Source organism: Thalassophryne amazonica, chromosome 15 (assembly GCF_902500255.1).
Source record: "Thalassophryne amazonica chromosome 15, fThaAma1.1, whole genome shotgun sequence".
NCBI lineage: Eukaryota > Metazoa > Chordata > Actinopteri > Batrachoidiformes > Batrachoididae > Thalassophryne > Thalassophryne amazonica.
In genome coordinates this window covers 51,237,663-51,381,841 of record NC_047117.1, presented here as the reverse complement: position 1 = coordinate 51,381,841, position 144,179 = coordinate 51,237,663, and the positions used below count along the sequence as shown (strand labels likewise).

The following is a 144,179-nucleotide window of genomic DNA, read 5'->3' as shown; positions in this document are numbered from 1 at the left end:
CCCGGTATTTCACAGGCTTGTCTAAGAGTTGTGCAGCCAGCTTTAAACAAGCATCAACATGCTTTTTCTTCAGCAATGCAGTCTTGTGCGGTGATCATATATACAGGCCATGTTGGTTAAGTGCATTGCTTATTGTTTTCTTTTAAATAATTGTACCTGCTAATTCCAGGTCTTTCTGAAGCTCTTCACAAGTGGTCATTTGCTCTTGGACAACTCTTACAATAATTCTTTTCACTCCTTTGTCAGAAATCTTGTAAGAAGCACCTGGTTGTGACTAGTTTATGGTGAAATGATGTTCTTTCCCCTTCTGGATTATGGCACCAACAGTGTTCACTGGATCATTCACAAGTTTAGAAATCTTTCTGTAACCAATGCCATCAGTATGTTTTGCAATAATAAAGTTGTGAATAAATTGAGAGAGCTCTTGCTTTTACCCATCATGAGATGCTTATGATGCCTTGTTAGTGAGACCTTTTTGTAGGCCATCACTTGGGCCTGAACCAATGAATTTGCACTGACGAGGGGCAGGACTGCTTTCTAATTACTGATAGATTTCAGCTGATGTCTTGGCTTTCCATGCCTTTTTGCACTTCCCTTTCTTCAGGTGTCCAGTACTTTTGCCAAGTCATTTCTTATTATACATAATATAATTTATAGACAGCTATAATTTGATTTCTTTCTATGTGTGGATTACTTGGGTTCTTACCAACATCTGCTGAAAATTTCATGTTAATAGCACATTTACAAATCTGACAGAAAAATTGTGATGTTAAATACTTGTTTGACCTGTTGTAATTAATTCCATTATGTGCAGGGGCAAACACTCTTATGAAACCAGAGATTTTTGTTAGTGTTAGTATTACTATTATTATTGACATGTATTAGCTTTAGCCCACCTGTGACTCTTAACTGGAATAAATGTGTTTTGATGTATTGTGACCTTCAAACCAGATAAGAACTCTGGTCTGAATGAGAAGATGACCAAAATATAAATAATATAAAATAAACCAACTTTATCATTGGTGACTTTTTGATGTTTCACTTTTCTATTGGTGTTTTGGGGGGGGTGGTATCAGTCAGTTTTTGACACAAGGGTGGCTATCATTAAAAAAAACTCAAAACACTGTAGGAAGATGATTATGTGAATAGTTGGCAGTTTTAGAAAAACAACCTTCCTTATTAAGTCATTTCATACATACAGTTAACCTAATATGGAATGGCGAATGCTGAAGACTAGTGAATTTTAGGTTTCATCAGGGTTCTTAAGATTACAAAACAGTTCACAAACAGTTTTTCACTTAGAGACAGGTTACTAATTTCATGCCCAAAATTTCTTTATGAATTTATTTGATATCTTGGCGTCACTTTCTGGACACGATCAATCAGATAGCCTTGTGGACAGCTTAAATTCAGCCCCCATGGTACACGATTGCTCCACTTAGTCTAATATCACATCTCAAAACATTCACAATGGTTCAGTGATCATTTATGTGGCCTCAAGCATAAGTAGATGTCTAGATTGAAAATGGCATTGCTCAGAACTACCAAGTTTTCCACCTCGCACAGCGTGATGCTATTCTGGACTAAGGATGCACAACTGGCTACAAAGACGGTCTACTATGATTTGAAGAACAAAGGCAAGCATAATTCAAAGTTCTTGTTCAACATTATGGCTACACTTATTCAAGGACAGCTGTCCATTTATGGCTCAGGATTTCTTAGATTACTTAACAGGAAAAAAAAAAATGTGAAATAGATCCCAGCATGCCTTAGTCCCACTACTGCACCCTGTTGCTGCTGTGGGTGCCACCTTCATAGGTTTCTGAGATTTACTGAATTTGATACCATTTCGCTGGGTATGCTGACAAAACTTGGAACTGTCGCTAGATGCACAACCTGTCTTTTTATCCCAATACCGACTATTGTTTAAGGGCCTGTGGCCTACACTTGGGCCTACTGTATTGAAAATTATTAACCTATAACTAACCTGGGGATCTCCATTCCTATAAATGCTTTAAAATCCACAGTGATTAAACTAATAATTAAGAAATTGACCTTGACTGCAGTCAATTGAAAAACTAGACTGATAACGAACCTGTGGTTTTTCTCTAAAATGCTTGAAAAAGTGGTTTCACAGCAGCCTGTGGACCACCTTTCTGAGAATAACCTCTTTGAGCCACTGTAGTCTAGACCGCACCATTGCACGGAAACATGTCTTACTAAAGCGGTAAACAACTGCTTGCAATGAGAGATCTGATCTGTTTCAGCTTCAATCAGTTCCTTTGCAATGATCATGAGTGCCATTTTATTCCAGGCACTGCCAGGCAATATCAAGGTACAGAAGTTGATGTTGAACATGTCATAATCCAAACAAGTAAGCCACCTTGCCACTTGCCCAAATTTGATCCCTGCTCCTGATCTTAGAGCTGTGTTTGACATGGTGGATCATTATATACTACTGGATAGGCTTGAGAATCATTTTGGGATTGCTGGGAATGTCCTTGTGTGGTTAACATCCTACTTAACCAGTTGCTGTGGTTGAAATATGGTTCATTTTTATGTACCAAATTATTAAGAAAAATTGTAAAACTGCACTCAAGCAAACCACTTAGATGTGATCTTATAAAGGCTACAACCCACTCAAAATCACCTAAATTACACTAAACTAATTGCAAAAGTTCAAGTTATTGTTAGGTTCTCAAATCTACTGTCCTTACACTAAGCAGGGTCATCAAACATGGTGATTAGGGAAGCTCAAAATCATATTTCATCAAACTCTCATCATTTAACAACTGCTGGTGCACATGAGGGAAGCTTTAAGTGTTTAACAGTTTTAGGGACAATACATGATACACAGCCGTGCTCGCTCCAGACAGTGAGACGGGTTGTGAATTCTTATAAGCAGGACTGGGGAGAGGTGCTGTTCTTTATGTTAAATCGATGTGCAGTTGTCAGAAATATGCCCTTTGCCCTAAAACACATTACTTATGGAAGGTGCCACAGTTGAGATTAAATGAGCAGAAGCCAAATTGTTGAGCTCCTGGTTTGCACATTAATACAATAAAGTATAAAATCATTTACAGTGGATTTGACCATCCTGTGTTTTTTAGCTGACAAGATGGAATTTTATTTACAAAATGAAACTTGTTCAAGGTTTAAAAGCAGCATTGTTTTTACCTGTTCATTTTAAAATGTTAGAACTGCATCACAATTTCATGTCTGAATTTACTTAATTCAAGTTCATGCCATGAACTGTAGTCGTTAAATGAACAATAAAAATCTGTGTATGGTGTACATTTTGCATTATATCTGAATCAAAGCGCCTCAATCACACTCATTTGTGACAAAGAGGTGCAAACTGGAACTCTCAATGAATGGAAGCATCTGTGTTGTGTGGGCCGCTGAAGAGGAGGTACTGCTGGCCCACCACCACCAGAGGGCGCCCTGCTTGGAGTGCGGGCTCCAAGCTCGAGAGGGCGCCAGACCCAGAGGAAGTGACAGCTGTCACTCATCACACCAGCTGTCACTCATCTACACCAGTACTTAAGCCGGACTGCAATTCCACCTCCCCGCCGAGAAATCGACTACCGAGAGGTAACTTCTCTGCTGACTCATATCATTGAGTGGATTCTGAACTTCTGTTGCAGCCGGTATCCTGTGGTGTTCGCCCTTATCTGGGAATTGGCGTGTAGCGTGACGACGACGACTGCGCTACAGATAAGTGGTTACACTAGGAGCTGCACGAGTGTGTGATTCGGAGGTGGAGGTCCTCCTCCTAACTGTGTACAGACTGTAGACCACTGAGTGTAAGGATTTACACTCATTCATCTTGTCTCTGCTTTTTGCCAGCAGTACCAGGGTCGACAGCCGAAGACAGAGGTCACCTGGGGATTCGGGACTTGGCGGCTCCGGTGTTCTTCAGACCGTTGGTGGTGGAGGCCGTGTGGGACGCGGCCTCTCTCTCGTCGGGGTCTTCTATCTTCGAGCCTGCCCACACGTCACCTGGTGTTAATTGACTTTGCAATTTCTGTATATTCAGTTGTGTATTGTCACAACAGTAAATTGTTATCTTTTGGCTTACTCATTGTCCGTTCTTTTGCGCCCCCTGTTGTGGGTCCGTGCTACGACACCTTCCCAACAGGCCATTCGTCATGGATTCCGAGGGGCGTCAGCTCGAGCGTGAACGGCCAATGGCAGAGCCAGGAGCGCAGGCGTCAGCGGGAGGCGTGTTGGGTGAGCTGCAGCAGATCTTAACCGCCTTCACGGCTCGGTTGGATTTAGTGACCGAGCAGAATGTCCTCCTTAATCGGAGAGTGGAGGCTCTCGCCGCCAGGGTGGAAGCGCACGATCAGGGCGCTGCTGCAGCTCCTCCTCTGGCTGGTCCTGGGCCTGAATCAGACGTACCACTGGTCGTTCAACAAACCCCCCCACCATCCCCTGAAGCTTACATAAGCCCTCCGGAACCGTACGGGGGCTGTGTCGAGACGTGCGCGGACTTCCTCATGCAGTGTTCGCTCGTCTTTTCACAGCGCCCTGTCATGTACGCATCAGATGCTAGCCGGGTAGCTTATGTTATTAATCTGCTTCGAGGAGAGGCACGCGCATGGGCTACGGCGCTTTGGGAGCAGAACTCACGGCTCCTAACGTCTTATACTGGGTTTGTACGGGAGTTCAAACAAGTGTTTGATCATCCCAACAGAGGCGAGACCGCTTCAAACGTGCTGCTGTCGATAAGACAGGGGCGCCGTAGCGCAGCCGAGTATGCAGTCGACTTCCGCATCGCGGCAGCGAGGTCCGGCTGGAATAACGCGCTCCGCGCCGCCTTCGTAAATGGACTGTCACTGGTCCTCAAGGAGCACCTACTGGCTAAGGAGGAACCGCGGGATTTTGACGGGCTTGTCGATTTGGTTATACGCTTAGACAACCGTTTGAATGAGCATCGTCGGGAGCAGGCCGGGGGGCGTGACTGGGTACGAGCCGTCCCTCCCCCTTCCGGTTCCGACAAGGCGACGTCGTCCCCACGCTTCACTGCCAGAGAGCCCCGTGGGGCTACAGCTCCCCCTGCTGAGGAGGCTATGGACACGAGCAGGGCCAAAGTAAGATTAAGTGACAGACAAAGGAGACTGGCCCGCGGGGAGTGTTTTGTCTGCGGCTCTTGTGAGCACATGCAGAGGGACTGCCCTGAACGGTCAAACTACAACGCCCGTCCTTAGAATCTGGGCTAAGGGTGGGCCATAACACACACGCGGAAAGACCCCGCAGATCGGCACGAATCCCAGTAACAATCCTTTGTGAGGAGTTAACCCTTCACGCCCCAGCACTGATAGACACGGGGTCAGAAGGGAATCTGCTGGACAGCAGATGGGCAAAGGAAGTAGGGCTCCCTCTGGTGGCTCTGCCGGCACCATTGCAGGTGCGAGCACTAGATGGCACTCTTCTTCCATTAATCACACATCAGACACAACCAGTGACCTTGGTTGTGTCTGGGAATCACAGGGAGGAGATAGTGTTCCATGTAACACCATCTACCTCCCGAGTGATTTTGGGCTTTCCATGGATGGTGAAGCACAATCCCCGGGTCGATTGGCTGTCCGGGGTTGTGACGCAGTGGAGCGAAACCTGCCACCGGGAGTGTTTAGGATCCTCGGTTCCCCCCGGCACTACAGCTAATGAGGAGGTCAAAGTTCCCCCCAATCTATCGGCGGTGCCAGAGGAGTACCATGATCTTGCTGACGTTTTCAGCAAAGATCTGGCGCTCACTCTTCCTCCGCACCGACCGTATGATTGTGCCATCGATTTAGTCCCGGGCGCTGAGTACCCGTCCAGTAGGTTGTACAACCTCTCACGTCCGGAACGCGAATCAATGGAGACCTACATCCGGGACTCCTTAGCTGCCGGGCTAATCCGGAACTCCACCTCCCCGATGGGTGCTGGTTTCTTTTTTGTGGGCAAGAAAGACGGCGGACTCCGTCCATGCATTGATTACAGAGGGCTGAACGAGATCACGGTTCGCAACCGATACCCGTTACCTCTGTTGGATTCAGTGTTCACGCCCCTGCATGGAGCCCAAATCTTTACGAAATTGGATCTTAGAAATGCGTACCACCTGGTTCGGATCCGGAAGGGAGACGAATGGAAGACGGCATTCAACACCCCGTTAGGTCACTTCGAGTACCTGGTCATGCCGTTCGGCCTCACTAACGCCCCCGCGACGTTCCAAGCTTTGGTAAACAACGTCTTGCGGGACTTCCTGCATCGGTTCGTCTTCGTATATCTGGACGACATACTCATCTTTTCCCCGGACCCTGAGACCCATGTCCAGCATGTACGTCAGGTCCTACAGCGGTTGTTGGAGAACCGGCTGTTTGTGAAGGGCGAGAAGTGCGAGTTCCACCGCACTTCTTTGTCCTTCCTGGGGTTCATAATCTCCTCCAACTCCGTCGCCCCTGATCCGGCTAAGGTTGCGGCGGTGAGAGATTGGCCCCAACCAACAAGCCGCAGGAAACTACAGCAGTTCCTCGGCTTTGCAAATTTTTACAGAAGGTTCATCAAAGGTTACAGTCAGGTAGTTAGCCCCCTGACTGCCCTGACCTCCACCAAGGTCCCCTTCACCTGGTCGGATCGGTGCGAAGCCGCGTTCCAGGAGTTGAAACGCCGGTTCTCGACTGCACCAGTTCTGGTGCAGCCTGATCCTGATCGCCAGTACGTAGTTGAAGTGGACGCCTCTGACTCAGGGATAGGAGCCGTGCTGTCCCAGAGTGTGGAGGCTGATAAGGTTCTCCATCCTTGTGCCTTTTATTCCCGCAGGTTGACCCCAGCTGAACGGAACTATGACGTTGGCAATCGGGAACTTCTTGCGGTGAAGGAGGCTCTTGAAGAGTGGAGACACCTGCTGGAGGGGGCTTCGTTGCCCTTCACGGTTTTCACTGACCATCGGAACCTGGAGTACATCCGGACCGCCAAGCGGCTGAACCCCAGGCAAGCCCGCTGGTCTCTGTTCTTCGGGCGCTTTGACTTCCGGATTACATATCGCCCCGGGACCAAGAACCAAAAATCAGACGCCCTGTCCCGGGTGCACGAAGAAGAAGCCAAAGCGGGGCTGTCGAACCCCACCGAGACCATCATCCCCGAGTCCACTGTCGTGGCCGCCCTTACCTGGGACGTGGAGAAGACCGTCCGGGAGGCCCTGACCAGGAGCCCGGACCCGGGGACTGGCCCCAAGGACAGACTGTACGTCCCACCAGAGGCAAGAGCTGCCGTATTGGACTTCTGTCACGGGTCCAAGCTCTCCTGTCATCCCGGAGTGCGTAGGACCGTGGCAGTAGTCCAGCAGCGCTTCTGGTGGGCGTCCCTGGAAACCGACGTCCGGGACTACATCCAGGCCTGTACCATCTGCGCCAGGGGCAAGGCAGACCATCGGAGGACGACGGGCCTCCTCCAACCCCTGCCAGTGCCTCATCGCCCCTGGTCTCACATCGGCCTGGATTTCATCACGGGCCTCCCGCCGTCCCAGGGCAACACCGTAATCCTCACGATAGTGGACCGGTTCTCCAAGGCGGCCCACTTCGTGGCCCTCCCGAAGCTCCCGACGGCCCAGGAGACAGCAGACCTCCTGGTTCACCACGTCTTGCGGCTGAATGGGATACCGTCGGACATCGTCTCAGATCGTGGTCCCCAGTTCTCTTCACAGGTGTGGAAGAGTTTCTGCAAGGAGCTGGGGGCCACCGTGAGTCTCTCGTCCGGGTACCACCCCCAGACCAACGGCCAGGCAGAGCGGGCCAACCAGGAATTGGAGCAGGCCCTTCGGTGTGTCACCTCCGCACATCCGGCGGCCTGGAGTCACCATCTGGCCTGGATCGAGTATGCCCACAACAGCCAGGTTTCGTCTGCTACCGGCCTCTCCCCTTTTGAGGTGTGTTTGGGGTACCAGCCCCCATTGTTCCCGCTGGTGGAGGGAGAGGTCGGTGTGCCCTCGGTCCAGGCCCACCTTCGGAAATGTCGCCGGGTGTGGCGGACCGCCCGCTCTGCCCTGTTGAAGGCCCGGACGAGGGCCAAGTCCCATGCAGACCGCCGACGGTCCCCGGCAGGAGGTGTGGCTGTCAACAAAGGACATCCCCCTCTGTGTGGACTCAACCAAGTTGAAGGACAGATACATTGGACCGTTCCCTATCCTCAAGATCATAAACCCAGCCGCAGTGAAGCTCCGTCTCCCGGCTTCGCTGCGGATCCACCCTGTCTTCCACGTGTCCCGTCTCAAGCCCCACCACACCTCGCCCCTCTGTGCACCTGGACCCACGCCGCCTCCTGCCCGGCTCATCGACGGGGAGCCTGCTTGGACGGTCCGCAGGCTCCTGGACGTCCGTCGTAAGGGCCGGGGGTTCCAATATCTGGTGGACTGGGAGGGGTATGGACCTGAGGAACGCTCCTGGGTGAAGAGGAGCTTCATCCTGGACCCGGCCCTCCTGGCCGATTTCTACAGACGTCACCCGGACAAGCCCGGTCGGGCGCCAGGAGGCGCCCGTTGAGGGGGGGGTCCTGTTGTGTGGGCCGCTGAAGAGGAGGTACTGCTGGCCCACCACCACCAGAGGGCGCCCTGCTTGGAGTGCGGGCTCCAAGCACGAGAGGGCGCCAGACCCAGAGGAAGTGACAGCTGTCACTCATCACACCAGCTGTCACTCATCTACACCAGTACTTAAGCCGGACTGCAACTCCACCTCCCCGCCGAGAAATCGACTACCGAGAGGTAACTTCTCTGCTGACTCATATCATTGAGTGGATTCTGAACTTCTGTTGCAGCCGGTATCCTGTGGTGTTCGCCCTTATCTGGGAATTGGCGTGTAGCGTGACGACGACTGCGCTACAGATAAGTGGTTACACTAGGAGCTGCACGAGTGTGTGATTCGGAGGTGGAGGTCCTCCTCCTAACTGTGTACAGACTGTAGACCACTGAGTGTAAGGATTTACACTCATTCATCTTGTCTCTGCTTTTTGCCAGCAGTACCAGGGTCGACAGCCGAAGACAGAGGTCACCTGGGGATTCGGGACTTGGCGGCTCCGGTGTTCTTCAGACCGTTGGTGGTGGAGGCCGTGTGGGACGCGGCCTCTCTCTCGTCGGGGTCTTCTATCTTCGAGCCTGCCCACACGTCACCTGGTGTTAATTGACTTTGCAATTTCTGTATATTCAGTTGTGTATTGTCACAACAGTAAATTGTTATCTTTTGGCTTACTCATTGTCCGTTCTTTTGCGCCCCCTGTTGTGGGTCCGTGCTACAACACCTTCCCAACAATCTGATCCATATTGCAGATTTAGCAGATATTTGATTTGACCATTGAAAAGCCCTTTTGATTGATATTTTGTATTATATTTTTGCTTATGAAAAGTCACTTCTAACAGGAATTTGAACTTCCAAGGTAAAAAATTTTTTTGTAATGGGAAACTAGTGTTGGCAGAGGTTTGCGCTCTACATGTGCAGTGCTCTAGTTTTTGCATTTTATTTCCTGAACACACACATTCTACTTGTTTTTATAACATTTGTTGTGCAGTGACAATTTTGTACACTTTGTTTATTTAAATCCAGAAAAATGCAATGAAGGCAAAACATAGTTTTGTACTTTTTGTAGTTTTGCAGTTTAAGTGGGGGGAAAAAAAAGAATCTGTTTTAATTTGTTCTCAAGTGACAATTTTATGGAGTTTGCTTTTTTAAGAAAAAAAAAAAGTTTTGGTGACCTTTTTCTGCATTTCATCAGGAATGCGTTTATCCTCATATACCATACTGGCGCGATGTTCAAATGGAGCATTGGGACAAAAGAGCGCTTTAGTGACGCCTGCAGTTCATTTGGATGGCAAACCAGAAGGGAATCAAATTTTAAGTACATAAAATATCGATATAAACTACTAGAAAACTTTGAAATAGTCTTTTCCCTATTTATAATGTAGAAAAATTTCATATTCAAACTTCAGTGCCTCTTCAACAAAACAAGTTATCCAGACAATTGTAGAACCGAGCATCTGCCAGCTTTATTTATTTATTTATTAAGCTTTAGGTCACAGGTGTGACATATTTGTTCACTCCAGGGGTCTGGGCACAGTGATGATTCAATATTTAAAGTTCTTGAGATTAGTGGTGGCAGGAAGAAGTGTTTTTTGTCCGAGCCCATGGATTTGCAGTGTCTATTCAAAAAGCGGTGCAAGGACACTGAAGTACATTGTTGTTTGAACTTTTTTTTTTTCTTAATAGATGCATCGAGTGGACTTGAAACACAAACTGCTTTATGGGGCCCCGTTTAGCCTGAGATATGGTCATCAATGCATTTTAAGACCTCTGTTGCATAAGGACAGCTCATCCAAGTTTGATAGAAATTGCTCTGTGACAGTAGCTTCTCTCACTCAGTCTAAAAATGTAAAGCTTAGCTATAAACATAAATTCCACCTCCTAAGTCAGAGTATTTTGGACTTAATTTGCAGCAGTCATTATGAAATACAAAAGTTGTTGCACTATCTGGTAAATCTATCTGGAGTACTTGCTGTACAACTGATTGCCTGTGTTAACTGTAATCTGTTTGTCCATATGCAGTGCATCCAGAAAGTATTCACAGCACTGCAGTTTTTTAAATAAATTTGCAAAAAAAAAAATAAATAAATAAAAAATTAAAGTCATCATTATGGGGTGTTGTGAGTAGAATTTTGAGGCACAATTGAATTTCATCCATTCTGTAATAAGGCTGCAACATAATAAAATGTGGAAAAAGTGAAGTGCTGTGAATACTTTATGGATACACTGTATATAGTTTGACTATATATAAAAATAGCAACATTTTACATGGTTACTGCAATATTAAGGAAAAAATGTAATCAACAGGCATAACTACAGCAAGTCACTGTCCAACACCTTAATGGACCTGACTGTATCCTGACTTTAGTGTCTTGTATGTAATTAACAATGACTGTGGCTCAGATTTGCATTCTTTGAAGGCTGCATTCATCGCCTGCATGTGTCAAAGTAGTGCAGTGAGGCTGTCTAATTTTGACAGCTCCTTGGAATTCAGTCGAACAGGTGTATCTTTTGCTTGCTCCAACAATTCCTTGAGTCCTTATGTAAGGGCCAGCATCCCCACCAAGACAAAATGGTTTGAAATTAAAAAAAAAAAAAAAAAAAAAGATGGACAATTCCGGGCTCCATATGAACAATTATTTATCCTTATAAAAAATTAGTACTGAGAAATAATTACTAAACTACAGGTTATGCCCACTACACTAAGTTGTGCTGTTAAATTTAGTTGATTTTAATAATTAGCTGACTGCATCAGTTGATGCAGCGTGGTTACACACTGATGTACCAAGTGAATAAAACTTTAATGCAAACTCATAACTTTGTCTAAACCGTTTAACCATCAACACAAGTTGCAGCGTTTGTGCTCAGACTGAGCAGCAAAAATACAAACTTTACAAGCGCAACACTTCCTAAAAGGTTGGATTTTGGACTTTGATGCACCTGATCAATTCCACTGGTATACAAATATTTACAAGTTGCCTGCTTTGGAACTAAAATGTGCTAATTATTATGGATTTTGGCATGTTGAATTCAAATATGACAATAACAATGGCTAATTGGCTACTGTTTCCAAGATATACAAGGTTTTACATTTTGCATCTCCATAATTATATTAACAGTAGAGTTTTCATGAAAAATCATAAACATAGGTCTTTTTTGTTTCTCTGTTTATATAATTTTTTACCTGTTCTCTTTTTGTAACACTTTAAAAATCAGCAAAAGGGTTATATATTAACCCTTAGAAGCACAGTAGTAGCATTTCTTAAAACTACAGCCAATCAACACTTTCAAACAACATTTTCATTGTCAATGGCCCAAAATTAGTAAAGTTGGAGTATCTTTATTTCAGAAGCATTTTGGCTGCAGACCAGTTAACAGTAGCAGGTTGAAGGGGACAATGAGGACAACGCATTTCCCAAACAAATATCAACGATCATGCTGGTGTGTCCAGTGTGTGGTCAACTAAATATGACTTCATCCCTTTTCATTCCTGTGAATCCCCTCTGTGTCTGAATTTGGTTTGCTCATATTGTGGCGGAAAAAATACATCTATTGTGTTGCAGTTCAAATTGATCCACACATTAAAATCCACTGAAAATGTAAAGAATCAGTTCAACAGTAATTAACAGTTTATTAGACGTGCCCTCTGGGTGGTCCGGCCCCTTCCCACGGCATGCTGCTCAGGAGAACTGCTGACTTTAAACTGACCGTACGTATGTGGGCGAGTGTGGATTTGTCTGTCTATATGAGGCCCTGCGATAGAGTGGTGTCCCATCCAGGTTTTACACTACCGGTTGTCCAATGACTGCTGGGACAGGCTCAGTGTTGCCACAGTTACTTTGAAAAAGTAACTTAGTTACTTTACTGATTACTCAATTGTAAAAGTAACTTAGTTACTTTACTGATTACTCAATTGTAAAAGTAACTAAGTTAGATTACTAGTTACTTTTTTAGTTACTTTCCCCAGCTGCCGACAACAACCCTCTGCCACCTCAACATGACAATGATACCTGTTTTGCCAAAACTCACTTTATATTCACCCTTTCTTGACTTCAATGAAAATAAATACTTGTTTTATAAAAAGTAAAATAAAGACGTCTTTCTTGACCTCATATTTAACTGTTGACAGCACTGTAACAGTAAAACTTGCAATTTCGAGCCTACATTGTTTATAAAGGTAACTATTAAATTCTAACATTTTTCTAACATTTAAATTCTCTCTAAACATTTTACTTGTCGAAATTATTATTATTTTAAGCAATATTAGTTGTAGTAAAAAACGGCTTCAAAATTGCACCTTTAATCTAGGGGTGTTGTGGGGGAGGGGGCACATCCCTGCCCCACGCCCCCATTCCATCTGGATTCGCCCCTGCTTTGGCGTTTGAGCACAAAGAATGGATAACATTTATTTATGCAGAAAACATGACCAGATTTACAGGTAAGAAAGTTTTATTGCGTTTTCACATCATGTGGTCCTCAGAAAGAGAGTTTAGGTGCATTTGAGTGGAAAATAGTGTTAGTTGTTGACGCGTCGCGGAGGATCAGCTGTTTTTAACGACCAGATACAGAGCGGCTCAGCTCAGAATTATAAATAAAGGAGGAAAAAAGTATAAAAATGTCTTTGTAAAGTTCAGTGCAGGTGTGCTGATCACCGCGCTTTAAGAGGTGACGAGTCGAGCAGCTGCAAAAAAGTGTGCAGTTCAGTCGAACCCCGACCTCCTGCCCACGGACCAAGTTTAATGCTGTTATCGACCCACAATGAAAAATAATAGTAACGCACAGTGACTTGGAGAAGTAACTTTAATCTGATTACTGATTTGGAAAGATTAACGCGTTAGATTACTCGTTACCTAAACAAGTGGTCAGATTAGAGTAACGCGTTACCGGCATCACTGGACAGGCTCAAGCCCCCCCGTGACTCTTGTTTGGAGTAAGCAGTTGTAGAAAATGAATTCCTCAACAAAAATTGGATCAGAACTACTTTCAAATATTAGTTGGATAATAGACTGTTTTTTTTTCCAATATTTGCATTGTTTTTACTCTTTAACAATTTTTTAAAGTAAATGTTTAAGTTCTGGCAGCATGGTGGCTTAGTAGTGAGCACTGTTGCCTCACAGCAAGAAGGTCATGGGTTCGATTCCCACCTGTGGCCTTTCTGTGTGGAGTTTGTGTGGGTTCTCTCTGGCTTCCTCCCACATCCAAAGACATGCAGGTTCGGTGGATTGGAAAGTTTAAATAGTCCATAGGTGTGCGTGTGGGTGTGAATGTGTTTGTCTACATGTGGCCCTGCAACAGACTGGCGTCCTGTCCAGGGTGTACCCCGCCTCACGCTCTATGACTGCTGGGATAGACTCCAGCCCCCTGTGACCCCTAATTGGACTAAGCGATTGAAGATGAGTGTGTATGTGCGTTTAATTTCTCTGCACATGTTGAGCTCCGTATCAGTGTGGAGCTTTCTGCAGGTTCCTGCAGTTTGCAAATTTCCAGATAAGTAAAATCAAATCTTCAAAGACAAAAAAAATTCTAATAATTCTCATAGAACCCCTATTCAAATCGTCCAATCATGACACAGGTTAGTCCAGATATTTTATGAGACGCCAAAATTTCTGTCTACAAAACAGGTAGCACAGAACAAGAGTAAAAGTCTTCAGTGTCAGTACATGGATTCATATAATGAAATATGTCCTCTGCATTTAACCATCTTAATTACAGTTTGACACAATCCAGCCAGGAGGAGCCGTGTGCAGCCACAGTCCAGAGCCCAGGGGCAGGGACCAACTCCAGATGTGGAGATGTTGAAGTGCCCAGAGGAAACTCAGACACCTGGAGAACTGTGGGAATTCTGGAGTCTGTAGGGGCCCTTAACAAAAGTTCACAGGGGGGCACTCCAACAAGGGTTCATCACCATGATGTTATAGGTGTGTCCCTGGACTTGTTGTCACCGTCACTGTGAGGCCTTTACTCGAGTTCTGCACAATTTTACCACCTGAATCATTTTAATCATCTTCTCCTATTTATTTAAAGTGACTGGAGACCAAAAACATTCCAAATGATCTTTTTATTTGAAGTAAGAAATATTAACAATACAGTGATCAAGGAAAGTAATTCAATGTGTGTTTGAAGATAAGTCAATGTTACATGAATGCTGCTGTGAGAAGATGAACAAATACAGTTTTGTGAAAGGTTTGGGCACCCCTGATAATTTTCATGATTTTCCTTTGTAAATCATTGGTTGTCTGGATCAGAAATTACAGTTAAATATATCATATAGCAGACGAACACACTGATATTTGAGAAGTGAAATGAAGTTTCTAGTATTTACAGAAAGTGTGCAATAATTATTTAAACAAAATTGGGCAGGTGCATAAATTTGGGCACTCTTGTCGTTTTATGGATTTGAATACATTTAGCACTAATTATTGGAAAACAAAATTGGTTTGGTAAGCTCATTGACCTTTGACCTCCTTCCACAGGTGAATCCAATCATGAGAAAGAGCATTTAAGGTGGCCAATTGCAAATGTTTCCCCTCTTTGCATCTCTTCTAATGAGTGGCAACATGGGCACCTCTAAACAACTCTCAAATGACCTGAAAACAAAGATTGTTCAAGAACATGGTTCAGGAGAAGGATACAAAAAGCTATCTCAGAGATTTCAGCTGTCAGTTTCCACTGTGAAGAACACAGTGAGGAAGTAGAAGATCGTAGGCACAGTACTAGTTAAAGCCCAAAGTGGCAGGCCAAGAAAAATCCCAGATAGGCTGAAGCAAAGGATGGTGAGAACAGTCATAGTCGACCCACAGACCTGCTCCAAAGACCTACAACATCTTGCTGCAGATAGTGTCTCTGTGCATTGTTCAACTATACAGCGCACTTTGCACAAGGAGATGCTGTAATGCAGAGGAAACCTTTTCTGCGTACACACCACAAAGAGTTGCTTGAGGTATGCTAAAGCACATTTGGACAAGCCAGCTTCATTTTGGAATAAGGTGCTGTGGACTGATGAAACTAAAACTGAGTGATTTGGACATAACAAGGGGCGGTATGCATGGCTGAAAAAGAACTCAGCATTCCAAGAAAAATGCTTGTGACCTACAGTAAAAATTTGGAGGTGGTACCATCAATCTGTGGGGCTGTGTGGTCAGTGCAGGCACTGGGAATCTTGTTAAAGTTGACGTTCACATGGATTCCAGTCAATAGCACCAGATTCTTAAGAACAATGTTCATGAATCAGTGACAAAGTTGATGTTGCGCCGGGACTGGATCTTTCAACAAGACAACAACCCTAAACACTGCTCAAAATCTACTAAAACATTCATGCAGAGGAACAAGTACAATGTTCTGGAATGGCCATCTCAGTCTCCAGACCTGAATATTATTGAAAATCTGTGGTGTGACTTTAAGCAGGCTGTCCGTGCTCGTAAATCAACAAACCTGAGATGTTTTGTAAAGAAGAATGGTCCAAAATACTTTCAGCTAGAATCCAGACTCTCATTGGAAGCATTTAGAGGCTGTTATTTCTGCAAAAGGAGGATCTACAAAATATTTTTTCTGTTGGGGTGCCCAAATTTATGCACCTGCCTAATTTTGTTTAAAGAATTGTTGCACACTTTCTGTAAATCCTATAAACTTCATTTCACTTCTCAAATATCAGTGTGTTTGTCTGCTATATGATATATTTAATTGAAATTGCTGATCTAAACAACCAATGATTGTCATGATTTGGGGTTTTTCCAGCTTTTATTTCTTGGCTTTGTGTTTTTCAGTTACATTTTGTTTATTCTCTTGCTGGGGTTTTTCTGTCTGGGTCTGTCTTTCCTGGCTGTCTCTGCTGGCTCTGGGTGGTGGGTGTTTCCCTCTGTCTAGGCACACCAGGCTCAAGGAGGGGCAGTCTTCTGCTGGGACTGTTTGGGGCTGAGGGGAGAGAATCGGGAAAAAGACATGCTGTGGAAGAGAGCAGAGATCAATCACTAATGATTAAATGCAGAGTGGTGCATACAGAGCAAAAAGAGAAAGAAACACTCAGTGCATCATGGGAACCCCCCAGCAGTCTAAGTCTATAGCAGCATAACTAAGAGAGGAGCCTGAAAGCTGAAGGCTCTGCTTACCATTCTACTCTTACAAACCCTAGGAACTACAAGTAAGCCTGCAGTCTGAGAGCGAAGCGCTCTATTGGGGTGATATGGTACTATGACGTCCCTAAGATAAGATGGGACCTGATTATTCAAAACCTTATAAGTAAGAAGAAGAATTTTAAATTCTATTCTGGTATTAACAGGGAGCCAATGAAGAGAAGCCAATATGGGTGAAATATGCTCTCTCCTTCTAGTCCCTGTCAGTACTCTAGCTGCAGCATATTGAATTAACTGAAGGCTTTTCAGGAAACTTTTAGGACAACCTGATAATAATGAATTACAATAGTCCAGCCTAGAAGAAATAAATGCATGAATTAGCTTTTCAGGATCACTCTGAGACAAGACCTTTCTAATTTTAGAGATTTATTTGGTTATGTTTTTCTTGTTACTTTGTTTCTTGTAATTCTGTTGCCATCATCCAGTTCCGTTCTAGTTTTGTTCTGTCAGATTATGTTTGCATTACTGATCATTAGTTGATCATCTGTGTATTTTTTCATTTATGTTGTCAGTTACATTGGTTTTTTTATTTGTATCATGTAGTCTCTATTTTCCTTGTTGCTCTGCTTCAGTATTTTTTCCTGTTCTTGCCCAGTTCTGGTATATTCTATTCTGTCTCATGTCTAGCCTGTTCATCATTCCCTGCTATTCCTCACTTCCAGTTAATCATGTTCACTTCTCTGCACCTGCCTCATGTGTCTTTCTCTTTGGTTCTGTCTGCTTTGTTTCCTTTCACTCACGCTCTTCGCACCTGGCCCATGTCTCTCACCTTGTTTCTGTGTGTGTTCATCTCACTCACACTCCCTACACCAACCCAAGTATAGCCACTTTTCCACTACAAAGCTCCAGCACTACTCGGCTCTACTCGGTTTGGTTCCAAGCGCGAGCTTTTCCACTGCAAATAGTACCTCTTCAACGTGGGCGGGGTCAGCAGAGCAAACTGCAGTGACGTCGTTTTATACACGTGCCAAGATATGCCTGATTAAATGCAGCTTCCACCACCGTTGCTTCCTCAAGGATCAGCCAGATGTGTCCATCACACTGAACCCAGTTCAGCTTCAGCCTCAACGTCACTCAAGATGGTCAGATTCTCCTGCTGGAACAGGCTCCCTTTATCTCTTGCCTGGACAATAATGAAGGTAGAAATGGGAAAGAAAGTTAAAAAAAAAAAAAAAACCTTCAATCTCTGTATGATCATTCCCCAGAGTTGCAGTTATCTTGGTCACTTTGCATAAAAATTATGTTCTTTCAAACTTATCCTCCAACAAATCAGACCATTTGGAGCATCATTTTGAAAGAACATGACTTTTTGCAAAGCAACCAAGATAACTGAAACTTTGGGAAGGCTTTGTGGGATTTTTGACTATTTATGGGTTCTGGATTTTTTTTTTTTTTTTTTTTGGTGAATGGGGGGGGGGGGGGGGTCACCCTGTATATATATCGTATTTGGTAAAGTTAAGGTGATGTGAGACATGTTATTCTTACCTGTGATGACACGTTGCTGTGTGGTGCTGGACGTTGATACAGATGTTGAAGCTGATGTTCGAACCCTCCTCGCTTATGGAACTGGATTCTTCAACAAAAACACAAAATGGCGACATGTCCCAAAAAAAAAAAATCCACCGTAATGGCACTAAATGAGTCAAATGTACACGTTTGTTGTCTTGCTGACTTGAGGTGTTTTTCTGTCAGAAGTTAATACTTTAAAGCGGAGCACGGAGTTAGCTAGCTCACTAGTTAGCAGTCAGCTAGCTCACTGTGTCCGCGTACATGAGACAACGATGTTACTTTAACACAAGTTTAGACTCACAATCTTCGGTTGTTAAAGTGTGCTTCCCACCAATGGGAAAAGGAACGTTAAACGGTGCTTTCAAGCAGACTACAGTCACAAAAACGCTTACCATCCGCCGCTTCCAACAAAGACGAGTCGCGGTCATTCTGCTTCCCGTTGCTCGCCGGTGTTGTCCGTAACCAGCGTTCCTGCGATTGAACCGTTTCCAGCCATTTTAAGGTCCGACCTACTCAGGTCATTGTGGTCCTTTAATCACTTTTAAGCTTTTTCAACTGTTCTCTGAGTTGAAAAAAAAACTCGCCGTGAAACGAAAGAAAACGACGGTCGCTGTAACGCCGCTGTGACTATTTAAAAATGGCGGGTTTTGATTTTCCTCTCGGACGGCGCACTCATGACTCATCCAGTGACGACGTTCTCTGACCAATCAGTGGCCGGCAGCCTGTTGACGTCACATTTTAGTATCGGCTCGTGTCGCTTGGAACCGCTCCCGGTACTAAAAACTACCCTAATGGAAAAGCGAAAAAACTGAGTAGAGTCGAGCCGAGTAGTGCTACTTTTGTGAAGTGGAAAAGCGCCTTATGTTTGCTCCTTACATCACACCTGCACCTTATTACCTAATCAGTCTGCACATGCACACTGTTCACAGCACCTGTTATTTAAGCCCTCAGAGTCTTACAGCTCACTGCCAGATTGTTGTCTTAGTACACTCTCCAGCCTTTGTTCACAGCCTTGTTTTTGTCCAGCCGTGTACTGTATTTTTTGCCGTGATTTTTTTTTTTTTTTTTTTTGACAGTGTCTTTGCCTAATCTCTGATGTCTGAGTTTGCCTGTGCCACTGGACCCTGCTCATCTATGACTGTGTTTTTGCCTGGTCCTGCTTGTACCTCTGCTCCGCTATATGACCACCTGTGTATTGAACCTCTGCCTGCAATAAACATGACGACTTCTGATACCTCAAAGCCTGATTTGGGAGTTTGTACCATGGGTCCACCCGCTCCTGGTGTTGGGCAGCCGCCCAGCATGACAGCTCTGGACTCAGGGATCAGTGAGTTAGCCAAGCGGCAGGCTTCCTTCATGGCCTCAGTGAGCTCTCAGATAGAGCAACTACTCACTACTATAATGCATCAGGCTACGACCAGTACGACTCCCGCCGCCACACCACTTCCGTGACCGTTGACTGCCCCGCCAGCTTCTGTACCAAAGGTCTGTAATCAACTCTCCCAGCCTGAGCGTTTTTCTGGAGAGTCCGGGGACGTCAAGCCATTCATTACACAATGTGAACTTCACTTTGAATTAATGGCGTCAATGTTTCCGTCTGAAAGGACAAAGATAGCATTTGTCATTAGTCACCTGACCGGCCGGGCTGCAGCATGGGCCACGACTGAGTGGAGCCATCTTGCTCCTCCCTGGCAGCCCTCACTCATGCTCTTGAGCAGGTTTTCCAGCAGACCTTGCCGGGGCGTGAGGCAGCGCGTTCATTGATGAGGTTAAAGCAAGCCAGCCGCCGGGTGGCAGATCATGCTATTGATTTTCGCATCCTGGCAATGAAGAGTGAGTGGAACCCGGCGGCGCTCCAAGATGTCTTCTTCTGGGGTTTGAGTGACGTCATCCAAGATCAGCTGGTGGCGATAAACTTGCCGAACGACCTCGATGAACTGATAGCACTGGTATCTGGACTGATCGCTGTCTGTCTGACCTCCCTCGCCATATCAGCCAGCATTCTGCCCAGCGAGTCCTCTCATCGTCGGATCGACCATCCACTCCAGCTGCTCTGGCGGCAACGCTCTGGCCAGCGCTGCAGAGAAGCATATGCAAGTGGGACGGACACGCCTCTCTCTGGCGGAGCGTGAACGGCGTCGAGCGGAAGGACTTTGTTTTTATTGTGGTCAGTCAGGTCATGTTGTAACCCTCTGTCCAGTAAAGGGTGCCCCGGTGCGGCCAAGAACGGTGCAGGTGAGTCAAGGTTCAGTTAATACGTCATCTCAGAATGTTTTAACTGCCTCATTTTCGTCTGATCATACCACCATAGATTGTCCTGTATTCATTAATTCAAGCGCTGGTTCTAATCTCATGTTATCTTCTGTTGCCAGGTCCCTCCACCTTAAATTTTATCAGCTTTCATGTCCACTGGTAGTCCATGCGGGAAACGGCTGTGAATTAGGCCAAATTGTGCACCGCACCCAATCTGTTCGCATGACAATTTCCGGCAATCATTCTGAACTAATTAACGTTCATGTACTTGATAATATGACTCACTCTGTGATTCTGGGGTACCCTTGGCTACAACGCCATAGACCTAGTCTAGACTGGACTCGGTAAAATTGATGCATGGGGACCTTCTTGTGAAAAGTCTTGCCTGTCTGCACCCGTGGTTCAGTCAAATGCTAGTAACCCTGATCTGGATGGTGTACCTGCCTGTTACCATGATCTAGCGCTAGTCTTCCGCAAAGCTAAGTCACTACCTCCGCATTGGGATTATGACTGTGCCATCAACCTTCTTCCCGGGGCTACCCCTTCCTGAGGAAAATTGTTTTCTCTTTCAGTTCCAGAAAGAGCAACTATGAACACATACATCCAGGAATCTCTGGATGCTGGGTTGATTCATCCCTCATCATCCCCCACTGGAGCAGGGTTCTTTTTCGTGGAAAAGAAAAATAAGTCACTTCGTCCATGTATCGACTATCGGGATTTAAATGACATCACAGTAAAAAAACGCTGTCCTCTGCCACTGATTTCGTCAGCGTTTGAGTTGTTAGAGGGCGCTAAAGTGTTCACGAAATTGGATCTTCGTATTGGTCAGAATTAGAGAGGGAGATGAGTGGAAGACTGCTTTTAACACCCCAACTGGGCACTATGAGTATCTGGTGATGCCTTTCGGGATCACAAATGCACCAGCAGTCTTCCAAAACTTAGTAAACGACGTGTTGCGCGAGTACCTGAATAAGTTCGTTTTTGTTTACTTGGATGACATCCTGATCTTCTCTCCCGACCTACACACTCACACCCAGCATGTCCATTCTGTTTTGCAGACCCTATTACATAATGATCTCTTTGTCAAGGCAGAGAAATGCGAATTCCACAGAGCCACGATATCGTTTCTGGGATTCGTCATCTCCGAAGGAGAGATTCAAATCCACCTGAACAAGGTGGCGGCAGTGCGTGAGTTGGCAGTGCCCAACAATTGTAAGGATGTTCAAAGATTTCTAGGATTTGCTAACTTTTATCGCCAATTTATTATGAATTTCAGTACCATCGTTGTTCCTCTCCACAATGCCACCTCGTCTCTTCAGGCATTCAAGTGGACACCTGAGTGCAATGAGGCATTCAGGGTCCTAAAGCAACGCTTTACCGCTGTCCCTGTGTTGCACCTTCCTGACCCCGCCCGGCAGTTCGTGGTTGAGGTAGACGCTTCTGACATCGGTGTGGGAGCAATTCTGTCACAAATGACTCCCGATGACAAGAAATTGCATCCATGTGCCTTTCTGTCCCGTAAGTTGACTACAGCAGAGCAAAACTACTCCATCGGCGACCGCGAACTGCTGGAGGTTAAAGTGGCCTTGGAGGAGTGGCGTCACTGGCTCGAGGGGACACAGTTGCCTTTTTTAGTGTATAATGATCATAAAAACCTTGCCTATCTTAGCACTGCCAAGCGCATAAATGCTCATCAGGCCCGTTGGGCAATCTTTTTCAGCTGCTTCAATTTTGTCATCTCATACCAGCCTGGTTCAAAAAATGGAAAGCCCGATGCATTGTCCAGACAATACGATAAGCCCGATACTCCTTATGACCCCGGCAATATTCTCCCAGCAACATGCTTCATCTCTGCCATTATGTGGGAGGTTGAATTGCGGGTTAAGGAAGCCCTCCGTGATGTTTGCGTGCCGTCTGACTGTCCACTGTGCAAGTTATTTGTACCTGATGCCCTCTGGGGGGTAACTGAGTGGGCCCACAATAGCCGGTTTTCTTGTCATCCAGGAATAAGAAAGACGGTTCATGTAGTTCAACAACGATTTTGGTGGCCACATATGGTTGTAGATGTTACGGAATATGTCAATGCCTGTCATATCTGTGTTATGCGCTATGCATAAGTCATCGTCACGCCCTCCTGCGGGCTCATTACTGCCTCTCGCACTTCCCAAACAGCCATGGACTCATATCACTATGGACTTTGTCACTGGACGTCCCCTCTCACGTGGCAACACTGTGATCTTAACTGTGGTGGACAGATGATCCAAAATGTATCATTTTGTGCCTTTGCCCAAATTGCCTTCTGCCAAAGAAACTGCTGAGATTATGTTAACACGTATTTCATCTCCATGGTTTTCTCCAGGATATTGTCTCCGACTGGGGCCCACAGTTTGTTTCCAGATTTTGGAGGGAGTTCTGCCGCTTACTCGGGGGTCTCTGGCCAAACATCACGGACCCAGCGGTAGCAGAGACGGTAACGCGCCGGGAAGGCGGCAGCAGACGTTCAGAAGTTATCCGGATCAGTTGCGGGTGCTCTCTTCCCGGATGGTGCGCGTTGGAGAACCCATTACCGAATACTGATTTGAGCGCTCATGCAGCCGTGTTCCTGTGTGTGCCTTATCCGAGGGTCGTGGTGGAGTGTGACTGGCGACGGCTTCGCGTCACGCTCCGACCGGATAAGAGGTTTAAACGGGAGCTGCAAGAGTGTGTCTGTAATGGGTGCATGCGCACGGCGGAGCTCTGTGGCACAGGTCGCTGTGCTTCCCGTGTGACAGTTGTAGCCCCGTTTCCCCGGATGAAGATAACTACTGCGTCTGTTGTGTCAGCTCCGGTGTTATTTAGTTGAATCACATTTTTGGTTGTGTGCTGCTCACAGGAAAAGCAGCATGAATTATTTTCTGTCACCAAAGGGTTTTTTTTCATTTTTAGCACTTTGGCTCCCTCTTTCGGTGACTGAGTCACATTACCGTCAAGCTCTTAAGTTGGAACAGGTGTGTTCCATTTGTTTGAGCTTGACGGTATAAATCACTTATTAGTTTGTTCGTTTGTTAGTGTGTGTTCATTTTGTGTGGGTGTTTTTTGAGTTGGTTTTTGTGTGGGGTTTTTATTTGTACACTATTTAGTGTCTGGGGTCGTGACCCTGCAGTTCTGTCAAAAAAAAAAAAAAAAAAAAAAGGACCCAAGCAACCTTATGTTAGTCTGTTAGTCTTTCTTTTTATTTCTTTCAGTTTCACCTCCCAGGGTTTGATGGGACGGTTCCCTGGGGGGTCATGGGGGGGTAATTGGGTTGTTTTTTTCTTTTTTTTTGTTTTGTTTTTTGTTATGCCCTCTCTTCTCCTACGACTCCAGCCGGGTGAGTCGTAGAGTCGGCGTTGCGGGAGTGGTGCAGTTTAGTTATGCTGGGCGTTTCCCAGGTAACCTCTGCACCCAGGAGGGGAGGGGGGGGGGTTGGGGTGTTTTCTTTTGTTCCCTCTCTTCTGCTCTGGCTCCAGCCGTGTGAGCCGTAGTGTCGGCGTTGCTGGAGTGGTGCAGTTTGGTTATGCTGGGCGTTTCCCAGGTAACCTCTGCACCTGGGGGGGGGGGGGATGTTTTTGTTTGTTGTTTCCCTGTTCCACCTCCGGCTTCAGCACGCCTTTGAGCCGTCTGCCATCGGCGTGGCTGAGGTTTGGGGCAGTGGGATATACCCGCAGCTGGTGGCTGGTTTAGAAGTCGGAGGAGTGGCGCCGTTTTGTGCCGTCTGCCATAACCGCTGTTCCACTCCTCCCGGTTGGCTTCTGGGGTATAGCCACGGTTGGTGACACTGGCCGTGCTTCCAGTTTCCACTGCGCCAAGGGGGTGGGGTTGGGGTTGTTTTTTTTTCTCCTTTTGTTTTTCCCCCCAGTTTCCGCCCTCAGGGTTTGACTGTGGTGTCCTCTGGGGGGGAAAGGGCTGTGGGTCCATCTAGCCATAGACGGCTGGGGCTGGGTCCATTGGTCATGAGGGGAGGCGTCTCCTGGGGTTGATGGAATGGTCCTCTGGGAGGTGCTGGGAGTCCCCGTGGGTGACGTTGGATCCCAGAGGGACCTCGGCTGTGGTTATTACTCCTGGAGCTGGCGGGATGTCCTCTGGGGGGTGTTGGTCCCTACATGTCGTTGGGGGGGGGGGGGTGTTAGTGTTTTTATTTGTTAGCTTAAGTTTGGGTTGTTTTTCTTTTCTCCCCTTCCCGGGGTTTGATGGAACGGGCCTCTGGGGAGGGGGTGGTGTTTTGGTTGTTTGTGTTTGTCTTTTTTGTTTTATGACTAATCAGACTGTGAACATGGTTGGACAAAGGCTGACCGCACAGGTTCAAGAACTCCTGGCCACACCTGTGCTAATTGACTGATAGAAACAAGGGCAAAGATGCAGCCAGAGGAGAAGACATCTACCGTTCTGTAGATGAAGATTCTGTTGGAAGATGAATGCAGATACGGTTTCCAGCCATGGTCCCTGGAGGGGGGTGTTTCTCCTGGGCCAGGTTTGTGTGGTCGCCGGGAGGCTTCCCGTGAGGGTGGGGTACTGTTGTATGGCTGGGGGGCCTGGCTGCCTTTTTGTTTCTGTCTTTTGTTTTTCCTTCCAGGTGGCTTGCATTTGGGACTGAGTGGCTGTGTAGCTGAGTTTATCAGGACCACACCCTGATCACCTGCGGCTTGTCAGGACTCACAGCTGTGGTGCATCTACATGGATTGGAACATGGTGGCATTTAAGACTGGAGTACACAGTGTGTATTTGCCAGAGACTCGACCTTGTGACCAGACGGGTGAGATTGTCGTCTCGGGAGCCATCTCATCATCAGTGGATGCAGAGAACGTCCAGGTTTGATGCATGGTCTGTGAAAGAGGAGAGGGTGAGGTCTCACGCTCGTCAGCACACTTCCTGAGGTACGTTAGATTTTGTGACTAACATTTATAAAGTCAGTAAATGTGGTGTCCCTCACACCTTATTATATTGAGCTGTATGTTGGTCGTTTAAATCAGCTTCCGCTGCTGTGAGTTTGTGAACTGGATGTTCCATGCCTGCAGTGTGGGAAGCTGATTAGTAATTAAGCCAAGAAGTGTTTGCTGTTTGTGCACCTTTGAGCGTTCTCTCTGTGTGTTGAGTGTGGACTCACATAATGATTCCTTCTTTCACAGACTCGGTTTGTCGCGGCCACCTGGGGGGTGTCGGCGGGGTCCTTGGGTCCGAACCAGTTCTGGCTCCGGACCGTTAGCGCTGCTGGGAGCGCACCGCAATCCACCACGCCAGACCGCGCACTTTTATATTTTTCACAGCACTGTTATGTTCATTAAACTCTGTTATCCTTTGTACCGTGCTCTGCTTATTTTATACTGGGTCCTTCAAACGCTGGTCGGTTCTCCGGGCTGCGTCCGACACATAACACCTTGTGCCTCTTTCCAGCTCCGTTTCTTGTATTTCCTTGCCTTGCTTCGTTTGCCTCATCGTGCTTTTTGACTCCGTGCCTGTGTACCTCAACCTCGCCTAAGCCTGATGTTATTCTTACTGTTGCTTCTTTTGGACTGCCTTTCCGAGTAAACGCCTTAACTCCACTGAGCTGTGTACCTATGTCCTGCATTTGTGCCCAGCCCATCTTGCCTGTCAAACCTGATAATGATTTATAAAGGAAAATCATGAAAATCATCAGGGTTGCCCAAACGTTTGCATACAACTGTATGTTGCAGTTGTGCAGCTCTTTAAGAAAATGAATACGTTTAACATCAAAGAGTAAAAAAGTGATGATCCTGAAGAAAGAAAAAGTGACATAGCAGGGTTTTTCTTGGCTTTTTTTATTAACAGCTGGGGTAGGCCAGGAAACCTGACGAAGTTGCTGTCAAGTCATTCTCAAAGTCATCAATCAGCAAGTCCCAAGTCAAGTCTCAAGTCATAATGACCACCAATTGTTTGCAAGCTGACTTGAGACTTGACTTGGGACTTGCTGATTCATGACTTAAGAGTGACTTGATGGTGACTTCGTCCCACCTCTGGGAAACACCCTCCAATCTACACTACACATCAAGTATCAAGTAGACTTTATTAGCCCCGCAGGGGCAATTCGTTGTGCAGCCAGCAGTAGAACACATTCAGACATACATAGACATAACATGATCTAAAATATAGCATGAAAACTCACCACACAGTAAACATAACTCAATAAGAAAACCTAGTTAAAAACCACTCGTGATAGTGTTTAAAAATCTAATAATAGGAATAAAGGAGTTCTTATACCTATTGGTCTTACATTTCTTAGACATAAATCTATGACCAGATGGAAGCATTGCGAACTCAGGGTACAGTGGGTGACTGGAATCGTCCATGATCAACCTCGCCGCCTTAACTGATCTTTTTTTATAGTATATAGATGGCAGGTCGTTTAAGGAAACGCCAGCAATCTTGTTGCACTCATTTACAATACGATCCAGACGGTTTTTGTTTTTCAAATTTAATACCAACAGATAAAAGAAAAGGTAAGAACAGATTCAATAAAATAGGAATAAAACATCTTCATAAAAGTACTGTCCACATTAAAATGCCCGAGTTTACGGTAAAAATGCATGCGCTGGTGAGCTTTCTTACATACCTGGTCAATCTGGTGCTCAAAGGTTAATCCACTGTCAATAAAGGTTCCAAGGTACTTATAGTTCTCTACAACTTCCACAGCCAGTCCATTAATAACTACAGGAGAAATGTCATCCTGCTTTTTCCTAAAATCAATTAACATCTCTTTAGTTTTGTTCACGTTGATATCTAAAAAGGATGACTTACACCAGCTGATAAAATCTGACACCACAGGGCCATGGTCATGATCATCTGAATTTAAGAGACACAATGACAGAATCATCAGCAAATTTAAGGATAAGTCGACCTTGATGTTTGACACATGTTTGTATATAGAACAAATAAAAGAGGTGAAAGGACACAACCCTGTGGAGAACCAGTGGAAGAAATTAGAGCATCAGATAAAACATCATTGACTCTAACTCGTTGAGATCTGTTAGTTAAAAAAAATCCATAAGCCAGCATAAAATTCCTGGGTCAAAGTTGTGCTCATTTTTTAACCTCTCTGCTAGGATATGTGGCTGAATGCAGTTAAAAGCAGAAGAAAAATCAATGAACAAAAGACGTACAAAGGTTTTAGCCCCCTCTAAATGTGCAATTACTGTATTCAGTAAAGTGCAGAGTGCATCATCAGTTCCTCTACCTGACCTGTATGCAAATTGAAGAGAATCCAAATCATCTTTGACAAGGTCTAAAAGAGCATTTTTCACAATTTTTTTCGAATGTCTTCATCACCAAGGAGGTAAGTGCAACAGGCCTATAATTGTTTAGCTGCTTAGGTACACTGATTTTTGGCACAGGAACAATTATTGAGTCTTTCCATAAACTGGGGACCTTGTGGAGACAAAGAGAACATTCAAAAAGAAAAGAAAAAATCTCTGCCAGCTGATCAGCACAGTTCCTAAGAATGCGACCACCAATGCCATCGGGGCCCGGACTTTTCCTCTCCTTTGTGGTCCTGAAAAGCCTCTGAACCACATCCTTACTGACATGGATGGAGTTCTGTCCAGGAACTGCAATCTTGAAGAGGGACTGTTCTTTACTAAAATCATGAATGTTAAAACGATTATAAAAATCATTCAGATCATTGGACAAATTATAGACGACTTATCCCGAAGGGAGATTGGGCCTTTCCTGAACTGCATTCCCATCATTGCCTTTACCCCATCCCAGGCTGGGCGGGAATTATTGTTGCGGAGAAATGACTCCACTTTCTCTTTATAGTTACGTTTAGCAAGTTTAAGTTCCCTCTTAACTTGTTTCTGTAACTCTCTGTACCTGCTGATGTCACCTTGGTTATAACAGATATTGCGGTGATTAATTATATTTTTAATAGATTTGGACACCCAGGGTTTATTATTAAGATAGATGGAGATATGTTTACGGGGGATAACCAAGTCCTCACAAAAACTTATGTATGCAGTGACAGTCTCTGTGAGTTCATCTAGATTGCTGCATACGCCTTTAAATAAGTCACAATTTGTGCAGCTAAAACAATCCTGCAGAATGCGAATTGCCTCCTTCGACCAAACCGGAACCAAACGTGGCACCAATTTGTGTTTCTTCAGGACCGGTTTATAGGACGGAAGTAAATACACAACATTGTGATCCGACAACCCGAGCCGGACTCGAGAGACAGATCTGTAGTCTTCCCTCACCGAACCAAAACAGAGGTCCAGTCATTTACCATTACGAGTCGGACAAGTCACATATTGTGAAAAATTACACAGCGATCTCCCTTGCTGACAGTGATTGAAATCGCCCATAACAAGAATCGGCGCATCAGGGGACAAAGCCTGCAGCCGCAGCACGGTCCTGGCTATAGCCTGGGTAGCTACCTCAGCATTAGCCCTTGGATGAATGTAAACTGTTACAAATAACTGTGGAAATTCCCGAGGTAAATAAAAAGGTCGAAGAGACACCGTAAGTAGTTCAATGTCGGATGTACACAGTGTCTCCCTAACGATCAGTGTTACACCAGTTTTTATTGACATAAAGACAAACTCCTCCCCCTAGCGATTTGCTTGTCGCGGAGGGGTCTCTATCCAGGCGGAAGGGCTCCCCAAAGTGTCTAATTCCAAATCGGACTGAAGGTCTTGTTCTTTGAGCCATGTCTCTGTTAAGGCAAGAATACAAGCACTTTTGTACTCTTCCACGAACATGACATTTGCCTGGAGTTTGTCAATTTTATTTCGGAGAGACTGGACATTGGTTAAAATAATCGTAGGCAGAGGTATCCGACGGAGACCCTGTCTCTTTAGCCTTTGGCGCACGCCACCACGTCTCCCCCTCTTCCTTAGGCCGAACGGCCCATGGTGTCCAGCATAATTTTCCACTGGAAGCTCAGGACGGATAATCTCCGCGGGAAATGTCACCATGGGATCCACGCTACCAACAGCATTATTCCGTAAAAAGAGGAGAAACTCAACGGCTGTATCGTGGTTCCCCAAGTCCACAACAAAAGTGCCAAAAAAGCATAAGAAGTAACAGGAGGATCATCATCATAGCCCGGTGAGTCATAGTTTTTTCTTCCGTAACACCCCAAACCAGTCAGTATAAGATGAAAATGAGCCACACAATACTACTCACGCTGCTACCTGTCGCCATTACCAGCGCCATGTACATATTATTACTATGTTAAAAAAATGTCTTCATTCGTGTGTTTTAAGGAGTCCCTCTTCTGATCGCCGTCCTTCAGGGGGGGGGATCCTGCTGTAGAGGATGACCTTCTTGGGGTCATCAGGCATTGGACAGATGACGTCACAGATGTCTTTCAGTAGATCCACGTTCTCCAGGATGTCTTCAGGCAGTTTGGTCTGGAAAAGATACAAATATATTAGCGTTAAAAGTCCATCAGGTAACTTTTCAGAAGAGTTCTCACAGACACTCATTAAGTCTGTTTTTAATGACGTGGTGTTTTTTAAAGTCATTTATTGATCACAGCTGCTCTGACTGATGAAGAAGGTAAAAGCAGATGGAGTCTTTCAGAATGTCACTTACTTTGTATTTGTCCTGGAAAACCTTTGGCAGCACCTTGGCCCACAGTCCATGAGGGAAGGTCTTCAGCAGCTCCTTCAGCTTCAGTTCTGGGCTGAGAGCTGCAGGGGAGGAAGGAGGGCTGGAGGAGGAAGACAGGAAAGAATTCATCAGATGATTCTCTCTGTGATACTTTACCATCACTTCACTGTGTGTGACATGAGTTTCGTCTCAGCTTTAATTCAACATTTCAACTATTTCACTCCCCCAATGTTCCCTCTTCTTGTTCCCCACAGACACTGATTTACCCTCAAACATCAGACCATCATTGTTATGTGTCGGACGCAGCTCGGAGAACCGACCAGCGTTTGAAGGACCCAGTATGAAATAAGCAGAGCACGGTAAAAAGGCTAACTGAATTTAATACATAACAGTGATGTGATACAAAACAACAAAAGAGTGTGCGGTCTGGCGTGGTGGTGATACGGTGCGCTCCCAGCAGCGCTAACGGTCCGGAGCCAGAAACCGTTCGGACCCAAGGACCCCGCCGACACCCCCCAGGTGGCCGCAACAAACCGAGTCTGTGAAAGAAGGAACCATTATGTGAGTCCACACTCTACACACAGAGAGACCACTCAAAGGTGTACATAAACAGCAAACACTTCCTGGCTTAATTACTAATCAGCTTCCCAACCTGCAGGCATGGAACATCCAGTTCACAAAACTCCACTGCAGTGGAAGCCGATACATGACTAACGTACAGCTCAATATAATAAGGTGTGAGGGACACCACATTTACTGACTGTATAAACGTTAGTCACAAAATCTAACGTACCTCAGGAAGTGTGCTGACGAGCGTGAGACCTCACCCCCTCCTCTTTCACAGACCGTGCATCAAACCCTGGACGTTCTCTGCATCCACTGATGATGAGATGGCTCCCGAGACGACGATCTCACCCGTCTGGTCACAAGGTCGAGTCTCTGGCAAATACACACTGTATACTCCAGTCTTAAATGCCACCATGTTCCAATCCATATAGATGCACCACAGCTGTGAGTCCTGACGAGCCGCAGGTGATCAGGGTGAGGTCCTGATAACCTCAGCAACACAGCCACTCAGTCCCAAATGCAAGCCACCTGGAAGGAAAACCAAAAGACAGAAACAAAAAGGCAGCCAGGCCCCCCCAGCCATACAACAATCATCTGAACATTTGTCCAATATGTGGATGACAGTCAGCTCCGGGAGTTGCACCTAAAGGGTTTGTTTTGGCAAAGATCAAGGTCAATGGGGTGAAAGGTCAAAATTTTGTGCACCAAACACAGCACACATTTGGAGGTGGATTCTGGAATTGCCCAGGTCCGATTAAATCGATGAAGGTGAAGGTCATTGTTGTCAAAAGTAAAAAAATAAAAAGTTTCTCAGTCTGATTTACATGAAACTTGGGACACATTTGGAGGTGCATTTTGGAATTGACCAGCAAGTTCACATTTTCCTGACCTCCATAATTGGGGACGAGCTCATGTCTTCCTGTCATTGTTGGCTGACTCCTCCCAGGTCCTTTTGCTGATTTCTACCAAACTTGGCATGTCAATGAAAGGTGACCCTGAAACTGCCCTGAAATAATTAATTTTGACAAAGGTCAAGGTAAAGGAATTTGATTTTCAAATCACAATTGGGTCTTCATGCAACCAAAGTAGGGGCTGTGTCCAAATTCTTGCCACTTCATTGGACCTGTTTCTTGTGGCTGTTGGACTGTCCCAGAGCTGTCCCTTGTCAACAATCCTGTTTGTGATTTTTCGTTTTTTCTTATGGACAGGATTTCAAAGCTCAGTCAGAAATTGGAGGGTGTCCAGTTTGGTGACCACAGAATCACATCTATGCTTTTTGCAGATGATGTGTTTCTGCTGGTGTCAGACTGAGACCTGTGATGTGCACTGGACATGTTTGAGGCCCAACGTGAAGTGACTAGGATGACAATCAGCACCTCCAAATGGTCATGAGCTTTGGGTAGGGACTGAAAGAACAACATCATGAATAAAAGGGAAATGAGGGGGGGTTAAAGTGTCCAAATTTCACGTGGTACTACTGGGCCGTGCAGCTGAGATCAGCCATGTTCTACTTCTCAAAAAATGATCTCCCTCATTGGACTGAAATGGAATCTCACAGTTTAAAATAGCCTCTTCCCTTATACATATACTCAGACACAGTAAAAAAAAAAAAGACAGAAACAAACTAAAAATCCAATTGTAAAACACATGATAAAAATATGGTATGATGTGAAAAAATACGTGAAAGAGCCATGCTCACTATCACAATATAGTTCAGTATGGGGCAATCAGTTTTTTGTTCCAGGAAGAGCAGATGCAAAATGATTCAAGATTTATATTTGACAAACTCAGATATTATGATGTCTTTTGATGAGCTGAGGATTAAATATAATATCAATAAAAAACATTTCTTCAAGTACCTCCAGCTTAGAAACTTTGTTAGAGTAAACCAAAATAGTTCTCTTAGCAGACCCATACACACACCTCTTGAAGAAATGATGATAAAGGACAGCGTGAGAAGAGGTATCATATCAGAATTTTACAACTTACTGGTGTCTAACTCGTCAGAAAACTCTAAGTATAAGTTGAATGCTTAGAAAGAGGATTTGCAACTAAGGATTTCGGATGAAGATTGGAAAGTATCGTGCTGGTGCTCATACTACATCTATTAATGCACGCCTTAAACTAATACAGTATAAATGGATACTTATGTAACTCCTGTAGATTTAAACCAATATAACAAAAATATACTGGATATTTGTACAAAATGTATGGAAGCTAGAGGCACACTTTTACACTATTTGGGAATGTAGGAAAATAAAAATGTTTTGGGAAGAAGTAAGAATTGTAATTGAGAAGATAATTTCAAAACAAATAGTACTTGATCCAAAATTTTTTCTGTTGGGCATCTATCCTGAAACACAGAATTACAGTAAGAATGACAGAGCATTCATAAACCTGAGCTTCCTATACGCTAAAAAATATATTGCAATGTTATGGAAAAACAATAATTGACCAATTCGTCCAATGGATGAGACAGATCTTATCAAACCTTCCACTGGAAAGAGTAACTTACATATTAAAGGGTAAAACACAGATGTTTTGTTGTGTGGGCCGCTGAAGAGGAGGTACTGCTGGCCCACCAGCACCAGAGGGCGCCCTGCCTGGAGTGCGGGCTCCAGGCACCAGAGGGCGCTGCCGCCTAATGGGAGTAGCCTGGGTGACAGCTGTCACCCATCACCAGACTCAGCTGTTCCACTCAGCACAGAGGTATATCAGGAGGACGGCGTCTCCACCTCAGTACCGAGATATCGCCTTACGTTAAAGGTAACGTTCTCTGCATTAATATTCTGATTAACTGGCTAAAAGATTTGTTAAACCTTTGCAGGACAGCTGATTATTGTGAGCTAAATTGCTTGGAGAAGTACTCACCTTTCTGCAGTATTGACGTGAGGTGGAGTCAGCTTCTTCCCTCTGTGTACTGGGTGCAGCCGCATCCACACCTGTGTGTTTGTTCTCTTGCCAGCAGTACCGGATCCGACGAGCGGAGGCAGTGGCCACCTGGGAATTCGGGACTTGGCGGTTCCAGTATTTCCAGGGTTCGGTGGCAGGGGAAATCTGGGTGGTTCCGGCTCGACTTGGACGGACGTCTCCTACCTTCGAGCCTGCCCACACGACACCAGTGGAATTCGGTGTAAACCCAAATTGTCAATTGTTGTATTGGTTGTGCATTTTCACAACCGTAAAACTTATTTACTTTCTCCATTGTCCGTTCATTGCGCCCCCTGTTGTGGGTCCGTGTTCCAACACTTTCACAACACGTTTGAGAACATATGGATGCCTTTTATTAATTATGTTAAGGATTTAGAGTTAACTGATGACCAAATTGAATGATTAAAGAGCGGACAATGCGGTTCCCAAAATGTAAAATCTCTCTTCTTTTTTTTAAAACATCTTTATGCAATGCACTTGCATACTTCAAGTTGTGCAGATTACCATTTCTTTAAAAAAGAAGCATTTTTTGTTTGTTTGCTTGTTTGAATGTTTTATACCTCTATGTCATAAATACAGCAATCTGATGTTTTGTTATATATGTTATGTGAATGTAAAATGCTGTATTTCATGGTTCTAAAACGCCAATAAAATATTGTGGGGAAAAAAAGGGAAATGAGGTCCCTTTGTGCGGTATTCCAGTCTTAGGCTCAGGGACAGGGTGAGACGTTTTAACAGTGAGAGAGACTTGGAGTAGAGCCACGGATCTTTCAGACTGAAAGCAGCCAACAAAGGTGGTTCAGGCATCTACTGAGGATGCCCCCTGATCGTCTCCCCCCACCAAGTCTTCCAGGCACGCTGGAGGGATTTATCTCCCAGGTGGCTTGGGAGCACAGAGCAATTCTCCCAAAGGGGGTTAAAGATAAGAACAGGGAAGTTTGGGTTGAGCTGCTTAGTTTGCTGACACGTGACCCGGATAACTGGCAAAACTGAATGAATGAATGAATTTGTAGAAAATGTGAGTTGGATTCTGGAATCGCCTTGCCTAGGTCAGCAAGAGGTCAGTGATTTGGGTGAAGTCACGGTCAATACGGTCAAGCGTCAGACCGCCGTAGCTGTTATTGTCTTCATGCCCACCCACAATAAGTCCTCTTACTGATTCATAAAAAAAAGATACAAGGAACCAGCGCAAGTGTGTAAATCCAACTCCAAATCACATCATTCCCTCACTCTGCTGAAGGCAGGCGTGAGGACCGGCGTTCTGACAGGAGCATCCTGATATCCCTCGTCGTGATGACATTGACATTCTCTCTGCTGGAGATGGACATCCTATGAGGGGTCTGAGGTTTGTCTGCAGAGAGAAAGAGAGAGAAACACTCTTCAGCTAAAGTATACTGACTGTACAGATCTGCAGAAATCTGATCCATCAAACACAATAATAATTCAATTAAAGGTGGCAACATAACGAGACACTGACAAAATAAATGTTCACGTCTCTCCTGGACTCAGCAGCTGTACACAAACATTTCCTCAGGTTTAAAGTTGTATCAGGTAAATATGGCTCAGGGTTGTTTTATGCAAAGCACCAAACCAAAAGATTTACAGACTTTTCCAAAGTGTCTGAAAACCTTTGTCATGACTTTGTCATTTTGTATTTATTCTAAGACAGCACTGCACATACAACATTCATACTGTCTAAAAATTAAGAACATGGACACGAAGAATGTTTTTTTTCCTGAAAAGGGGTTTGATCCTCAGAGTGACTGACTCAGGAACATCTTGATTGTCTGTTCAGTTCTAATCCAGAAACATCACTTATGGTTCAAATTGAAAGAAAAATGTCAAATAAACAAGCAGCAAAAACAGCTGGAAAGGAGTTTGTTTTCAGATACTTTTATCTGTTTGTTTGTGAGATTACGCACAACTTTTCAAGAAGTTTCCAGAATCATTCAGAAGTAATGACTTGTAATTTCTTTGTGTGCAGCAGCAATAGCATAGTAAAAAGAGTTTGAATTAACGCACAATCATTTTATAAGTTCTTCACATTTCTCCCTTTGTCCTCGGGTCGTCACAGCAGATCCATAACGGAGCCGCATGACATGGAAAACCAGCTGGGGTGGCCTTGAACCAACAACCCTACACGACAGAAACAAGTGCACAAACCACTTGGCCACCTTCATTTTAAAGAGCATTTTTTGACGTTTACTGAGAAAAACATGCACACGTGTACATCCACAGAAAGTCTCTTCAGACGACCAGACGTGTCTGATGAGTTTCGCTGAGTCGGTTCCGACATTAAGGGGTTAACTTTGAGCTTGTCCTGTACCGTTATGTTGTTTAGCTGTTTAGCCTGTGATGGTGTTCATGTTCTAACTCAACAATGGAACAGTTCAAATCATTCTTGTCCCAAGTGAAATGTTGAATCTAAAAATGTATAGAAATATGTTCAGGTTGAAAAATCCCACAATTCCCCTTTAAAAGATTATATTCCAAAAGCAAAATTTACCGTTGAATACTCACGGTGCAGCTGGTCTGATCCTCACATCGGCGTTGACCTGGTGTGGTCGGTTCATGTCCTTTTGAGACCTGCTGAGGGCTTCTCACCTTGACTGTCTGGGGCTCGGTGTTAGAAAAGCACATCATCTGCAAAGAGTCAAAAACAAACATTGATGTGTATAATCCACGACCAGCAGTAAAATATCAGTATTAGGTGTAATTATATGGATGTTGGATGGTGTCATAATGGCACATACTGTTTTATCAGGGTAAGTTAAAAATCAAAAACATTTATTTTTACATGTTGGCTGTAATCTTGATGTGAGACACCAGCTGTTGCGTTCAGCATATCAGGTTCATTTGTCAAAGTATTTCAGCTATTCTTCATAATTTTATGGTGCCAGCTGTTTATTTCATGCACCTTGTGTTATAGATATGTTGTGAAACAGAAGCTACAGTCCCAATTTCATCACTTTCCTCTGGGTGAGGTTGGAACCTTCAGCATCTGATGGTGAGTAAACAAACTGGAAATTTTATTCTGATGTGAAAAATATTCAACAGGCAGTAAGTATATAATGTAGTAATATGTCCACCACTGGACACATGACGGTTCTTCAGTCAGTCTGTTTTGTCCTTTCTTTGGTTTTCCTTTGGGATCTCACAAGATCACTTGCTTAATATGACTGAAGTCTGATTTCTTCCATTTACGACGAATCATCCAAACTTCCATCATCTAATAAAGACTTCAGCATTCAGAGGTTTGGTTCAGTTCTTTCAAGAAGAAACTTTAAAAGTGAGTTTACAGGGATTGATGGAAGTTTCACTTCAAAATCATGTAGTTGTTGGATCAGATTTGATGTAATCAACCTGAAGTTGCTTACGTTTGTCAAGAGAAGTGTCAGAAATTATTTTATTCCTCAAATAAAGGAAATGTAATATGCTGCTAAAATTAAGAACAGATATTATTTATATCGGTGTTTTAGATTTCTGAGTCTCACAATTAATGTTGGTAAAACAAGAGGCAAGAAAAATCTTCACATTTAATAGTAAACACTGGTATACAAATATTTAGATGTTGTCTGCTTTGGAAATAAAATGTGCTATTTATTATGGATTTTGGCATGTTGAATTCAAATATGACAATAACAATGGCTAAAGGCCTGGTCCCACTGGCGTTTAGGAAGATTTGTGCATGAATTGCTCACAAACTTGGTTTATATTCGCTAAACATCCGCAATATCCAAGGAACATGCTTGCATGAGTTGGCCGACATCCGCACACGTCCGCAATTATCCGCAGAGGCATGTTTTTCTGTTGCCAGGATTTTTGAGCTGCACAAAATTTTGGTTGTGGATGGCATCTGCCTTACATACGCAATACATAATCTATGCGCTGTATATCCGCCGTTATCCGCTGATATCCACAACTGACGGGGTATTGTGGCTTGGCAGCGGACAGTGTGTAAAACGGATATATAGCGTGTCTATCATGTCCACATCACAAACTAAAATAAGTTGTAGCGACTGCATACAGATTGGCCACATATAAAGCGTTTGTATTACGTCAATTTGCATCTGATTTGCAGACAATTTGCGAATGCATAACAAACACTTCACGTAAACCCAAAGTACTATACAAATGTGGCGGAAATCGACATACTTGCCAGTCATGCCAGTCCAGCTGTGGAGAAGTACAGATGGAGTTATGGATCCCCAAAGACGTAGTGTGATAGTTGCTGTCATCCAACAACATACCAATCAACTTGTCCAAGTCCAGCTATTGCTCCAGAGGTTGTGGTGTTAGTGATGCTGAACGGCCCGAGTGCGCTTCTTTTATGACCGCAATGAAGATGCCGCGCATGCGCAGTACAACCATTTCTGCAACATGTGCACAATGCATTCTCAATACATCCATAATACTTCCGTGATAATCACAATGCGTCCGATCCGTTTCCTCAATCCATGCGTTATACATCCGTGATTGTCATATATTCACTATACATTATTAATATATCCATAATTCATACTGAGAAATTTGTCATTTCTGGCCAATTTTGTTGCGGACGACAACGAACACCCGACATTTGTATACTCAAAATATGAGGAATTAATCCTCTCCCCAGTGGGACCAGGCCTTAATTGGCTACTGTTTCCAAGATATACAAGGTTTTACATTTTGCGTCTACTTAATTATATTGTCTTAACAGTAGAGTTTTCATGAAAAATCATAAACATAGGTCTTTTTTATGTTTCTCTGACTGTTTGTATAATATTTCACCTGTTCTCTTTTTGTGACACTTTAAAAATTAGCAAAAGGGTTATATATTAATCCTTAGTAGCACTGTAGTAGCATTTCTTAAAACTACAGTAATCAACAATTTCAAACAACATTTTCATTCTCCGTGGCCCAAAATGAGTAAAGTTTGACTATCTTTATTACAGAAGCATTTCGGCTGTAGACCAGTGAAATTGATCCTTGGGAGTTGATACGAATTACATATATATATATATATATATGTGTGTGTGTGTGTGTGTTTTGTGAGGCAGAAATTTGCCTGTTAAAAAGTTCTTTCTTGTTGAAATGTGGTTGACAGACACTGTTTAAGTCAACCATTTGATCCAAACAAATCACAAACCTCTCCAAATCAATTCTGCTCCATGTGGATGATGGAGGGCATGCTGAGGAGCAGTGTTCTGTGTCCCATTTTTCTGTAGGCGATGTTTTCTCCAGTCAGCAGCTTGTATTCTGATTTAAGTCGGGTCAGTGACAGTCGCCCCTTGTTCATGTGGAGGATGGCTCGGAGAGTCTTCTGAAACAGTTCAAGATCATCTGTAGAAAAACAAATTCAGAGATAAACAAACAAACAAAAAACAAGCTGAAACTTTTATTCGTTATTTCCTTTCCTTACCACTGTCACCTATGTGCTTGCTGTAGTGGTTGGTAAGGTTTGACCTTACTTGTGTACCTTGAAGCAACTTTGTTGTGATTTGCCGCTCTATAAATAAATAAAGAAAAAAAGAAATTGAAATTGGAAACTGATAAAGTGAAAGTTGGAGATGGAGAAAGTGACAATTATCATCCGTGTCTCATCACATATAGAACGTGGCCTTTATGCTCTAAAGTCAAACTTGAGTAAATCTGCAGTTACTTGGTGGAATATCACTTTAATTTCTCCAAATTATTTTAACATGAGAGAATATTTTTAAATGTCTCTATGGGACTTTAAATCGAAAACGGTAAATTATTTGAAAAATCCTTTCCATTCTGTTATTTTAAAAATCTAACGTCTAAAATACTGCTCAATTCAATGCATTTTATCCAGCAAACAGTTACAGTATCTGAATAAGTGTCCCCTGTCTGTCTCTGTCTTTATTTACCTGAAACAGACCCAAAGACAGCATCAAGTTACCCAAAACTCAGAGAAAGAGATTTTGAATGTTCACAATAATCGGAAATAATTATTGAAGGCGGCTGCTGTGCTTGATTTATTACTCTTTATTTATCTATTACTTATTTTGAAAGGTTATATTAGAGGTCGCCAATGACAACTATGTTTTTTCTGGAACTGTAAAAGCAAATAAACAGAAAACAAGTCGGATGGTGCGAATATTTTAAAAATGTTTACTTTGCTGTAGACAGGTGAAGATGTCCAGTTGTTCCAAGCGCATCCAACTGCTAACTAGTTGTGTGAACTACTCTTTTTTACTCTGCTGAGTAAAAAATGACATTGGAGCGATTTGATGTCAGGTGTCACCCATGGCAAGCAAACAAAACAAAAAAACAAAGAAAAAAAACCTACAACCAAAAATAAATAAATAAATGATGGCTGTATTAAAATAATTTCTCTTGAAACAATTACTCAGGAAAGAATTGTCGAGTTTAACTGTAAACAAATGTTTACAGTGATTTTAGTATCAGAAGCCTTCTTGATTTATTTTTACTCCTGATAAGGTAAGATCAGACAAATCCCCTTTCAAGTGAAACACAAACTGCAATTGATAAATAAAACCGTTAAAAATGTAGCTGCACCTGATTTTGGAATTTTTATTTATTTTTAAAGGTTGCCAGTGACTATGATCGAGTAATAAAAGTCATTACATACCCGTAAACAAGTTAGCTGGTCTGAAGATTGTAAAAGTCCAACTGCAGAAACTCTTACTTTGCTGTAAACAGGTGAATATGTCGTTTTTAGTGTTATTCCAAGCACATCTAGCTGCTAACTAGTTGTGTGAACTAAGTGTTAACCGTTGCTGGGTGAAAAATGACGTCGGAGCGATTTCACGTCAGGTGTTACCCATGGCAACCAAAGCAAACAAACATATGGAGGAATAAGAATGCAAAAATTAAATAAATAAATACGTCATTAAATAATTACTTAATGTGTCATTAATTAATTAAAATTGAGAATAATTACTTAAATGTGTAATTAATTAATTAATTGAATGTGTCATTAATTCAACACAATGCAACACAAGGACCATGAAATAATTAATTAAATAGTGAAATAATTATATATGTTTTTGACCATGAAATAATTATATTGGGAAATAATTATTTATGTATTTAATTTCAGTTTTACTTAATGAATGCCACATTTAAGTAATTAATGACACATTTAAAAAATTATTTAATGATGTATTTATTTAATTAATTTAGGCACTTTTACTCCTCCAATTTTAATTAATTAATGACACATTTAAGTAATTATTCTCCAATTTAAATTAATTAATGACACTTTAAATTAATTATTCTCAATTTAAATTAATTAATGACACTTTAAATTAATTATTCTCAATTTAAATTAATTAATGACACATTTAATTAATTAATGACACATTTAAGTAATTATTTAATTATTTATTTCTTTAATTAATGACACACTGTCAAGGAAGGAATAGAACAACTTTCCCCAGTAATGTTCTTCTAAGTCTTGGGCTTGGTAATACTCTGTTGCTGATTTAGAGCTATACTTGTACTTTTGAGGTACCTTTCTGCGTCTGGCTTGACCAGGTATTTCTTCTGGCACCTCAATGCCTGCTGCCTCAGCTTGCCTTTTTGCTTTTGTAAAAAGGACCTTGAATTCCTCATCTGTCCTCATTGCCTTTACTTTTTGTATGACCCCTTCGACGATGGTGTATGATGCTGATAAGTCAAGGTTCTTTGCAATGACAGTCTCATTAAAGATGGGTGTGGTGTTCTCCATGCACAGGATAAATTCAAAATCTATACTGCGCAGGAGCATCTGGGCATCACTTGCTGCACAGTCTAGTGGATCACTGTCAGCCATGTTCTGAAGATGCTTCACCACTGCAGAAAAGACCTTCTTTGGGGATCTCAGAGTATCTTCTCTGCATGCCCACCTTGTGTCAGACAGCCTTTTCAGTTTACAGACTCTTTGACCTGGGTACATGGTTTGTTGGAGTGTCCCAATGCAGCATGGCATTTTGGGGATCTGGCTAGGAAAGTGTAGAGACTCTCAACTAGATTGAAAAAACTAACAAAGGGTTGACTTGATTTGGCACTCTCCACCAAGACAAGGTTGAGACAGTGGGCATGGCAGTGCACGTATAAAGCTTTCTCGTTGCGGCTTTGAATTGGTGACTGCAGGCCGCTGTATCCTCCACTTATGTTAATGGCTCCATCGTAGCCTTGGCCCCTGATGTCTGGCACTTTTATTCCATTCTCATCAAGGACTGTCATAACAACATCCTCCAATTCTTTTGATGTCGTTCTGCTCACATCACACACCTGTAAAAATCTCTCCTTGATTTCCATTTGATAGACAAAACAAACAACAAAGGACACTTGCTCAACATGAGAAACATCTGTTGTCTCATCCAAGAGAATGGAGAATGTTTTGACGTATCCATCTCTGAGAATTTCTCCTATGACATAGGTAGCAAAGGCACTGATTATGTCATTCTGTGTCCTGTTGAACAACAGTGATACTTGGGCTGTATTTTTATGGATTTTGTTGATATGATCAAGATGCATTTTGATGGTGGAGTCATATTTTTTCATTCTGACCCCTGAATGCTCCATTTTGTCACACAAGATGCAGTGTAATGTCTGTCAGACTTCTCATTATCTCCCTGTTTCGTTGTCATTCTTCTGTTTTTTTATGCTCCTTAATTTTTTCTGTACCTTTTTTCCAATTGTCAACTCAAACTGTTCTCCAAGCTACTTTACTCTCATACGTTTCCCCTTTTGTGAAAAGTTGGCAACTAAAACAAAACATGGAATCACTTTCTACAGAATATTCTAGCCAGGGATTGTCTTGATACCACTCCCTGTAGAATGAATGCCCCTCAGTTTTTGGGAAACTGTCAACTGGCTGACAAGGTCCAATGGAGCAACTCAACAAATCTGTTAGAGTGATCTATGCTGAGCTTTTGAACATGTGCTGGATCAGTGGGATGTTTTAATGAAGATAGGAGAGCATAATTGTTATTTGTTGTTGTCTCATCATCTGTTTTCTCTTGTATGTCTTCAACTTCATCATCACTTCTCTCCACATCACTGTTGTCAGTCTTCTCTCTGTCTTCATCATCACCATTTTCCTCCATATCATCCTCATGTCTCGTCTCTCTGTCTTCATTATCACCATTGCCCTCCATATCAATATCTGTCTCTTCTGTGTCTTTAACTTCTTCCCTGATTTCATCATCATTTTCCTCCTGAATATTTTCATCTTCTTTATCCTCTATCTGCCTTGTATCCCTCGGCTCCCTAAGGCGGGAAAACCAAGAATACCGTTTGGCTATATATGTGGATGATGTCATTATCTTTCTTAAAGATATTAAAACATCTATCTCAGCCCTGTTGGATCAAATAAAGATCTTTGGAAATATCTCAGGTTATAAGGTAAATAGCTCAAAAACCGCAGTTATGTTTTTAAACCATAATGAAAGGAAAAACCCACCTGAGGAAGCTGTACAGTTTAAAGTTGTTGATTGCTTTATGTATTTTGGTATTAAAATTGTACCAGGTCTTGAAAATATTGCTGAAACCAACTATAGTTCAGTGGTAGACAACATCTCAGATTTGCTAAATCGTTGGACATCTACACCAATGTCATTCATAGGCAAAATTTATAGTTTGAAAATGAATATTTTCCCTAATTGCATTGCCACTTCAAGCAATATATTCAATCACCTAAAGAAGCTTTTTACTAACTTTTTATGGAACAAAAGACACCCTAGGCTGGAACTGTCTGTGCTGTATTTGCCATATGACAGAGGGAGTCTTAAATGCCCCAACTTGTATGGGTATTTACCAGCACAATTAAGAACATTGGTGTTCTATTTTACAAAGAACGCCCCTTTATGGAGGGAAATGGAAGATAACCTATTAAATATACCTCTTCCCAGTTATCTGTACTCGGCTACAATTAAAAACTTAAAAAAGAATACAAAAAAATCCTATTGTTACAAATATGATAAATGTGTGGCATCAAGTTAAACAATACCTGAAGGACAATGCACCTCTCTCCGATATGTTGAAATGAATTTTTTCTCCCTGGGAAACTTGACAAAGGGTTTAAAACATGGGTTGCAAAGAGACTGCAGAAAAATGGAGACTTGTATCACTGTGACAGTAAAAATTTTATGTCATTTGAAAAAAATTGTTGATAAATATAGTATAACACAAAACCATTTCTACAGGTATTTACAATTGAGAATTTCATTAGAACACAAAAAATCAGTCGCTACTGCTCCCCGTGTCTAGTTTAGAAAGAGTAATGATTATGGACTGTTTAAGGAGGGGGTTAATATCTAATTTATATGGCCTGCTGGTAGATGAGTCCTCTGAGTTGTCTATAAAGAACCTAGAGGCATGGAGAGAAGATTTACGAGGGGATATCAAAAAGTTTTGAGCCTCAAACAGAAAGAGCAAGATATTTGGACTTATAATGTTTTATTTTTCAAAATAGCCCCCTTCCAACTCCATAAACTTGTTCCATCTTGTTTGCCAGTCATTGATACCCAATCGGTAGAACTCAACATCTTGGTCCAGCCTTCCGCTGCAGCAGTCACCTCATCGTCATCCTCAAATCTCTGGCCCCGAAGGTATTTTTTCAGCCTGGGAAAGAGGTGGAAGTTGCTAGGGGCTAGGTCTGGATAATAGGGTGGGTGAGGAAGAAGTTCATAACCACACTCGCACACAGCATCCATGGCAACCCAGCTGGTGTGGACTGGTGTGTTTTACTGGTGAAGGAGAATGTCACAACAGATTTTTTTCCATTTAACTAGAGGGTATGTCTCTTGAAGTGAGCAATATGATCCTACATGAAATAAGTATAACTATCTGACCGGGAAAAATGTGCGAGGCTCAAAACTTTTTGACATCCCCTCGTACATGAGGAAATTAACACAGAAGTCTGGGAGAGAGCTTGTGCAAAAGCACAATCACAAATAATCAACACGTGTCTTAAACTACTACGGTATAATCGGCTTATGCGTACATATATCACTCTAGAAAAACTTAATAAATACAACAGTGCTATACCAGATACATGTATTAAATGTGGAAAAGAAAAAAGGTACACTTTTTCACTCTATATGGCAGTGTTTTGAAATAAAGAAGTTCTGGGAAGCGGTAAGAAAGTGCATTCAGGATATAATACCCATTGTAATCCAGTTACATTTGTTCCGCAAATCTGATTGGTTAATCCTTTGAGATTACAGACCATAAATGAGTGAGTAGACGGTGGCAAAATGTTCAACCATTTCACATTTGATGTATAGCTCTGCACTCTGACCGCGTTGCTGCACAGGTGTCAATAATGGTGCAGTCAGCTGAGAGCGATAGAAACTAGTGCAACGACGACAATGCCGAAATGCCTGGATTTAATGGATTTAACTGGATTGATTGATGGATTTACCGTGGATTTAACTCAATGCTGCTGATGAGATGGAGAAATCTGTGGGTCTGCTCACAGAATTTCCAGTTTGGCATGAAGACACTGTTGCTACGGTAAGCTTTGATGAGCTGACCCCACCCTTTCACAACGATTCTCCAACTGAATTACTTACAGAAAAATTAAACCGTGCAAACCATGGAATTGGATTGTGTCTGATGATTTGCGGATGCAAATCATGCTGGATTATGGTAGTGATGTTAAGATCGAGCCAGTCTGCTCGACACAGCATCGAGCTTTGTGAACCAGAAGTGTCAGTGAGCAGCGTTTCGAGCACGCCCCCATCATGTGACCACTGTGAGCGAGGCCTCGTTACGTCACACCACGTGTCGAGCTTCGCGGGAAAGTCGAATAATCTGGGCGTGTCAATACGACCCGCCAAGTAGTTAAATGAGATCTGAATCGCGGCACAAACCGTGGGTTTGTGAGAGGAGGAGTTTGCTAGCGACATTGTTATTGGCAATTACCACGTGAATCAGAGCCAAGGAAAGTATTAGTTTATATTTAGGTCTAGTTTAGAGTTCATTTAGTAAAGTTAGCAACATACACATAGGCAGACACACACCAAACACAACAGGCATCCATTCATATACAACATTTATTCACACAGTACATCAACACAGGTTATAGGTTAGACTATATTAGGTAGATCAGAGACTGAGCTGAGTGACTGAAGAGCTGTGATTTTGGTGAAGTGAAAGGTGTGAGAAAGGTGTGTGTGTGTGTGTGTGTGTGTGTGTGTGTGTGTGTGTGTGTGTGTGTGTGTGTGTGTGTGTGTGTGTGTGTGTGTGTGTGTGTGTGTGTGTGTGTGTGTGTGAGAGAGAGAGAGTAGTGGTGAGGAAGGGACATGGAGGAGCCAGTGCCAAAAAGAGCACGATCAGTTGCTTGGGAGCACTTTGATCTAATAAGCCCCAAAAAGGTCAAGTGCTTGATTTGTGCTCAAGAGTTGAGGTACAGTAACAATCCGTCTTCAGTGCTGCGACACCTGAGGTCCAAACATCCTGAGACATCAATGGCTGCTGCTTCTGTTGCTGCTCCTGCAGCTCCTCGAGCAGGAATCAGGCCATGTAAGCTATATTTTTGTTGTGTGTTGGGGGGTTTGGCTGGATGTTTTTGTGTTGTTTTCTTTTCTTTGCTCTCCAGGTGGTATGCAAACTGGTTTTTGTCTGTGGAGAAGGTGCTGGCAGAAGAGTCCTTCACCCTCATCAGCATTATTAGCTGCACCTGTGGAGGATGTTTTCGTGCAGGCCTACTGACTCGCAGCACCTGTGGATGATGCTCACGTGTAAACTTAAAGACTTTCAGCTGAAGCAGATAATGAGATGGCGTTCTGTATTTAAGCCATGAGTGGTTCAAGCAGAATTGCCGGGAACTCGACCTTGTGACGTTCGTTTGTGAGACGCTGAGGACCGCGCCAGGGTTTGACACATCATGCCTGTGAAGGAGGACGGGTGAGGGACACATGCTGTCAGCACACATCAGAGGTGATTATTGTCTGAATGATCGTTAATAGTAATTTGGTATTTTGTTACGCAGTGTATTTGAACATTGATGAGAATTGTGCAGTTTGCTTCTCACTGCCGTGGCGTACGGACTGATGATCCTCCACCTGTTGTGAGAAGCTGCTCATTTACATAAAGCTTAAATTCAGACCTGAATGTGTTGCTGATAGTGTGTGCCTCTGAGGGATATTTGCTGTAGCTCTGTTGACTTACCTCACCTTTTCCATCCTTCACAGAGTCAGTTTGTCGTGTCCACCTGGGGGGTGTTTGGCGGTGAATCTGAGTCCAGAAGCGCCGAGGCTTCGATCCTTTTGGGCGCTGGAGAGCGCGCCGTCCTTCACTCCACCAGACAAACCACATATTTATGTTGTACACTAATTATTGCACCGGAGTGGAAATAAAATCGTTTTGTTTGTGGAACCGCTTTCTGGTTATTTAGCGCTGGGTTCGGTCAGACGTTGGTCCGCTCCTCAACCTGCGTCTGCACATAACAGTAGTTCCTGGCCATTCCAAAATGGACCCAGCGGCAGAAGCGGTTCCGTTTGCCGAAAGAGTTCAAGAACACTTGGAGAAAATTTCGGAGCAATTACAGCATGTCGCAAACCAAATTAAACAAACAGATGCCCGCGTTACGGAGCTTGCAGCGCAAGCCGTTCCGCTTCCTGCTGCTCCAGCTGCGGCACCATCGATACCGGTGCAGATAACTCTGTCACCCAGAGATTCGGCTTCCGAACCAATCATTTGTCATCCGGAGCCTTATGTGGGAAACGAGCTGAAACCGCCATATTGCCCCGGTCACATAAGCGTCAAGAAAGATAGTGATGACGTATCTCCAGGTGTTCTGGGACAGGCATAAAAATGGAAAAAAAAAAAAAAAAAAACCTTTGGTTGTTTAGTTATTTGGGCTATTTTTGTTTTTTTTGTAAGGGGTTATAAATTGTTTGGGGATTTAGAGGCGGTTCTGGAGGAGTGAACGACTGGCAGTTCGGAGCTCGGCTGGACTCAGGTAATCGTTTGTTTTCATTATTTGGACTTAGGTATTTTCTGTTTGAGGATTGGGTCGTTTTGTTTTGTTGTTTTTTATTTCCCTGCTTCCCTAACCCCAACCTCACATTGCTCTGAGACCGTTTTGTGTTTTGGGTTGTGGGGTGGTGCAGGTTGGTCACGCTGAGCGTTTCTCAGAAGACCTCTGCACCTAGGGGGTGGGTTGTCAGGGGCGTTTTTTTGGGTTTGGTTAGGGCCCGGTTTCTCTCCAGCCCCGGTGGGCCTTTGACCGTTCGTCATTGGTGTTACCGGGGTGTGGTGCAGCGGGAACATACCTCAGTCGGAGTGGTGGGCCGATCTGTTGCCGTTCGCCATTTCGGTAGTTCCACCCCTCCCGATAGGCTGGTGGTATGGTCGGGTTGGGGCACCGGACGTCTTTCCGGTTTTCCGCTGCGCTTCGGGGATGGGACCGGGTTAGTTTTTCCTGTTTCCTTCCCCAGCTTAGTAGTTTTGTGCCGTTCGCCAAAATTGTGCTAACGATAGGCTCTGGGAGTGATCTGGGGTCTTTCGGGGTGCTGGGGGGGGGGGGGTAACAGGGTTTGAGAGTTGTTTTATTTTGCCCCCGGGGTGTTTTAATGAAGTCAGCTGGGGGTTGGATTTTTGTGTTGTTATGTTTCCTTCCAGGTTCCACCTCCAGGGTCGATGGGACGGTCCTCTGGGGGGGAATTGATTGTGGGGCCGATTAACCAAGTGTGGCCGGGTCTGGGGTTCCTGGGTTGAGGGGAGGGTGCCTCCTGGGGTTGATGGTACGGTCCTCTGGGGGGCGCTGTTCCTCTGTGTAAACCTGGGGACCTCTGTAAGATTCCGGTTTTGGTTGTTCTCTCCTGGAACTGGCAGTAAAGGTCTTCTGGGGGGGGGGGGGCTCTGCATATCGTTCTGGGGGGGGGGGGGGTTGTTTGTTATTTTTCTTTGTGAATTTATGTTTGTATTGTGTTGTTGGGGCTGTGTTGGGTTATTGCATTTGGGAGTTTTTCTTTTCTTCCCGGGGTTGGATGGGACGGTCCCCTGGGGAGGGTTTGGGTGGGTTATGTGTTTTTCTTCTATGTTGGGTTGTATATGGGACTTGTTTGGGGTTTTTGTTTATGCCAGCCGGCCTTCCAGCCGCGGTGCCCTGTCCTGCCGTCTGCTTTCTGTCATGGACCCCGGAGGGAGGTGTTGTTCTCGGGCCTGGTCTGTTCGGTTGCCGGGAGGCTTCCCGTTGATGGGGGGGGTACTGTTGTGTGTTGGGGGGTTTGGCTGGATGTTTTTGTGTTGTTTTCTTTTCTTTGCTCTCCAGGTGGTATGCAAACTGGTTTTTGTCTGTGGAGAAGGTGCTGGCAGAAGAGTCCTTCACCCTCATCAGCATTATTAGCTGCACCTGTGGAGGATGTTTACGTGCAGGCCTACTGACTCGCAGCACCTGTGGATGATGCTCACGTGTAAACTTAAAGACTTTCAGCTGAAGCAGATAATGAGATGGCGTTCTGCATTTAAGCCATGAGTGATTCAAGCAGAATTGCCGGGAACTCGACCTTGTGACGTTCGTTTGTGAGACGCTGAGGACCGCGCCAGGGTTTGACACATCGTGCCTGTGAAGGAGGACAGGTGAGGGACACATGCTGTCAGCACACATCAGAGGTGATTATTGTCTGAATGATCGTTAATAGTAATTTGGTATTTTGTTACGCAGTGTATTTGAACATTGATGAGAATTGTGCAGTTTGCTTCTCACTGCCGTGGCATACGGACTGATGATCCTCCACCTTTTGTGAGAAGCTGCTCATTTACATAAAGCTTAAATTCAGACCTGAATGTGTTGCTGATAGTGTGTGCCTCTGAGGGATATTTGCTGTAGCTCTGACTTACCTCACCTTTTCCATCCTTCACAGAGTCAGTTTGTCGTGTCCACCTGGGGGGTGTTTGGCGGTGAATCTGAGTCCAGAAGCGCCGAGGCTTTGATCCTTTTGGGCGCTGGAGAGCGCGCCGTCCTTCACTCCACCAGACAAACCACATATTTATGTTGTACACTAATTATTGCACCGGAGTGGAAATAAAATCGTTTTGTTTGTGGAACCGCTTTCTGGTTATTTAGCGCTGGGTTCGGTCAGACATTGGTCCGCTCCTCAACCTGCGTCTGCACATAACAATTTTATTCCTTATCTAAGATTAGAGCATACTCTTAAACAAAAATAGCTCAGCATGTCATACTGTATTTCCATTAAAGGCAGACAAGCTGAGTTGGATGAGGCACTGGTGGACTATGTTGTGCAAGATGCACAACCGTTCAACATAGAGAGCAAAGCCTTCAGGGCTCTACTACAAAGGTTTGACCCAACATATGCCTTGCCTTCTCGCCAAACTTTAAAATGTATGGTGGAGAAGAAATACGAAGAGGACAAAAAGAAGGCCATGGCTGAGCTGGAAAAGGCAGAGTCAGTAAGTCTGACTGCTGATATGTGGACATCAATGAACATGGATGCCTGTCTTGGGATCACCTGCCACTACATAAAAGAAAACAACACTGAGCTAGCAAGTGTTTTGCTGGGAGTGGGACATTTCACCCAGTCACACACTGCAGAGCATTTAAGGGATGCCATGGAGCTGCAACTTGAACAATGGGGCTTGAGACAGAAAGTCCACTGTATAATCACAGACAATGCTGCAAATATGATTCGATGTGCTCAGTTGCTAAACGTGCACAGTGTGCCATGCTTTGCACACAGTTTCAACCTTGTTGTCAAGAAAGCCCTGGATTCAACTCCAGTTCTTGCAGACATAATACTAAAAGCTCATCGGATTGTGATGTATTTTAAAACCAGTGTCAAAGCAAAAGAGAAACTCGGTGACATTCAAAAACAGCTACAGAAACCACAACACAAACTAATACAAGAACTGGAAACACACTGGAATTCAACATTTTCCATGCTCCAGAGGTTGTATGAGCAGCGTGAACCAGTCGGAGCAGCCCTTGCATCCCTCACCACAGATATACCTCCCCTCTCATTCAGTGAGTATGACACCATAAGTGATTGCCTGGATGTACTGGCACCATTTAATATGGCCACAACCGAGCTGTCGGCGGAAAAAACTGTATCAGCTTCAAAGGTTATCCCTCTCATCCGAATGGTTCAACATAAACTGGCAACAAAGGCTGCAGGACTGGTTAACTGCACCGCTATTGAACTCACTCATCACTTGCAACATCTCTTGACTGCCAGATGCAATGTGGAAACAGTGAGGGTCCTTGCATTTTCAACAATTCTCGATCCGCGTTTCAAAACGGTAGCTTTTGGAAACCAATCACATGCCCAGGATGCAGTAAACAGACTAACAGCTGAATGTGCTTCTGCAGTTCGACAGGAGAGGATGCCATCTACATCACAGGTAGACTGTCATTTGATAAGCTCTGTTATTTTGTTACACATATACTTGCATCTTACATATGATCAACTTTATCAGGCTGCACCACAGGAGGTGCAGAGGCAGGAGAGTGGAGATAGCCTGTGGGAACTACTGGACAGCAGAGTTGGTTTGTATCATTCAATGATAGAAACATGTCAAGAAATGTTCAAAGGATAATTTATTGTTCCTTTTTATTGTAGCCGCAACCCAAAGAACACACAGCGCGACCGCAGATGCCACAGTGGAGGTTCAACGCTTCTTGTCGGAGCCCTACCTCTCCAGAGGAGAGGACCCGCTCAAATACTGGGTGACACGAGCCGCAGTCTATCCCAATTTACAGAGAATGGCAAAAAAATATTTGTCGATGCAGCAACATCAGTGCCTTGCGAGCGGGTCTTCTCCAAAGCTGGAGAGGTGGTGAGGCAGAAGAGGAGCCAATTAAAGCCCAGCACCGTTAAAATTATTATTTTTTTGAATAAAAATTGTTGAAAGTTGCACAATCACCGTCTCCTATCCCCTCTATCCTAATTTACAAATTACAGCAACATAAGCACCAGTTGCAGAAGCACATGCCTTCCTCACTTTTCCCGTCACATTTTATCCAAATCTTGAGGAATAATAAATCTACATATAGTCTACAATAAAGGCTGTCATAACCATTATGTGTGCATCTGTAGGTACTATTTATTACATTAAAAAGACACAATAATACATATGACTTTTTTTATTAGTATTTTTCAAGAACAAACCACATCAGTCATGAATTACTGCAAACATATTTGTCAGATCACTCGCTCATGGTAATTCTCAAAGCAATCCAGCAGATGTCACCCTTCAAACTGTATCAAACGCGTCAGAGCAGTGTGTTGATTTTCAGCCAGTTGTGTTGCAGTGGCTCATTGGTTCACGAGGCTTCGAAATTGCCATTACTAGATTATGGTTTGGAAATATCTGTTTTACCGGTGACGCTTTAACGCTCACGCGTTGCCGGTAAAATTCGATTAGCGACTGTCAAATCCAGCATGAACATGCGCAAATCATCAGACACAACAGGGTTATTCCCTAATTTGAATTCCTTTAGATCCAAAATTCTGCATACTGGGTTTAGAGCCAGTCAACTATAAGATCACAAGGGGACAACAATTTTTTTTAGATATAGGCTTTTTTCTTTCTGTTCTATGAGTGAATGTTTAATCTGCTGCTAAAGCTTCTGGTTCTGTTTCTGAGTGAGTGTTAGCTGCTATGTGTATACCAGTACCACATCTTTAATTGTGTGGCTGTACAGTATATATTTGGTTTTGCTAAGTGTTTGCTGTTGTTGTTGTTAAATAAAGATAATGTTGGGAAAATAAGAGTTTCAGGGTGAAGTGTGTCCTTTCTTGTCTCCTGTCTGTAAATCCGAGCCATCACTTTCGAATGAAAGCTCAGAAGTTTTGTTTTTGGACGGAGCAGGTTTGTTTCCCTCTGTCTGTCAGTCATTGGGATGTTTCTGGTCATTCTAAAATGTGTGTCACACACCGAAAAATGCAGAGAATTGCAGAGTGAGACATTTTCCGGAAATGCACCTGCTAGCTCTCAGAGTAGGAGGAATAAAATACCTCAGCAATCACTAATTATTAGCACACGAGTGTGGAGAGACTTACAATCATGAATAGTTTTATGTTGTCTTGCTAACTGGGACATTAAAAACGTACGACAGGTCCTTTGAATGGCTGCTCACACGTCTTGGCTGTGTTTGGCACGAGTGAACTCTGACCTCTCCCACAATCAAGGTTGGGTAGGTTTACTTTGAAATGTAATCCAAAAGTAATCAGATTGCAAGTAATCCAAATGTAAGTACATACATACATGTAATCCACATGTATTCTTTCAAAGTAATCCTACCCAACCTTGCCCACAATACAGTGGTCACCCAAGACACTGAGATGGTTTACACAGGAACAACAAGCTAAAATATTGGCTCAGAAGAGATTATCCGAAGCTTTGCTTCTTCAAACCTTTCCGGAGAAACAAGTGAGACATTGTCTACTCCTCCATGTTGTCTGCAGTAAGTGTGGCTGAATCTCTAGAGAGTTCGTCCAAGGATTCATCAACTGACATGTCTGAGTTAGAAACTTAGAAAATTTGTTATATTAATACAACCCCTGGTAAAAAATTATGGAATCACCGGCCTCGGAGGATGTTCATTCAGTTGTTTAATTTTGTAGAAAAAAAGCAGATCACAGACATGACACAAAACTAAAGTCATTTCAAATGGCAACTTTCTGGCTTTAAGATTGTGGCAGTCAGTAACGGTTACTTTTTTAGACCAAGCAGAGGAAAAAAATATGGAATCACTCAATTCTGAGGAAAAAATTATGGAATCACCCTGTAAATTTTCATCCCCAAAACTAACACCTGCATCATATCAGATCTGCTCGTTAGTCTGCATCTAAAAAGGAGTGAACACACCTTGGAGAGCTGTTGCACCAAGTGGACTGACATGAATCATGGCTCCAACACGAGCGATGTCAATTGAAACAAAGGAGAGGATTATCAAACTCTTAAAAGAGAGTAAATCATCACGCAATGTTGCAAAAGATGTTGGTTGTTCACAGTCAGCTGTGTCTAAACTCTGGACCAAATACAAACAACATGGGAAGGTTGTTAAAGGCAAACATACTGGTAGACCAAGGAAGACATCAAAGCGTCAAGACAGAAAACTTAAAGCAATATGTCTCAAAAATCGAAAAATGTACAACAAAACAAATGAGGAACGAATGGGAGGAAACTGGAGTCAACGTCTGTGACCGAACTGTAAGAAACCGCCTAAAGGAAATGGGATTTACATACAGAAAAGCTAAACGAAAGGCATCATTAACACCTAAACAGAAAAAAACAAGGTTACAATGGGCTAAGGAAAAGCAATTGTGGACTGTGGATGACTGAATGAAAGTCATATTCAGTGATGAATCTCGAATCTGCATTGGGCAAGGTGATGATGCTGGAACTTTTGTTTGGTGCCTTTCCAATGAGATTTATAAAGATGACTGCCTGAAGAGAACATGTAAATTTCCACAGTCATTGATGATATGGGGCTGCATGTCAGGTAAAGGCACTGGAGAGATGGCTGTCATTACATCATCAATAAATGCACAAGTTTATGTTGATATTTTGGACAATTGAAAGGATGTTTGGGGATGATGAAATCATTTTTCAAGATGATAATGCATCTTGCCATAGAGCAAAAACTGCAAAAACATTCCTTGCAAAAAGACACATAGGGTCAATGTCATGGCATAGGGTCAATGCCAATGAGCAGATCTGATTTGATGCAGGTGTTAATTTGGGGGATGAAAATTTACAGGGTGATTCCATAATTTTTTCCTCAGAATTGAGTGATTCCATATTTTTTTCCTCTGCTTGGTCTAAAAAAGTAACCGTTACTGACTGCCACAATCTTTTTTTTCTTGATTTCTTATAGTGTTTCTTAAAGCCAGAAAGTTGCCATTTGAAATGACTTTAGTTTTGTGTCATGTCTGTGATCTGCTTTTTTTCTACAAAATTAAACAACTGAATGAACATCCTCTGAGGCCGGTGATTCCATAATTTTTGCCAGGGGTTGTAAAACTGATGATATAAACAGTTTGAAATAATCAGAGGTCTCTAATTTTGAAGGTGGGGGTGTCAAAACAAAGCCTTAGAAGCCACAGATTTTGCTACAAATATAATTAGGGAAAGATTCTATAGCCTATCTGAATTTTTAATAATTTTTTAAATCCAGCTAAATGAATATGATTAAATATGATAAAGGTTAGAACAGCAAGTCCTCCTTAGCTACTGGTGGTGAGAACATCCTTTTGTCATTTTTTCATATAAAGTTAAATGAAATTTTTATCAAGTTGTGAACATATTAGGCTTATAAGGTTTATTTTTTCATACAAAGTTAAATAAAATTTCATCATGTGAACATATATTTAACCTGCGGTTAGATTTTTTTCTTAAACCTGCGGCTGCAGCAGTTATCATGGCAGCACGCAGCAGATCACGGGATTCGTATGTAGGCGGGTTCAACGATTTGATTTGTCGAGTTTTACGCAAGCTGTTACTTGGTTGGTGAGTTCTGTTATCGATCATACTTTGTAGAGTTTGATTGGGTGCTCATTTGTTTCCGTGTCTGCAATAAGCCTTTTTTTTCCCTTCCTTTTCGTCCTTCCAGTTGAATTAATCGCTTGGTTCTTACGCCTGTGTGTTAGCGGCTCTGTTAGTATAGGCAGAACATGGATGACTTCGATATGCTGAACGCTCCTGCCGCCGGTAATGGTGTGGGCTCGGAAGAAGACCCAGCTGCGGCTTTTCTGGCCCAGCAGGAGAGCGATATTGCGGGGATTGAAAACGACGAAGGTTTCAGCATCCTGGACAGCGGAGAGATTCCTTCGTCTCTGGGAGACTCAAACGGTTCGTAGCCTGAGACACTTGTTTAACTAGTTAATAAATGTTAGTTAGCCGTCAGTGGATAGTAAGTTTTGTTATTATACATTTGTGCCTATGTCTTTGTACTCGTGCTCAGTTAGTCTGCTTGCTAAGGCTTTGCTAATGTCTTGTGCAAATTGCTTCGGACGCGGTTCCGAAAAACAAACGGATGGATTACAGTGTTTTATTCAAGTTTTCGTTAGGTTTTAAAAACGACCGAGACGTTTCTATGTAATCTTCTTGCTGGCAGCTGAAGCTATCGAAAGAGACCGATTAAGGGCAGAAATGTTAATTTATTGCCTATAAAATACCCGGATAGTGAAATGCTAATTGATTCTACAAAGTACAACAGTGGCCAGAAATAACAAAACTAAGCAGTTCCCTCCTAGTTTGTTTTTTGCTTGCCTGATCCATTTCTATCTCTTTTTTTCTAGATGGTGCTATCAACGGAGACCTTCATGGGGTAATAATTTAACCCAATCCCATTGTCACCCTTTTTTTGGTGTGCTATTCGTATTATTTGGGTCGTGGCAACATCACTTCCGGTTTGCTTCTGTGTCAGGTCAGTCACTGACGTGACAACAAGCAGCTGGTGACAAGTTTTACCATTCACACTATTGAGATATCCCATAATGCCTTGCTTGCCAGAGAGGCACTGCAATCAAAACATTCGGCGCTTTAACGTTTCTCATAATTCTCCTGTCGGCCCCCTGAGCTTCCCAGAATGCACTGCAGCACCAGTAGAGTTCCAGCATCTCACAGTGCATGTAAATTATGGCTAGCGAGGATGTGGATGGCATTGATCCAAGCATATGTTTCCAACATCACAATATGATTTTATATTGCGTAAATAACCTTGAAATTGGATGGGATTATTTATTTATTTTTCTTTGCACAGTAAGACAAAAGCTTCACTCCTAAGATATATATATATTTTTTTTTCTGTTACAAAAAGCTCCAGCTTCCTTTTCCTGTGCTGTCATTGCAACATTACTGCTTTTTGCATTGTCAGGGCTTATTTCTAGCAGCAGGAGAAGCTATTGGTGGAAAAAAAAAAACACTAGATTACAATAATTTTGGGAAGGGGGGCTTGTTGCATTAATCTTAATTTTCTGAAGTGGATGAGTGACAGCTAATGCAAGGAAGTGAATTTGATAGCTGATTTTACAGTGAACAAAACCAAAAGGTAAGTACACGAAGTGATATATTTATGTCTGTATTATTCTTATTTATGTATGTTGTTCATCAGGAAAGCAATGGCCCATCAGATGCCTATGCAGCAATTTCTAATGCTGACCGACTGCAGGCTGAACCTGAAAGCCTGCGCAAGTGGAGGGAGGAACAGAGAGAGAGGCTGGAGATACTGGGTAAGCACAGGTCTAAATTTGGTCTTTTTTTTAAGAGAACGGTGCATCTTTTTATTCCTATAATAATGATGGTTACTTTTGTCACATGATGCATTGCCCCAGAAATAATGATTAAAAAATTATTTCATCCCTGGGTTGTCACAGCAGATCCGGGCCTGTATTTATTAGGCGTTGCAAGGTGCCATTTCTGTCTTAAGTGCTGAGAATTCCAAACATTTTCTGCTACTTTAAAACTTATATATGAAAGCAAGTTATCAATTTTCATAAAGCAAAAATCAAGATTACTCTCTGTTATTGAAGACAGCTTGAGAGCTCTCTCAAGTGGTTAGAAGTTGCCAGTAAGGAACTTCTACTTCATGGTAGTCACACAAGAAATACATTTATGGTACTGGTGCTAAAGTTAAGGAAGAGTTCAGTGGACCTCAGGGATTATAATATACCAACTTCAGCAATCTATATTATAATAGGCAAGTGGCCTCTCTGTGTGTGCATGTGTATGGCTTGCGATCACGCAAAAACGTGGAGAGCTGACTTTTGCTGTTTATGTATTTTTGGTCAAGGACAGGGGCGTACTATGTACCCAGGGCCCTGGGTACATAGTACCATGGGTAATATTGAAAGATCTCTGAGGGCCCTTCCCGCCCCTGCACAGTTGTACAATGGTTTAGTCCAGGCACACAGGCAACACCCCCCCCCCCACACACACCCCAAATGTGGGATCTGACAGAAAGAGGAGGTGTTTAGTACTGCTGAAACAACTAATCGATTATTAAAATAGTTGTCAACTAATTTAGTCATCAGTTAGTTGTTAAATAACTTTGTTTTACCGCAAATGTTTCGTGTCTTCCATATAAATCAACCGTTTCTGCAGCACGGCTTTGCTTTGAACCTTGAACCAATCGAAGCAGTGATTCACAGATCGAAGCAGTGATTTGATGGTGCTTTTTTGATTCAGTGTTTTATTTTGCTTAGTCTTAATTTTCCCCACTAAAACCCCAAAAAGCATATGTCTGTGAGTAACATTTACCTTTTTATGTTAATCTGACCTATTATGGTCTTCTGAAACAGTTGATAGATGTATTTTATAACTTAAAAACGGGACCTATGCTGACGCGTTAGCATGTCTATGGCGTTTACAATGTTGAAGAAAAGCATTAAGTAGTGATGGGATGAACAACACTGGTGCGTCAACACTGTGCTGAGCACACAAGAGTGAAACTCCGTATTGGTGCGTGTATCGCTTTAAGACAAAATCACGTGACCGTTACAGGAACTATGTCGTTCGACTGCGCCATGCCAAATTGTGTTTATAAGGAAACTGTATCGACATGTTGCAGATTTGTTGGATGGAGTTTTGCTGGTGGATTTTTGCTTGCCCTCACCTTGTTCCACTGACTTCATGGTTCGTTCAAAGACGTTTCCCCAGTCTGGAATAATTTTGATCTTTTGACACCAGATAAGATAACATATGTTTGTACTCCTTTACAATACTGGAAGAATAACCAGAAAACATATCCACACCTTTATCAACTCGCACTGAAATGTTTATGCTCACCATCTTCATCTGTACCTTGTGAAAGAGTTTTTTTCTAAGGCAGGTGAACTGGTGTGTAAGAGGAGAAATCGCCTTGGAGCAAAGACACTTCAGAAACATTTGTTCCTCAATAAAAATGCATAAATGAATCTACTTTTAGTCTTTTATTTCATATGCTTTAACACTTAAGATAACAAATTGCTATACATAAGTTACAAATTTTAACTCTGACTTTTATTACAGACAAATTTGCTATATTTTACAAACCAACTCAGTTTAGCATTTACACAAACAGGGTTTTAAGAATCAGAAGAAGTTTATTGCCATTGCCAATGAACAGGATTCACAGACTAGGAATTTGCTTCGATATAATGGTGCAACATTAAACAGAGCAATATAAAATGCTAAGATAAAATATACAATATGTGCCAAGATAAGACAAAATATAAGATAAAAAATGACATGAAATATGAAAGGCTGTGTGCAACAGAAAGAAAGAGGAACAGAAATAAACAGTGCAGTGGGAGGAGTGCAATTAAAACCCAAGTACATTGTCTAAAGTGACAGAGTTAAGGTTAAGATGACTGAGTTATGAGGAGTTCATGAATCTAACGGCAGAGGGGAAGAAACTGTTCTGGTCCGGATGGACCGTAGCCTCCTGCCCGAGGGGAGTGGTTTGAATAGACTGTGTGCAGGGTGAGAAGGGTCGGCTGTGATCCGACCTGCTCGGCCCAGAGTCCTGGAGACGTGCAGGTCGTGGAGAGATGGAAGGCTACAGCCGATCACCTTCTCAACAGAGGCCACAACGCGCTGCAGTCTGTCTGTCCCTGGCTGTAGCCCTGGCGTACCGCACCGTGATGGAGGAGCAGAGGATGGACTCGATGATGGCCGTGTAGAACTGCACCATCAGCTGGACAGGCAGCTTGGCCTTCTTCAGCTGCCGCAGGAAGTACATCCTCTGCTGGGCCTTCTTGATGAGGGAGCTGATGGTTGACTCCCACTTGAGGTCCTGGGTGATGGTGGTGCCAAGGAAGCGGCGATGGGGCTGTTGGTGAGGGCGAGGGAGGGCGGGGGGCAAATTTTAAAGCAAATTTTAAACTCTTATCATGAACAGCTTAACTCGACACACAAATTGAGCACATGAAATTATGCAATGATGAGATTATATTTTAAATAGAGGACTGGCGATTAACTATTTCACAGGCTGATGCTGCTTTTGCAGCACGTTAGCTTTTCCATCTTTTCATTTTATTTACCTGCAATGATTTTATAACTACTGCAGGGGTCACTATTGAGCGACCAACTGTCAATACAGTGCCGACAGTTTGTGTAGTGTGTCAATGTATCATCATCCCTTCACTAGCATTAAGCTCTTGCAGCATTTGTTGTCGTAAGAGTCTCAAATGTATTACAAATTGTAATATTTTATTCATTTATTTGTATTTATATAGTAATAATAATAGAAACAACAACAATAATAGTAATAATAACTAATAATGCCACAATACAGTTTTAGAGAAATGGACAAAAAGAATCTGATAAAACAAAACAGAAAAGATTAAACCAACTAACAATGAACATAAATATAGAAATAACTGTTTCCTGTGAACACCGAGTGACTCAAACCTCCACTGCATCCCTGTTTTATTAAGTTTAATGACAATTTGTTTCGGTCAAACCACATCTAAGCTGTTTTTACACAAGAAAAAAATAAAATGCAGTAAACTGCACATTTTTGTCTTTTTCATGAAAATATCTTATTAAATATAACACATTACACTTCCATCAGGCCTTTAAAATACTTTCGTGGACTCTTGCTGTATTATGTTGTCAGTGGTTGAGATAGTTGCTGTAGGCATCTAAACCTGATAGAAATCTCTTTGTGGAGTGTCGGTGATGATGTATGTGCAAAATAAAACAAAACACTACTCCAGGTATGTTTTTGACGAGAATACGAGGTCTGTTGGAAAAGTATCCGACCTTTTTAATTTTTTTTCAAAAACCATATGGATTTGAGTCACGTGTGATTGCATCAGACAAGCTTGAACCTTTGTGCGCATGCGTGAGTTTTTTCACGCCTGTCAGTTGCGTCATTTGCCTGTGAGCAGGCTTTGTGTGAGCACTGGTCCACCCTCTCGTCGTTTTTTTTTTTTTATTGCGAATAAATGTCTGAACGATTTGGAGCTTTGCTGCATTAATTTTTTTCCAGAAACTGTGAGAGACCTCCATGTGGACACCGTTCGGAAAATTAATATGGCTTTCAGGGACGATTTTATGGGGATTATACAGATTAAGTGTTACTGCCGCTTTAAGGATGGCCCACAACTGCTGAGAGCACGGCGCGCTTCCAGCGCCGATAGACATGCTCAGATCCCGCTGAAACAACCAGATCGTTTCCAACATGAAGGCTTTGTTGATCCGGGACCTTGTCTGACTTTGACAAAAAGGCAGAAGTCGTGGACATCAGCACTTTTTCGGCACATTCCACTGTTACAGGAGTTTTTTCATGGAAAGAAAAGCGGAGGGACGCGCCACGGAGCCGTTCATTACGCGGGACAAAACCACCTCGGTGTTGGTCTCACAGGACGGCTTTCAGGTAGATTTCAGATGGATTCCGGTTGCTTTTCAGTCGTGTGATTATCCGATTGTGATTGCGCATGAGCTGGACATGCCCGAACATGTCCTGGAAGGCTTCATTACGGCGTTGCTTTGCGCCATGCGGCTCCTCTTTCCATGATAAAAACCCCTGTAACAGTGGAATGTGCCGTTCAATTCTAAACTGGACGCTGTCTTGATCCGATATGTCGTCTGACTAGCACAGGAATTGTGAAAAGACGTGGCGCAAAGCAACCCCATGATGAAGCCTTCCAGGACGTGTTCGGGCATGTCCAGCTCATGCACAATCACAATCGGATAATCACACAACTGAAAAGCAACCGGAATCCACCTGAAAGCCGTCCTGTGAGACCAACACCGAGGTGGTTTTGTCCCGCGTAATGAACGGCTCCGTGGCACGTCCCTCCGCTTTTCTTTCCATGAAAAAAACTCCTGTAACAGTGGAATGTGCTGAAAAAGTGCTGATGTCCACGACTTCTGCCTTTTTGTGAAAGTCAGACGAGGTCCTGGATCAACAAAGCCTTCACGTTGGAAATGATCTGGTTGTTTCAGCGGGGTCTGAGCATGTCGATCGGCGCTGGGAGCGCGCCGCGCTCTCAGCAGTTGTGGGCCGTCCTTAAAGCGGCAGTAACACTACTTAATCTGTATAATCCCCATAAAATCATCCCTGAAAGCCATATTAATTTTCCGAACGGTGTCCACCTGGAGGTCTCTCACAGTTTCTGGAAAAAAATTGATGCAGCAAAGCTCCAAATCGTTCAGACATTTATTCGCAATAAAAAAATGACGAGAGGGGTGGACCAGTGCTCACACAAAGCCTGCTCACAGGCGAATGACGCAACCGACAGGCGTGAAAAAACTCACGCATGCGCACGAAGGTTCAAGCTTGGCTGATGCAAGCGCACATGATTCAAATCCATATAGTTTTTGAAAAAAACAAAAAGGTCGGATACTTTTCTAACAGACCTCTTATAATATAACTTTGTTACAAGGTCAAACGTTGATGTTGTGTGACAAAGTCCTTTTAATAATAACTCAAAGAAATAATGGCAAAACTTGCATGTAAGTTTCAAAAAAAAAAAAAAGATTAATCGAAAAAATAATCGACCGATGAACTGATTAGTAAAATAATCATTAGTTGCAGCCCTAGTGTTCAGACTGAAATAAAATGTCTTTCCTAAAAAATCAAAGTCCGGATTTCAAAAAAGAAGAGAAAAAGGACAGGGAAAGAAAACTAAATGAGGGAAAGCAGCTGCTGACCAAATTCTTTGAAAAGAGAGGTGATCTTGAAAGCTAGCTATATTGAGTTGGGGGGTCTAGGGGACCAAATTGCACCATTTTCTAGGAAAAAGGGTGCGATTTGGTGCATTTTCACAGATGGGAATGGTGCACTATGGTGCATTCCTGTGCATTTTAACAGATGGGAATGCACCAAATTGCACCATTTTTCTAAAAAATGGTGCAATTTGGTCCCCCAGACTCCCCAACTCTATTGCTCCCCCAACTTTAAAAAGGGTTCTGACTCCCAGGTGTGATCTAAGGTATACATGATTTAGACCTGGTTTGACTACGCATTAGAAATTTGGTGTCTGCGTTAATAAAGAAGAACATAACAGTGGGGGGGGGGTCCTTCAATATGGCTAGTACCTAGGGCCCAGAATTTGATGCTACGCCCCTGGTTAAGGATAAATGCTGCGAAAAATTAAAGTTGATAGGACAAATATTTTTGGAGATAATTGCAATTTTAGTAAACCAATAAATAATGGATATTGTACTGCAATGTACCATGGGAGTTTGGGGTTTAAAATGTTATGGATCCTGTTAGTTTAATGGTGGTGTTAGTGTTATTGGTATATTGTGTTTTTGTAGTTCAATTGGTTTAGTCAGTTTAGATAAGTATTATACTGCTGTTAAACCCCTTTTACACCGGGATAACGTAGCATTGCATAATGCAGTTTATCACATTGCAACAAAAATCTGCCCTATACTCGTAAACCAGCCCTCATGAGATACAAGAAAAAAATAGGGTTGATAAATAATTCACTTTTCCTATCAGTTTTACTGCTCTGGAATCAATAAAATCAGGGTGATACAAAAAAAGAAATACCAGGTTTTGTATCGCCCCGCTTTTCATCCAATCAGGAGCCACCATTTCTCGCCCCACCAATGACACACCCCCATTTTGTGTTATCCTGGTGACAAGTGTAGGATCCTGATACACGATCCATATCATTTCATTCAACCAAGATGTCTGATCAAGGTGAGAGACTTTTAGTTTCCCTCGCAGGGAAAATTCTACAACTTGAGTCCCATACTGAAGTTGTGAGACATCAGTGAAGAGGACACTCGCGACTTTATAGAGAGACATAAGAACATTCCATAATTTACATATTTTTATGATTTACCTGTTATTCATTCTACACGATTCATGTGTATAATTATTGTTCATTTTTGTTGTAATATGTGATAAATATCTTATTACATGTCTGTTTATGTATCATGCCCCTCGTATCTGTATCAGCCTGAGTCCGAAATAAGGTATACATACTGACTGCACCGACCTTATGCAGCCCTACACAAAAAATCCTTTTAGGTTTTTTATCAGTACATACCTGCATTGCTAGATTTTATTCATCCCACTGGACTCTGCTGAACTTTGTTGGCAGTGAAGCTTCAAAGCCACAGAAGAAAAAGAGGTAGGTCAAAACCATAGAAGTAGTGGCGGGCCAAAGACCCCCCCCCGCGTGCGCGCGTAACATACGCAGCCATTCCTGCATATGTTGCGCAACGCAGTGCAACTCTATGCAGGCCTGGTGTGCAAGAGGCTTTAGCATGAGTGACTTGAGTGTTAGGTTGGCACCATGAGTGAAATGTGTAGTGTTTTTAATATCTTCCGTGACCGTCTCTTTGTCAAATGAAAAGCACCTGCATACAGCAGGATGCAGAAAAAACACAGCTGTGCATGCGTGCAATTTTAACCATGCACAAACTGAGAGAGCTGACATTTGCCATTTGGGTCAAGGATGAACGGTGCCAAAACCTAACATTGATAGAACTAATATTTTTTTGTAGAAGCTACATACACTCAACAAAAATATAAACGCAACACTTTTGGTTTTGCTCCCATTTTGTATGAGATGAACTCAGATCTAAAACTTTTTCCACATACACAATATCACCATTTCCCTCAAATACTGTTCACAAACCAGTCTAAATCTGTGATAGTGAGCACTTCTCCTTTGCTGAGATAATCCATCCCACCTCACAGGTGTGCCATATCAAGATGCTGATTAGACACCATGATTAGTGCACAGGTGTGCCTTAGACTGTCCACAATAAAAGGCCACTCTGAAAGGTGCAGTTTTGTTTTATTGGGGAGGGATACCAGTCAGTATCTGGTGTGACCACCATTTGCCTCATGCAGTGCAACACATCTCCTTCGCATAGAGTTGATCAGGTTGTCAATTGTGGCCTGTGGAATGTTGGTCCACTCCTCTTCAATGGCTGTGCGAAGTTGCTGGATATTGGCAGGAACTGGTACACGCTGTCGTATACGCCGGTCCAGAGCATCCCAAACATGCTCAATGGGTGACATGTCCGGTGAGTATGCCGGCCATGCAAGAACTGGGACATTTTCAGCTTCCAAGAATTGTGTACAGATCCTTGCAACATGGGGCCGTGCATTATCCTGCTTCAACATGAGGTGATGTTCTTGGATGTATCTTGGATGGGCCTCAGGATCTCGTCACGGTATCTCTGTGCATTCAAAATGCCATCAATAAAATGCACCTGTGTTCTTCGTCCATAACAGATGCCTGCCCATACCATAACCCCACCGCCACCATGGGCCACTCGATCCCCAACATTGACATCAGAAAACCGCTCACCCACACGATGCCACACACGCTGTCTGTCATCTGCCCTGAACAGTGTGAACCGGGATTCATCTGTGAAGAGAACACCTCTCCAATGTGCCAAACGCCGGCGAATGTGAGCATTTGCCCACTAAAGTCGGTTACGACGACGAACTGGAGTCAGGTCGAGACCCCGATGAGGACGACAAGCATGCAGATGAGCTTCCCTGAGATGGTTTCTGACAGTTTGTGCAGAAATTCTTTGGTTATGCAAACCGATTGTTTCAGCAGCTGTCCGAGTGGCTGGTCTCAGACGATCTTGGAGGTGAACATGCTGGATGTGGAGGTCCTGGGCTGGTGTGGTTACACGTGGTCTGCGGTTGTGAGGCTGGTTGGATGTACTGCCAAATTCTCTGAAACGCCTTTGGAGACAGCTTATGGTAGAGAAATGAACATTCAATACACGAGCAACAGCTCTGGTTGACATTCCTGCTGTCAGCATGCCAATTGCATGCTCCCTCAAATCTTGCGACATCTGTGGCATTGTGCTGTGTGATAAAACTGCACCTTTTAGAGTGGCCTTTTATTGTGGGCAGTCTAAGGCACACCTGTGCACTAATCAGCATCTTGATATGGCACACCTGTGAGGTGGGATGGATTATCTCAGCAAAGGAGAAGTGCTCACTATCACAGATTTAGACTGGTTTGTGAACAATATTTGAGGGAAATGGTGATATTGTGTATGTGGAAAAAGTTTTAGATCTTTGAGTTCATCTCATACAAAATGGGAGCAAAACCAAAAGTGTTGCGTTTATATTTTTGTTGAGTGTATATTAGCTAACAACACTGAACAATGAGCAGTAATACAACCCCTGGCAATAATTATGGAATCCCCGGCCTCGGAGGATGTTCATTCAGTTGTTTTAATTTTGTAGAAAAAAAGCAGATCACAGACATGACACAAAACTAATTTCAAATGGCAACTTCCTGGCTTTAAGAAACACTATAAGAAATCAAGAAAAAATAATTGTGGCAGTCAGTAAGGGTTACTTTTTTAGATCAAGCAGAGGGGAAAAAATATGGACTCACTCAATTCTGAGGAATAAATTATGGAATCACCCTGTAAATTTTCATCCCCAAAACTAACACCTGCATCAAATCAGATCTGCTCGTTAGTCTGCATCTAAAAAGGAGTGACCACACCTTGGAGAGCTGTTGCACCAAGTGGACTGACATGAATCAAGGCTCCAACACGAGAGATGTCAATTGAAACAAAGGAGAGGATTATCAAACTCTTAAGAGGGTAAATCATCACGCAATGTTGCAAAAGATGTTGGTTGTTCAGTCAGCTGTGTCTAAACTCTGGACCAAATACAAACATGGGAAGGTTGTTAAAGGCAAACATACTGGTAGACCAAGGAAGACATCAAAGCGTCAAGACAGAAAACTTAAAGCAATATGTCTCAAAAATCGAAAATGCACAACAAAACAAATGAGGAACGAATGGGAGGAAACTGGAGTCAACGTCTGTGACCGAACTGTAAGAAACCGCCTAAGGGAAATGGGATTTACATATAGAAAAGCTAAACAAAAGCCATCATTAACACCTAAACACAAAAAAACAAGGTTACAGTGGGCTAAGGAAAAGCAATCGTGGACTGTGGATGACTGGATGAAAGTCATATTCAGTGATGAATCTCGAATCTGCATTGGGCAAGGTGATGATGCTTGAACTTTTGTTTGGTGCCGTTCCAATGAGATTTATAAAGATGACTGCCTGAAGAGAACGTAAATTTCCACAGTCATTGATGGTATGGGGCTGCATGTCAGGTAAAGGCACTGGGGAGATGGCTGTCATTACATCATCAATAAATGCACAAGTTTACGTTGATATTTTGGACACTTTTCTTATCCCATCAATTGAAAGGATGTTTGGGGATGATATCATTTTTCAAGGTGATAATGCATCTTGCCATAGAGCAAAAACTGTGACAACATTCCTTGCAAAAAGACACATAGGGTCAATGTCATGGCCTGCAAATAGTCCGGATCGTAATCCAATTGAAAATCTTTGGTGGAAGTTGAAGAAAATGGTCCATGACAAGGCTCCAACCTGCAAAGCTGATCTGGCAACAGCAATCAGAGAAAGTTGGAGCCAGATTGATGAAGAGTACTGTTTGTCACTCATTAAGTCCATGCCTCAGAGACTGCAAGCTGTTATAAAAGCCAGAGGTGGTGCAACAAAATACTAGTGATGTGTTGGAGCGTTCTTGTTTTTCATGATTCCATAATTTTTTCCTCCGAATTGAGTGATTCCATATTTTTTTTCCCTCTGCTTGGTCTAAAAAAGTAACCGTTACTGACTGCCACAATTATTTTTCCTGATTTCTTATAGTGTTTCTTAAAGCCAGAAAGTTGCCATTTGAAATGACTTTAGTTTTGTGTCATGTCTGTGATCTGCTTTTTTTTCTACAAAATTAAACAACTGAATGAACATCCTCCGAGGCCGGTGATTCCATAATTTTTGCCAGGGGTTGTATTTACTTTCTGGACTCGCATGCCAATCCAGCAGCGTCGGTGAATCGTCTATATTGTTGAAAGCATTAATGTATGATTTTATTTAGTAAGTACATAATATAATTGTAAATATGTTAAAAATACATGGATGACACAAGAAAATGAAAACTTACTTCCATTGTGGTCCATTTAAAAATCAAAAGACAAAAAATAGAAATATAGTATGTATATGATAAAAAGAACCTAAACAAGTTTATAAATTAAGACAGTAAACTAAAATTGCATAATTAACAGGAAATAAAAGGGTTGAGTTCTTCTAAAAACTGTTGAGTTGTAATGTCTAAGGTTCTAAAAACATTCTGGAATCACACACCATTCCAACTCATTATAGAAACTGCACAATTTATTACCACCCTTGAAAAATATCAACAATTTTACAAACACTACCCAATCTAGCGCCCGTGGATCCCCATGGGCAACGCACAAGTTATAGTTGTGCTTTATTTATTGTAATACGAGCATGTCTGGTGGCACCTCCTGAGCTTTAATGACAGTGAAATTTTTAACACATAGAGAAGATGAGAATGTAGTGGCTTGAAGGTTGTCTAAGTTGAAGCAATTTTTGACAAGCCTACATCTGGTCTTCAAGATGTCACGGGTTTAATAAAAGTTTAAGATTTGCTCACTCTGTAGCTTACACAGATTGTGCTCTGTGGTTGTTTTTGTCCTCCATCTGCTTCTGCTTTTCAACATCCTACCTCTGTCCACTCATTTCACTTTTCAGATGATAACTCCCGCAAGCAGGAGGTCGAGTGGAAGGAGAAGGCCAAGGTGGAACTGGAGGAATGGCATGCGAGGCAGAATGAACAGCTTGAGAAGACCAAAGCCAATAACAGGTAGTGTAACTTTTATTTTTGATTGCCTCTGGGGAACGCAGGGGAGGGTGGTGCCATCAGTGGTAAATAATTTCAGGGTTATAACAAATCATGCAGTAAGCATTTGTAAAGATTATGATTACATGTATGTGTCACAGCAATGACCAGCGAGAGTCCACTGATGTGTGCTGTGGAGTTTGTCACTGCACCTTCTAACAATAATGCAATTGAAAATTTAAACAATGAAAAATTCCCTTAAACTTTTCAACAAGGTATTTTTCCAAACTGAGTGCTGTAGTGTAACCAGCAGGAGACCATTGATGTGCTCAGTGAATTTGTTGACGCCACACCTTATACCAATGAATTTATTAAATATTTTTCTGGTGTCTTTTTGTTTTTGCACTTTGTAGACGGTCCCTGCACTCACGTTTTCAGCTGCCTGGTCATTCAGATCAATATTATTTTTCCAGCTCAGAGGATGGCTCATATGGATAAAAATAAGGTTGCAGCCGTTGTCTACTTTCCTGAGGATTTTTGCGGTGATAGTTTGTGATCAAGATTTCCTGGAGTAATTGATCCATAAACTACTTAAACGGAAAAACAAAAATCATGAATGATTTTCACGTTTTGAGACCTGCGTTCACGCTTGGAGAGACTTTTTTTTTTTTTTTCTTCTCAGTATTCAGGATTTGTAGCTGATTCATGTTTCAAGAAAACTGCATGGAACAGTGACAATTTAGTCCTTAGAATTATAATAACTTGCACTTATTCTAAGTTTTCTTGGAATCTGTTGCAGGCCTTATATACAGAAATTAAATGAAGTTGACCACAGAAAATATGAAATATGGTTTCATAATGTCTGCAATGAAATGGAAGTAATAGTAAATCTAAGGATCACTGCTTTTTTGTGCATTTTCCATATAGTCCTAACTTTTTCTTAGAGTTGTATAATCCAATATCTATATTTTCTATTGGACAGTGTTACAAATTACCTATTAGAAGTTTGAATTGAAATGCCCACTATCTGGCAGGCACAGTTTTAAGACATAGATAACATACTAGAAGTGGAGACTGCACAGCTCACATCTCATAAATGTTGTATGTCAGGTGTCATGTAGCTCTCAATTGTTCTCCCAAATGTTTTTGCATGAAGACATTGATAGTTGCCTATTTACCACAGGCAAATATTATGTTTGAGACAATGCGGAAAAGTTCATAATTAACTATTTTTCTGCATGGTACTGCTGTGTAATGGCACTTAGGTTATTGTAGGAATCTATATGAAAACAAATGTACATAATATGAAAAACAGATGTGCATAATGATGTCATTATGGTTGACAAGTCAGTCAAGGACATGAATGTCATGATAATTGTGGCTTTTTAATCATTTGTCCACACTGGTCTTTTTGGTTAGAACAACTGTACAACACACATTTTGATTGGAAAAAAAAATCTTATGAAATAAGCATAGGGTCAACCATCGTACATCCAGCACGCCTCATTTGGTTGAATTTCCCTTAGCAAGTTTCTCCTTAGATGCTTGTGGTAGCCATTGATAAACTGATGACAGAATTGTGATTGGATGTTGGACTGGTCTTCTTGGCGCAATTGATTAGAGTTCAGTTAGTTTTGTTTTTGTTTTGGACCTCAGATACAGATATGTCACTTAGGGTGAAGGCCAGGAGTTTAGGGAGGCCATTCCAAAAGCTTAATGGTGGCATGCTTTGGTCCTTCCTTAACCAGCTTTGATGCCATATTCAATAGCATTCTAAATGCATTTTAAGCAACAAATATCTTGTAAAAAAATGTTTTGGTGACTCTCCTTTTTCTTGTTGGTGTATTAACTGTGTTTAGTGAAGGCTGTTTATGTGGACTTGACAATGTTGTATTTCATACAATTAAGAAAAATAAATAAAAAAACTAAAATTTGAAGTTTAGGCACTTGTGTAGCCATTATCAGTAAATGTCACTTAATGTATTTCCATGTGAGCTAGACTGTAAATTTGTCTGGAATTAAAAGGCTACTGGACCTCCACTGGCCTGCATACATTTAGAATGCTAACACTGTTACAGACTAAACGGCTATACAATGTAAGCCTATTGATCAGGTGAAAAAACCCTCACATTAAACTGTTTCTTGTCAACAAGGAACACTAGAAAATGTCATTAGAAGTGTCTGGTACTATAGAGAAAATCCTTATGGAGGTAAACGCAAACATTTACTTCAGTAACTGTAGTTCATGGGGGCAAGCAGGTTTTTGATACCACTTAAGGGGGTTAAACACTTACAGTCCAGCCACATTATACCATGGTTTCCACATACCCCAACATATAAAAAATCTAAAATGGAAATTCATGAAATTAGGTCTCTCTCGTGGCCCTGAAATGCCTCTAAAATGCTCAAAACCTATGGGCCCCCACCAGGGCTGATGCTTACTCCTGGACCCCGCTGAGGGCCTACGGTGACCCCCGGGCCCCCGCCGGTTTTCAGAGGTTTTTTTTTTTTTCTTTCCCCTTTGTTCGTTCTCATCCCTGAAAATTGGAAATTTTAATATGGGTGCCTGCTCACTTTTAGAGCCATCCTCAAGCAACCTGTCAAGGAGCTGCAACTCTTTCTTCTTCCGGGTGGGCTGCATTTGAGGCCATCCAAGGTTACTACTTGATTAAAAACATCAAAAATGGTGGTTTTAAAAAGCTTGCCCCATATAGTCGAACCTCTGAAGAGGAACAGTGCGGCTTCCTCAAGCATCCTGGAGGGTGCTGAGTTTGCCCATCCAGTCCACATGTGATTTGTGGACTTGGAGAAGGCGTATGATCAGGTACCCCAGGAGATACTGTGGGAGGTGCTGCGAGAGTATGGAATGAGGGGATCCCTTCTCAGGGCCATCCAAACTCTGTACTCACAAAGCGAGAGCTGTGTTCGGGTTCTTGGCACGAAGTTGGACTTGTTTCCAGTGGGGATTGGCCTCAGCCAGGGCTGCACCTTGTCACCAATCCTGTTTGTGATATTCATGGACATGATATCGAGGAGTAGTTTGGGGAGGGGGTTCCCAGTTTGTTGGGCTCAGGGTCTCATCACTGCTTTTTTGCAGATACTGTGGTCCTATTGGCTTCATCGGCCGGTGACCTCCAACACTCACTGGATCGGTTCACAGCCGGGTGTGAAGCAGCTGTGATGAGGATCAGCACCTCTAAATCTGAGGCCATGGTTCTCAGCAGGAAACCAATGGATTGCCAACTCTGTGTAGGAAACACGGTCTTGCCCCAAGTGAAGGACTTCAAGTACCTCGGGGACTTGCTCACGAGTGAGGGGACAAAGGAGCATGAGATTGACCGGAGAATCGGCACAGCAGGGGTGGTATTGCATTCGCTTAATTGTACTATTGTGATGAAAAGGGAGCTGAGCCAAAGCAAAGCTCTCGAGCTATTGCTCAATCTTCATTCCTACTCTCACCTATGGTCATGAGGGTTGGATCATGACCAAAAGAACTAGATCACAGGTACGAGTGGCCAAAATAGGCTTCCTTAGGATGGTGGTTGCTGTCTCCCTTAGAGATAGGGTGAGAAGCTTAGTTATCTGTGGGGACCTTGGAGTAAAGCCACTGCTCCTTTACGTTGAAAGAACCAGCTGAGGTGGTTCAAGCATCTGGTAAGGATGCCCCCTGGGATCCTCCTTAGGGAGGTGTTCCAGGCACGTCCATCCGGGAGGAGACCACAGGGTAGACCCAGGTCTAAGTGAAGAGATTATATCTTCGCACTAGCCTGAGAACGCCTTGGGATCCCCCAGTCAGAGGTGGTCAGTGTGGCCCAGGAAAGGGAAGTCTGGGATCCCCTTCTGCCCTGCTGGAGTTGTTGCCCCCATGACCCAATCCCGGATAAGTGGTTGAAGATGACTGAGTAATTTGCCCCATTGGTTATACTTGGCTATTGTGTCATAGAATAAAGTAGACGTCAACCTTGTTTCTCCTTTACTTTGGAGACCAAACATTCAGTACAGTGAGAAGAATTCCGTTTTTATTAATCCCATTAGCTCAAATGATTAATTTGAATCACCTTTTACCAGAATTGGAGCAGCTTTTAATACCAGGTACAAACTGAAATTGACCATAGTCACCATTTTTGCTGTGTTTACTCCATAACATTCAATTGTACATTGTCCAAACTGGACCTTTTTAGAGTCCTTATGATCAGACACAGTTTTCCATCAAATGACGGAAATCCGTCAAAATCGGAATTCAGTTTCCGTCATTTCCGCCAGAAGTTCTCAATCACTAAGTTAAAAAACTATTTTAATGCTTTACTTACTTCACTACACGCAGCTGCGCGGGTATGCTGCGTGTGAGGGGGCCGTTCCGTGTCTGGCACTGGCTGCTTTCAGCAGCTGCAGCTTCAGTCAGTGCGGAGTCTGACTGGGGCTACTGTGGGGCTCAGGATGCTGCTGGGTTCTGTTCGGACGAACCACCATGTTTCTCTTTGATAGAAACGTTCTTTAAAAAGGAAAATTGACACTCAAAGTGAGAGCAGATGGTGTGGCTGCTGAACTGCGTCAGTGAGCAGGATAGAGGGGAGGGTGTTAGTGTTTTATTCTGTAATCGTGATCATCACTGAGTTTTTAAAATGTCTATTGCAAAGTGTTCTTTTTTTTTTTTACGGCATCGTGCAAGTTTTATCAGTCCGCGGACACTGATCTGTGTGTTACAGATACAAATCGGTGTCCTCGGATCCGAAATTCGAGGAGAAAAATCCCTCTCAAAGCCTGGCTGTTGCGACAGTTGTGTGGCTCCTGCAAGACGCTAAAGCTAAACGTTGCATGTGTACATCATAAACTTTTAGAGCTCTCTCGTTTTTAAAAGAATTGTGCAGCATGTCTGTGTCACGGACCAACGTCGGAGAGAGGGAAGATGGCGAGAAAGACAGTTTGAAAAAGTCTGATAAGGACAAGAATCTGTGGCTTCATCAATACACCTGAAAGATTAAAAAAAAATGGGAAAGGTGAACTGTGCCATCAGTAAACATGGTAAGAATTTTTCTCTGGAAAATAAACATTATGCTGTTCAAACAGGATTTAGAAAATTTCTGACTTTTTTTTTTCATTAATCTTAACTTTCTTTCATTGGAAACAGACTGTGGCTTTCATCCCCAAACATCCTTTCAATTGCTGGGATAAGAAAAGTGTCCAAAATATCAACGTAAACTTGTGCATTTATTGATGATGTAATGACAGCCATCTCTCCAGTGCCTTTACCTGACATGCAGCCCCATATCATCAATGACGGTGGAAATTTACATGTTCTCTTCAGGCAGTCATCTTTATAAATCTCACTGGAACGGCACCAAACAAAAGTTCCAGCATCATCACCTTGCCCAATGCAGATTCGAGATTCATCACTGAATATGACTTTCATCCAGTCATCCACAGTGCACGATTGCTTTTCCTTAGCCCATTGTAACCTTGTTTTTTTCTGTTTAGGTGTTAATGATAGCTTTCGTTTAGCTTTTCTGTATGTGTATCTCATTTCCTGTAGGCGGTTATTTACAGTTCGGTCACAGATGTTGACTCGTTTCCTCCCATTCGTTCCTCATTTGTTTTGTTGTGCATTTTCAATTTTTGAGACATATTGCTTTAAGTTTTCTGTCTTGATGCTTTGATGTCTTACTTGGTCTACCAGTATGTTTGCCTTTAACAACCTTCCCATGTTGTTTGTATTTGGTCCAGAGTTTAGACACAGCTGACTGTGAACAACCAACATCTTTTGCAACATTGCGTGATGATTTACCCTCTTTTAAGAGTTTGATAATCCTCTCCTTTGCTTCAATTGACATCTCTCGTGTTGGAGCCATGATTCATGTCAGTCCACTTGGTGCAACAGCTCTCCAAGGTGTGATCACTCCTTTTTAGATGCAGACTAACGAGCAGATCTGATTTGATGCAGGTGTTAGTTTTGGGGATGAAAATTTACAGGGTGATTCCATAATTTATTCCTCAGAATTGAGTGAGTCCATTTTTTTTTCTTTTTTTTTTTTCCCTCTGCTTGGTCTAAAGTAACCATTACTGACTGCCACAATTATTTTTCCTGATTTCTTAGTGTTTCTTAAAGCCAGAAAGTTGCCATTTGAAATGACTTTAGTTTTGTGTCATGTCTGTGATCTGCTTTTTTTCCTACAAAATTAAACAACTGAATGAACATCCTCCAAGGCCGGTGATTCCATAATTATTGCCAGGGGTTGTACATGAAATTACACAAGAATGTAAATGAGTTTCTATTAATGTAGAATTTTCATGGGAAAAAGACACTGTGGCTTTGAGTGGATTTACAGGAATTTACACAAGAATATGTGGCTTTTTTACTATAAGGTATGTTATTGATACTTTACCATGATTTTCAAAACATTCTTCAAGCTCTAGCTGTGGTTTTTGAAATGCTTTAACAGTCTTTTCAGTTTTCATGAATTTCATATGGTTTAATTGTTCTGAGTTAATGCATTACAACCATTCCGGCATGGAGCCCTGTTCAGTTTTATTCAACCTTTATATTTTTTGCCAGAAAAATTAACTTGTCCAAAACTGTCACACTCTATAAGGGATTTTTAAAGAGAATTAATGTTAAAGAATCCCTTTACTTTTTTACAGTTTATTTTATTTTCTGTCTCTTTCTATTAACTGTTTGTTTAATGTTTGTTAAAATATCTTTTTAAATAAAGTTTTGAAAACAAATACATTGTGGGAGAGGCAAAAAAAAGTGAGTAAAACCACCTTAAAAATATTTAGAACCACAAACTTGATTCTTGGTTTGTTTGTTTATTTTTCCATTAAAATTGGCCATCACTTATTAAAATAAAATAACTTCTCAGGCCAGGGCTTCTCAAAGTCTGGGGACTATTTAATCACAGAGCAGCAAATGAGGTCAGTAGGCTGAGTGAGTCCGAGTGAGGAGGATTGTAGATATCCCTCCACTCAGTGCTTTCAGGCTGCTGCAGGCAGCGGAGGAGGAGGAGACCCACTGCCACTCGGTGACAACAGAAACTTTCACTTTCAGTCGCCAAACATCAGAAAAGTCTCCAGTAACTCCAGGAAAAGTAGTTAGATTTATTGCTAGTCGCCTTTGAGAAAATAAGTCATCAAGAGAGTTTGGACAGTTGCCAGACTTGGCGAGAAAGTCGCTAAGTTGGCAACACCGAATGTAAACACACCCAACGCAAACTCACCCGTGAACAGCCCTGTACTGAACCGAACGTCCCGTACCGAAATGGTTCAATACAAATACATGCACCGTTACACCCTTAATTAATAAATAAATAAATAAATAGTGTGTATATATAAATAAATAAAAAAAAAATAATATGGAGTCCATCTGTGTGTATTGTTTTGAAGCAGTTTTCAGAAGATTTCTACTTAATGATTACAAAGAGCCAGTTTGCTGAGATCCCATAGCTTCTGAAACTCAGAACAGTAGATTTATAAGTCCTTCCAACATGTGGCCCTGATTGTTACTGTGGCCAATAGCTGTGCTGATTATATGTAACATTTATTGCCTGTGTTACCACCTCTCCTCCCTTTTACCGCTGTTTTTCTTCTCTCCTGCCTTCTTGCTGCTCTGTTTCGGCGGATGTTTGTCCAGGGTTCTGGATGAAGACTTCTACAAGCAGCCCTTCTCTGAGCTCATTGGTTATGTGTATGTTGCTCCAACTAACATCCTCCCTTCTAAGTTTTACTTTCTCCATTGTCATCAACTCCCTGCCATCTCACCAATAACACATTCATCTCACTGATTTGGCCATATTCTCCTGTGATGCTGTATTTTTTTTTTTTTTTTTTGTCTTTTTTGGTCCATTGTTCACTTCTTTGATTTGTGAACTTTGCATTTGTTTTTATTTGATCATATGATTCTTGCAAATATGAAGTGCAGTGACTCCATTGCATGTAATATGAATGTTACCTTCAGGATATTTAGTGTTGTGAGTGAATGCATGCCACTGCAGATGGTGCCAGTTTTTTTTCAGTCACTTCCTTGAAAATCTAACTTTTAATTGCGCCTTTTGAGTTTATGATCATTCATCATTCAACTCCATCATTTTCCTCAACCAATTCAGCAAGGAATTTTCCAAATGTGTTTTGTAATGTCTGTGTCCCCCTCTTCCACCCCCCCCCCCCCAAAAAAAAAAAAACTTTTATGTGAAGTTGCAGCCATAAGTTCACATACATGTTGGATAAAAACTTAGATTTCATCCTGTCAAATAATGTAAGTCAGGTACAATGTATTTTATTTAAGTTTCAAGATGGCTTTACTTGAGGTTCTCTTCACTGTCAGCAGTTCACATACATGAAGATGAATTTTGCTTTAAACAGGATGGAAGGTTCCTGTAATTAGTTGTGAAAGCTTCTTAATGAAAAAAAGGCATAATTCAGCATTAAATGTTTAATCTATGGCTGTATTATTGAACCTACAGTGCATCCAGAAAGTATTTACAGCGCTGAACTTTTTCCACATTTTCCTTATGCTGCAGCCTTATTCCAAAATGGATGAAATTTATTTTTTCCCTCAAAATTCTACACACAATACCCCATAATGACTATGTGAAATGTTTTTGAAATTTTTGCTTATTTTTTAAAAGTTAAAAAAAAAAACTAAGAAATCACAAGTACATGAGTATTCACTGCCTTTGCCATGAAGCAAAGGCAGAATTGAGCTCAGGTACATCCTATTTCCACAGATCCTTTTTGTTTCGACAGCTTAATTGGAGGCACACACCTGCCTACATATAAGGTCCCATAGTTGATAGTGCATGTTGGAGCACAAAGCAAGCATGAAGTCAAAGGAACTGTCTGTAGACCTCCGAGACAGGATTGTCTCGAGGCAAAAATCTGGTGAAGGGCACATTTCTGCTGCTTTGAAGGTCTCAATGAGCACAGTGGCCTCCACCCATGAATGTAACTTCAGATCCATCAGGACTCTTTGCTGCCCCCTCCCCCCCCCCAACTGAGCGATCGGGGGAAAGGGGCCCTAGTCAGGGAGGTGATGAAGAACCCAATGGTCACTCTGTCAGAGATCCATCATTCCTCTGTGGAGAGAGGAGAAACCTTCCAGAAGGACAATCGTCTCTGCAGCAACCCACCAATCAGGCCTGTATGGTAAAGTGGCCAGACAGAAGCCACTCCTTCTTAAAAAGCACATGGCAACCTGCCTGGAGTTTACCAAAAGGCACCTGAAGGACTCTCAGACCTTGAGAAACAAAATTCTCTGGTTTGATGAGACAAACTCTTAGGAGTGAATGTCAGGCGTCATATTTGGAGGAAACAGGCAGCATCCCTACAGTGAAGCATGGTGGTGACAGCATCATGCTGTGGGGATGTTTGTCAGCGGCAGGAAATGTGAGACTAGACAGGATTGAGGGAAAGATGAATGCAGCAACCAAGACATCCTGGATGAAAACCTGCTCCAGAGCACTCGTGACCTCAGACTGGGATGACGGTTCATCTTTCAGCAGGACAATGACCCTAAGCACACAGCCAAGATATCAAAGGAGTGGCTTCAGGACAACTCTGTGAATTTCCTTGAGTGGCCCAGCTAGAATCCGATTGAACATCTCTGAAGAGACCTGAAAATGTTTGCGCACCGACATTCCCCATCCAACCTGATGACGCTTGAGGTGCTGCAAAGAGGAATGGGCAAAACTGCCCAAAGGTAGGTGCACCAAGTTTGTGACATCATATTCAAGAAGACTTGAGGCTGTAAAGTGCATCAACCAAGTATTGAGGTGGGTGTTAAAAAAAAAAAAAAAAAAAAAAAAAAAAAAACTCTATTCATGTTTAGCCACATGTTCTCCTTGAATTGCTGGCTGTCTGAGTGGTGTCCAAAAAATGAGGTGGGCTTCATAGATAATTGGCAAAGCTTCTGGGGAAAACCTGGTCTTGTTAGGAGAGACGGCATCCATCCCACTTTGGATGGAGCAGCTCTCATTTCTAGAAATCTGGCCAATTTTCTTAAATCCTCCAAACCGTGACTATCCAGGGTTGGGACCAGGAAGCAGAGTTGTAGTCTTACACACCTCTCTGCAGCTTCTCTCCCCCTGCCATCCCCTCATTACCCCATCCCCGTAGAGACGGTGCCTGCTCCCAGACTACCAATAACCAGCAAAAATCTATTTAAGCATAAAAATTCAAAAAGAAAAAATAATATAGCACCTTCAACTGCACCACAGACTAAAACAGTTAAATGTGGTCTATTAAACATTAGGTCTCTCTCTTCTAAGTCCCTGTTGGTAAATGATATAATAATTGATCAACATATTGATTTATTCTGCCTTACAGAAACCTGGTTACAGCAGGATGATTATGTTAGCTTAAATGAGTCAACACTCCCGAGTCACACTAACTGCCAGAACGCTCGTAGCACGGGCCGAGGCGGAGGATTAGCAGCAATCTTCCATTCCAGCTTATTAATTAATCAAAAACCCAGACAGAGCTTTAATTCATTTGAAAGCTTGACTCTTAGTCTTGTCCATCCAAATTGGAAGTCCAAAATTGAAGACTTAACAGTATTCCCTGAAAACTCCCTTCTGTCTGATCATTTCTTAATAACATTTATATTTACTCTGATGGACTACCCAGCAGTGGGCAAAAAGTTTCATTACACTAGAAGTCTTTCAGAAAGCGCTGTAACTAGGTTTAAGGATATGATTCCTTCTTTATGTTCCCTAATGCCATATACGAACACAGTGCAGAGTAGCTACCTAAACTCTGTAAGTGAGATAGAGTATCTCGTCAATAGTTTTACATCCTCATTGAAGACAACTTTGGATGCTGTAGCTCCTCTGAAAAAGAGAGCTTTAAATCAGAAGTGCCTGACTCCGTGGTATAACTCTCAAACTCGCATCTTAAAGCAGATAACCCGTAAGTTGGAGAGGAAATGGCGTCTCACTAATTTAGAAGATCTTCACTTAGCCTGGAAAAAGAGTCTGTTGCTCTATAAAAAAGCCCTCCGTAAAGCTAGGACATCTTACTACTCATCACTAATTGAAGAAAATAAGAACAACCCCAGGTTTCTTTTCAGCACTGTAGCCAGGCTGACAAAGAGTCAGAGCTCTATTGAGCCGAGTATTCCTTTAACTTTAACTAGTAATGACTTCATGACTTTCTTTGCTAATAAAATTTTAACTATTAGAGAAAAAATTACTCATAACCATCCCAAAGACGTATCGTTATCTTTGGCTGCTTTCAGTGATGCCGGTATTTGGTTAGACTCTTTCTCTCAGATTGTTCTGTCTGAGTTATTTTCATTAGTTACTTCATCCAAACCATCAACATGTTTATTAGACCCCATTCCTACCAGGCTGCTCAAGGAAGCCCTACCATTATTTAATGCTTCGATCTTAAATATGATCAATCTATCTTTATTAGTTGGCTATGTACCACAGGCTTTTAAGGTGGCAGTAATTAAACCATTACTTAAAAAGCCATCACTTGACCCAGCTATCTTAGCTAATTATAGGCCAATCTCCAACCTTCCTTTTCTCTCAAAAATTCTTGAAAGGGTAGTTGTAAAACAGCTAACTGATCATCTGCAGAGGAATGGTCTATTTGAAGAGTTTCAGTCAGGTTTTAGAATTCATCATAGTACAGAAACAGCATTAGTGAAGGTTACAAATGATCTTCTTATGGCCTCAGACAGTGGACTCATCTCTGTGCTTGTTCTGTTAGACCTCATTGCTGCTTTTGATACTGTTGACCATAAAATTTTATTACAGAGATTAGAGCATGCCATAGGTATTAAAGGCACTGCGCTGCGGTGGTTTGAATCATATTTATCTAATAGATTACAATTTGTTCATGTAAATGGGGAATCTTCTTCGCAGACTAAGTTTAATTATGGAGTTCCACAAGGTTCTGTGCTAGGACCAATTTTATTCACTTTATACATGCTTCCCTTAGGCAGTATTATTAGACGGCATTGCTTAAATTTTCATTGTTACGCAGATGATACCCAGCTTTATCTATCCATGAAGCCAGAGGACACACACCAATTAGCTAAACTGCAGGATTGTCTTACAGACATAAGGACATGGATGACCTCTAATTTCCTGCTTTTAAACTCAGATAAAACTGAAGTTATTGTACTTGGCCCCACAAATCTTAGAAACATGGTGTCTAACCAGATCCTTACTCTGGATGGCATTGCCCTGGCCTCTAGTAATACTGTGAGAAATCTTGGAGTCATTTTTGATCAGGATATGTCATTCAAAGCGCATATTAAACAAATATGTAGGACTGCTTTTTTGCATTTACGCAATATCTCTAAAATCAGAAAGGTCTTGTCTCAGAGTGATGCTGAAAAACTAATTCATGCATTTATTTCCTCTAGGCTGGACTATTGTAATTCATTATTATCAGGTTGTCCTAAAAGTTCCCTAAAAAGCCTTCAGTTAATTCAAAATGCTGCAGCTAGAGTACTGACGGGGACTAGAAGGAGAGAGCATATCTCACCCATATTGGCCTCTCTTCATTGGCTTCCTGTTAATTCTAGAATAGAATTTAAAATTCTTCTTCTTACTTATAAGGTTTTGAATAATCAGGTCCCATCTTATCTTAGGGACCTCGTAGTACCATATCACCCCAATAGAGCGCTTCGCTCTCAGACTGCAGGCTTACTTGTAGTTCCTAGGGTTTGTAAGAGTAGAATGGGAGGCAGAGCCTTCAGCTTTCAGGCTCCTCTCCTGTGGAACCAGCTCCCAATTCAGATCAGGGAGACAGACACCCTCTCTACTTTTAAGATTAGGCTTAAAGCTTATAGTTAGGGCTGGATCGGGTGACCCTGAACCATCCCTTAGTTATGCTGCTATAGATGTAGACTGCTGGGGGGTTCCCATGATGCACTGTTTCTTTCTCTTTTTGCTCTGTATGCACCACTCTGCATTTAATCATTAGTGATCGATCTCTGCTCCCCTCCACAGCATGTCTTTTTCCTGGTTCTCTCCCTCAGCCCCAACCAGTCCCAGCAGAAGACTGCCCCTCCCTGAGCCTGGTTCTGCTGGAGGTTTCTTCCTGTTAAAAGGGAGTTTTTCCTTCCCACTGAGTTTAAAAGCAGGAAATTAGAGGTCATCCATGTCCTTATGTCTGTAAGACAATCCTGCAGTTTAGCTAATTGGTGTGTGTCCTCTGGCTTCATGGATAGATAAAGCTGGGTATCATCTGCGTAACAATGAAAATTTAAGCAATGCCGTCTAATAATACTGCCTAAGGGAAGCATGTATAAAGTGAATAAAATTGGTCCTAGCACAGAACCTTGTGGAACTCCATAATTAACCTTAGTCTGCGAAGAAGATTCCCCATTTACATGAACAAATTGTAATCTATTAGATAAATATGATTCAAACCACCGCAGCGCAGTGCCTTTAATACCTATGGCATGCTCTAATCTCTGTAATAAAATTTTATGGTCAACAGTATCAAAAGCAGCACTGAGGTCTAACAGAACAAGCACAGAGATGAGTCCACTGTCTGAGGCCATAAGAAGATCATTTGTAACCTTCACTAATGCTGTTTCTGTACTATGATGAATTCTAAAACCTGACTGAAACTCTTCAAATAGACCATTCCTCTGCAGATGATCAGTTAGCTGTTTTACAACTACCCTTTCAAGAATTTTTGAGAGAAAAGGAAGGTTGGAGATTGGCCTATAATTAGCTAAGATAGCTGGGTCAAGTGATGGCTTTTTAAGTAATGGTTTAATTACTGCCACCTTAAAAGCCTGTGGTACATAGCCAACTAATAAAGATAGATTGATCATATTTAAGATCGAAGCATTAAATAATGGTAGGGCTTCCTTGAGCAGCCTGGTAGGAATGGGGTCTAATAAACATGTTGATGGTTTGGATGAAGTAACTAATGAAAATAACTCAGACAGAACAATCTGAGAGAAAGAGTCTAACCAAATACCGGCATCACTGAAAGCAGCCAAAGATAACGATACGTCTTTGGGATGGTTATGAGTAATTTTTTCTCTAATAGTTAAAATTTTATTAGCAAAGAAAGTCATGAAGTCATTACTAGTTAAAGTTAAAGGAATACTCGGCTCAATAGAGCTCTGACTCTTTGTCAGCCTGGCTACAGTGCTGAAAAGAAACCTGGGGTTGTTCTTATTTTCTTCAATTAGTGATGAGTAGTAAGATGTCCTAGCTTTACGGAGGGCTTTTTTATAGAGCAACAGACTCTTTTTCCAGGCTAAGTGAAGATCTTCTAAATTAGTGAGACGCCATTTCCTCTCCAACTTACGGGTTATCTGCTTTAAGCTGCGAGTTTGAGAGTTATACCACGGAGTCAGGCACTTCTGATTTAAAGCTCTCTTTTTCAGAGGAGCTACAGCATCCAAAGTTGTCTTCAATGAGGATGTAAAACTATTGACGAGATACTCTATCTCATTTACAGAGTTTAGGTAGCTACTCTGCACTGTGTTCGTATATGGCATTAGGGAACATAAAGAAGGAATCATATCCTTAAACCTAGTTACAGCGCTTTCTGAAAGACTTCTAGTGTAATGAAACTTTTTGCCCACTGCTGGGTAGTCCATCAGAGTAAATATAAATGTTATTAAGAAATGATCAGACAGAAGGTAGTTTTCAGGGAATACTGTTAAGTCTTCAATTTTGGACTTCCAATTTGGATGGACAAGACTAAGAGTAAAGCTTTCAAATGAATTAAAGCTCTGTCTGGGTTTTTGATTAATTAATAAGCTGGAATGGAAGATTGCTGCTAATCCTCCGCCTCGGCCCGTGCTACGAGCGTTCTGGCAGTTAGTGTGACTCGGGAGTGTTGACTCATTTAAGCTAACATAATCATCCTGTTGTAACCAGGTTTCTGTAAGGCAGAATAAATCAATATGTTGATCAATTATTATATCATTTACCAACAGGGACTTAGAAGAGAGAGACCTAATGTTTAATAGACCACATTTAACTGTTTTAGTCTGTGGTGCAGTTGAAGGTGCTATATTATTTTTTCTTTTTGAATTTTTATGCTTAAATAGATTTTTGCTGGTTATTGGTAGTCTGGGAGCAGGCACCGTCTCTACGGGGATGGGGTAATGAGGGGATGGCAGGGGGAGAGAAGCTGCAGAGAGGTGTGTAAGACTACAACTCTGCTTCCTGGTCCCAACCCTGGATAGTCACGGTTTGGAGGATTTAAGAAAATTGGCCAGATTTCTAGAAATGAGAGCTGCTCCATCCAAAGTGGGATGGATGCCGTCTCTCCTAACAAGACCAGGTTTTCCCCAGAAGCGTTGCCAATTATCTATGAAGCCCACCTCATTTTTTGGACACCACTCAGACAGCCAGCAATTCAGGGAGAACATGTGGCTAAACGTGATGCAGGCATCCATTTCAAAATGAGCCCATACTTGCACAAAAACAATAAAGCTTATCATTTTGAACATTAAATATTTTGTCTTTGTGGTGTATTCAATTCAATATAGGTTTATTAGATTTGCAAATCACTGTATTCTGTTTTTAGTTACATTTTACACGTCCCAACGTCATTGGAATTGGGGTTGTACCACAAGTAACTGTACAGTCTATTGTAAAAAAATGTGACACTTTCAACCACAAAGACTTTACATCGAGGAACTAGGTCCAAATTAACACCCAGGAATTTAAAATGTTTCTTCTTTAAGGCCAACAGAACCTCAGTCACTACTAAGGAATTGTTGGAGACATCAGATAGAAATGTGCAGTTGTTTCTGTAACCTGAAAGCCTGTTGACCAAGAAGCAAACAGTTTATCTGAAATTGATACTTTATATCTTCATGTGGAAATAAAGTAGACATTCTCACTGACTTCTGCATTTGGGTAAAATTGAGTTAGAATTTTTCTCCCTGTTCTATGTGAACTGATGTCTGCAACTGTAATTGTATGAATCTGTAAAGGATTATTTATTTTTCTTAATGTATTTGGTACTTAAAAAGTGTTTATGAGTGGTTCTCATTGAAACTACATATTTTCCAGTTGCAGGACTGTGATGTAGAATTGTTTGAAGCAGTTGTGTGTCCACTGTTGAGCTTGGTGATCACATCGCTATCACATTTTCATCCTTTGTTTTAGAGATGACATTAAAATTGACGTTTGTTTCTAAATACCATTAACAGAGACTTCTGAATTTCTGTTATGTAGTGGTCTCTACAGATGACTCTAAATACCTTTTTGACTAAAATGCTAAATGTGTCAATGTTAAGTTTAACATGGAGCGGTGTTTTTTTTTTTTTTTTTTTTTTTGCACATTTTCTTTAAAGATTTTTTTTAAGACCATAAATTCTCAAAAAACAAAACAAAAAAAAAATTGATATTATGGCCCCATTCATACTTACTGCCTTATTTAAACACGATTGAACTATAATCAAAATATGTGCTGCATTTTTATAGTTGCTTTTTCATGAGGTGGGAATGCTCTCAATGTGTGGGTTTTTTTTTTTGTGTGTGTGAAGTGTGTTGAATGTGAGGATCCATCTAATTGATGTACCACTAATCTATGGGCATGTAGTCTAGTGCAGTGTTGAGGGGGAAAATGCATGAACAGTCAGGTACAGAATTATTTGAACAGTGATGCAATTTTATGTCATTTATGTAATTTTATGTCTACTAATCACTAATCACAATGGGGTTAAATTGAAACTGTCAGGATGTGTTTGTAGTGCATGGCTTACTTAAAATATCTTTTATGTGGGAATTGCAGCCATTTTTACACAATATCCCTCAATTTTCAGAGAAAATATAGTAATTTAAAACATTTCTTTCACTGCCATTTTTCTTCACACAAGTCAGATGATGGACACATGAACATTTCCAAGTCAGCAAAAATGTCAGTCATGAAGAAATCAAAACTTTCTGGGAAATCTGTCTGGAGTAGGCCCTTCAAAAATGTGCCTGACCATGCATGAGGGATACTAATGAGGGAAGCCACTGAGACACTCTTTGCAACTCTAAGAGTTATAAACCTATGTAACTGAGTGGATAAATTGTCTGGTGAGACTTTAGTCTGTTGCATCACCAGTTACCACCAGAACTTTCAGCTACAGTTTGGCATAAGGTACATGGGAGACTCATTGAAGCCTACATAACTTTCAGATTTGTCTGGGTGGCTTCCCTCTCAAGTCTTCTTGCACAGCCACTCAGTTTTTGAGAATTGCCTATTCCAGAGAGGTTTGAAATGCAGTGCTGTACTGTTTGTATTTCTTAATGATTGATGGACATGAAGTCCAAGATCATGACAGGCTTCTGTACCATCCCCTGACTTGCCTAGAAAACTGTCTGTAAATGTGATATTGTAGTAACATGACTACTTTCAGTTAGTTTGTTCAATTACTTGTAGCCTCAAATGGACATTCTCTGTATATAAATTGGTTAATGCAACATTTTTGTTAAACCTGGCAAAATTACAAAAACTGTCACAGTTGAAATACTTATGGACCTGACTGTATTTGCTTGGATATATTTTGTCAACTCATTTACTGTAAGTCACTGGTTATTTGTAGTTTTGGAGCTCTTTAAATTTCTGGTTGACTTTTAAGTATTTATAATGTGGCATTCTGTAACATTCAGTTTAAGTTTCTGAAGTAGCTTCTCTGTCCTGTTGATGGTAAACTAAAATGCAGACAGATATTGATGACACCGCTGGCCATGCTGTGATGAATACCCAATTGCTTCAAACATAACAGTATTCACGCTTTCTTAGTGTTAGCAGCTGTGTAGCTACCGCCATCCTACAAGATGACAAGGTCACAGAGCTAGCTGTCCAGTAGTTGTGTAGCCTTTGGTTTTTTTAAACACTTAGTAGTATCCTCAAGACTAAACTGTGGTGTGTTTATTTTCTTGGGGGGTTTTTCCATTGTATATAACATTCTCAAGGAGCAGTGTAATTGTGGCTTACTACTTTTTTATGGGCTGCAAACATTCTTGAATTAGAATGCAATTGAACATTGCTCATATAAAACATGCAGACACCTGTATACTACATTGTAAAGTGTTTTTTCTTCTGATTAGGGAGAGCTGTCTTGCAGAATGTTACAAAAACATTTTAGTTAACATGCTTTTAAAAGGTTTTTGTGGTAGTAACATGTCTCAGGAAAAAAGTAAACTAATGTAAAAACTTTAAACCCATTAATTACACTGGTCAACGCGATTTTTATTGCGTGGAGTTTTTCAATGGTTTCAATGATTTTAGGTAATTTGGGGGTGCTGAATCCAAATTTGTTCATTTTTGCCAGTCACATCACATTTTTGAGATATGAAAACACAGTTCTCATATCAAGCATTGAAGCAAAAGCTGCAATCTCGCGCACCTTTAAAAATGATATTCCAGCTCTTGTTCGCATTTCTCGAACCTGGTTTAAAAACTGTGCTTTTGAAGCTGCTTTTGTGCATGATTAGTGGCGCCAAACTTGAGTGAATGAGTAACATTTGCATAATCCATCAATATGGAACATGCAGATTACAAAAAATGTGATGTGATAGAGGAAATCTGAGCTCAGATTTGGATTCAGTATCCCAACATTACCCTAAATCAGTTCTCAAAGTCCATGCAATAAATTTTTTTGTTGTTGTTGACCAGTTACTTGCCTCTAGGGCAAAATTTTAAAGCTATTTTAAGTTACACTTGAGTGCCATTTCTGAGGGAGACTCCAGACTTTAATATCTGTGTATTTAAGAGAAATGTCTCAAAACCAAAGGCTGCACACTCATTACTTTCTACAACTGTTTGGAAGAAAAAGTTTGAAAAATGTTGCTTTTGCATGTTTGCTTCTGGCATTGCCATTTCTTATTTTTGGTTGTATTTAATTTTCTCCCCTTCCCCCTTTCTCTCACCTATATTCTGACTTTTAAAACTGTTTCTCCCTGTTTTCTCTTCCTATGCACCTTTAAAGCACACACATTAACCATCCTTGCTACCGCCTAGACCAGTTAAGTAAAAACATGAAATCCCAAAACATCCTTATAATAATTTTTGTCTGGTAATAGGTGCAGTTGTTTACTAATGTTTCTCATTCTGTTTATTGAGCCAGCTGTGAAGTGTAGTTTAGATCCATTGCCTATATAGAAAATTAGTATGTCTTTCTGTGATGTTATGGTCCTCTTAGTCCATTGTGTATTTGTAGTTTGACTTATCACTGGCTTTTCTTCCCCACGATGCTGTGTGTACTGCCCTCAGTAGTTTGTTTTCAGTTCAGTTGACTGGGGGGGTACAATTAACCAGGTGTAATTCCTAATAATGGATTTCTTGATACATTTGTGGGTGGGTTTGTGGGAAGGCTTTAAACCCCATAATCTGTGGCTTGCATTTCAAAATGTCCCATTGGGAGTAATGAAATGCATTATTTTCAAGGTCATTCTTTATTTGTACTTCAGATTTGTGTTGTTCAGCAGACCCGAAAGAGTGTCGTGTGTGTGTGTGATGGATTGTTTTAAAAAGCCCCATTTATTCCCTAGAAGGCATTTTTCTTCTGACATACTGGAAAGTCTATCAAACAGAATTAAATATTGTCGTGTCTTTGCCACACTCCCAAATGGCCTGCTTCTCAGCTACAGCAAAATGCATGGCAAAGGTGGTGCTTCCAGTAGGGATGCACCCATCCACAATTTTTCACTTCCGATCTGATCCCGATACCTGAATTTGGATATCTGCTGATACCGACACTTTTCCGATCCGATACCAGAGCTGTTTTCTTTAAAGGAGACCTGCATTGAAAAAAATGCAGTCAGATTTTTTGAACAAAAAATGACTTACATTTACACATGAGATCCTTCTGAATGTAGTAAAGTAAATCTGCAAGCCCAGATCTGTCATTCAACGGCGAAATCTTCATTTGAAAATGACAAATTTACAGCTAACATTTAGCCCTTCGCAAATTGTCTCTCTCATCATGGACGCTGCCGAGACGTCCCGGACAAGACCCTCTCCCAGCATGCATTGCGCCAATTGTAATTTGTGGATTTACGTCAGTTTGCATCTGCACCTTTTTCTTGTCTTATACGGAAGGATCTACTTTTTTTAAAACTTCATATTGTCTTGTGGCACGTTTGGTGAGTACACATTTCTTTTATTTGTGCTTGAAAATTATTTTGGGGGACTTTTTCATACGCCCGTTTGAGTGGTGTCGCAATGAAAATCTACTGTCTTTCGCCTCTGGTACCATCGCGGGATATGGAGGCAAGACCCGCAAAGAATCCCAGTCATTAAAAATATATAAACCTCTCTCAGCATCCATGGAGCTCTGGGGCTCCGATTGCCGAGACGTGTGGTGCTGTGGATTTTGCCGCAAGAAGTCTGTCCTTGCAGCAACAGGTGTACCGGCCGCTTCGCATTAAAACAGCGAGCGTAGCGGAGGCAGAGAGCGGGAGAGGAAGAACGGCGCCCGCTATCGATGTCGTTGCTGATCTGAGCACACAGATCTGTATCTCACATTCATTGCAGCTTACTTTTGGATGTTGAAACCAGGACGTGTATAAGTAACATTACTAACAGATAAAATCAATTTCAATGCAGGATCGGACTGAAGGCGGGAGCGCGTCGTCTTGTCCCTGACGTCATGGAAATGATACGGCTGTACAAACTGTTTTCACAGAGGGCTAAATTTTAGCTGAAAATTTGTCATTTTTAAACGAAGATTTCGCCGCTGAATTACAAATTTGGGCTTACAGATTTACATTACTGCATTCACAAGGGTCTTATAAATACATATCAACTATTTCTTTCTGAAATCTGACCACATTTATTTCAATGCAGGTCTACTTTAATATTATTATTATCATTATTGTTGATTTTGTATGAGGATTTTCTTAAAAAGGAGACCTGTATCTAAGATAAAAGCCTAGATTTGATGTTTTGGTGAAAGAATTAAGTGCTTTTATTTTTTTTATAGACTTCTATAGACTTTTTTTATAGACTTAAAGAGAACAGATAGCACTCTGTCTCTCTCCCTCTCTCTGCATCTGTCTCGCTCACTTTCTCTTTCTTTCTCCCTCATTTTCTCTCTCCCTCTGTCTCTTGCTTTCTCTCCCTCCGTCTCTCTCTTTTTCTCTCTTGCTATTTTCGTGCTGCGCAAACTGAACTTTTTGTAAACACAAAGCCTTTCAACTGTAAAATAAATGTACCATCACTGACGCTCACGCGCAGGATTTTACTGATTTTTTTTCCCCTTTCAGCAGACAGAATCTCTGTTCATCTTCTCCTCGGCTGCATGCTTAGCTGGCGTTTTACAGCCTCGGGACAGTGAAGCGGCTAACTTTTTAGCACACATGTTCAGAAACAATTTGGTCAATTTTTCGGAAAATCCATGCTTGACAAACAGCCAACTTGAACCAGAGAGCCGGGCAGAAATTTGCCGCTGACTGCAGCTAGAACACTGCGGAAGAGAACTCCCTTTCAAACAGCTGACTTCAAAAACCTCTCCTTCTCCTGCTCAGCAGTAGGGATGGGTATCGAGAACCGGTTCCTTTCGGGTATCGTTGAGAAATGATTCGATCCACCGACGTCAATAAGCTTTGTGCTTAACAATTCTGTTATCGGTCCTTCAAAGTGGCCGTTATTTTGGGGGGTGTTTGTCAGGAAAATTGTAATTTCTCTACATTGATTACAGACCCTGCAGCGGGTCCATAATCAACTTTTCTGCAGCGCGGCTTTGCTTTGAACCTTGAACTAATCGAAGCAGTGATTCGCAGATTGAAGCAGTGCTTCGATCTATTGCTTCGTTTATTTTTTCTTTCGCTTAATTTTCCCCCGCTAAAACCCTAAAGAGCATACGTCTGTGAGTATTATTTACCGTTTTTATGTTAAACCGACCTGTTATGGTCTTCTGAAACAGTTGGTAGATGTATTTTATAACTTAAAAACGGGAGCGATGCTAACGCATTAGCATGTCTATGGCATTTTCAATGTTAAAAGTTAGCATTAAGCAGTTGCAGCTGTCATCACGTTCGGGTGCATTTGTTTTCAAATTGTAATATTTTTTTAAATTTATTTTTGTTTTGTTGACCTCTAATTTCCTGCTTTTAAATTCAGATAAAACTGAAGTTATTGTACTTGGCCCCACAAATCTTAGAAACATGGTGTCTAACCAGATCCTTACTCTGGATGGCATTACCCTGATCTCCAGTAATACTGTGAGAAATCTTGGAGTCATTTTTGATCAGGATATGTCCTTCAATGCGCATATTAAGCAAATATGTAGGACTGCTTTTTTGCATTTGCACAATATCTCTAAAATTAGAAAGGTCTTGTCTCAGAGTGATGCTGAAAAACTAATTCATGCATTTATTTCTTCTAGGCTGGACTACTGTAATTCATTATTATCAGGTTGTCCTAAAAGTTCCCTGAAAAGCCTTCATTCAAAATGCTGCAGCTAGAGTACTGACAGGGACTAGGAGGAGAGAGCATATCTCACCCATATTGGCCTCTCTTCATTGGTTCCCTGTTAATTCCAGAATAGAATTTAAAATTCTTCTTCTTACTTATAAGGTTTTGAATAATCAGGTCCCATCTTATCTTAGGGACCTCTTAGTACCATATCACCCCAATAGAGCGCTTCGCTCTCAGACTGCAGGCTTACTTGTAGTTCCTAGGGTTTTTAAGAGTAGAATGGGAGGCAGAGCCTTCAGCTTTCAGGCTCCTCTCCTGTGGAACCAGCTCCCAATTCGGATTAGGGAGACAGACACCCTCTCTACTTTTAAGATTAAGCTTAAAACTTTCCTTTTTGCTAAAGCTTATAATAAGGGCTGGATCAGGTGACCCTGAACCATCCCTTAGTTATGCTGCTATAGACTTAGACTGCTGGGGGGTTTCCCATGATGCACCCAGTGTTTCAATTTTCAATTCAATTTATTTCCTTTATATAGCGCCAAATCACAACAGAGTTGCCTCAAGGCGCTTCACACAGGTAAGGTCTAACCTTATCAACCCCCATAGCAACAGTGGTAAGGAAAAACTCCCTCTGAGGAAGAAACCTCAAGCAGACCAGACTCAAAGGGGTGACCCTCTGCTTGGGCCATGCTACAAACATAAATTACAGAAATAATTCACAGAACAATTCATGGACGAATATACAAGAATTGCTGTTGGTGCACAGGACAGGAGGATCGCCAACACAAACAACTCCCATCTCTGGATGGAGCTGCACCTTAAACAGAGAAAAAACAGAATCAGGCATCAGAAAGACAAAAAATACTGTATAATTTGCCAGCATTAATCAACAAGAAAAACAGAAGACATACTAAGGTGATCGCCGGCCGCTAGCCCTAAGCTTCACTAAAAGACCCAGAATTTAGGTGAAGTTGAGGCCGCGGCCCACTTCAATTACTAATAACATGACTTAAGAGTAAAAAGCGTAAAACAAAACTGCACCAGTATGCTAGCCATATGAAAGGGAAAATAAGTGTGTCTTAAGTCTGGACTTGAAAGTCTCCACAGAATCTGATTGTTTTATTGACGCAAGGAGATCATTCCACAGAACAGGGGCACGATAAGAGAAAGCTCTGTGACCCGCAGACTTCTTATTCACCTTAGGGACACAAAGTAGTCCTGCACCCTGAGAACATAAAGCCCGGGCCGGTACTTAAGGTTTAATTAGGTCAGCTAGGTAGGGACGTGCCAGTCCATGAATAATTTTATAGGTTAGTAGCAGAACCTTTAAAATCTGATCTCACTGGGACAGGAAGTCAGTGAAGAGACGCCAAAATGGGTGTAATGTGGTCAAACTTTCTGCTTCGTGTCAAAAGTCTGGCTGCAGCATTCTGAACCAATTGGAGACCCCTAATGCTAGACTGCGGTAAACCAGAAAATAGAACATTGCAGTAGTCCAATCTAGAAGAGATGAACGCATGGATCAGGGTCTCGGCATCAGCCATAGACAGGATAGCACGAATCTTCGCTATATTTCGCAGGGGGAAGAAAGCAGTCCTAGTAATATTTATAATATGGAGGCCAAAGGACAACGAAGGATCAAAAATTACCCCAAGGTTCCTCACTTTGTCAGTGTGATGTATGACACATGAGCCTAGGCTGAGTGTTAACTGGTCAAATTGATGCTGATGTCTCACTGGACCAAGAACCATCATTTCAGTCCCTGAGGAACCCCAAATTTCATGTCACTAAGGTTAGAGGTAGTGTTACTGTACAAAACACAGTGAGAACGACAGGTCAAGTATGACGTCAGCCATGCAAGGGCACTCCCGGTAATCCCAAAAGGATTATCAAGTAGAATATGATGATCCACTGTATCAAATGCAGCACTGAGATCTAACAGCAACAGAACCGTAGTGGTGTCCGAATCCATTGTAAGCAGAAGATCATTCACCACTTAAGTGAGAGCCGTTTCTGTGGAATGATATTTTCTAAAAGCAGACTGCAGCGGCTCAAAAAGATTATTCTCAGTAAGATAGTTTACGAGCTGCCGTGACACCACTTTTTCCAGAATTTTAGAGCAAAATGATAGATTTGATATCGGCCGATAGTTTTTCAATCCACTAGGGTCAAAATTAGGTTTCTTAAGTAATGGTTTAATCACTGCATATTTGAAACGTTTAGGAACAGATCCAGAAGTTAAAGAAAGAGTAATAATTTTCCAGCACAATCGGCCCAAGAGTGGACCACAGGTCCTTAAACAGTTTCGTTGGTATAGGATCATATAAACAGGTTGTGCTTTTTGTTGACGTTACGAGTTTCGTCAGCATGTCTAGAGAGATGCCATCAAATTCTGTAAATCTAGGTAATACCTCAGTAGTGGCGCCCACCTCAATAGCAGGGTGTAGTTGCTGGGTTAAGGCATGCTGGGATATGTTCAACCTAATGTTATCTATTTTCTTAAAGTAATCCAGGAAATCTTGTGCTGTAAAAGGAGAGCGAACTACAGAAGGTTGTCCATGAATAAGTGTTGCCACCGTGTTGAACAAGAACTTTGAGTTATGCTTGTTTTTGTTGATCAAATCAGAGTAATAGGTCCGCTTTGTAGCCAGTAATGCATGCTTATAGTCTAAGATAGCATCACGCCATGCAAGGTGGAATACTTCTAATTTTGAACGACGCCATTTCCGTTCTAGACCTCTTGCTTTATGCTTGAGGTCACGCAGGTAATCATTGAACCAAGGTGACTGCGATTTGGGGGAGCGTGGTTTCAACACAGGTGGTGCAATCATGTCGAGTGTCGTTTTGAGCACTGAGTTTAAACTATCCACAAGTCTGTCTGGGTATTTGTCAAAAGTGAGGCTAAGACATCAGGCAGTCTAGCTTCTAGTTCAGTCTTAATTGAGGAGTTGATGCATCGCCGTAATGATAAATAAGGTTGGTGTTCCACTAAACACGGCAGTGAAACTGTAAAATTAATAAGTGAGTGATCAGAGACCACTGATGTAAGAGGCATGATGTCAATATTCGTGACAGCAATACCACGTGCGAGAACCAGATCCAGGGTATTTCCACTAATGTGCGTCAAATCCCGAATGTTTCTTTTTATTCACCTCTTTTTGCCCTGTATGCACCACTATGCTTTTAATCATTGGTGATTGATCTCTGCTCTCTTCCACAGCATGTCTTTTTCCTGATTCTCTCCCCTCGGCCCCAACCATTCCCAGCAGAAGACTGCCCCTCCCTGAGCCTGGTTCTGCTGGAGGTTTCTTCCTGTTAAAAGGGAGTTTTTCCTTCCCACTGTCGCCAAGTGCTTGCTCATAGGGGGTCATTTTGACCGTTGGGGTTTTTCTGTAATTATTGTATGGCTTTTGCCTTACAATATAAAGCGTCTTGGGCAACTGTTTGTTGTGATTTGGCGCTATATAAATAAAATTAATTTGATTTATATATTAATAATCTAATGATTTATATATAATATATACTTATTATATACAATTTTAGAGAAAGAGACAAAAAGAACCTGAATAGAAACACAACAGAAAATATAAAACCAACTAACAATGAACATACATAAATAAATACATACAGAAATAAATGTTTCCTGTGAACACCTAGTGACTCTTACACCTCCATTTCATCCCTGTCTTATTTAAGTTTGACAGTTTGTTTGGGTCAAACCATATTTTCAATGTGTTAATTTCTTCAGTGATTTCCTCCAGAACTATCTGCCAAACTAGAAAACTACTGGAATGAATTTGAATAAGGAAAGTTGTTTTGTTGTTTTTTTTTTCCTCACCAAAATGGATGCTGCACTCACTCCAGTTATTGTCTGGAATAGCCCCAGATTGCATTTCAGAGCTTCTAGAATTGAAACATTTTCGTGCAGGTGGTGTTGGGGGGTAATTTTGGGCTTCAGCTTTTTTTTTTGGTTGTTTTTTTTTTGTTTTGTTTTGTTTTTCACCACTTTCATCCCTGAATATGTGAAATCGTGAGTCACTTTTGTGCAGATTAAAGTTATTAACTGGGACTCCTGTCTTGTTGCGAGAAAGGAGAATCGTCCTCCGTTCTGTTCACACAGCTCCAAATGCTGCGCGGCTCTCTGCCGAGTCAAGTTACAATGATAGAGTCCAGTCAGAATTAATAACTTCAAAGCAAAACACCATTTTGTTTATTTTTATTTATGTCCAGAGATCAAGGATACAGTGACCAATTTTATATTTGTTTACTTTAAGACTCAATGAAATACATAGAAACCCCGTAAAGCCTACTTTTAGTACAAAATTCACGAGGTATCGATAAGGGAATCGATAAGGAATTGGATCGATAAGCAGAATCGATAATGGTATCGATATAGATAAAATCTTATCAATACCCATCCCTACTCAGCAGTAAACAAGCAGAGAGCAAACACCAACAGTTGAGAGCATTCACAGTGGCTCTTCTCCGGTATCGGAAAATGACGCGGGTTGGATCTGTATTTTCCGATACGTGAATTACGTTGGTATCGGATACCAATCCGGGATCGGATCGGCCCATCCCTAGCTTCCAGTCCTGTTGAGGCTAAAAAAAACAAAAACAAACAAAAAACTAAACTTTCCATTGTGGTTCTTCAGCAACGGCAGTGTACAGACGATCTGAATAATCACTGTCCATGTTTTGAAGTGCAAAACAGGACCTGAAACTGCAGGGTCGTTGTGTGGTTGTGGTACAGCTCCCTTCCCCAGGTCTCTGCAGAACTGAATTTTTAACCAAGCCAGGTTGCTGATACTTAGACCTTGAGGATATTAAATTCCTAGTGTTTTATGGCCCCCGTTGTGATGCAGCTGACAGCACTGTTTGGTGTAAATAGGTTTGTGGGTGAACTGCAGGCACTGAAAAGTAAACATGAATTAATCTGGTAGTTTATTTAGAGATTTTGGTTGACTGTCCTACCCTGAGGTAGACTCTGCTGAACAAACAAGCATCCACTAAACACTAGACTGACATCTTGGGGAAATTGAAATAAATATTGCTCTATAAATCGTGTTATGCACATTGATTTTTTTTTTTAAATGTAACTAGTTTTTATTATTATTATTTTTTTATTATTATTATTTTTTATGAGTGACTGCATCCATGAGTGTGGATTTGTTTTATCAGCAGAGGACTTTCTCAGGCCTGTGTGCGTGCGTCCGTGCGTGCACTTTTACTTGTCTTATATTTACACTTTCGCCCACTCACATTACTTTTTCCACTGTCCTCTTCCCCTGTTGCTGTTGCACGTAGGGCGGCGGAGGAGGCCATGATTTCAGATCTGGATGAGAACAACCCTGGCACAGAGTGGGAGAGAGTGGCGCGGCTCTGCGACTTCAACCCCAAGTCCAGCAAGCAGGCCAAAGATGTGTCCCGCATGCGCTCTGTTCTCATTTCCCTTAAGCAGTCCCCGTTAGTCCGCTAGGCCCGACCCACCAGCTGCTCAGGGTGTCATTCACTCTCATACTCTATCATCACACACCAATCATCCCAAACTACCTATGCCCCGCCCCGATGCCACGGCTGTCCGTGTGTTTGTTGTACCTTGATTTGTTTTAGAGTTGAAGGATGTAGGCAGTGGAAATGACGCTGAGACTCTTTGAAGCACCAGCTCAGAGCTCTCTGCCGTTTCAATGGTTTTACACATTTGCTCCATGTATGAAGAAAGACCTTGTAATTCCTTGTTGAAATATACCGATATCGAATCCAGTGACACCCACGTCAGGTCTCAGTGGTCTGTGGAACATTTCTGAGAGTTAAAAGAACAGAGCAGCTGCTTGAGTGTAAAATGAGCTACACTCCAACACCAGCACCGATCATTCCAAAGTGCTGTTGTCCAACTACTTATCCTGACATTTCCTAAGAATCCTTTTGGGACCTAAGAGATTTGATCCATATGAATAGAGTTTAATTTCTCTGCTGCACTTGAAGACATTACTTCATTTTTTTTTTTTCCTTCAAAGAAGCATCTTTAGAACATTTAAGGACCAAACTAAAGACAAAACTCCAAACTGAGTGTGTGAGCTGTGTAGAGCCTGTGTGTGGCATAATTGATAAATTTCTTAATCTATGCATTTAGTTTTGAAGTTTGTTCCCTCTTCACCAGTCAGCAAAAGAACAAAGTCCTGTTATTACAATACATGTGACCAGTGTATGTGCGGTTCAACTACAACTGTGTGTATGTACTCTATGCGTGTACCTATGTACATATACAGAATGCAATATATATACAGAATATAAAATGTTTGTCACTAAAATTACACTGTATTGTAGTTTGAAAGAATTTGTTGGCCAACTGTTGCTTGACCATCTGTATTCATCGTCCATTTGATTTCAGTATCAGTAAAAGGTGAACAAAGGCTGTTGTCTTGTTTGTCGGTGAGATGTGAAAGTCCAGTGTTTACCTCTTCATAGAGAATCCTTTCTGACAACAACAGAATGCACAAATGGCATTTGATGGTGATTGAATGATTCTTGTTGGGCATTATTTTACTAAAAATGTGCCCCCAGATACACTCCTGGCCAGAATTACTGGGTTTAAGAAAGTACAAATTGACCAATTTTGTATAGTTGGAATGGCAAACCGTCCGACGCGTCAGGAGGCGGAAGCAGCGCTCCACCAGCACTGTCTACGGTGCGGGTGGGGAGCTGTTGACCCTGACTGGGGATGTTGTCGGGCGGTGGAAGGAATACTTCGAGGATCTCCTCAATCCCATCGTCACGTCTTCCGAAGAGGAAGCAGAGACTGGGGACTCAGGGGCAGACTCATCCATTACCCAGGCCGAAGTCATCGAGGTGGTTAGAAAGCTCCTCGGTGGCAAGGCTCCTGGGGTGGATGAAATCTGTCCTGAGTACCTTAAATCTCTGGATGTTGTGGGACTGTCTTGGCTGACACGCTGATGCAACATCCCATGGCGGTTGGGGACAGTGCCTCTGGATTGGCAGACCGGGGTGGTGGTCCCTCTGTTTAAGAAGGGGGACCACCACCAACTACAGTGTGTTCCAACTACAGGGGGATCACACTCCTCAGCCTCCCCGGTAAGGTCTATTCCAGAGTACTGGAGAGGAGAATTCGACCGATAGTCGAACCTCGGATTCAGGAGGAGCAGTGTGGTTTTCGTCCTGGTCGCGGCACACTGGACCAGCTCTACACGCTCTATCGGGTGCTCGAGGGTTCATGGGAGTTCGACCAACCAGTCCACATATGCTTTGTGGATCTGGAGACGGCGTTTGACCGTGTTCCTCGTGGCACCCTGTGGGGGGTGCTCCGGGAGTACGGGGTCCGGGGTCCTTTGCTAAGGGCTATCTGGTCCCTGTACGACCGCAGCAGGAGCTTGGTTCGCATTGCCGGTAGTAAGTCAAACCTGTTTCCAGTGCACATTGGCCTCCGCCAGGGCTGCCCTTTGTCATCGGTTCTTTTCATTATCTTTATGGACAGAATTTCTAGGCGAAGCCAGGGTGTAGAGGGGGTCTGGTTTGGGAACCACAGAATCTTGTCTCTGCTGTTTGCGGACGATGTGGTTCTGTTGGCTTCGTCAAATCAGGACCTTCAGCGTGCACTGGGGTGGTTTGCAGCCGAGTGTGAAGCGTCCAGGATGAAAATCAGCACCTCCAAATCCGAGGCCATGGTTCTCGACCGGAAAAAGGTGCTTTGCCCTCTTCAGGTCGGTGGAGTGTCTTTGCCTCAAGTGGAGGAGTTTAAGTATCTCGGGGTCTTGTTCACGAGTGAGGGACGGATGGCGCGTGAGATCGACAGATCGGTGCAGCAGCTGCAGTGATGCGGTTGCTGTATTGGACCGTCGTGAAGAGAGAGCTGAGTAGGGGGGCAAAGCTCTCGATTTACCGATCGATCTACGTTCCGATCCTCACCTATGGTCATGAGATTTGGCTCATGACCGAAAGAACGAGCTCGCGAGTACAAGTAGCTGAGACGAGTTTCCTCCGCAGGGTGGCTGGGCACTCCCTAAGAGATAGGGTGAGGAGCTCGGAGTCGAGCCTCTGCTTCTCCACGTTGAAAGGAGCCAGTTGAGGTGGCTCAGGCATCCTTTCCGGATGCCCCCTGGACGCCTCGCTGGAGAGGTGTTCCGCAACTTGACTCCAGATAAAGCGGAAGAAAATGGATGGATGAAATACAAACTATCCAGTTACTTAAAAACTTGCTATAGATATAGCTTAAAGGAAAATACATGAGAAGACCAGCTACAAACGCGGCATTTGATTGACCCAATTATGCAAGCTTCAACAATAACTGCAAAGGCTCAACTTTTATTTTAACATGTAAAGAAGTGCAGGAAATGCTGCTCAGCCAAAATGAGCTCAAAGGCATTAAAATAGCAACCAAAATCAGGAAGACATGGAAGAAAATGTTAAACCGCTATTCAAATGGATCGAATAACAGCCAGAATGGCAAAAACTCAGCAAATGATCAGCTCCAGGATGATCGAAGAAGGTCTGAAGTTACCAGAATACTGCACGAGTCCTGTGTGAAGCCAAGCTATGGGCAAGAAGCTCCAACAAAGTCCTATTGCTTAAAAAAAAAAAAAAAGTTAGAATTTGCCAAACACTGATTTGACAAAAGAGAAATTGAGCAACATTTTTTAACTGATGAAAGCAAGATCGTTCTTTTTGGGTCTAGGGGCTGCAGACAGCTTGTTATATGACCTCTAAAAGCTGAATTCAAACCACAGTACATTGAGTGGAGCAAGCGTCATGATATGGGGCTGTTTCTTATACGATAGTGTCAAGCCTATTTATCACATACCAGGGATCACGGATCAGTTTGAATACATGAAGATACTTGAAGTCATGTTGCCTTATACCAAAGAGGAAATACCCTTAAAATGAGTACATCAGCAAGTGAGCAGCATCTTGGTTCCACACCAACAAGATTAACATAAACAGCAGTTGGGTACAAACTGTTTTTTAATATATTTGTACTTGCTTTAATGGCCCTGTACCGTCTGCCTCATGGCAGTAGCTCAAAGAGAGTGGTCAGGGTGGGATGAGCCCTATAGGTTCAAGGTTATTTTATTTGTACCAAAAGGTAAATTTGGTACAAATAAAGGGCCCTTCACACATAACACGATAGAAGCCGAGTAGCGCATGAAGGAGGGATTGCATGTTGTGAAAAATCGGAGCCGTCTCAAATGCCTCATACACCTGTCGCCACAACATTACACACACACAAATGGCCGAGACAGCAAATGCCCTGCGCATGCTCATTCAATACCCCCCTCGGGAGGTGTGGACCAAATTCCAGATGTCACACATGAACATCTAACACTGCTCGCTGCACAGTTAGAAAAGGCGGGGCTATTCGCGCACCTGATACAATAGTGGACAGCAGGTGATGACATTTGACCTGTCTGTGAAAACTGTCAAAGTGCCAAACGAAAGTGGCGTCACCTAGCAACACACATGGGTGCAACTGCTGACCCACACACACCCACCCAAATGGTCTGTGGAGTGCGTCGTCATCGTCCGCTCCCCCCCGCCGTCCCCAACACAAATGATTTGTGGAGTGTGCCGTCCTCCCCACCACCAACACACACCATGAATCCAACATTGTCAGCTGTGGCTTGGTGTTGGACCAGCTGACCGCTGTGTGCTGCACAGCAGCTGGAGACCACGCAGTGTGCATGTGTGTGCGGGCGCACACCCTCTCATGAGGACCAGCCAGCGTCTGAGCACGCGGCATGGTGTGAAGCCGGTCTGCTGACAGAGGTGGGCATCAAGTCAAAGCTGGGAAACACCTGTACTGGCTTGTAGGATATGAAGTCGCATAACTACAGTCTTACATGGGAATAAATTAAAACATTGCTTCAGCCGACTATAAGCTGCTGAATATCGTGCCATGCAGAAAATCACCCCACGGGACGCCCCCGCAAGGCATGTGTCACTGTGGGATTTCCCCACATTGTAACAAAACACATATGTCACATTTGCAGCAGATCACTGCTGATGTGTTTCTGTGTCTTTCATGTTATGTGTGAAGGGGCCCTTAGGATGGTGTTGGCTCTCCTGAGACAATAAGAGCCATGAAGGTCCTCCAGTGTGAATAGAGGGCACCCAATGATCTCTGCCATTTTGGTAACCCTCTGGAGCTCTTTCATGTTTGCCATTGTGCAGCTGGTAATCCACGTACAGAGGCAGTATGTGAGGATGCTCTCCATGGTAGAGCGGTAAAAAGACACAATCTCTGGTTTATGTTATTTTTCCTGAGGATTCTCAGAAAGTGTACTCTTGGGCTGAATGTCTGTTTTATTTCTCCTGAAGTCTATGATTAGCTCCTTGGCTTGGGATGTGTTCAGGAGCAGGTTGTTCTCTCTACACCACACCTTCAGCTGCTGCACCTCATCCCGGTAGGCTGACTCATCTCCTCCAGTGATACAGCCTTTCACTGTGTACACAACAGAGAGAAAACTGACCCACCTTTCGTCAAAAAAGTGACAGCTGCCAATCAAAATCGGCCACGTCACTAAGCCCCGCCCCCTCTATGACGTCATAGCCAATCAGAATCGATGACGTCACTATGTCCCGCCCCTAAGCCCCTCCCCTAGTCCCGCCTCCAAGCCCCGCCCCTTATGACGTCACAGCCAATCATAATCGATGACGTCATTATACCCCGCCCCTAAGCCCCGCCCCTGATCCCGCCTCCGAGCCCCCGCCCCTTATGACGTCACATCCAATCAGAGTCGATGACGTCAGTATGCCCCGCCCCTAAGCCCCGCCCCCAGCTCCTCCCCTAGTTCCGCCCCTGGCTCCTCCCCTAGCCCCACCCCCAAGCTCCTCCCCTAACCCCGGCCAAGCACCGCCTCCAAGCCATACCTCCCCTCCCACCCAGGGTCTAATATTTTAATGTCATTTTATTTCATGAATTAAAGAACGATTAAAAATACCTAGATCTTTTTAATGTATTAAAGAATTAACTAATTCTGAAATAATTAAACATAAATCACTGTCTATTATTTAATGACCCTTTAATATCTTTAATTCTTAAATTATTACGTTTCCTTTTCTGTTTTTTAATTCGTAAATTAAAGAAGGGGAACAAATACCCGTCTCTCTCGGCTGTAAGTCTTTGCAGCAAGACGGTCAAATACCCACGCATAGAGCCGCTCGCGGAAACATGACCCCACGGCTGTAAAACCTGTTGCAGACGCTGTGTCTGTGTGAGTGCGTGTGTGTGTGCGTGTGTGTGTGTGTGTGTGTGTGTGTGTGTGTGTGTGTGTGTGTGTGTGTGTGGCGGGACACCCGCTGAGCGGAGATGCTGCCCCGAGGTGATGAACCCGAAGAACAATAAACAATGCTCCTTATCACTCACGCCAGATGATGTTTTCTTTTAAGATATTAGCCGATCGATCATGGGGCGCGGGACACCCGCTGAGCGGAGATGCTGCCCCGAGCCCGAACAATAAACAATGCTCCTTATCACTTACGTCCCTGGGAACGAGTCAGCGAGCATTTCCACTACGACCGGTGAAGAGTGAAGATGCCTGGACCCCCAGCTATGGGTATAAAATAGAATAAATTTGCGGAAAAAATCCTGGAAAACCATGTTGTTTAATTAAGTTTTCTTGTCTTCGAGCAGAGTGCGAAAACCGCATCAGCTTTCAGGGTAAGTGATTTAAGTAATCTGTTTTGATAGAAATGAGTGTTTTTAAATGATGCACGCCGTCTGAAACTGTTTTTTTTTATTTTTTTTTAGACAAAACCACGCAGACGGTCCAGAGCGCGTTCGGACCCGTCCTCGGTAATATATTTGAAATAGTACAGAATATCCGCTTGCGAGGGTGATGCTTTGTATTCATTTATTTATGTTAATTCTAGAAATCAAGTCAGAGCCCCCTGAAGAAGTTCGAAGGCTGGAAGCCCCGACTTCACCACGCAGATGTAAGTACAGCGATCGAGATTAAATCACGATTAAAACTCTGGAATAACCCGATTTTTTCTGTCACAGCCCATGGAGAAGCGGGTCAGTGGGAGAGACCCGTAAAACGATCCGCGGATGTACACGGTAAGGAGTCGGAGTTTATGTATTTATTTATTTTAAATATTTAATAACTAACGATTTTCTCTTTTTTCAGCACGCGGTGGAGGGAGACCGTCTATTTTCCACAGAGACGCAAGGCTCGAAGATATTCTGAGCTGGGATTAACCTCATCACGCAACTTTCTTGAAAATGTGTAGTCTGTTTTTATTTTTTTATTTTTTCTCTTATTCCGATGGAACGGGAGAATTCATTTTGAAGAGGTATATTAACTGAATTTCTTGAGGTAGATTCTTCCTGCTACAGATTTTAAAAGATGGAAGGAGAGAATTCACATCGGGAAAATAACTTCGGACGTGTATTGGATTTAAACGCTTCAATAATCGACTCAGCGGGGAGCGCTCCTGGAGCAGATGGTCCATTACCCGAGGCGTTAAATTCGCCGCCTCAAAATAACATCGAGTCCGGAGAGAGACTTTTAAGCCGTGTTCGTTTAACACCGTTAAATGAGGCTCTTAACAATTTAGCGGCTGAACGAGAATCGGAAGAAATTAACCCCTACATCATTTCTGCGATTAACGCTATAAATTCGACGGTCCAGTCTGATACTGAAGAGCCCCCTGACCCCCCGCACACCTCACCTCCAGACGAGTCCGGTCCCGCGGCGTTGAACCAGGTACGTCTGACTCCGTTAAATAACGCCGTAAACCTCCTCGCGTGTGAAGTTAATCCTCACGTCCAATCCGCGGTGGATGAATTAAATCAAACGCCTAACGACGCTCGCGCTTTTTCACCTTTAAGAAGTCCCTCCCCGCGCAATGCGCGCGGAGAAGAGATTTTAAACAGAGCTCGTTTAACCCCGATAAACGCGGCGATCTCTGTTTTGATGGAAGACGGAGATGATGCACGACCGGGACCCAGCCGACACTCTCCCATGACGGGTGGTGGGGCTGCTAACGTCATCAGGAGACCTGCTTTTAACAATATCGAAATCAGGCTGCCTCTCAATTTCCAGCGCGCCGACGAAATTCCCGACTACGCGGAATTTTACCGTAACGTCGTTGGGGCTCTTCATAACTCGGTCGAAAAGGCTTTAACACACGCCAGGGCCGGGGACTTTATCCAAATGGAGATTCGTGGGGACTCAGTCTACAACGAGGCCGCTTTGATCAGCTCATATAACGACGCTGGCGATGTGACGGGCTTCCAAAATCTGTTAGAACGATTGATACAATCAAATTCCAACGTTTTAGCCGACGAGTCTCTGGAATTAGTGGTTCAAGTCATCCGCAACCAGAACGGCGCGGGGAAGCGCAGAATAGATGACCTCCTCCATCACGAGGTTCTGAGGAAAAAATCCAAATGCCTTAATATCGTGTATAATCCTGACAACAGTTTATGTTTCGCGATAAACCTCGTTCAGTTATTGAATCCTCATCTGAGTACGCACGAGGCGGAGCAGCGCGGACTGGCGTTACAAAATAGCGTCGGATTAACGGAAGCTACGCCGGTATCTTTAGAGCAGGTGGGAAAATTTGAAAACGCTCTGGGTTGTAAAATTGTGGTGTTTTTCAGAGCCGAAGGGGAGAGAAAGCTGACAAAATTCCAGACAGGAATACCGGCGCAGCAGAAAACTCTTTTCGTTTTTCTGTTTAATAATCATTTTTACGGAATCATCGATTTAAAGAGATTTTTGGGAGTGAAATATGTATGTAAGTTTTGCTTTGAGGGGTACAATAACCACGCCTCCCATAATTGTCCGTCATATTGTAAAATTTGTGAATCCACGCAGTGTTATGAGAAAAATAACCCTGTATTCTGCAGCGAATGTAACAAGGAGTGTCGCTCTCCCACCTGTTACAGCCTGCATAAACAGCCGAAGTATCGTCCTTCCGCCGGTAAGTTCGTTAATGTGTGTGATAACAGAAAAAAATGCTCTCGATGTAAACGTGAGTATTACATAGCGTTTTCTAAAAACAGCGCTCCGCACGTGTGTAAGCAGAAGAGGTGTCATATATGCGGCGAGGCTCTCCAGGAGCCGAGCGAGGGTCACCTCTGCTATATGACCCCGCTCAAAGCTGAAGAGACGCATTCAGAGAAATACGTTTTTTATGATTTTGAAACGTATGTCGATAATAACGGGGAACACGTACCGTTTTACGTCAGCGCTGTAACAAAGACGGGTGATTTTTGGAGCGCATGGGGGACAGACTGCGTAGCCCGCTTCTTTAAACATTTTAGAACGAGAAAATTCAAAGAATACGTGTTCATCGCTCACAACTCAAAAGGTTTTGACGGCTATTTGCTTCTAAAGTATTTAGTCCAGCAGGGCGTAACCCCCGCTGTGATTATGACCGGGAGTAAACTATTACTCATGACAGACGCCGCCTTTAAACAGAAATATATAGATTCGTTATCTTTCCTTACAATGCGCTTATCTCAGATGCCTAAAGCCCTGGGGATCCGGCTGAAAGACGAAATCATCCGCAAAGGTTACTTTCCGCACCTGTTCAGTTCAGAAAAAAATCTGAACTATGTCGGTCCGTACCCTGACTCAGCGGCTTACGGGGTCGCAAATATGTCAGAGGGAGAAAGAGAGGAATTTAACGCGTGGTACGTGCGGAAAAAAAACGCAATTTTCGATTTTAAAGCCGAGGCCGTTATGTATTGTGATAACGACACAAAAATCTTGGCTGCAGCCTGCTCCAAATTTATGTCTGAATTCATCGCTGAAACACTCGTGGATCCTTTTACCTGCGTTACAATCGCCTCGGCGTGTATGAAAGTCTTCCAAACTAACTTTCTTGCTCCAAAAACGCTGGCGATCCCCTCCGCCGACAATTATAGAACGAGGCATAAAAAATATTCGGACGTGGCCGTGCAATGGTTAGAATGGGTTGCTGAGACGCAAAACATTATCATCGATCATGCTCTAAACAGGGGCGAGAAAAAAATAGGAGGTTATTATGTTGATGGGTATGCTCAGATTGACGGCCGGATAAAAGTGTGGGAGTTTCTCGGATGTTTTTACCACGGGTGTGCAAGGTGTTTTACACAGCATGAAATAAACCCTCTCACAAACACCTCATTTGGAGAGCTCCACGCAGCGTGTCAGAAAAAAATAGCCTTTCTGCGGGCTATGCCGGGCGTCACCCTCAACGTAATTTGGGAGCATCAATGGCTTGAAATGAGGCTGAGGGATGAGAGCGTTCGGTGTTTCCTCGCCCGCAGGGGGTTACCGCCGCCCCTCGAACCTCGCGACGCTTTATACGGCGGTCGGACTTGCGCGGCCCGTCTGAGGTACACGGCTGAGCAAGATGAGACGGTCTATTACGTCGACGTGACCTCGCTGTATCCTTACGTTAACGTAAATTTCACATATCCCACGGGGCATCCGGAAATTATAGAGAGAAATTTCAGAGACCCCAGGACTTATTTCGGGCTCATCAAAGCCATCGTGTACCCGCCCCAGGGGCTAAAATTCCCCGTCCTCCCACACAGAACTCCTCACGGTAAACTGGTGTTTACTCTGTGTCGCACCTGCGCTGATGAAAATAATCAAGCTGCAGCGTGCACACACAGTCAGCAGCAGAGAGCTCTGTCTGGGACTTGGACGACCCCGGAATTCCACAAAGCTCTGGATACAGGCTATGCTGTAGCTAAGATTTTTGAAGTCTGGCATTTTGAGGAAAAAAGTGATAAAATCTTTGAGGGGTACATAAACACCTTCTTAAAACACAAGCAGGAAGCCTCTGGTTTCCCTCCCGAATTTGATAAAGACTCCGAGAGCAGAGAAAAATACATCACGGACTACTGGCTGAATCAGAAGATTCGTTTAGACCCAGAAAAAATCAGTCACAATCCGGCAAAACGTCAGATGGCTAAGATCTGCCTCAACTCCTTCTGGGGGAAATTCGCCCAGAGGGCAAATCTGACGCAGACCGCGCTCGTTAAAAATGCTGACGATCTGTTCAGGTATCTGTTTTCTGAAGAGTACGAGGTCACATATCTAACATTCCTCAGCAGTCAGGCGGCTATGATTCAATGGAGGTACGGCCCGCGGCACGTCAGCCGACCGGGTAAAACCGTCAATATTTTCATCGCGGCGTTTACAACGGCGTACGCGCGTTTGACCTTGTACGGTTTTATGGAGGCTGTGGCAAATCCTGACAGGATTCTGTATTATGATACCGATAGCCTGATTTACGTTTGTAGGCGGGGTGAAACCCCGCTGCCTACCGGTAATTATCTGGGGCAGCTCACCGACGAGTTGAACGGCGACGTCATCACAGAGTTTGCAGCGGCGGGACCTAAAAGTTACACATATAAAACCGCACGAGGTAAAACGGTCATGCGTGTGAAGGGGATCACTCAAACCCACGAAAGCTGTCAGAAAATAAACTTTGACAGCGTCAAAGATCTGGTCGAGGGTTATATAAAAGATCCCGCCCTCGCTGCATCTATCATAACGCCGCAGCAGGGAATTAAACGTCATAAAAGCAGTTTCAGTTTGACAAACGTGTCATTTCAAAAATCCTTCAGGGTGGTGTATGACAAGCGGCGTCTTTTAAAGGACGGGGAAACCGAACCGTTCGGATTTTGAAACATGTCTCACTCTGGAAATACGGTGGAGATTGACCCCAGACTTCAGCTCCCATTCTCCTGTCTCATCGTTGGACCGAGTGGTTCGGGAAAGACTGTGTTTGTGAAAACATTGCTGGAAAATTGTAGCCACGCTATGAGACATGTGCCTGACAACATTGTATGGCTGTATACGTCTGAACAACCTCTGTATTCTGAACTGAAGAATAAAAATATTAAATTTGTAAGAGGACTCCCTGACTCATTTCTGGACGACAGCCTTTTCCCTGAAGGTCAGAGCCATCTGGTTATTTTGGACGATCTCATCTTTCAAGCAACGGATCATCCTGAAGTTGTAAGAATTTTCACCCAGTACAGACATCACCGGAATATGAGCGTCATCATGATCACACAGAACGTGTTTCATAAAGGGAAATACAGTCGAACCATCAGTTTGAATTGTAATTATATGGTGCTGTTTAAAAATCCCAGAGACAAGTTACAGATGAACATTCTGGCTCAGCAAATGTTTCCCGGCAGAAAACAATTTTTTTTGGAGGCACTTGATGATGCTACGAGCGTACCTTACGGGTATTTATTACTGGATTGCACGCAGGAGTGTCCAGATCAGTTCAGACTGAGATCGGGATTACTCCCGCACGAGTGGCCCACAGTTTATTTACAGAAAGATAAACGGATATGAGCTCTCTTTTAAAAAGGAACGCCCCCGCTCTTAAAGCGCTAATCAGAGCCGGGGCGAGGGAGCGTCACCACAGCCTGAAGACCTGCAGGGCGGAGCTTCTGAAAACTTTATCCGAGATCGCTTTGAATATATTAAAGGGGAATATCGCCTTGAGCGACTCTCAATTCCGGGCCTTGAAAAAACGAAAAAGAGTTTTACGTCTTCTGGCCGACAGAAAAACCAGTTATAAAAAGAAGCGGGGAGCGCTGATTCAGACGGGCGGCTTTCTCCTGCCTCTGCTCGCCGCGGCCCTGCCCGTTATAACGAGTCTAATAGTACCCAGAGGATAATGGCGTTCAAAGCGGCGCAAAAGATGTTTTTACTCACTCCACAGCAGATGCTTCAACTCAGTCATTCCGTTCCGCCGAGCGGAAATAACATCAGACAAACGGCGGAAAATGATTTAGACTCGCGAATGCGAGGTATACTGGAAGAACGTACTCACTCTCCTTATGAAAAAATTAAAAAGTATGAGGCTCTGCTGCAGCGCTATTTAACCCTGATCAAGCAGGGGGAACTCGAATCACGCGTTTCACCCCCGCAAGAGACTCGCGTCGCTAAGCAACCTGAGGAGGAGGGGGTGGAGGAGGAGGAGGAGGAGGATGAGACTGTCACAGAGGTCCTGAAGAATATCCCCTCCAGAGAGCGTAGAAACGCTGAATATATTATGAGGAAATTATCGAAGGGTGATACGCGCTGGAGTCCGTCGGGGGAATTTATTTACAAGGGGAAAGTCGTGAGGGGGTCTCACGCCATAGATCTTATGAAACATCTCGGATCCTCGTTCAAGAAATCAAGCCCTCCTACAGGCTGGGTGAAGTTCCTCAATATTTTACAGGAGCGGAACATCCCGGTGGCGTGCGTATCAAACCCGCAAGCCCGCGAGCAGCTTCAGAAGCTTAAAAAAGGCCGGAGCAGCTCGCCGGATGAATCCCTTCTTTTAACCGATTCGCCGGCCAGGAAGAAACTTAAGAAAAAAAAAGACTTCCAACGCTGGGAAGGTTTCTCACCATAAAAGGAGGGTATCGAATTAAAAACTGACTGGATATTATGATCAAGATTCTTTAAAATACATCGCAGTCAGTCACGTTTTTGTATATTGTTACTAATAAAACACAGACTGAAACTCATCTCCGGCCTTCATCACTTTTATTCGGTATACGGTTTAAAAAACAACTTTCAACACTTCTCTACTTAATAACAACGATGCAAAAACATTAAAGGTATGATCGGGGGTGCATTTTCTACACATTCGGAACATTTTTCACAAAAAACACATAAAAAAAAATCAAAGGTCAAAGGTCAAAGCTTCTTTCTACGTTTAAAAACGGGGGTTTACATCATGCAAACGCGATAAAACTTTAAAGGTATGATCGGAAGGCCGCTCTCACACATCCACCCCGTTTTCAGGCGAAAAAAAACATAAAAAAAATTTAGGATCAAAGATTAACACTTCTTTCTGTACTTAATAACAATGTTTTAAAGCGTGCAAACGCGATAAAACTTTAAAGGTATGTTCGGAAGGCCGCTCTCACACATCCACCCCGTTTTCAGGCGAAAAAAAACACATAAAAAAAATCAAAGGTCAAAGGTCAAAGCTTCTTTCTACGTTTAAAAACGGGGGTTTACATTATGCAAACGCGTTAAAACTTTAAAGGTATGTTCGGAAGGCCGCTCTCACACATCCACCCCGTTTTCAGGCGAAAAAAAACACATACAAAAAATCAAAGGTCAAAGGTCAAAGCTTCTTTCTACGTTTAAAAACGGAGGCTTACATTATGCAAACGCGTTAAAACTTTAAAGGTATGATCGGAAGGCCGCTCTCACACATCCACCCCGTTTTCAGGCAAAAAAAAACACATACAAAAAATCAAAGGTCAAAGGTCAAAGCTTCTTTCTACGTTTAAAAACGGAGGTTTACATTATGCAAACGCGTTAAAACTTTAAAGGTATGATCGGAAGGCCGCTCTCACACATCCACCCCGTTTTCAGGCGAAAAAAAACACATACAAAAAATCAAAGGTCAAAGGTCAAAGCTTCTTTCTACGTTTAAAAACGGGGGTTTACATTATGCAAACGCGTTAAAACTTTAAAGGTATGATCGGAAGGCCGCTCTCACACATCCACCCCGTTTTCAGGCGAAAAAAACACATACAAAAATCAAAGGTCAAAGGTCAAGGCTTCTTTCTACATTTAAAAAACGGGGGTTTAAATTTTCCAAACGCAATAAAACTTTAAAGGTATGATCGGGAGAGCGTTCTAAGACGGAGGTTACATTTTCACACGGAAAAACATAAAAAAAATAGGAACGCCGGTTAACACAAGCCGTGACAATATTTAAACTCATGCAGAGGCCCTGCTAGCTGGTTACAGGAGGTATTGCAGCTTTTCTTAAGGCAATAACGATATCTTTTCACAAAATCAGAAACCAAATCATCGTTCGCGATAGTATTTTCGGAGTATAAAGACACCACGTCCCGGTACGACTTCCCACTGGCTCTGTTATACAGATAATACACGCAGTGTTGTCCGCATACGTCGGATAACTCGTGCTGAAGCTGCTTGTTGTGATACAGAATGTTTTTAACATCTGGGAGATTCTCCAGATATTGCAGGATGCTTTTAGGGTAGTAATCAAAGTCAGGGCTGAGGCCGAACGAGTCAAAAAATGTGGCTCGACCATTTTTTTCAACGGTGAGCGCTAACCAGTGTTCTCCCGGTAAATGTCTAGGGTGGGTGTTTACAATGAAATATACGGGAGGGCCCGGCTTGATCCGGAATAACTCGTCAGACGCAAAAACACCGGCAAACAGGTCTCCTATTAAGCCCCTCATAACTGCGTCCAATTCCAGGGTGTTCATCAGTAAAAATCCACAAGGACCTGTCGCTTGGAATTAATCTCCAGGAGAGAATCATAACACGCGTACACTATCAGCGTGGTGGTATGCGGAGTCGCGACTCTGAATCTCATTTCAAGTCGCAGGGTGCCTGTGGAGACGGGGCTCAGAGCGCCGCTGTCCTCCTCCGGGTTTAAATTGAAGACGTACAGCGCGTAGCCGCGCGCAAAATCCTCCCGGTCTATACAGAGAGGCTGGTCTTTGAGGTGTCGTCCGGTCGCGGTGTAGAGATTGTAAAACTCCCTGACAGAGAGTTCGTTGTTAAATTCAGGCTGGAAAGCTTTAGCCGGCAGCTGTCTCCCGTTTTGACTGAGTGCGAGGTACTCCAGGTCATAGTGTGCAAATTCAAACGGGGACAGATCTCTTCTCCCACTGAATGCATTGTGATTCACCATACCCAGAACCACATATTTGGGCATGGTTCCTAAAAACAGGTTCTCCTGGTTGCATATCCTGGAATGGCTGGGGATCACGTAAGTCTTAACGTTGATTCGTGATAACGGGTACACGGCGTTCCCTTTCATGAGAGCCGCGGAGTGGCCCAATCTCACTGCAGGGGATACGGTGACTTTCTTAACGAATAGGGATGCGCCCAGAATTTTCAGCTTGAAAGTGGAGGCCGCCAGCCCCATCAGGCAGAAAGCATCGCTGGCTCGAATTAATTTAACTCTTAGATCAATGTTATTCAGAAGAAGCCTCTCGCAGAAAAATATGTCTGCGTGCAGCGGACCCTGAACTTGAAATTCACGCGATTCGGCGCTAAAGCGCGCTCTGCTCACGAGGCCTTTATTCGGGCCCGCGTCATCCACAGCGGTCGAATTGTGCTGACCCGGGGTGTCCTTGTAAAACAAACCGCCCGTGAACTGCGATTTCAATGAAGCGGGGGAAAAGTTCAGCAGCGTCTCAATCATTGCCCTGTACGGGTGCGTCGCGCTGGACTGGGAAATCAGCCGGTCACCCAGAGTCACGTCGACTTGTGAGAAAATCGTATTGAGAGGATAATTTATGACGCCCACGCGGGCGTCATTAGCCAGGTCAGTCCCGTCGGCGTTTGTAATTTTCATTCGCAGATAAAGCAGCGTATTATTGAGGTCTAAATACCTCTCACCGTCTCCGGGGATAAAAAACTCGATAGGGCCCATGTCCGTCAGGGCTGATAACGGGCTGACTTCAACGTATTGGCTTTGCTCGATGGACAGCTGGGTCCCGGGGACGGCGAATAAATCCAATTCGCTCATGGTGCATTCGGGGGAATTATTTCGCAAAAGAGACATTGTTTAAGAGAAAATATCCCCGGACAACCTCCTCTTCTTATGCTTCCTTCGAACTGTTCTGCTTTTTCCGGGGGTCTTTCGCTTTTTAACTGTTTTGACCCGTTTCCCCGGGGGGCGTTTCCGGGGCCTTCTTGAGAGCACCATGATCCCGGACCCCCGCTGCTGCTCGGGCTCCTGACTCCGTCCGGCCCTCTCAACAACGCGGCTCACTACGTCGGAAGCGATGCTTCGGGCTGCGTTTTTCAGGTGAGGTTTGGCGATCGTGTATCCTTGTTTAATCAGCGGCGACACAAATTTGAACAGTTTCGAAAATATGTTCCCGAGCCCGCGCCCGTACATAACAGGAGCGCCGTGGAAGCCGTGAAGGCCATTCCCGACTTGATTTTCATAGTAAGGCACAAATCTATAAATGTCGGCTTTGTGCGCTGCCCCAGCCATTTTTTTTTTATCCCGCCGGTTTAAAATGTAATGTCACAACCACTTTACCGTATCTGAAATCCACCGTTTGATCTTGATCGCTTTTGATTTCGATGCGTATTGTCTCAATATGTCTTTTGGAGACCGGGATGTAATAAGCGGGGTTGAATTTCTTTGTAATTATTTCCCCGAAACGACCTCCAATTTCGAACGCTCGGAGGAGAGGAGCAAAAGCGTCACCCACCGCCTGAGGCTGTACAACGTCTGTATAACAGAACAGGTGATACATCCCTGCTTTTATATCGGGGTAGCGGGGACAGCTCGTGACCCCGGGTCCGCATCTCAGCCATTGATTAGGGTGCATCCCCAGCATGTACGCCGTCGGGGCTTCAAAATATACCTGGCTGGTACCGTCTCCTTCCCACAGAAACTTTTTCTGGATATCGTCATATTTTAAAGTCAGATTCGGATCTATAGTCTTCAAACGAGGGTTTATCAGCCCTGCAATAACCTCAAAGTTATCATAATATCCCGTGTCAAAATATCGCGAGTGAACGGCGAGTTTGTTCTTGCCCGTAATTTTCATCACCTGGAACGTACAGGAAGGCTTTTCCGGGATATTTAACCAGGTGTGCGGATAACAAATTTCCGTCAGCGCCACATCCCAGTCACCCTCTAGATCCAGGTGTCGAGCCAAGTCCACCTGGTAGCATGAAATTGTGTTGTCCGGGAATACTTTTAGGCTGGCGTTTGAAGGCAGAGTCATATAAAATCCGTGTTTCAGATCCCGATCCATTTCTCATATGTCGGTTGAAGATGGAAGTTCTCATATTTATACGGCCATCAGCTGGTCCGCGGGAACCCAGGAGTTAAATTTCTCGGGCCAATTTTTCCATCTGACAAATACAAATTTCTTTCCCTTGGTAAAACGTTCACGAATAATTTCTTGAACCTGATACGGTCTGTCTTTTGCTATTTTAACCTTCTGCAATTCCGGTTCATAGAATGAGCCTTCAATGATCTCACCGTCATAATCTTTCAATTTATAAACGGGCGGCGTACGTTGTATACATTCTGACACCGTGAACATTTCATCCGTAAAACTTTGTTCATATTTTTTATCAAAAACTCCCCTGAGCTTGGAGACCCTGACTATATCTCCGACCTTATATTTACACTTCACAGGCCTCCTGCGTAGGGTGGATGCCCCATACAAATTTTGAAACACTTGATCGACATTTCGATCATTAACCTCATTCGGCCTCATCTTAATGCTTTTATGATAACTCTCGTTATAAGCCGTGAGTAAAGACGGTAGGACGTCGATGTATCTTCTCGTGTTTTTAGCAGTAAAATATCTCCACATTCTCGTCTTTAGCGTGCGATTAAACCTCTCGACAACCGAGGCTTTCAGATCACTTGAGGTGGCAAAATGTAGAATCCGGTGTTTTTTCATTAAATCCTTGAACGATTTGTTAAAAAACTCTTTCCCGGCATCAGTCTGCATCTTCAGAGGCACCCCGCTCTGCTTTAAGAGTGAGGCAAAGGCCTGTGAGACTTCGCGCCCTTGCTTTGACTTCAGAGGTCTGGCATACGCTTTTTTTGAGAAGATATCGATAACGGTCAGCAGGTACTTGTACCCGTCGTTAAAATCTGATAACCCCTGCATGTCGCATAAATCCGCCTGAAATTGGTTAAGCGGGTTTGTGACAAATACTCTATTTCTTGGAAAATGCGTCCTGGCAGGTTTGTGTAATGTGTATGCATCTTCCCCCGACAGGAAATCTCTGATATGCTTCATACGAATTTTAGAGCTGTGTTGATCATGCAGAGCCCTGCGTAAACGCTCCGGCCCTCCAAAACTCCCCGGATTTACCGGACTATAATATACATCCTTCATTAAACCCTCATCACCCATCTTTTAAGACGGATCTCTTCAGAATGATGAACCGGATAGTCCTTTTGCATTTTTATATGTTTTAGCGACCATAAATATTAGTCTTTTGTTTTAAATTGAACTCTGATTCAGCACCGCGGAGAGCGCTCACAGAGCAGCCTCGAGCTTTTAATAAGACCGTGTTAAAACCCCTCATTAATTCATACGAGCACCTTTTTTCCACCAAAACCTCGTTTGTATGACTCTGTCTTGCAATATGAAGCGCCTTGAGGCAACTGTTTTGTTGTGGTTTTGGCACTATATAAATTTGATTTGTAAAACATTTCACCCTTTTTCAACAATATTATAGGAAAGAACACAGGCCGTATAAGGTTTAGAATATATGCTTTATTACATTCATTAAAGTCACGCACAGAGAAAAAAGCAATTGTTCATGTTTATTAAACACAGCATACGTGAAGGAAAAAAGTATACGTTTTAAATAGGAGCTCTTGGAAACGTTAAATTGAACTCTGATTCAGCACCGCGGAGAGCGCTCACAGAGCAGCCTCGAGCTTTTAATGAGACCGTGTTAAAACCCCTCATTAATTCATACGAGCACCTTTTTTCCACCAAAACCTCGTTTGTATGACTCTGTCTTGCAATATGAAAAACATTTCACCCTTTTTCAACAATATTATAGGAAAGAACACAGGCCGTATAAGGTTTAGAATATGTGCTTTATTACATTCATTAAAGTCACACACAGAGAAAAAAGCAATTGTTCATGTTTATTAAACACAGCATACGTGAAGGAAAAAAGCATACGTTCACGTACAAAACTGGAAAACTCTCAGTAATACATCTCCCCCGCATTTACGGTTTATTTCAGTATTCAGCTGTAAAAGTGTAGGAACAATCTCCCCTCTGGACACCCCCATCTGTTTCACCCGGCACGCTATCACATCCACAAACAGAGTGTATAATGTAAGCAGATGCATCGTATTACACCGTGTAAAATCGTCAGTGGTCAAAACAGAGATTTTCAGTAATACGTTGTACAGAGATTTTTCAGATGAATGGAGAGCCGCGCTGTAGATATGATCTGTCCAGACTCCGGGCCCGGGGCGACGTCTGATAACGTCGAAAACCCTCTCCATAGCGCATAAAGGCGGGGCGTCTGGGATCTCCAGCCTGCGAATGACTACCCGCTCCACCTTATACGAGAGTCCACGTATAATATAAACTTCCCGCAAGCTTTGAAAGAGAATCATCACACAATTACCCATGACTGTAAAACAATATAATGATATTTAAAAAAAAAAAACAAAAACAAAAAAAAAAAAAAACAGGTTTTTCTTCAGTCGTCTGGGTTATAGACGGCTACCATCCCCTCCAGGTCGAGATCTGCGTCTTCACCGAAACATGTGTACAGTTCGTTGATCTTTGCTTCAAAAGTATCAGTGTATTTCAGCTCAGTGAGGATGTTTTCTACCACCCCCTGAACCCTCGCAGCCGATGGGTTGAGGAAGCGCTGGGCTAGGAGCTTTACCACAGCCGGGATGAAGGTCGGTCTCCAGAGTCTCACCATTAATCTCTCAAAATGTCCGGTAAAGAAATATTCATTTAACGGGTCCAGGCACTCGTGCTGGCGCTGGCTGGGGTGATCGATCTCACACCCGTAACAGAGTTTTTGTCTGTAACTTTTGATCACAGCCAAAAGTAAGTGTGCCACGCCGACTTTCACCGTTTTCAGGAATTCCTCTGACAGGAACCCGTCAGGCCGGTCAGATGCGAAAGATGTGGCGTATTTCTCAGCCGGCTCGAGGTCTTGTACCTCCCGCGGACTCGCGGCCTCCGTGACAGCGGGAAGAGACCCCACGCCTCCCGGGCTGGAAAGCGCGTGAGAAGGATGGATCTCGCCCCAGACCGCCTCGAGCTGAACTCCCCATGGGCTCTCGTACCCACCGCGGGTCCGTGAAGCCTGGCTCAGGGAGGGCCGGTCTCTTCCACAGTCGAGCGCGCAGTCACAAGCGATGTCGTCGGCCGCTGCAATGGGAGAGGTTGAGGAGCTCATGCTGGTTCGTCGTCCGATGCTTGAATGAGATGTGGTCCCCTGGTTTTTATAGAAATCCCCGTGCATGCGGGGAGGAGCTACGTCAGAGTTTTTTTTATTTTTTTTATTTTTTTTTATTTTATTTTTTATTTTATTTTTTTATTTATTTTTTTTAAGTAAAAAGAGGGGCCAAGTTTTTTCGGACTTCGATAACGTCCCTCCAGGCCAGGCACCTTGTAAAGAGGCCCGTAATCCTGTCGTTGCAGGTGTTGAACATCTCATGCCAGCTCTCAGCCGCAGCTGTGACGCTTCTGACGTGGCCGCTGGCACTAACCCGCTCCAACTTAATTTCACCCTCAGAGACAGTGTCAGGAGGTCCACGCTGGAATATCACCCTATAGCGAGGCCCCTGGGCGCTGAGCCAGGTGAGTTGGAAGCGTGTTTTCTTCTTTTCCGGCGTCCGATCTCCTGGAGGTTCAGGGTTGACCGTGTCGCGAATCATCGAGCCCGCCGCCGCGGAGAAGACACCCCAATCGGCGGAAGTAAGCGCCACCCGTGGGGTTCCTCGAGTGGCAGTCTCACCCTCGGCCAGAGTGAAGAAACTTACTTGGGCATAATACGGGTCGAACGTGTAAGTTAAACGTTCGTGCCCCTCCAGGCTGTACGTCAGATCTTCCTCCGGTATCGGCTGGCTCAGACGGCTGACGTACATTCTCGCTTTTTTTGGGGCAAGCGAGCCTTCTGTTGTCATGGTGATGTTAACCGGGGTCTCGCAGATGTAGCGGAGGATCGGAGTTCGTCTCGCCATGGTGAATGCTGTATGTCACTCTATCGTCGAAAGGGGATTTTTAAACCCTTCTTCGTCCGCGGGGCGTAATTCCTTACCTTTTGCTCTAAAAACACCGTTTGGCGTAAGTGATAAGGAGCATTGTTTATTGTTCGGGCTCGGGGCAGCATCTCCGCTCAGCGGGTGTCCCGCGCCCCATGATCGATCGGCTAATATCTTAAAAGAAAACATCATCTGGCGTGAGTGATAAGGAGCATTGTTTATTGTTCTTCGGGTTCATCACCTCGGGGCAGCATCTCCGCTCAGCGGGTGTCCCGCCACACACACACACACACACACACACACACACACACACACACACACACACGCACACACACACGCACTCACACAGACACAGCGTCTGCAACAGGTTTTACAGCCGTGGGGTCATGTTTCCGCGAGCGGCTCTATGCGTGGGTATTTGACCGTCTTGCTGCAAAGACTTACAGCCGAGAGAGACGGGTATTTGTTCCCCTTCTTTAATTTACGAATTAAAAAACAGAAAAGGAAACGTAATAATTTAAGAATTAAAGATATTAAAGGGTCATTAAATAATAGACAGTGATTTATGTTTAATTATTTCAGAATTAGTTAATTCTTTAATACATTAAAAAGATCTAGGTATTTTTAATCGTTCTTTAATTCATGAAATAAAATGACATTAAAATATTAGACCCTGGGTGGGAGGGGAGGTATGGCTTGGAGGCGGTGCTTGGCCGGGGTTAGGGGAGGAGCTTGGGGGTGGGGCTAGGGGAGGAGCCAGGGGCGGAACTAGGGGAGGAGCTGGGGGCGGGGCTTAGGGGCGGGGCATACTGACGTCATCGACTCTGATTGGATGTGACGTCATAAGGGGCGGGGGCTCGGAGGCGGGATCAGGGGCGGGGCTTAGGGGCGGGGTATAATGACGTCATCGATTATGATTGGCTGTGATGTCATAAGGGGCGGGGCTTGGAGGCGGGACTAGGGGAGGGGCTTAGGGGCGGGACATAGTGACGTCATCGATTCTGATTGGCTATGACGTCATAGAGGGGGCGGGGCTTAGTGACGTGGCCGATTTTGATTGGCAGCTGTCACTTTTTTGACGAAAGGTGGGTCAGTTTTCTCTCTCACAACAAAAGTGAATTTGAAGTGATCAGAAATGTCAGGTTCAGGTGTCCTCTGCCGCCTTGTTTTTCCATCCATATTTCCTCTGGAACACAGCATAAATATGTCACCAGAAATATTTTGTCATCACTATCAATCAATCAATTTTTTTATATAGCGCCAAATCACAACAAACAGTTGCCCCAAGGCGCTTTATATTGTAAGGCAAGGCCATACAATAATTATGTAAAACCCCAACGGTCAAAACGACCCCCTGTGAGCAAGCACTTGGCTACAGTGGGAAGGAAAAACTCCCTTTTAACAGGAAGAAACCTCCAGCAGAACCAGGCTCAGGGAGGGGCAGTCTTCTGCTGGGACTGGTTGGGGCTGAGGGAGAGAACCAGGAAAAAGACATGCTGTGGAGGGGAGCAGAGATCGATCACTAATGATTAAATGCATAGTGGTGCATACAGAGCAAAAAGAGAAAGAAACAGTGCATCATGGGAACCCCCCAGCAGTCTACGTCTATAGCAGCATAACTAAGGGATGGTTCAGGGTCACCTGATCCAGCCCTAACTATAAGCTTTAGCAAAAAGGAAAGTTTTAAGCCTAATCTTAAAAGTAGAGAGGGTGTCTGTCTCCCTGATCTGAATTGGGAGCTGGTTCCACAGGAGAGGAGCCTGAAAGCTGAAGGCTCTGCCTCCCATTCTACTCTTACAAACCCTAGGAACTACAAGTAAGCCTGCAGTCTGAGAGCGAAGCGCTCTATTGGAGTGATATGGTACTACGAGGTCCCTAAGATAAGATGGGACCTGATTATTCAAAACCTTATAAGTAAGAAGAAGAATTTTAAATTCTATTCTAGAATTAACAGGAAGCCAATGAAGAGAGGCCAATATGGGTGAGATATGCTCTCTCCTTCTAGTCCCCGTCAGTACTCTAGCTGCAGCATTTTTAATTAACTGAAGGCTTTTTAGGGAACTTTTAGGACAACCTGATAATAATGAATTACAATAGTCCAGCCTAGAGGAAATAAATGCATGAATTAGTTTTTCAGCATCACTCTGAGACAAGACCTTTCTGATTTTAGAGATATTGCGTAAATGCAAAAAAGCAGTCCTACATATTTGTTTAATATGCGCTTTGAATGACATATCCTGATTAAAAATGACTCCAAGATTTCTCACAGTATTACTAGAGGTCAGGGTAATGCCATCCAGAGTAAGGATCGGGTTAGACACCATGTTTCTAAGATTTGTGGGGCCAAGTACAATAACTTCAGTTTTATCTGAGTTTAAAAGCAGGAAATTAGAGGTCATCCATGTCTTTATGTCTGTAAGACAATCCTGCAGTTTAGCTAATTGGTGTGTGTCCTCTGGCTTCATGGATAGATAAAGCTGGGTATCATCTGCGTAACAATGAAAATTTAAGCAATACCGTCTAATAATACTGCCTAAGGGAAGCATGTATAAAGTGAATAAAATTGGTCCTAGCACAGAACCTTGTGGAACTCCATAATTAACTTTAGTCTGTGAAGAATATTCCCCATTTACATGAACAAATTGTAATCTATTAGACAAATATGATTCAAACCACCGCAGCGCAGTGCCTTTAATACCTATGGCATGCTCTAATCTCTGTAATAAAATTTTATGGTCAACAGTATCAAAAGCAGCACTGAGGTCTAACAGAACAAGCACAGAGATGAGTCCACTGTCCGAGGCCATAAGAAGATCATTTGTAACCTTCACTAATGCTGTTTCTGTACTATGATGAATTCTAAAACCTGACTGAAACTCTTCAAATAGACCATTCCTCTGCAGATGATCAGTTAGCTGTTTTACAACTACCCTTTCAAGAATTTTTGAGAGAAAAGGAAGGTTGGAGATTGGCCTATAATTAGCTAAGATAGCTGGGTCAAGTGATGGCTTTTTAAGTAATGGTTTAATTACTGCCACCTTAAAAGCCTGTGGTACATAGCCAACTAACAAAGATAGATTGATCATATTTAAGATCGAAGCATTAAATAATGGTAGGGCTTCCTTGAGCAGCCTGGTAGGAATGGGGTCTAATAAACATGTTGATGGTTTGGATGAAGTAACTAATGAAAATAACTCAGACAGAACAATCGGAGAGAAAGAGTCTAACCAAATACCAGCATCACTGAAAGCAGCCAAAGATAACGATACGTCTTTGGGATGGTTATGAGTAATTTTTTCTCTAATAGTTAAAATTTTGTTAGCAAAGAAAGTCATGAAGTCATTACTAGTTAAAGTTAATGGAATACTCAGCTCAATAGAGCTTAAAAAAAAAAAAAAAAGTTAGAATTTGCCAAACACACTGATTTGACAAAAGAGAAATTGAGCAACATTTTTTAACTGATGAAAGCAAGATCGTTCTTTTTGGGTCTAGGGGCTGCAGACAGCTTGTTATATGACCTCTAAAAGCTGAATTCAAACCACAGTACATTGAGTGGAGCAAGCGTCATGATATGGGGCTGTTTCTTATACGATAGTGTCAAGCCTATTTATCACATACCAGGGATCACGGATCAGTTTGAATACATGAAGATACTTGAAAAGTATTTCGAGTTTGTGAGTTATACCATGGAGTCAGGCACTTCTGATTTAAAGCTCTCTTTTTTAGAGGAGCTACAGCATCCAAAGTTGTCTTCAATGAGGATGTAAAACTACTGACGAGATACTCTATCTCACAGAGTTTAGGTAGCTACTCTGCACTGTGTTGGTATATGGCATTAGAGAACATAAAGAAGGAATCATATCCTTAAACCTAGTTACAGCGCTTTCTGAAAGACTTCTAGTGTAATGAAACTTATTCCCCACTGCTGGGTAGTCCATCAGAGTAAATGTAAATGTTATTAAGAAATGATCAGACAGAAGGGAGTTTTCAGGGAATACTGTTAAGTCTTCTATTTCCATACCATAAGTCAGAACAAGATCTAAGATATGATTAAAGTGGTGGGTGGACTCATTTACTTTTTGAGCAAAGCCAATAGAGTCTAATAATAGATTAAATGCAGTGTTGAGGCTGTCATTCTCAGCATCTGTGTGGATGTTAAAATCGCCCACTATAATTATCTTATCTGAGCTAAGCACTAAGTCAGACAAAAGTTCTGAAAATTCACAGAGAAACTCACAGTAATGACCAGGTGGACGATAGATAATAACAAATAAAACTGGGTTTTGGGACTTCCAATTTGGATGGACAAGACTAAGAGTCAAGCTTTCAAATGAATTAAAGCTCTGTCTGGGTTTTTTTATTAATTAATAAGCTGGAATGGAAGATTGCTGCTAATCCTCCGCCCCGGCCCGTGCTACGAGCATTCTGACAGTTAGTGTGACTCGGGGGTGTTGACTCATTTAAACTAACATATTCATCCTGCTGTAACCAGGTTTCTGTAAGGCAGAATAAATCAATATGTTGATCAATTATTATATCATTTACCAACAGGGACTTAGAAGAGAGAGACCTAATGTTTAATAGACCACATTTAACTGTTTTAGTCTGTGGTGCGGTTGAAGGTGCTATATTATTTTTTCTTTTTGAATTTGTATGCTTAAATAGATTTTTGCTGGTTATTGGTAGTCTGGGAGCAGGCACCGTCTCTACGGGGATGGGGTAATGAGGGGATGGCAGGGGGAGAGAAGCTGCAGAGAGGTGTGTAAGACTACAACTCTGCTTCCTGGTCCCAACCCTGGATAGTCACGGTTTGGAGGATTTAAGAAAATTGCCCAGATTTCTAGAAATGAGAGCTGCTCCATCCAAAGTGGGATGGATGCCGTCTCTCCTAACAAGACCAGGTTTTCCCCAGAAGCGTTGCCAATTATCTATGAAGCCCACCTCATTTTTTGGACACCACTCAGACAGACAGCAATTCAAGGAGAACATGCGGCTAAACATGTCACTCCCGGTCTGATTGGGGAGGGGCCCAGAGAAAACTACAGAGTCCGACATTGTTTTTGCAAAGTTACACACCGATTTAATGTTCATTTTAGTGACCTCCGATTGGCGTAACCGGGTGTCATTACTGCCGACATGAATTACAATCTTACGAAATTTACGCTTAGCCTTAGCCAGCAGTTTCAAATTTCCTTCAATGTCGCCTGCTCTGGCCCCCGGAAGACAATTGACTATGGTTGCTGGTGTCGCTAACTTCACATTTCGCAAAACAGAGTCGCCAATAACCAGAGTTTGATCCTCGGCGGGTGTGTCGTCGAGTGGGGAAAAACGGTTAGAGATGTGAACGGGTTGGCGGTGTACACGGGGCTTCTGTTTAGGGCTACGCTTCCTCCTCACAGTCACCCAGTCAGCCTGCTTTCCCGGCTGCTCGGGATCTGCCAGGGGGTAACTAACGGCGGCTAAACTACCTTGGTCCGCACCGACTACAGGGGCCTGGCTAGCTGTAGAATTTTCCATGGTGCGGAGCCGAGTCTCCAATTCGCCCAGCCTGGCCTCCAAAGCTACGAATAAGCTACACTTATTACAAGTACCGTTACTGCTAAAGGAGGCCGAGGAATAACTAAACATTTCACACCCAGAGCAGAAAAGTGCGGGAGAGACAGGAGAAGCCGCCATGCTAAATTGGCTAAGAGCTAGTAGCTACGCTAAGCTAGCGGATTCCTAAAAACACGCAAAGTGAATAATGTGTAAATAATTTAGAGGTGATTCAGCAGAAGGAGTGCTTTAGTTAAGGCACGTAAAGATTACACTGGGAAACAAATCGTAATCTAGATAACTAGATCAATCTAACTGCGCAGATTAAACAGCTAACAGATACAGAAAAACACCGCTGTGCTCCGGAACAGGAAGTGATACAATACCGCAGTGAGAGCCAACCACCAGTAGAGGCAAGCAAGAATGAATCAAACTTCTGAATAAAACTTCATCTTATCACTTCACTGTATAATGATCAGTTTCAACCTTTTTGTGCATTTGATAATTTTAGTCAGGTTCCCAAACTCCCTCTCAAAGTAGCTGGACCCAACTAGATTCTTGAGGACAGTCACCTATAACAAAAAAGTCCAAATTGGTGATCAATACATGACAGAATTAGTAGTTTTTAGTAGTCACTGAAGTAGAATTGTCAAGTCGAAACTTACCATTTTGTGTCTGAACTGAACTGTTTGTCCTCCAATTCTTGGCAGAACTCCTCCAGCAGTTCTCCCGAATCAAAAGGTTGTGGAATCAGATCCTCAATGGACACGGTGGCCTCAGCACCAGCAGTGCTCTTGGTCAAGGGGGCCTCTATATGCTCTAACCTGGATAGGACTGCCTCCTGAAAATCTGCTGTAATATTCATTCAGTCTTAATTTATCAATAGTACTACATCATTATCCACATCCAGAATTCACAATCACATATCTTCTCGTGGGCAGCACGGTGGATTAGTGGTTAGCACTGTTGCCTCACAGCGAGAAGGTCGTGGGTTCAATTCCCGTGGCCTTTCTGTGTGGAGTTTGCATGTTCTCCCCGTGTTTGCGTGGGTTTCCTCCGGGTGCTCCGGTTTCCTCCCACATCCAAAGACATGCGGGTTAGGTGGATTGGAATCTTTAAATTGTCCGTAGATGTGTGTGTGGGTGTGTCTGTGTTTGTTTGTCTGTTTGTGGCCCTGCGACAGACTGGCGTCCTGTCCTGGGTGTACCCCGCCTTGCGCTCTATAGCTGCTGGGATAGGCTCCAGCCCCCCGCGACCCTTAAATGGACTAAGCGGTAGAAGATGAATGAATGAATGAATATCTTCTCATAGCAGAGCACAGACTACTGCTCAGTCCCCTGCCACTGCCGTGGTGGATGGGACGTCAACTCTCTTTTGGGGAGGAGTGCCGCTGGTAGCTGCTGCCTCTGTTGTAAACTTTTGAACAGTGGGAGGCCATCCACATTGAATGAGAGCTCCAGTGTGTGTACCGTTTCTTGTGTGGCTGCAGTGTGCATGCCAAGTTGTGTTTGTAGTCAATTCTTCAAGCCAAAATAAAAGTACTCAGTAGTACGATTTTGGTTGGTACATTTTTTTGTTGTTTTCAGTAGTGTGCGAGCTGTCGAGGGAAAAGCTGGGTGACCAGACTGCTTCAAAAGTTTGAGTAGACTATCAATTATTATTATGCTTAACTTAGAACTTTGCTGTCCAACTAGCTAATCCATCCTCTAAAGTACTGTCCTTTTCCTCGTTCTCTTCAGAATCGGAGGACACAGTTATATGACGATCAATTGCATCCCAGGCGACACCATCCGGAATGACACTGGAATCAGAGCCATGTTGGCTTCATCACCATTAATTAGAATTGTCATCAGTGTCGGATACAGGGCTTGTTGGAATACGTTGCTGGTCGATGTTCTCGGCAGTTTCAGTCATGCTGCCAACGACACTATCACTGTCAAAATCAAATTGATTGACACGTCCTTCCTTAAGTTGTACTAATTTTTCTGCAATCCACACATGCTTGTATTCTCAGCGACATTTTTTCTTTTGCATTCTCGGCCATTCTGTCATGGTCTGCCTTTGTCTGCTTCTCTCCTTCCCTTTTTTAAACCTCTTGTGTGTAGCTGACTCACATGAACGCTTGATTAGGAGCCAGCTACTTAAACCCCGGCTCTGAGCTCAGTCTTTGCCAGAGTCTTTTGTTCTATGACCCTGACCAGCTGGATTTGGCTGAGCCTTCCATGATGAATCCGTGTCCTTGACCATGCCAGATTCTAGACGTCATCATTCCTGCCACTTCCATACGCTCTGACATTTGAGCTTCCCGTAGCTCATCTCCAAGTAACCTGGCCATCTCTAATTCCCATATTAGAGCTTGTTGATCCTTTTGTGTTTCCAGACACTTTCCTGTGCGGTTCCCACGCTGCTCTATGCACAAAGTCAACTGGAATTGTCATTTGGAACTCATTTGCTCTCTGCCTCTGAAGCGCACCGCTCTGCTCACGTTCACTTAATTTCCTGCATGTCTGTGAGATCCCGTTCTCACGCTGCTCCTGTTTGTGACTGCACATGACTAAGAACTGTTTCCAAGAGCTGTTTCCAAGAATTGTTTCCAAGTACTAGTACCAAGAACTGTTTCCAAGAACTAATTCCAAGAACTGTATGAGCTCTGATGCAGAACAGCTAAGAACTTTCCAAGTCGTTTCTAAAGTCAAGTCCTGCTTAATTGGAACTGTGTCACAAGACACGCAGCACCTGACCTCTGAAGATTATTCATGAACTGTGAACAATTCCTGAACAGAGAACCTTATTTCCTAGACAGTGAACTTCATTCCTGGACCTGTGAACATTCCTGTTTAAGCCTTCAGTGAACTGTTTGTTGATTAAGGCTTCCAATGTTACGAGTGCAGTCACTCACCTGTGGTCTCCGCCGTCCTTCTAGTTCTTCATCCTCGGCTCTCTCTGCACCCTACCTGGCTCCAGTTCCAGCTCCATATACTCCAGGACCCCAGCTCATTCTCAGTCTAGCCTTGTGTGCTCTGCGGCTCCCGATCTTCCACCACTATATTTGGGCCCGGTCTCAGCTCAGACGGCTTCCTCCAGCTCAGCACAGTACTTTAAGTTATTTAGTGTTGTAAATAAAGCTGTTTTCGTTTGCAACCTGTTCTGGTTCTTGCTCACAGCGTTTGAGTCCAGCACCTTGTAAGGGTCCGGTTCCGTCCGGACAGTCCGTCAGTAGCCAGTGTTGTCATGCACTGTTGGGTTTCTGAGTAGAACTAATTGTTTTACACCGCACACTGGGTAGTGTACAGTATGGATACAACTTTTGGAGTCCCTGGAGAATTGGTACACTTCGATATATGTAGTCTGATATTCCTTCTTCAGTATATCATGCAGGCAGCAGTTCCCTGCTAATGTGGCTGCTGTTAATCAAATGTTAATTCGTGTTATACCCCAAAAGTTAATTAGCCATAGATGGCAATGGAATATGCATGAGTTTGCAGTATCTGACCATCAGGATTTACTCACATGGATCCGAATACTAATTAAAGAAGCCAAGAACTCTGCAGAGTAAAGCTATAGCCATTGCAATTTTTCATGAAAATTCAGTAAAGTATGTAATACACTGTAAATGAAAAATCATTTGCTTGTAAGCAGCTATCGGAATGTTCCATGACGCACGTCCAAATGTCCTCAGACCGCTTATGTTACAACCTGGATTTGACCTGACTGCTTTACGTACAGTCGTAACGCATGCCCAAATGCCATCATTTATGTGCAGTCTAAACTGTTCAAACCAAGTGCTTCATATCTGTCTGGGACAGAAATTAAGGCGCCAGATGGAACGTTCTGTTATTGCTTATCATGCTGACACAAACACATTCATCACAAAGTTTTGATATGACACATGCTGCTTGAACAAAACAACGCAATCACTTCACTCGCTTACCACGTCGACACACCAGTATTTTCAGCCAATCACATAGCTCCACTGATACATGACGGCAGGGCAAAACCTGCCTACCTGGGGGTGGATCGAGTGCAGGAAGAAGAACAGCGTAGCACTAATGTTGGGGCCCTTTTTTGCAAAGGTGCAAGTGACGTTTGCTTCAAGACCCCAGTGCTATCTTAGTGACTCTGTTCTCAGTGCAGGCAACTCTTAATACAACATCTGTTTTTTAAGTCTCCTGTCAGTTATTGAGTTCATTCACCACATAAAACTAATGGGTCGGGTGGGGTTCAGGCAGGCAGAAAAACCCCTACACAGCTGCATCCAGTCCACCTACCTTGATGATATTCACTATCTCTGTCAGATGAAGATGGTGTGTCTCATGAACACCTGCAGCTGAGAACTGCAATGCGCAAAACATTAATTCCATTAACTAAGATTTTAAACTTTGCACCCCCCCCCCCCCCAAAAAAAACCTTGTGTTTCCGATTACGAGAGAGAAACTGGGGGACCCCCCAGTTTTTATTTTTTCATTTTGTTGGCACCCAATCAGAGGACATGGTGCAAATTTTAGAAAGGTCTGCCAGAGGATTTTTTTTTTTTCTGAAGAAAACTTTTCATCTAAAATTGCATGAAAAAGCTGCCTTGTTCATTACACTGATCCAAATCACAGATACGTGTGCCTATTGGTCAAATAAATGACAGAACATGCAGGGATATGGACCAGGCAGTACTGTTATGTGCTGGGGTGTTTGGCTGGCTTGGTTTTTGTTTTCTGTTTCTCCCACCAGGTGGTATGCATTCAGGACTGAGTGGCTGAGTATTAGGACCTCACCCTGAACACCTGAGGCTTGTTTTCACGTGCAGGTCATCAGGGCTCACAGCTGTAGTGTATTCTGTCTTGAGCAGAGATTGCTGCACTTAAACCTTGAATACACAGTGTGTGATGGCCAGAGACTCGACTTTGTGAGCAGATGTGTGAGATCGACGTCAGGAGAACAATCTCACCATTACGGACGCAGAGACCGCTCCAGGTTTGACGCCACAGTCTGTGAAGGAGGATTGGGTGAGGTCTCACGCTCTTCAGCACACTTCCTGAGGTAATTTGGTTTTGGTGACTTTTATGAAGTAATGACAGTAGATTTGATGTCCCTCACACCTTGTGTTATTGAGCTGTCACGTTATGCTAATTGTCTAATCAGCTTCTGCTGCAGTGGAGATTTGAACTGAGTTGTTCCGTGCCTGCAGGGTGAGAAGCTGATATATATTTAAGCCAGGAAGTGTTTGCTGATTGTGTGCACCTGAGGTACGTTAGATTTTGTGACTAACGTTTATACAGTCAGTAAATGTGGTGTCCCTCACACCTTATTATATTGAGCTGTACGTTAGTCATGTATCGGCTTCCACTGCAGTGGAGTTTTGTGAACTGGATGTTCCATGCCTGCAGGTTGGGAAGCTGATTAGTAATTAAGCCAGGAAGTGTTTGCTGTTTATGTACACCTTTGAGTGGTCTCTCTGTGTGTAGAGTGTGGACTCACATAATGGTTCCTTCTTTCACAGACTCGGTTTGTTGCGGCCACCTGGGGGGTGTCGGCGGGGTCCTTGGGTCCGAACGGCTTCTGGCGCCGGACCGTTAGCGCTGCTGGGAGCGCACCGTATCACCACCACGCCAGACCGCACACTCTTTTGTTGTTTTGTATCACTGTTATGTATTAAATTCAGTTAGCCTTTGTACCGTGCTCTGCTTATTTCATACTGGGTCCTTCAAACGCTGGTCGGTTCTCCGAGCTGCGTCCGACACATAACAGTAGTCGCTGGCCAAACATCACGGACCCAGCGGTAGCAGAGACAGTAACGCGCCGGGAAGGCGGCAGCAGACGTTCAGTAGTTATCCGGATCAGTTGCGGGTGCTCTCCGCCCGGATGGTGCGTGTTTGAGACCCATTGCTGAATACTGATTTGTGCTCTCTTGCAGCTGTGTTCCTGTGTTGTGCCTTATCCGTGGGTCGTGGTGGAGTGTGACTGGCGACGGCTTCGCGTCACGCTCCGACCGGATAAGAGGTTTAAACGGGAGCTGCAAGAGTGTGTCTGTAATGGGTGCACGCGCACGGCGGAGCTCTGTGGCACGGGTCGCTGAGCTTCCTGTGTTACAGTTGTAGCCCCGTTTCCCCGGATAAAGATAACTACTGCGTCTGTTGTATCAGCTCCGGCGTTATTTAGTTGAGCACATTTTGGTTGTGTGTTGCACACAGCTGCGCACGGAGATGCAGCTCGTTTGTTTTCTGTCACCAAAGGGTTTTTTTTATTATTTTTAGCACTTTGGCTCCCTCTTTTGGTGACTTAGTCACATTACTGTTAAGCTCTTAAGTTAGAACAGGTGTGTTCGATTTGTTTGAGCTTAACGGTATACGTCACTGATTTGTTTTGTGTTAGTTCATTTCGTGTGGGTGTTTTTTGAGTTGGTTTTTGTGTGGGATTTATTTTTTTTTTTCCACTGTTTATGTCTGGGGTTGTGACCCTGCAGCCTGTCTAAGAAGAAGAAGAAGAAAAAAAAGGACCCAAACAACTGTATGTTGGTCTGTTAGTCTTTCTTTTTATTTCTTTTTGTTTCACCTCCCCAGGGTTTGATAGGACGGTCCCCTGGGGAGGGGAGGTGTTTTGGTTGTTTGTGTTTGTCTTTTTTGTTTTATGACTAAAGACCGAACATGGTTGGATAAAGACTGACCGCACAGGTTTAAGAACTCCTGGCCACACCTGTGCTAAGTGACTGACTGAAACAAAGGCAAGGATGCAGCCAGAGGAGAGGACATCAACCATTCTGTTGGAAGACGAATGCAGAAGCGGTTTCCAGCCATGGTCCCTGGAGGGGGGTGTTTCTCCTGGGCCAGGTTTGTGTGGTCGCCGGGAGGCTTCCCGTGAGGGTGGGGTACTGTTGTATGGCTGGGGGGCCTGGCTGCCTTTTTGTTTCTGTCTTTTGGTTTTCCTTCCAGGTGGCTTGCATTTGGGACTGAGTGGCTGTGTTGCTGAGCTGATCAGGACCTCGCCCTGATCACCTGTGGCTCGTCAGGACTCACAGCTGTGGTGCATCTATATGGATTGGAACATGGTGGCATTTAAGACTGGAGTATACAGTGTGTATTTGCCAGAGACTCGACCTTGTGACCAGACGGGTGAGATCGTCGTCTCGGGAGCCATCTCATCATCAGTGGATGCAGAGAACGTCCAGGGTTTGATGCACGGTCTGTGAAAGAGGAGGAGGTGAGGTCTGACGCCCGTCAGCACACTTCCTGAGGTACGTTAGATTTTGTGACTAACGTTTATACAGTCAGTAAATGTGGTGTCCCTCACACCTTATTATATTGAGCTGTACGTTAGTCATGTATCGGCTTCCACTGCAGTGGCGTTTTGTGAACTGGATGTTCCATGCCTGCAGGTTGGGAAGCTGATTAGTAATTAAGCCAGGAAGTGTTTGCTGTTTATGTACACCTTTGAGTGGTCTCTCTGTGTGTAGAGTGTGGACTCACATAATGGTTCCTTCTTTCACAGACTCGGTTTGTTGCGGCCACCTGGGGGGTGTCAGCGGGGTTCTTGGGTCCGAACGGCTTCTGGCTCCGGACCGTTAGCGCTCCTGGGAGCGCACCGTATCACCACCACGCCAGACCGCACACTCTTTTGTTGTTTTGTATCACTGTTATGTATTAAATTCAGTTAGCCTTTGTACCGTGCTCTGCTTATTTCATACTGGGTCCTTCAAACGCTGGTCGGTTCTCCGAGCTGCGTCCGACACATAACACTCTCGGAAATACAAACGTAGTGTACAAGATTTATAGAAGCCCGCAAAGTGAAACAGTGATCAGCTGATTCAATGTAAGTAGAATCAAAGAAGATGAAAGTAAATCCAGCAACAAACCTAAGATGGTTTTAAAAAATTAACTAATTGATTAACTGTTTTATAAAACAATTTGTGTACAGGCCCACAGGCAATTAAAAAGAGTTTTTTTTTACTATTAGATCCTTTTCCAAACTTGATGTTGACATCTTACAATGAAGCAGGACACTATTACACTCATGGCTGGTTGTTAATAACAATCCCAGGGGATTCATGCAGAGCCGGTTCAGGACGTGACTGTGAGGAGACCAAAGCCATCAGCCAGGAGTGCAAATCAACACTCTATCAAGCATACAGAGGTGCTGATACTATGAAACTGTTGGTTAGCATACAAATAATGTTTATGAGTTCAATGGTATGAATATTTCATGAGGTGAAAGATTGAACGGACAAAATAGATCCTTGTCATTTGCTAATTTTTTTTAATTTATAAAAAACAGAAAAGGGACTTACATTTTGGTGTTCCACTGGTGCTTAACAGTCCAACACGAACTTTAAATTGGAGTCAGAAATTGCAGCAGTGTAGTCCGTGATACCGTGGACTGACTTAAAAAAAAAAGGAGACTTTGGTTCCTCAGTCCAGCGAAAAATCACTTAAGAAATTTGTCCAGCTTTTCATCCTAGCAGCTCTTCGTGCCTCCAGATAACTTACAGTGTAGTGGATTTGGTTGTTTTTGTGTGTGTGTTTGAAGAATTATCAGCATCAATTAGCTCCTTCAAATCATCGTCCGCCAGCAAATCAAACTCTGCTATGTTTAGCGAAACATCGGCCCCGAAAGTGTGAGCGCGCACGGTGGTCAGGGAGTGCAATTGCACATTTCATATAGCACCAAAACTGCACGCTATTGCATGGTCAATGAAACAACAGCAAATGGTATGAATAATCTATGTCACGTGACATTACAACCCACCAATCAAATGACAAGGACCTACTCAGCCATTATATAATGTATAATAATGTAGATTACTGTCTAATGCCACTTTTTGTTCACATCACTGTAGCAAATAAAACACTGCAGTGAGCAGTTCTCCAGAATGACTGTTGATGTCAGAATCGAAAATAGATGCATGGAAGATCAGTGAATGTAACATTTTTTTTGCTTAATTTATTTCGGGACCCCCCGCCCTGACACATCATTATTGTTTCTTGGTGAAGGAGTGAAAAGCCTCAGACTGGAACCACTGATCTCCTCGGTGCTGCGTGGCCTGTCTGAGGTCTCCATGGTGGACTGTAGGTTCGGACCAGTGCCATGAAGTTCACCGCGTCATACTTGTGTTGGAGCAGAAAGCTCCAACTACAAACCAGAAAGCATTAGTCTCCACTTTTCAGCTGTACATTTAGGAGCTTACAAATTGTAAATAATAATTAAAAAAAACTCAAGACGTGTTCTTAAATGCTTACTAAATGTTAGTGTCATTCAAAAATGTTAATTTTTTTGCATCTCAAGTGAGTGAATCTTCTCATATTCAACATACACAATATATAAATGGAACTAACTCATTTGAATCATAAATTTCATTTGAGATGTTGATTTTGTGCCATGCCCACCTGTCATCTTGAAGGGTGATAAAATCTTTATCCAGCTCCTTTACTTTAGCCTCCAGCTGCTGTTTGCAGCATCCAGTGCACCTGTATAAGATGAGAGAAAATAATGAAAATTAGAAAGCTTTCAACAGCTCAACATTTACCTTACTTGCCATTGTTAGTCTATTACTTTTAACTGAGCAGAATTATTTTACTATTAATTACTACTTTATTTGACTATTAATTATTACTGAATTGCTTTTTGCTTATTCCTGCTGTTAACTAACATTACTTTTAATAGAGCCAAATTTTGCACTGTGGTCAAACTAACAAACTTGGTCACATGCTAAAATTAAATTGAGATTCGGCAATTAAATTCTATATCTGAACTTAAGCCCATGTGTCAGTGGTGTTAATTTATATTGACTCCACGCACTCACAAAAGTGATGGCATTTTAGTAACTGTACCTGAATTCCATTTTTATTTTATTTATTGAAATGTGTGTATATAAGTATTTGAACACCCTGCGATTTTGCAAGTTCTCCCACTTAGAAATCATGGAGGGGTCTGAAATTTTTATCTTAGGTGCATGTCCACTGTGAGAGACATAATCTAAAAAAAAAAAAAAAAAAAATCTGGAAATCACAATGTATGATTTTTTAATAATTTATTTGCATGTTACTGCTGCAAATAGGTATTTGAACACCTGCTAATCAGCAGAAATTCTGGCCCTCAAAGACCTGTTAGTCTGCCTCTAAAAAGTCCACCTCCACTCCACTTATTCTAAATTAGAAGCACCTATTTGAAGTCGTTAGCTGCATAAAGACACCTGTCCACCCCACAGAATCAGTAAGACTCCAACTACTAACATGGCTAAGACCAAAGAGCTGTCCAAAGACACCAGAGACAAAATTGTTGTTGTGTGGGCCGCCAGAAGAGGAGGTACTGCTGGCCCACCACCAGAGGGCGCCCTGCCTGAAGTGCGGGCTTCAGGCACGAGAGGGCGCTGCCGCCACGGACACAGCCGCGGGTGACAGCTGTCAATCAATATCTCCTGACAGCTGTCACTCATTCATGCTTCATCATCTCACTCCATAAAACCCGGACGTCATCTCCACCTCATCGCCGAGATATCGTCAAACCGTTCAGGTAGTATTCTCAGCCTTGAAAGTGAACTGTGTATCAGTCTGAACTCTTTTTTGCAGCCGTTTTCCTGTGGTGTTCCATGTCTGTGAGACCGGCGTTCGGTGTGTCCAGCAACGGCTCCGCTGCATACCTCTACCAGATAAGTGGGTAGACAGGAGCTGCACGAGTGTGTGTTAGAGGTGAAGGTGGCATTCCCACCATTGTTGCTACTGGGTGTGCACACACCCATATGTTATTGTCTCTGCTCCCTGCCAGCAGTACCAGATCCGACCTTCGAAGACGGTGGCCACCTGGGGACTCGGGACTTGGCGGCTCCAGTATTCTCCAGGATCGGTGGCGGAGGAAATCGTGTGGTTCCGCTTCATCTCAGGACAGACGTCTTCTATCCTCGAGCCTGCCCACACGTCACCCTTGTGATTGACTGTCTGTTAAATTTCACATTCCTCTGTGTTGTGCTCATTCACAACAGTAAAGTGTTCATATTTGACTCTTTCATTTTCCGTTCATTTGCGCCCCCTGTTGTGGGTCCGTGTCACTACACTTTCCCCAACAGGATATCTCGGCCATCGTCATGGATCCCGAGGGGCGTCACCCATCTGTTGGACAGCCAATGGAAGAGCAGGGTGCACAGGCGTCTGCAGGAGGCGTGCTCGGTGAGTTGCAGCAAATCCTCACTGCCTTTACCGCTCGGCTGGATTTGATGACCGAGCAAAACGTCATCCTTAATCGCAGGATGGAGGCTCTCACCGCACAGGTGGAAGCGCGCGATCAGAGCGCTGCTGCGGCTCCTCCTGCCGACCCTGTGCCCGATATTAACGTTCCACTGGTCGTTCAACGAAACCCCCCACCATCCCCTGAAGCATACATAAGTCCCCCAGAGCCGTACGGGGGTTGTGTGGAGACGTGCGCGGACTTTCTGATGCAGTGTTCGCTTATCTTTGCACAACGACCCGTGATGTACACGTCTGATGCCAGCAAGGCCCCAGGTCCCAGTTACAATCCTGAGTGGGGATTTAACCCTTCAAGCCCCAGCACTGGTGGACACGGGGTCAGAAGGGAATCTGCTAGACAGCAGATGGGCAAGGGAGGTAGGGCTCCCTCTGGTGGTGCTTCCTTCGCCATTGCAGGTGCGGGCACTAGATGGCACCCTTCTCCCTTTAATCATGCACAAGACACAACCTGTAACTCTGGTGGTGTCTGGGAGTCATCGGGAGGAGATCGAGTTTTTTGTGACTCCTTCTACCTCCCGCGTGATTTTGGGTTTCCCGTGGATGTTGAAACACAATCCCCGGATTGATTGGCCGTCTGGGGTGGTGGTTCAGTGGAGCGAAACCTGCCATCGGGCGTGTTTAGGATCCTCGGTTCCTCCCGGTTTACATGCTAAGGAGGAGGTCAAAGTCCATCCCCATCTGACGGCGGTGCCGGTTGAGTACCACGATCTTGCTGATGTCTTCAGCAAGGATCTGGCACTTTCCCTTCCCCTGCACCGTCCGTATGATTGTGCCATTGATCTGATTCCAGGCGTTGAGTTCCCGTCCAGCAGGCTGTACAACCTCTCATGACCTGAGCGCGAATCAATGGAGACCTACATCCGGGACTCATTAGCTGCCGGGCTGATCCGGAACTCCACCTCCCCGATGGGTGCACGTTTCTTTTTTGTGGGCAAGAAGGATGGCGGACTCCGTCCATGCATTGATTACAGGGGGCTGAATGAGATTACGGTTCGCAACCGATACCCGTTGCCGTTGTTGGATTCCGTGTTCACCCCCCTGCATGGAGCCAAAATCTTTACTAAGCTGGATCTTAGGAATGTGTATCACCTGGTTCGGATCCGGAAGGGAGACGAATGGAAGATGGCATTTAACACCCCCGCGACGTTCCAAGCCTTGGTTAACGACGTCTTGCGGGACTTCCTGCACCGATTCGTCTTCGTATACCTGGACGATATACTCATCTTTTCTCCGGATCCTGAGACTCATGTCCAGCATGTACGTCAGGTCCTGCAGCGGTTGTTGGAGAACCGGTTGTTTGTGAAGGGCGAGAAGTGCGAGTTTCACCGCACTACTTTGTCCTTGCTGGGGTTTATCATCTCCTCTAACTCCGTCGCCCCTGATCCGGCCAAGGTTGCGGCGGTGAGAGATTGGCCCCAACCAACAAGCCGTAGGAAGCTGCAACAGTTCCTCGGCTTCGCTAATTTCTATAGGAGGTTCATTAAGGGCTACAGCCAGGTAGTTAGCCCCCTGACAGCCCTGACCTCTCCAAAAGTCCCCTTCACCTGGTCGGATCGGTGCAAAGCCGCGTTCAAGGAGTTGAAACGACGGTTCTCTACTGCACCAGTTTTGGTGCAGCCCGACCCTAGCCGCCAGTTTGTGGTTGAAGTGGACGCCTCTGACTCAGGGATAGGAGCCGTGCTATCCCAGAGCAGAGAGACCGATAAGGTTCTTCACCCGTGTGCCTACTTTTCTCGCAGGTTGACCCCGGCTGAACGGAACTATGACGTCAGCAATCGAGAACTCCTTGCGGTGAAAGAGGCTCTTGAAGAGTGGAGACACCTGTTGGAGGGAGCGTCTGTGCCATTCACGGTTTTCACTGACCATCGGAACCTGGAGTATATCAGGACCGCCAAGCGGCTGAACCCCAGGCAAGCCCGGTGGTCACTGTTCTTCGGGCTTTTTGACTTCTGGATCACCTATCGCCCCGGGACCAAGAACCAGAGATCGGATGCCTTGTCCCGGGTACACGAAGAGGAGGTCAAAACTGTACTGTCGGATCCACCGGAGCCCATCCTGCCTGAGTCCACTATCGTGGCCACCCTCACCTGGGACGTGGAGAAGATCGTCCGGGAGGCCCTGGCACGAAGCCTGGACCCGGGAACTGGACCAAAAGACAAACTATACGTCCCACCAGAGGCCAGGGCTGCGGTCCTAGACTTCTGTCACGGTTCCAACCTCTCCTGTCATCCGGGGGTGCGAAGGACCGTGGCAGTTGTCCGGCAGCGCTTCTGGTGGGCGTCTATGGAGGCCGACGTCCGGGAGTACATCCAGGCCTGCATCACCTGCGCCAGGGGCAAGGCTGACCACAGGAAGTCCCAAGGACTGCTCCAACCACTTCCTGTGCCTCATTGCCCCTGGTCCCACATCGGCCTGGATTTTGTCACGGGCCTCCCACCGTCCCAGGGCAACACCACCATCCTCACGATAGTGGACCGATTCTTCAAGGCGGCCCACTTCGTGGCCCTCCCGAAGCTCCCTACGGCCCAGGAGACAGCGGACCTCCTGGTCCACCACGTCGTCTGTCTGCATGGGATCCCTACTGACGTAGTCTTGGATCGTGGTCCCCAGTTTTCCTCTCACGTCTGGAGGAGTTTCTGCAGGGAACTGGGGGCCACCGTGAGCCTCTCGTCCGGGTACCATCCACAGACGAACGGACAGGCAGAATGGGCCAACCAGGAGTTGGAACAGACCCTCCGCTGTGTGACATCCGCGCACCCGATGGCCTGGAGCAACCACCTGGCCTGGATCGAGTATGCGCATAACAGCCAGGTGTCTTCTGCCACCGGCCTCTCCCCGTTTGAGGCGTGTTTGGGGTACCAGCCCCCATTATTTCCTGTGGTTGAGGGAGAGGTTGGTGTGCCGTCGGGTGTGGCGCACCGCCCGTTCTGCCTTGTTGAAGGCCCGGACGAGGGCCAAGACCCATGCAGACCGCCGGCGGTCCCCGGCCCCTGCATACCAGCCCGGGCAGGAGGTGTGGTTGTCGACAAAGGACATCCCGCTTCAGGTACAGTCACCGAAACTAATGGACAGGTTCATCGGACCCTTCCGCATCCTCAAGGTCCTTAGTCCTGCCGCAGTGAAGCTGGAAGCTGGAGCTTCACTGCGGATCCACCCGGTGTTCCACATCTCCAGGATCCAACCGCACCGCACCTTACCCCTCTGTGCTCCCGGTCCGGCGCCGCCTCCTGCCCGGATCATTGACGGGGAGCTGGCTTGGACAGTGCGCCGGCTCCTGGACGTCCGTCGAATGGGCCGGTGGTTCCAATATCTGGTGGACTGGGAGGGGTATGGACCCGAAGAACGCTCCTGGGTGAAGGGGAGCTTCATCCTGGATCCGGCCCTCCTGGCCGATTTCTACTGTCGACACCCCAATAAGCCTGGTCGGGCGCCAGGAGGCGCCTGTTGAGGGGGGGTCCTGTTGTGTGGGCCGCCAGAAGAGGAGGTACTGCTGGCCCACCACCAGAGGGCGCCCTGCCTGAAGTGCGGGCTTCAGGCACGAGAGGGCGCTGCCGCCACGGACACAGCCGGGGGTGACAGCTGTCACTCATTATCTCCTGACAGCTGTCACTCATTCATGCTTCATCATCTCACTCCATAAAACCCGGACGTCATCGCCACCTCATCGCCGAGATATCGTCAAACCGTTCAGGTAGTATTCTCAGCCTTGAAAGTGAACTGTGTATCAGTCTGAACTCTTTTTTTTGCAGCCGTTTTCCTGTGGTGTTCCGTGTCTGTGAGACCGGCGTTCGGTGTGTCCAGCAACGGCTCCGCTGCACACCTCTACCAGATAAGTGGGTAGACAGGAGCTGCACGAGTGTGTGTTAGAGGTGGAGGTGGCATTTCCACCGTTGTTGCTACTGGGTGTGCACACACCCATATGTTATTGTCTCTGCTCCCTGCCAGCAGTACCAGATCCGACCTTCGAAGACGGTGGCCACCTGGGGACTCGGGACTTGGCGGCTCCAGTATTCTCCGGGTTCGGTGGCGGAGGAAATCGTGTGGTTCCGGTTCATCTCAGGACAGACGTCTTCTATCCTCGAGCCTGCCCACACGTCACCCTTGTGATTGACTGTCTGTTAAATTTCACATTCCTCTGTGTTGTGCTCATTCACAACAGTAAAGTGTTCATATTTGACTCTTTCATTGTCCGTTCATTTGCGCCCCCTGTTGTGGGTCCGTGTCACTACACTTTCCCCAACAATTGTAGACCTCCACAAGGCTGGAAAGGGCTACGGGGCAATTGCCAAGCAGCTTGGTGAAAAAAGATCAGCTGTTGGAGCAATTATTAGAAAATGGAAGAAACTAAACATGACTGTCAATCTCCCTCGGACTGGGGCTCCATGCAAGATCCCACCTCGTGGCGTATTAGTGATCCTAAGAAAGGTGAGGAATCAGCCCAGAACTGCATGGGAGGAGCTGGTCAATGACCTGAAGAGAGCTGGCACCACTGTTTCCAAGGTTACTGTGGGTAATGCACTAAGACGTCATGGGTTAAAATCATGCATGGCACGGAAGGTTCCCCTGCTTAAATCAGCACACGTCCAGGCCCGTCTTAAGTTTGCCCATGACCATTTGGATGATCCAGAGGAGTCATGGGAGAAAGTTATGTGGTCAGAGGAGACCAAAATAGAACTTTTTGGTCTTAATTCCACTTGCTGTGTTTGGAGGAAGAAGAATGCTGAGTACCATCCCAAAAACACTGTCCCTACTGTGAAGCATGGAGGTGGAAGCGTCATGCTTTGGGGGTGTTTTTCTGCACAAGACGACTGCACTGTATTAAGGAGAGGATGACCGGGGCCATGTATTGCGAGATTTTGGGGAACAACCTCCTTCCCTCAGAGCACTGAAGATGGGTCGTGGATGGGTCTTCCAACATGACAATGACCCGAAGCACACAGCCAGGATAACCAAGGAGTGGCTCTGTAAGAAGTATATCAAGGTTCTGGAGTGGCCTAGCCAGTCTCCAGACCTAAACCCAATAGAAAATCTTTGGAGGGAGCACAAACTCCGTGTTTCTCAGCGACAACCCAATAACCTGGCTGATCTAGAAAAGATCTGTGTGGAGGAATGGACCAAAATCCCTGCTGCAGTGTGTGCAAACCTGGCGAAAAACTACAGGAAACGTTTGACCTCTGTAATTGCAAACAAAGGCTACTGTACCAAATATTAACACTGATTTTCACAGGTGTTGAAATACTTATTTGCAGCAGTAACATACAAATAAATTATTTTAAAAAATCATACACTGTGATTTCCAGATTTTTTTTTTTTTTTTTTTTTTTTTAAGATTATGTCTCTCACAGTGGACATGCACCTAAGATGAAAATTTCAGACCCCTCCATGATTTCTAAGTGGGAGAACTTGCAAAATTGCAGGGTGTTCAAATACTTATTTTCCTCACTGTATATATATATATATATATATATATATATATATATATATATATATATATATATATATATATATATATATATACACACACACACACACAATTGCTGGATTTATTAAAATCCTGCTTAAAAATGTAGTCCCTTTGTTTTTTCAAAATTTACTTAGTGTTGAAATCTAGTTATTATAAAGTACCTGTTGTGGCCTATTACTTTCTTGAATACTATGCTATTCCTTTTCCCATCCTTTAGATGGCAGTATGAGACCAGTACAAAGTACAACAAACACACACACACACACACACACACACACACACACACACACACACACACACACACACACACACACACACACACACACACACACACACACACACACACACACACACACACACACACACACACCTTCAACCTCTTAGAGTGCAATACTTTATTGTCATTGTAACAAGTTCAACAAAATGTAAGGTGCAAGCCTGTCAGTGCAAATGTAAACCTGAGTAAAGCACACACAGACTTGAAAGGCCTGGGGAAGAAAAGAAAATAAACCAAAAATTTAACAGAATGGAAAAGGTATATTCAGAGCACAAATAAAAAAAGGAATAAATTATAAGTATGCTGTAGCAATAAAGAGATTTTCTATACATGAAAAAGAGAAAGGTATGTACAAAACTGGCAGTGGCAGTAGATATTGCACGTTAATAAATATTGCACTCATTTCAAGTGTGGCATGTGACATGGTTATTTGGTTCCATTGGCATTCGGAGCTCTAACAGCAATTGGGTAGAAACTGTTTTTCAGTCTGTTTGTTCTTGTTTTAACGGCCCTGTACCGTCTGCCTGATGGGTGTAGCTCAAACAGAGAGTGGTCAGGGTGGAATGAGACCTTTAGGATGATGTTGGCTCTCCTGAGACAGTAAGAGCGATCAAGTTTCTCCAGTGTGATTAGAGGGCACCCAATGATCTTCTCTGCCATTTTGGTAATCCTCTGGAGCTCTTTCCTGTTTGCCACCGTGCAGCTGGTAACCCATGTACAGAGGCAGTATGTTATGATGCTCTCCACTGTAGAGCAATAAAAAGACATGAGCAGTCTCTGGTTTATGTTATTTTTCCTGAGGATTCTCAGAAAGTGGAGTCTTTGCTATGCCTTCTTTACCAAGTGTGTGGTGTTTAGGTCCCAGGTCAGTTTCTTCTCTATGTGGACTCCCAGGAAACTGAAGTCCCTGACCCTTTCCACACAGGTCCCCCCAGTGATAATGGGCTGAAAGTCTGTTTTGTTTCTCCTGAAGTCTATGATGAGCTCCTTGGTTTTGGATATGTTCAGGAGCAGGTCATTTTCTCTACACCACACCGTCAGCTTTTCCACCTCAACCTGGTAGGCGGACTCATTTCCTCCAGTGATGCAGCCTACCAATGTGGTGTCACCCGCATACTTAATGAAGGTGTTGCTGGTGTGGATAGGGGTGCAGTCAGAGGTGTAGAGGGTGAAGGGCAGTAGGCTCAGCACAAAGCCTTGAGGGGAACCGGTGCTGAGTGTGAGAGCTGTGGAGATGCGGGGGCCAATCCTGACTCTTTGTGAGTGATCTGACAGAAAGTCCTTAATCCAAAGACATGTGGAATGAGGTAGACTGAGGTTCAGCGGTTTCCTCACAAGGTCATGGGGATGGTGTTAAATGCTGAACTATAATCCACAAAGAGAAGACGGGCGTAGTCACCCTGTTGCTCCAAGTGGATCAGCGTGGTGTGGAGGGCAGCGGTCACAACGTCCTCTGTTAACCTGTTGGCCTTGTAAACGAATTGGTATGGGTCTTGAGTGGGGGTTAGGAATGACATGATGTGACTTGTAATTTTTCAAACCAGTTTTTCATCACCACCAGTGTGTGTGCAACAGGCATGTAAAACTGGTTTTTGGGGAATTTCTTGGAATACGGTGGAGGTTTCAGGCATGACGGGGAAGCAGACTGGGTTAGGGACGAATCCGGAACATTTGGCCAACACCCATTTAGCCAACGGATATTTGGCCAAGGAGTACATGGGGGGACATGTGGCCAACCAACAATTTTATGTCATACTCTTGACTATTTTCAGTTCATGTTTTGGGTAACCACACTTTGCATAACAACGCTTTATTGTCTGTTGATTGACTTTTATTATTATCAACACACAGAACACATAATAAGAATAATGATGATTTTATCCATGTAAAAGGAAGTACAATATCTGTGCTTTCACTATGTCCTTTGATATATACAGTGAGGAAAATAAGTATTTGAACACCCTGCGATTTTGCAAGTTAGGTGCATGTCAACTGTGAGAGACATAATCTAAAAAAAAAAAAAAATCCGGAAATCACAATGTATGATTTTTTAATAATTTATTTGTATGTTACTGCTGCAAATAAGTATTTGAACACCTGTGAAAATCAATGTTAATATTTGGTACAGTAGCCTTTGTTTCCAATTACAGAGGTCAAACGCTTCCTGTAGTTTTTCACCAGGTTTGCACACACTGCAGCAGGGATTTTGGTCCACTCCTCCATACAGATCTTCTCTAGATCTTTCACGTTTGGAGTTTCAGCTCTCTCCAAAGATTTTCTATTGAGTTCAGGTCTGGAGACTGGCCAGGCCACTCCAGGACCTTGAAATGCTTCTTACGGAGCCCCTCCTTAGTTGCCCTGGCTGTGTGTTTGGGGTCATTGTCATGCTGGAAGACCCAGCCATGACCCATCTTCAATGCTCTTACTGAGGGAAGGAGGTTGTTTGCCATAATCTTGCAATTCATGACCCCATCCATCCTCCCTTCAATACGATGCAGTCGTCCTGTCCCCTTTGCAGAAGAGCACCCCCAGAGTATGATGTTTCCACCCCCATGCTTCACAGTTGGGATGGTTTTCTTGGGGTTGTTCTCATCCTCTAAACATAGTAAGTGGAGCTGATTCCAAAAAGCTCTATTCTGGTCTCATCTGACCACATGACCTTCTCCCATGCCTCCTCTGGATCATCCAGATGGTCACTGGTGAACTTCAAATGGGCCTGGACACGTGCTGGCTTGAGCAGGGGGACCTTGCTGCCCTGCAGGATTTTAAACCATGACAGCATCATGTATTACTAATGTAATCTTTGTGACTGTGGTCCCAGCTCTCTTCAGGTCATTGACCAGGTCCTTCTGTGTAGTTCTGAGCTTTCTCAGAATCATCCTTACCCCACAAAGTGAGATTTTGCATGGAATCCCAGACCGAGGGAGATTGACAGTCATATTGTGTTTCTTCCACTTTCTAATAAATAATCATAACAGTTGTCTTCTACCAAGCTGCTTGCCTGTTGTCCTGTAGTCCATCCCAGCCTTGTGCAGGTCTACAGTTTTGTCCCTGGTGTCCTTAGACAGCTCTTTGGTCTTGGCTATGGTGGACAGGTTGGAGTGTGATTGATTGAGTGTGTGAACAGGTGTCTTTTATACAGGTAACAAGTTCAAACAGGTGCAGTTAATACAGGTAAAGAGTGCAGAATGAGAGGGCTTCTTAAAGAAAAATTAACAGGTCTGTGTGAGCCAGAATTCTTGCAGATTGGCAGGTGTTCAAATACTTATTTGCAGCAGTAACACACAAAGAAATTTTAAAAAAATCATATATTGTGATTTATGGATTTTTTTTTTTTTTTTTAGATTATGTCTCTCACAGTGGACATGCACCTAAGATGAAAATTTCAGACCCCTCCATGATTTCTAAGTGGGAGAACTTGCAAAATCGCAGGGTGTTCAAATACTTATTTTCGTCACTGTAATACCATTACACAGGAAATCTGGGCTTGTGCCACTGATTGTTAAATTTGATACCCTAAGGTCAATGTTTTTCATTACAAGAGCAGCCCTTGCTGCTGTTGATTTGTTAGTTAACAATAAAAATTGAAAAATACTGTCAATATCACATTTGATAAAAATGTCAATTTCAAGTCATTTGAATTTGCATTAGATTGTCAAGTCACTATTCTCACCCAGACGCATAATAACAAAAAGAGAAGCCACTCACCCATATGTAATATAGCAAAAAAGGAAGCCACACTCACTAAGCTGTGTAACAAGAGAAGCCACTCTCACATCACCCTCACCATCACAAATTACATGTCTGTTGGCCAAATGCACCCCCCACCCACCCACCCCCGTACTCCTTGGCCAAATGTCCGGATAACGTTAGGGACCATTTGAAGATTTTTGTGAAAATTGTTTCTCCTTTAGTAAACTGTTACCAAATGTTAGCATTGTGTTTAGTTCTTTCCTTACTTTATTTTTTTTTTTTTTATTTCTAATTTTTGGTATAACCTGGGCTACCCACACTCTATTTTTTTAAGTTATTTTAACTTAGTTATTTCAACTTTCAACTGAGTAAATGCCACAAGACATCTCTAGTTACATTTAAATAACTTTAGTTAAGTTGAAATACTTTAAAACAATCTATGTAAATTGTTACATCACTTTTTCTCATTGAGACAGCAACTCATTTTTTGGAGTGCACAGCAAGCACTATTATGGGTATAGCTGAGCCAAATTAATAATCAAATCAATTTTATTTATATAGCACCAAATCACAACAAACAGTTGCCCCAAGGCGCTTTATATTGTAAGGCAAAAGCCATACAATAATTACAGAAAAACCCCAACGGTCAAAACGACCCCCTGTGAGCAAGCACTTGGCGACAGTGGGAAGGAAAAACTCCCTTTTAACAGGAAGAAACCTCCAGCAGAACCAGGCTCAGGGAGGGGCAGTCTTCTGCTGGGACTGGTTGGGGCTGAGGGGAGAGATAGAATAGAATAGAATAAACAGTTGTTCTTCTGCTGCATTTAACTTTTTACATTTAAAAAAAAACTGGT

The 144,179-nt window shown here is 43.5% G+C and overlaps 1 protein-coding gene and 2 long non-coding RNA genes across 5 annotated transcripts; 1 reads left to right on the top strand and 2 right to left on the bottom strand.

Moving 5' to 3' along the window:
• Window positions 1-55,004: 55,004 nt before the first annotated feature.
• On the top strand, window positions 55,005-96,812 carry clta (clathrin, light chain A). 3 transcript variants are annotated; one of them, XM_034187680.1, is made up of 7 exons: window positions 55,008-55,303; window positions 55,753-55,781; window positions 56,568-56,685; window positions 67,991-68,102; window positions 75,703-75,756; window positions 86,989-87,024; window positions 95,727-96,812. In XM_034187680.1, exons 1-7 carry the CDS (start codon window positions 55,126-55,128, stop codon window positions 95,896-95,898), a joined length of 699 nt encoding a protein of 232 aa, XP_034043571.1. In that variant the 5' UTR covers window positions 55,008-55,125; the 3' UTR covers window positions 95,899-96,812. The 3 variants fall into 3 exon arrangements, with proteins under 3 accessions (XP_034043572.1, XP_034043571.1, XP_034043573.1); XM_034187681.1 differs by lacking the exon at window positions 86,989-87,024 and having other exon boundaries at window positions 55,005-55,303; XM_034187682.1 differs by lacking the exons at window positions 75,703-75,756; window positions 86,989-87,024.
• Window positions 75,048-87,958, bottom strand: LOC117525747. The gene is made up of 3 exons (XR_004565133.1): window positions 87,947-87,958; window positions 80,836-80,838; window positions 75,048-75,363 (listed from the first exon to the last, which is right to left on the bottom strand). It is a non-coding gene; the product is annotated as an uncharacterized LOC117525747 (long non-coding RNA).
• LOC117525746 lies at window positions 95,661-117,486 on the bottom strand. Its single transcript, XR_004565132.1, has 2 exons — window positions 117,436-117,486; window positions 95,661-95,939 (listed from the first exon to the last, which is right to left on the bottom strand). It is a non-coding gene; the product is annotated as an uncharacterized LOC117525746 (long non-coding RNA).
• Window positions 117,487-144,179: the final 26,693 nt, after the last annotated feature.

Coding starts and splice junctions, on each gene's coding strand:
- clta (XM_034187680.1), top strand. CDS start 55,126: ATGGATGACTTCGATATGCTGAACGCTCCTGCCGCCGGTAATGGTGTG. Junction 55,782..56,567: donor TCAACGGAGACCTTCATGGG/GTAATAATTTAA, acceptor GTTGTTCATCAG/GAAAGCAATGGCCCATCAGA. Junction 56,686..67,990: donor AGAGAGGCTGGAGATACTGG/GTAAGCACAGGT, acceptor TTCACTTTTCAG/ATGATAACTCCCGCAAGCAG.